The following is a 119,197-nucleotide window of genomic DNA, read 5'->3' as shown; positions in this document are numbered from 1 at the left end:
TTCGGTACGGAGAGAGCAGGAGGCGAGTGATTCAACGGCCAAGACCAGTGACGTATATCGTAACGCACTTACCATTTTAGCGCAAAGGTAAAACATAGAATCAAGGACCATCATTATCGTACGCAAGTCGCGTCCATTCATCTAATGCACACTTGACATTTTTGGCAGACATATTTCTGTTTGATACACAACTCTCCCATTGCGGTTTCGCAGTTGTTTGTCCGGTGAAACCAGCCAGTGCTGGCCCGATCCGACTCTATGAAGCTTCGAACAACTTCTCGAAACTTCATCCTCTATAGACCCAACTCCGGCGGCTCACTAAACTGACAGCAAAGCCCCATATGATTCCAACACCCTGAGACGTCAGTAAATCAGTTTATTAACGTTCACTTAGCATCAAGAGGATTTCAGGTCAATTGTCTATTATTCCTCAGGGCCAAACATTGAAACGTAAGTAGGGGGTGAAAGAAATATTGAAACGTAAGGTGGAGGAAAATATTTGACGCGTTTATACTATACATACATCTGATACTATGAAAATTTATATCTCATTTTCTTCAATATATTCTAAAACAAATCTCATTTAGTACCTATTCAATTTTCTCACTCCGCCGTATGCACACCGTACTTTTGAGGCCATATCCGACCGTTGCGTCTGTATGCGTCTTTGCCGGACGCCCGCGCCAGGCCCGGGGCTGCCGCCAGCTGTGGTCATCGGTCAGTCCGCGTCGTTCGCCACATTGGCCGCCGGCAGCCAGCATTGTCGCAGCATTAGCCGATCGTGTTCGGACCGGTGTGTGCACGCAAAGGGTGAGTGAGACCCGCCTAGGCGGGTGACCGATGTAAGGGCAGCAGCGTTTTTATTGTATCTCAGGTAGGTGCATACAAGAAAATTCGCTTGAGCTGTCGAGTGTCGAAGCGATAATTTATTGAGCCTAGTGAAAGAAATAGAATGAATCTGAATAATCGGTGATAAAGCGCGACCCGCCTGATTTACGAAAAATGTGCTTTGGGACCAGATATTTCGTAAATGAAAGCGGAACATGATGGCAGGGGTCTACATGACAGACAATCTGACAGAACAAATGATCATGGAAGAAAAATTGGCGAACCAAAATGCTTCATAACATTGCATATTCAGGAGCGATTTAGGGCGGCGGAGCGCTCTCAGAGGACACTGAGACGACATCAATTTACCTCGGGACGGAGCCGGGACATTTTCGGCTGTCGGCTTCGGCTCCGACTGCTGATGATGCCGCTCTAATGGTACTGAGCGGCTGCCCTCACCGCCCGACAGTATCCGGCTGTGGCAGTGACGCCCTGCTGTGATAGAGGAGGTGCTGCAAGGCGCTGTGCAGTGTGCATTGCCGTGCTTCATCCAAAGCCCAGCCGGCCCGGCAGTCCCACGCCGGCTTACAGTAACCGCCCTCGCGGGGCCCAAGTATCGACGCCAATAGCCGACTCCATTATTCTGAAAATGGGAAAAATATGCGACTGCTAGACACTTAGTACGGCGGGAGATTAACAGGCGATGCACAGCGTGCCGGCATTATCTAATGGACACCGGGAGTTTCGGAGAAAGATTTAGGAATATTCTGCAAGATAAGACACAAAATATGAAATGGGCATTGGGGAGGAAGGAGGGAACGACGTAGACGGAGAGAGAGAGAGAGAGAGAGAGAGAGAGAGAGAGAGAGAGAGAGAGAGAGAGAGAGAGGGAGAGAGAGAGGGAGAGAGAGAGAGTGAGAGAGAGAGAGAGAGAGAGAGAGAGAGAGAGAGAGAGAGAGAGAGAGAGAGAGAGAGAGAGAGAGAGAGAGAGAGAGAGAGAGAGAGAGAGAGAGAGAGAGAGAGCAGACTAAAAAAGGACGCTGAGGCTTAAATTGCTGCGTTTTTTGTGGCGATAACTAAATAAGCATTTTCTTTGTTATCATCCATTCAGCTTGAATGAGGAAGGCACTGTGTACCTTTGCTTCCCATTATTCATTTTGCCTGTCAATATTCGTTGACAAGTCTCCTGTTTCTGAGCATTTGAACGAGCGTCCAGCCTCAGAGGACACGGCAGATGTTATGCTGTGCCGCAGGACACAGGTGTAATGCGGCGCAGTCTACCTCGCCAGATTTTACCGGGGAGGATCGTGCTGAGCTAGTGAGTTGGCTCCTACGAAGGCCGCGGTAGCAGTTATGAGAGTAGGTAACGCATAATTGAATAATGAATAAGCGACCATCCTTGAAGTTTTAATCCTTGCCCAGCCAGGTGATGAAACCTTCCCTAACTTTTGTTTTCAAAGGAAGCGTAACACCAAAATCGGCCCCATGAAGTAGGTACACTCGGGGGCAGATTGATGTTCCACCACTCCCTACCCATCAGGCTCCCATGGATCAGCAGTGGCTGCTGCCAGTGTTGCCTGCCCTCAGCACTGCTCAGCACTGCCTGCCAATGCCAGTGCTGCCAGTCCTGCCACTGACAGCAGCCAGTGCGGGAGCCATGGGAGCCCGATGGGTAGGGAGTGGTGGAACATCAATCTGCCCCCGAGTGTACCTATGGGCATAAGCATCCATTTTTGATACATTCTCTGAAAATTTCAAGTCTCAGTGATCTTAAGTCAGCCCAGGTCACCATGGGGGCCAATTAAACCAACAAAAAAACCACAATCTGCGAGTTATTCTTAGCAAAGCTGCCCAAGAGTTTCGCTAGCCACACGAACTGCCCGATAAGCAATCTACCCAGTGCCCGAAAAACGACCACAACAGGCGATTGTGGCACCGACCTTCTTCCAACAACTTTCATGTGTCGCGGCAGCCCACACTGCCCGCCGGTGCCGTCTTGTGCGCATCGCCCGTCTATAGCTCCCATGTTTGTGCTGTCCTGCCGAGTGCACGATATTGGAACGCGGTGCGCAGCGGCGGCGGTGGCTCCCGGATGGACCGGCGTCGGTCGGTCGCCGCGACAGAATGACAATGACCGCGGCGGATATTTGATCACACCGGCCGGTAATGACCCCGAGATGACATGTCACCGACACGGGCCGGCTCGCATACCGACAGGCCTCTCTGGGGAGCTGTATGCAAATCTCGCAGCAAATGGTACTGGCGTATACAGGACGGCCACCCTGTCACGACAACGGTAGGGGAATACCGTAGAATCCCGTCTGTTATGTAGGAAAAGCAAGGTGATGTCGCCGAGCGGGCACCTCTCCTCGAATGTGCCTTGAATTAAAACGTATCACGAAAGACTCTTTGGTGCTTAAAGGTAAACAACACAATATGCAATATGCAGGGTTGGCGTACAAACAGCCTCGTTGCATAATTAGTGCGAGATCTATCTGTGTAAGTTTCAGCAAGTCCTAATGATCACAAACAGAGGCAGAGCCCGGCGTATAGTTCACCGCTCATACCGGATGGCGGCGGCCCTAGTTCGGCGGCCGTCCCGCGAGCCCAGTGACCCATCGCGCCGGGTAAGTGGAACGCACGATTAATCAGAGGGGATCATTTGTTATCAACGACCTGACCGCGCTCTGCAGCGGCACAGGGAGCCGGGAGGCGAGCGGCGGGCACGAAGGCAGAACAGCGCGAAAAGCCGGCGCGGAAGGGCCGCCCAACTTGGCGCAGCCGCGGCGCTCACGACCCGCCCGGGTTCGGTGGCCATCATCCGGCCGTGAACTTTGGTAATTATCTGCGAAAGCCGACAGGAGCCACCGGCCGGGCCGCTCCCGGGCCGGTGGCTCGACCCGCCCCGGCCGGCTTCCCAGAAGATAGGATTCAATAGGGCAGACTGCATCAGCAGGATATGAACTGTGAAACTTGATTTGGCCCTGGCTGGATGATGTCGTGGACGTGACGGTTGGACGAATTTTCCCTACCGCCGAGATTTGGCTTCACTCGCGTGACAGCTCATGGAAGATAAGGACTGAGAGACGAAGTTAAATGGACAAGCGGGAAACATTATTCAAATGCCCTGTAATTAGCATTTAAGTCCAAAATTTTTACGATTCACACGTAAAAATGCAATGGATAAAATAGCAGTACCTTACCTACCTACTGAGCGTGCTCTAGAGCGGTTTTAACCACTGGCGGTCGCAGCCGCTAGCAAAAGGGGGGGCCAAAGTCACACTCGCGGGACATAACATTTATCCGTCACCGGGGGGGGGGGGGGTGATCGGCTAATTTTTTACGTCCACGAGGCGCCGCACAATTGGCATTACTTTGCTTCATCCATCTCATTCTTGCGTGAAATCTTTGAGCTCAATTTAAGGCAAAATCACCAGTTCCATTTACCGTCTCACGGTGTGCCCACCGGTCGGGCCGCTGCACTATGGTTGGAAACGGCCTCACGGATGGCCGTGGGCAATTTCGGAATTTATGTATATTTGGGGTGTCATTCTGTTGGAAATTGATGAAATGTTTTGAATTGGGGAGAAAAAATTATTTAGTTGCGCATTTAGTCTCCATTATTGTACGTGGAATCGGGAGTTTCTGATAGTGGCTTTTTTGGTGCGCCGTCAAAAGTTTAAACAACCGCGCTGGTGATAGCATGTGGAGTACCTCCATGACGTTGTAAAACTGGATTTTTATATATCAAAATAATCCTTGTTATGTTGGCTATCGAGTGGAGTGACTCTTTTTCCCATGCGTGTTCAAAATCAGGAACGGCATTGCATTCTGTTTGCAGTGTCACCACAGCAATATTTGCAAAATTACGTTTATGTTTCATTGGACATACAAAAAGTTCTCCATCGACCTCCATTGAGTTTTTTTGGCAGAATAAATCTCTGTTCAATTCTGCGTAAGGGGAACGTAAAAGCAGACTGCGCACTTGTGCGCAAAATCGTCCGTGAAGCTTCATCTCCCGAGGCGTACCTACCCGTCGCTTCGTTAGCACCAGGTCGGCTCGTCAGTCTTGCAATCGCTTATCCTTATAAATGATGGTAAGAAGCAGGTTTGCGGAGTCGTGGTGGCGCCAAATCCGACTCCGACTACGACTCCGACTCCTGACTCGTTGCCATGACTTCGGCCGACTCTGTCTCCGACTCCGGACCCCTGCCAGTGTTTCGGAGTCGTGATGGAGCTGTTCCGATTCGGACCGACTCCGACTTCCACTGCGGGCTCCTGACCGACCCCGACTCCGACTCCGACTCCTGGCTCGTTGCCACGACTCTGGGCGACTCTGACTCCGACTCCGACTCTGACTCCGACTCTGACTTCGACTCCGCACCCCTCGTAAGAAGTAACTGCTCGCCCCTGCACCTGGAGTATGGATATCGTGCAAACGTGTATGGATATCCTGGAGTATGGATATGGATATCCACCGACAGAGCAGACATACAGACATGCTGTAAACGCCATTACACTGCCAATACCATGGCAAATCAAATGGCTATCTATGATTTTTGATCATCGTTCTACATTTTCCAAAATCTTGAACTGAATGTTGGCAATTTCTCGTGACTACTTCACGACCATGATGTATGCATTTCTGAAATTGATCTTTTTCAACCAGCCACGTACTCGTATGATAAAATGAATGTCACCATCGTGTTCTACGCCCAAAAGTACCCATAAAACATTTGTCATGCATGGGCTGCGAATAGGTACCAGTTTTAATTTTCGGGGTTATGTGCTTACCTGATTGACCTGACTTTGACCCTGGCCAGTGGTCTATGTTTGACTGACCCCTACATTGATCTGACACTCTTTTAGCACTTATATGAAGGGTTGTGACAGTTGTGACAGTTGTGACAGATTGTTTAGGACCAACTGATGACTGAATTTATTTAGGACCAACTGATGACGATATAATCGAAACGCGAAACGCGAGGCACCGATTGCGAGGTTCTAAAGTCCATGCTACTGAAAGCCCGATTTCAAGTGTTTGACCTGACCTTGACCCGACCTGTGACCTCGAAATTCAACTTTAAAGTATTCATGTGAATCGTCTCGTCGCGTTCTTCTTTCGTTTGCCGCGCCTCGTGCGTTTCGCTGCGCCTATTTGTTCGCGAGTTATCGGCTGGGGGCGTTGAACGCCCCCCCCCCCCCGGCAAACGGCGGATGGGGAAATACCCCAGCAACTGCCGGGTTAATCTGACGCATGTTTTGTCATTTGATCGTCATTTTATTTCTTACTTTTTTGCCCAATCTAAAAAAAAATCATAAATACTCTTTCTCCAAATTTTTTACCCTTTATGACCAATAGTAAGACACTGTGCGTCACTACCTTGATATTTCTCGCCCTAAAGCATAACAACAATATCCATTCAGTAATAGCAGTATTCAAAACATGTTCAAAATGCCTAGCGATATCGATAACATAACGAAAGACATAGGCGACTTATAGCATACTTGCAATGATGACGTCACACACGCGTGACGTGACGTGACCTCGTCATTTCTGAGTTACTGTATGATGCACGAAAGACACTGGTATACCTATGCAAAGTTTCATCGCAGTCGGTCTACGCATTAACAAGTTATGGGCAAAACATTTTTTCGCGTTGACTCCCGGCCATCCGTGAGGCCGTTTCCAACCATAGTGCGCTGCACCATGACGACGGATCGGTGTAGCATAGGTATACTGGAAGGTCAGGCACGCGGATTCATGACCTTACCACTATAAAACAATTCGGAAAAGTACAGATACCTCTTGCTAAAAAGTACAGATACCTCTTGCTTTGAACAAGCATGTGAAACCCAGAGAGCATTTTTAGACTATGACATTTACCCATATAGGTACCTAGTTGTGTGGCGGCGGGAGAGAGTAGGTACACCGACCTCTGGAGACCCCCACAGGTTCCGAGCTTTCAGAATCGGCATCTGAGGGCCGCGCGCGACTCCTGCGGGGCTTCGCAACGGCTCTGTTGGGGCTCACTCAACCTGCCTAGTCCTACTGCTAAAAAGACTGGCCCTGAGCCCTAGGGACTTCATCAGTCTCTGCCAGCCCCAGGACCCACACCGGCTCATGGGGTCCCGACGTCGAACTATGAGGGAATCAGCGCGGGACCATCAGGACGTAAAGCAATCTCGATCAGGACCAACGTAAGGCTGTGCCGGAGACTGCGTGAGCCCTCTGATCTTCAGAAACCCACCCATGTATGTTTTCATGTAGAGGCCAGTTTAGGGCCCTCAGAGACCAGTACAGGGCCTGCAAACTACAAAGGCCAGTAGTTTGAGACCATCAGAGACCGAGTTGGGCTCTCAGAGGCTAATGTGGGTCCTTACTCATTACAGGCCAACATGGGTCCCTCAGAGGTCAGCGTGGGGCCCTAAAAGACCGGCATGAGCCGTCGTTGGACCCCAGAGGCCAGCAGAGGGCCCTCAAAGGCCAAGATGGGCCCTCCTCAGAGGCCAATGCAGAACCTTAGAGGCCCGCATCGGGTCTTCAGCAGCCAGTGCGGGGCCCTTATTGGCACCTAAAGGTTCGTCTTGGGACACCAGAGACAGAAATAAGGCCACCAGAGACCGGTGTGAGACCCTCAGACGCCGGTTGGGACCCCTGAGGCCGGTTAGGGGCCCTCATAGGCCAGATGTGGGACCTCAGAGGTTGATGTAGGCTCTTAGCGGTCAACGTGGGCGCTTGACCGCCACTGAAGTTCCCTCAGAGGTCAGTGTAGGACGCTCAAAGACCGGTGTGGGAGCTATATTAATAGCTTGGCGCGTTTTTTTTAGCCTCGTGACGATCGAATAATTGCCAGGGCCCCATACACCTATATGGGGGCCCATTGGTTGTTTGAGGGGGGGGGGTCAAATGATATGATGGCCCCCTTTATTGACCTTTGAGGGCATGGCCCTGATGCTCCCCCCCCCCCCGGCCCCCCGCGAGTCGCGACCGCCACTGTGTACACATTACACACATGCCTCTGAAATTACATACTAGCTCAGGCAAACTCTATGCAGGCCCCGAAGGTCCCACGCTAATCCTTAAGAAACCAAGCCGGCATACGGCATCACCACCGGGCTTCTGAGGTGCACAGCACCAACCCATGAGGTCTTACTTTAGTGTCTTGGAGCCAATCTCCTTTAGCAGGGCCCACCCGCCACTGCCGAAGAGGGTCTCATGCCAGCCATTGCTGAATGCTGGGCCTACGAGAGCCTTAAGTAAACCCACGCTGATATTCCATATAAGATCCGGCCATACTCGTGAACCGGTGCCAGCGACGCTGACCGCCAAATTGACAGAATGCGAAACTGAGCCCACTCATGAGTAAAATTTACGTCCTTTGATGGCGCAAGAAAGAAAATGAAACATACGAAAAGCTTTTCTAGGACTTTTGTTCGATCTGAAAGGTGGGGCCAAAAGATAGTATGGCCCCACCTTTCAGCACCAAAGGGGGGGCCATGGCCCCCGTGGCCCCCCCCCCCTGCGACCGCCAGTGGTTTTAACTCTGTCAAAAGCAGGCCACCACGCTACCCATCTATCCGCTCCACCGGCGAGTTCTCTGAGTTTTCCGCTCAGCTCAGTATGGGAAGGAGACCGAGGATGCGGACGGTGCAAACACAGGTGTCACCGGGGGCGTTGTTTTCACTGCGGGAGGTTATTATTCACGACTTAGTGCCGTCGACGCCCACTGGAGGCGGCCTTTGCTGCACAGCGCACCACTCCCGAGATTTCTCATCGGCCAAACCGAATTCAAGTTGGGCTTACTTGAGGCATTCAATTGAATTTTCTCTTTCATCCGATCAGGGCAAACAGAAAGCAGTCAATCAACGGAACGCCATCAAACAAGTCATCACCATATCAAACGGCTACCGGCTCAGCTGAATGCGAAGTTGGACAATTTCCGAAAGCTGCGGGCTTTTAGTGCTCATCATACCGTTCCGAGGTGGCAATAGCTCCGAGATAGGATAAAGAGCCGAGTGATGTCCAAATATGCGTTAGCGGAGTCCGGAAATTAGCCGGAAGGAGCCTCAGCAGTGCAGTGCGATGTAAACTCGGTACGTCTGCTCGCGCTATCAGTTCTGCAATACTCCACCGTCAAGTTGATAGCCTCAAGCTTGTCGCATTTCCTACTGCTGTAGGTTGTATGTAAACTGTGGGAACATGTGGATGAACTTTAAAGGCGAAATTATAACGCAGTTGTACTTGTATTGCCCAGATAAATATCACACCACAAATATTGAAATAGGTATAATAATTAGCATTTACCCCGCAAACAGTCTAAAGCAACGGAAACATTGAAATTGACCTAGAACATTTATCTTATCACACAACAGTTTAACCACACTGGCACGTCATAATAATCAAATAACACCAAAACAACCAGTTTAGAGAACAAACATTACTTTCAATGACAATCTCAACAAAGACAATTAGTCGTAGCATGACTGCAACATCCACACATTAAATTGGCGGTCAACGAACATACAATTCAACAAAAATGAGAGGATGAGATCATTACAGATGGAATGGTGAGTGGAATAACCAACGCCAAGTTATAATTAGCATTCATTTGATACGGTGACACTCCCAAGCACTAGTCAAAACGACTAGCACAACATTCCCAAATAGTTCCGTATTCGCCACGAAGCACAACCCCCGGGAAGACGTGTTTTGTATGAGCTGATGGCCCCTTTTAAAACTCGTCTGGGGAGCACTTTGGCCTTATAATCGGCGCACCATTTACTACTTAAATGGCAGCGGGCGTTCCGGGTCCGGTACTTGAACGTTCCCTGGCGTCACAGCCGAAACAGTACCGCAGGATGGCCATCCTTCCGGGCACGGCATAGGTCACGCATCACATGTGCAGGGTAATGCCACACTGAAGTCCTACCAGGATTTGACCCTCGTATATGCCAGCCGTTCAGCCCCATCACAGGCGAGACTGAAAGGCAGCTAGTGCATACGTCCACCCTCGCCGGCCGGTCAGACGGCGGCCCTGTCACGCGCCACGCCCTCCAGCAGCGTGTTACCGGTGACGACGGCCGTGGTCAGCACCACCAGCCGGTGCGAGAGGGCGCGCGCCACCTGCTGCAGTCCGGCCACCTCGGCCATCGTCACACCGCCCAGCAGCAGTAGCAGCACCACCCGCGGCGGCTCGGCGTCTGTCTGCCGCCGGCGCACCGTCTCCCCGGGCAGCAGGCGCAGCGCCGCCTCGGCCGCCGCGCCCCACGAGCCCTCCACCAGCAGCAGCCGCAGCAGGGCGCACGAGACCGGGATGTACGCGCCGCTGAATACGTACCCCGCGTCCGGCGGCGTGCGCAGGTCGTAGTTGTCGGACGACTCCGGGATCAGCGCCAGTTTCCGCGTCACCGTCTTGAAGGCGCTCTGGCGCGCCAGGTTGACGCTCTGCGCCACTTTTTGAGCCAGCTGCGCCGTCTGTCGGCCGCCGCCGAGCACGCCGGCCGGTAGTTGGGAGAGCAGCCGAGTGGCGGCGCCACCACCGAGCGATCCGCTCCGTCCGTGCTGTCCGTCTCCCACGGCCGACGGCGGCCCGGGCGCCGACCCCGAGCCGAACCCGCCCGCCTGCTCGGTGAACAGTCCCAGCCGCTTCAGGTTGTGCAGCGTCACCAGGTGGTGGAAGCCGTGGCTCTGCACAAACTGCGTGACCAGCGACTGGTACTCGCGGCTGGGCACTCCGCCCTGGGCGATCGAGTACAGGCACATGAGCCGCAGGGTGGCCAGCGGCGGCGACTGGCGCGCCAAGTTCTGCTCGATGAACGCCAGGTTCTCCCGCATGTCCAGGCCGTCGACGATACTGTGCTCGGCCCGCAGCTGCTCCTCGAACGAGCGCGTCTTGCGCTTCATGATGGCCTCACAGGCGCCGATGTGCGTGCCCAAAGACATGTGCTGCGCCTGTACCTCGCGCAGCTGACCTGCGGAACGGACGGTGGGTCGTTAAAAGCAACCAACAGTATTCTAGTTTCCTAGCATCACACACATAAGTAGGAACACAACGAATATTCAAACACGAAGCCATAGAAATTTGATATTAGAAGTGGTTTCAGTTACGTCCGACAAACTTGTTTGAAGGCGAATGAGTCCTTAGAAAATAAGATTGATAATTAGTTAAAAAATCACATATTCAACACATTCATAACGTGAATGAATGTTGTGTAAGTAGCATGCCGAAACCACTCACTCTGTATGAAGCCCTTCATCTGTTCGACACTCATCTCCTGACGTTTGGAGTGTGCCTGCTGTAGCTGCTTGGCGCGCTGGCGCAGCACGGGAAACACGGCCGAAAAGTGACGGTCACGGATGTCCCGGTACACCTGGACGGAGCGACAGAGCACACACGGATGATATAACCAGATAACCTTCCCCCACACGCGTATCATTACTTCCTTTCGACACAATCACTACATCACTCTAATCTTACACATCTGTTTTCCTTTCGGCATCTTCTTCCCTCCTCTCTGATGTGCCACAACCATGAGTCATGAGCCACCCAGTTGGCTCCTCTATTTTCCCATCTACTACCATCTCCCCCCTTCTTCCCATCCTCACCTCATCCTTGCTGTGCAGCATCAGTTTCACACTCTTCTCAGTCCCGGTCACATCAGTTCCCAGCTCCAGCACCCCGCACTTAACGCCGAACGTCTCGTCCACGATGCCGGCGTAGGTCAGCTGAGAGAGCAGGGCTGCTGCAGAGTCCACGTCTCGGTCCAGCACCACTAGGTGTCCGACCTCCGGCTCAGTGACCCGCGGCTCGCCCAGCTCCGAGCGGAAAAACTCCAGCAGAGAGACCACCTGGGGCAGCCGGACAGGGGGCCCGTGAATAATGTAGAGGAGGAGGGTGGGTTGGTTTTAAAGGTAACTTGAGAATGAAGCGTATATTCCGTAACGATCTTGATAAATCGTAACCGATAAATCGTAAAAAAATCACTCAAATAACAAATAGTGGCCAGATCTTGGCCGGCTGGGAGAAACCCGTCCCTGGTTGGATCTGTCACTATTCTAACCTGTTGGGCGGCTCGTCCGTGCGCGTGAATACGCGGTATCAGTCCGCAGAGCGACTGAAGCCTCCAGACGGCGCGGGCCACCGGTTCCAGCAGCGCCGTGCATCCGTCCAGGAAAAAGTCGCGGTACAGCTCGGGCATCTCCAGGCTCCAGAGGTCGGCGTCCAGCGCCACAAAGTCCAGAGCGTACTGGTGCAGCTCGGCGACTCCCAGCACGCCCTCCTCTTCGAGCAGGTGGCGGCACGCGTGCAGAATCTGAGCAGAGGCGGCCGGTGGGGAATGCTTAAAACCTTTTAAACCTTTTAAACCTTTAAAACCTTTTAAAACCTAGCCGGGCTAGTGAGGCCGAGCGGACAGAAAGAGGAAGGCCGAACTTGGGCCAAACCCAAGATGCCTATGAACACCAGCCGAAACCACGTTTGTTTCGGATGGCGATGAATAATATGCGGGTTAACGTATTGAGTAAGGAACAATGTGATGTTATTCCATGCTCATAAAACCGGTTCTGATCAACTGTCACCAGCTTACACACATACCTACTATATCGGGTCCAGTATATATTGCCGATAAAGGCACGGCACAAAAAGCACAAAAATATAATTAGAAATAAACAAACTTTGAAACCAACTGTTGTCACGCTCCCATTACGAACATACATCTCACTTCAAATCCACATTCACATGGCTCTGTTTCGTTGCAGGCATGTGTGATGAGTTCTCCGTGTGGCCTGGTGGATAAGACATCCAGCTCCAAACTCAGTGTCGGCGAATTCGCGGCCAGAGGCGAATTTGCGTCGTCTGAGCCACGTACCTATATTAAATCGGCTGGCAACTGGCGAGAGAGGACCAATACCCCCGGGAGGACCATAGCCACGCACTCATCCATTCAGAGTTCAGACAGAACAAAGATAAGTGGAGGTTCAGAATTGGTTCAAAACACCCGGGCTAGACCAATCGACGCTAAGTTGCATCGGCCACTGACCACCAGCTCGATCGACTGAATCAGAGGATTTTCTCACCTTGGGCGTGAACACGATGTGGACCTGACCGCGTCCTCCGCCGCCAGTATCGTCCGCATTGCTGTTGATTTGATCACAGATGTATTTGACCAGTACAAGGTTCGGCCGGACCAAATACACACGGTGGCGCCCGGACATCGGCGGCGCCGCACGCTCCAACTTGAAAATCTTGTCCACACCATGGTTTCTGAAAAATATAAGCTGCACTCAGGACAATCTTGCTTAGCAATAAGATCTTGATACGTTAGCTCCAAAGCAGGGCTGCGGAGTCGGAGTCGGAGTCGGAGTCGGAGTCGGTCGGAGTCGACAGTTGTGACCGGAGTCGGAGTCGGAGTCGGAGTCGATTTTAGAACCCCGAGCCGGAGTCGGAGTCGGAGTCACTGAAAATCTGTCTACTCCGCAGCCCTGCTAGGTCTGCGGAGTCGGAGTCGGGAGTTGGAGTCGGTCGGAGTCGACAATTCTGCCCGGAGTCGGAGTCGGAGCTGGTTTTTGAAAGCCGGAGTCGGAGTCGGAGTCGGAGTCGCCGAAAATCCATCGACTCCGCAGCCCTGCTCCAAAGTATGGGTAAACAGGAGTGGCAAGTCAAATGATTGCTCCAGATCTACTCACCTGAGCAGAGTGGCACCAGCGACCCTATCCAGTGGCTTCATGAGCACAGGGTCAATGTAGATATCTTTGGTTCCATGTATGGTCTCCAGGACATGCACCAGCTGGTCTCTGGAGAGGTGGTGCAGCATCTCCCCACTCAGAGCCTGTATGGACATTGTGGCTGCACGGCTGGTGGGCGACTCTGAAAACAAGTCTGAAATGTCATCAAACCTCACTCCTTTAGCATGGATTCATATTTTGCTAAAAGGTAGCAGTCAAAGACAAGATAGCAGGGCATTAGTAGAGCAGACATCACAAGGTTTTCCTACCAAGGAGAGGTGTTGTAGGTTTGTAGCCTGTAGGTTGTATTTGTAATTGTAGGTTGTAAGTAAGGTTAGGTCAGGTAAGGTTAGGGTTGTTTTAGTTTGGTTTGAAAGAAGCATCTCCAGGTGGGTATGGCATGTCTCCTTGGTTCAGGTTAGAAAACCTTTGGGCTTTGTGTGATTGTGATGTCTGCTCTACTATGGGTCGCAGTAACTGTCAGCATATGCTGTTTTCTGACAGGCAAGAGCATATTTCATATTAGTGGCTACAGGAAAAGTACATACCTAGGTAGGTATGTTGCCTATATGAAATAAGTATAATTTATTCTAAGATAGACAACAGCTCCAACTGAAACTTCCAAGAATGCCCTGCATTTTTATCTACTTGTCATACCACTAAAAGTTACTTTTCAATTTCACTTGTATCCATTTGGATTTAATGGCAGAATCTCAAATCTCAATATTTGGGTAGATAGTCTAACTGCTACCAGCTTATGGCTATTCCCAGAATTGTATGAACTTAACCTAGGTAGGTCCCAGGTCCCAGGCCACATCACTGGTAAGCAGGGATGCGGGAACTACTTTCCAACTGGGGGGGGGGGGCACACCATAAAAGAGATCAACCTAGGGTACCCCCAAATCTAGTTTTCTCACCGGTTTTAGGCCACTTATTTTTCATCCCTCGGCTTTTTCAACAAAAAAAGAAAACATTTGCAAAAAAAGTGTGGTATTCCATCTCAAAGCTGTGGGGGCACCGCCCCCACGGCCCCAGAGTTGGGGGGGGAGGCAAGCTGCCCCCCACTGCCCCCCCCCCCGGCTCCCGCGCCTATGCTGGTAAGTGGCAAAGTTGAAGTAATGTGGATGCCCTATTATATTGAATTCTATTTGTGCTATACTTACACAGTCAAAAATGATGTTACACTGATATGAGCCGCTAACTAAGGTACTAAGAGCCAGAGTCAAGTTACACCCAAATAAACTCTTTTTCTCGAAGTTTACACGTTTCGCCTTTCGCCAGTGTTTCACAGGACATGTATAATTTATGTTTGAAACTCAGGTCCCAGTTGCTGTTCGACGACAAGTTGCATAGCAACTAGCTGGTGAAGCCGCTTTTCAGACAAGTTGCTAGGCAACGAGAGCATGTTTGTGCTGTGGATCTTTGCAAAATTATATTTGAACATCTTTTGGAGGCAGTGGCGCAAAAGCTACGAATACGCCGCAAAAGCTCGGGGGGGTGTGACAAATTTTTACACCATTTTTAAGGGTGTACAGGGTGTAAGTGTTTACAAGATTGGTGGTTTCTGTCAGAAGTTATTGGCAAGATTATTAGTGACTTTTGGTTTTCATATCATGGGGCATCATGACATGCATAGGCGGCGGAACGGGGAGGGCACCGGGGCACCGTGCCCCCCTTTGATTTTGGCATTTCAACATTAGCCCTATGGGCGTTGCAATACAAAGAATGGGACCAAAAGTCGGCAGTGCCCCCCTTAATTGAAGGTGTTCCGCCGCTACTGATGACATGTTGCATAAAACATGTTTGAGTGGCTTGTTGGGTGGCTTTGGGCCCGGCCTCATCCTCATGTGCTCCACTGCTCCCCGCACCTTGGGCCTTGACATGAGCTCTGTTCGCACCCCGTTTATTTATCAGCAGGCTGCGACCATGCTGCTGCTTCTTGGCTCCTCATTGGTCGAATTCAAGTGGTCTATTCGTTAGACCAATGAGAGGCCAAGCCGCGCCAGCAATAACTTCCTTATATGGGGAAAACCGACAGCACGCTGATATAAAAACAGCGACTGAACAGGGCCCTGGATACCTATTCAGCCAGTTAGAGGTGTAGGACAGATTTTCTTTTTAAAATGGTGTGGTGCTGATGTGTGGGGTGGCACAGGCCCTGATAAAGTGTTGTGATAAACTGCTCTGATATTTCTCTGCTGTCATGCTTCCTCAAAATAAGATGATGTATAGAAGACAATTAGATCAGCCAATTAACAGTTGACCTTCTTGTGTGCATTCTGTTACCTTACAGACATGCTGTGAACTTTTTGTATTGTTACTTTTTAAGTTAGTTGGAACAGGCCCAGGGGGATGTGGATTTCCACTCCATTCAGCCTGGCTGGTGCACTTGACTAGTGGACATTCATCACCACAGCTGGAGCAGCTTTTTTATAAATTTAGTCAGAACCTTTTGAACGGAAGGATTCACAAGGACAGAGCCCCCGCTAAGCGAAGCTTGTTGCGTTGACCCTGCCCTCTACCCTCCGATCGCGCAATTCCAGTTATATGGCAGAATTTGGAGTCCAAAGTTTAAAGTGCGCACATAGCCGTGCACAGCCGGTCCCCTCACTGACTTTGCCTGGCTACGTGAGTACGGAGTACGGACTGCCACCAACCGCAACCATACCTGTCAGGAGGCCCATAAACATCAAGCGCCCGTCGTGCTTCGAACCCGGACTGTTGTAACCGGGAACGCGTGCTCTCACTACGCGGAGTCCAACGCTCTACCGACTGAGCTACGGGACCTGCTTTCAGCTTGTCAACTCTGTTTCCATGTTTTGCAGACTGCATGGAGTTCCAGTGGCATGTGCTGCAGGCAGGGTCCATGAAATTGTTGGCAACAAGCACTGACTAGCAATGCAAACCTGTTGACACTTGACAGGCACCTGTTTTGCTATTTGATCAATATTCTTTTTTTACAGCAAGCAGCAGCTCATGATTGTGAATCATCAAAATAATCAAGATATTTTTTCTTGAAAAATGGCAAAGTCAAAGCCCTCAAGAAACTTTCAGAGTTATATTGAGCTTGATGATGGTATTGGGAATGGGGTGAGTGAGTATTGGTTAATGGCTAATGCTGTTTGTCTCTAATAAGTACCCATCTTATATTTCAAAGTTGATTGATTGTTGTGATTACTGTCATTGACATGTGGGAAACAGTATGAATATCATGGAACAATGTTTGACAGGAGAAGTGGACTGATCTTATGATGGAAATGGTCTGTAACTGATATGACTATGGGATGGGTGCTAATAGACCCACATACATCTCAGTGTTTTGGTACCAGAACTGCCATCATTGTAAGAACATGTTATTTTGTCTAATGTCTGTTGGTTCGCTCTACTCTGGAATCTTCTTGCACTGGATGAACATAGAGACTAATACCATCAATCAGTCCTGTGTCACCTGACACTCCTGTTCGCTCAGGTGACCCATTTGCTGGACGTTGCCCTGCCTCCCGGCCCGGTCCTGTGTCACCTGACCCCCCGCCCTCCCCTGCCCACTCACACAGGTGACCCATCCGCTGGAGGTGGCTCCGCCTCCGGAGCCGGTGCTCCTGCCGGGGGAGAGCGTGGTGGCCACCGCCGACGACGTGTGCCTCTACGTGCCCATGTCGGAGCAGCGCCAGGCCCTGTTCGGCCGGCTGGTCGTCACCAACTTCAAACTGTCGTTTGTCACACTGCACGGAACCTCCGGTGGAACGGTGAGCCAAGGGCGACGTTCATGGAGACAGGAGGGTGGACACTGAACAGCGAGCTGAGCATAGGTCTCCTTGAGTAGCTCTCAGCGTTTGAACCTGGGCATTTTCTGGAAATGAGATTGTGAAGTAGGTAACATCAGCAACATCGTTATGTGGTTGTGAACATTCAAACACAGGCACTCACTTCTGTTCGTAATTCGGTAATTTCATGTCAAACTTTTTAAGGCGTCTTATATCGACAACAGGTATTAACGATGGACATCAGCCATCAGTGACGCGAAAAGGACTGGTGATTGCAGCCAGTCCCATGGCTATAAAAAGCAATACCCACGAGACATGTTTATCAAGTTTTATGTCAAATAGGCTGCGAGACCCGTCTCCGCCACAGACTGATTGCACCTTTGACTCGGCTGACCCAGTGTCGACTGATGAGGAAAGTGAGCCCGATACCGTGCGCTAGTGTTGGGTTTCGCCTAGGCTTATCGTGTATGTTTATCCATTCATGCCAGCATCAGTGAAGCACGTTCAGTCTACAATTCTGTTGCACGCTTGGTCTCTGAAACCGTTGATAGTACGTTGCACTGTTGGTTTGAACACGTCACCCATCTCGTCTGTCAACATGGACGATGTTTCCCGTCGGCCAGGAGGAGCTGTGGCGGAACCGTCTGCTGGGAAAACACGACGTGTGCCTGATGAACGTGGACGCCATCTACCAGGTCTCCTCGAGCGGCAAGCGTAAGCTGCTGGCGCCGCGCTCCAACGTCTCCGGTCGCGTCAAGGAGCTGCAGATCCGCTGCAAGGTGCGGCTCCATCCCATGGTCATGCTACTGCGAAACCCCAGACTAGGTGTTTGTCCTTAGTGAATGTAACGAAAGGTTTTGGTGGTTTAGTTAGTTGAGGTTCGAGTGTTTTGATCTATCAACACTGAAGTGTGTTATTGCGTCGTAAATTCATGGTAACGCTACTTACCGTAAAATCAAACGTTATTACTAATTGTTTGCTCTCATCTAACCTTCCGTAGCGTTATCGCTCAATTAACTCGAACCACCGTCGCTGACTTCCCCACTCGCTCACAGGATTTCCGCGTGCTGACGTTCAGTTTCCGGTGCTCGCGACTAGACGAGGACCGCGCCATCACCAACGCCCTGCTGGTGCATTGCTACCCCCGGCGAGCGCAGCTCATGTTCCACTTTGACTACAAGTGAGTGGGGAGAGATAGCGGTGCTGTAGATATCTCGTGTGATTTAGATCTGTCAGTTATAGTGGTCTTACTCTCGGAGTGTCTTTATGGCACACGTCCACGGAATGGGCACTGGTAAGGAATACTTTATCAGCTATATTGCGATTTGTATCGATTTTCCATAATTGACTGAGATAGTTTGACTGAAACAATTTAAAGATTATTTTACGAATGGTCATTGGTCTCTCCTCCGTTCCAGAGGTGAGAGCCCGGAGCCGGGCCCTGACGGCGGTGAGGGGCAGTGCTGCTCAGAAGCCAGCTGGACGGACATGCTGACGCGGACCAGCTCCGTCGGATGGAGAATCTCGCACGTCAACCAGGCGTACCGCATGTGTGATAGGTGGGTGAACGGGATGTGCCGCTGGCTGTGGGCGTGACTTGAGTTGGTGCTGAGATTTAGCAATTTTTCATGTCTTTTTTTCTTTCTGGGTTTTGTGATAAGGCGACGAAAATAGTGGATTCAGGCTGAGGTGTTCCAAACTATCATGATGCGAAACACCGTCATATTGCTATCTTTATTTTTCGCCTATCAATGGTAAGGCCAATTTTATTGCGTTCTATCACTTCGTTGTTTGTGTCTCTTAGCCTCTTCCTCACTATATTTTCGCTCCATCGTACTTTCTGACCTGACTATAAGTGAGCCCGTCATCGTTGTGGTCTCCAGTTTCCGACGTCGATCCGTACACATTGACAGTGGTAACAAACAGACTATAGTTCGTTTTTTTTTAAGTTCGACCCTCACTGTAAACATCTTTCTGAACATAGCACGAGAATTGCTAGCTGAATTACTTAGAAAACTGGTTAGCGCACATTGTACTGCAGAAGTTAATAATATTTTCCAAATAAGTTTTAAACACCGATGATATTCCGTTTTGTTAAACGCCGTGCGATCTATTGATCAGTTCAGTTATAATTTCTGACAAAATGTCTATCCCTGTGGGGTTGTATATAAAGGCAAATACGAGCTAGGAGTCTGGAAAATAAGAGCCAGGAAGAAATATTTTTGGGTAAAATTAATTGTCTGTGAAATCAATGTGCGCCAGCCAGTTTTCTAAGTAATTCAGCTAGCAATTCTCGTGCTGTGTTCAAAGAGATGATTACAGTGAGGGTCGAACTTAAGAAAAACGGACTATAACAACTTCTACTCTCTCTCCGTCTGGCAGCCTCCCGGAGGTCCTGGTCGTGCCGAACGGCATCCTCGACTCTCAGCTGCTGGCCGTCAGCAGACACTACGTGGGCTGCCGGCCGCCCATCTGGTGCTGGGGTAGTCCCGACGGAGGCGCCATCGCACGCGCTGCCTACACACACGTCACGGGACGGACCAGGTGAGGGGCGAGAGGTGGGGAGATGGGCGGGGCTGAGTGGGGTGTGGAGAATGTGAGGTAAGTGGGAGGTGTACTCCAATGGCTTCCTTATTGCGGGTGGTCGTTAGGGTTCGTCCCGCCTTTGACAATATTTTTTGTGTCTACATTTACAGTCAGGAAGCTCAGCTGGTAATGGACTCGATCAAGTCGTCCCACCCGACCTACAAGGACGCTGTTCAGATGGACGTGGGCGCTCTCTGTCCCTCGATTGACGAGGTGCAGGAGAGCTACGTCCGACTCCGAGAGATCTGCTCACCAGGTTAGTACAGAGGCCGCCGGGTGCTCCAAGTTTGTCAGATTTCCGCCGAGACACGCATCATTTTCTCAGTAATCGTTATGTTCTGGTCGGTTGTTGTAACTCATGACATTCCTGAGAGACTCAGACAAAGAGTCGTACGTATCGCATTCTTTTATCTCTTTTATATTTGTTACGTTGGCATTCAAGTGTTGTGCTTCTGGGAATGTGACCCAAGGTCGTGCATGACTCAATGCCATACACCACATTCCTTGGCTGCCATCATATTTAAGTGAAGTCTCGGCGGCGCAGCGCTATCGGGGTATGGAATGCACTTGAAGTAATGTGTCGCTGGCGTCGCTATTACGTACTTTGCGCTGTGACACTTTACTAGTAAACTGTCTATAGTTGGTATACTGACCTTTCATGGGCCTCGTAAATCGATATGGTCCACATGTTCTGAGAATTCTTTGTTCTGGTGCGAATAATGAATAGTGTCTTACCGAAATCCGATTTTAGTCTGACTTTATTCTCTGGTCTTATCCTTACGTTGCGTTTTGGAATCGGCTGAAGGGCTGTCAACACTCGACAAAGTTTGTGGTGCGAAATTAATGATAATAACTAAGTTATCGATTGTGCTCGGGCTGGTATGCCTTCGATGCATTGCAGCTGCTATTTTCCCTACGTATGCAAGCATTCCTGAGTAAACACTACCAATAGAGGAAGGAGCGGCATGCAAACTAGTCAGAACTCCAAAAAAGTAAACGCGTTATGGCTGCATGCACGTTTGCTCTCCTAAACATTGGACTATCCTCTCCCTCGCGAACCCTCGCCCATCCATTCGCCCGTTAATTGTGCTCTATTTCCATCTGTTTCAGAGAGTGTCCGGGCGCTGGGGGAGACGGACGGACGGTCCTTGGGTCTGTTAGGAGCCAGCCGCTGGCCGCTGGCCGTCTCACAGTGCCTCTCCGCCGCCGCGCAGTGTGTGCAGACGCTGACCGACCAGCAGACGGTGGTAGTGCTAACAGGTGAGAACTGAGAGTAGACAGTGAGATAGTACAGACGCTGACCCACCTGCAGACGGTGGTAGTGCTAACAGGTGAGAACTGAGGATAGACAGTGAGACAGTGTTTACAGACGCTGACCGACCAGCAGACGGTGGTGAGAACTGAGACAGTGAGACAGTGTGTGCAGACGCTGACCCACCTGCAGACGGTGGTAGTGCTAACAGGTGAGAGACCAGTGAGCGTATTAGCGTAAACAGCTGGTGAGGGCTGGACTTTCCTCTTCTGGGACCTTTCCGACCTTCGCTCTAGACAGACTCCAGTGCATGCTTAGTGTACCATGACATGACAGCCTGCCTCCCCGCGTTAACCACCCGCCGCCTCTGTGCGCCGCAGGACCGACGGGCCGAGATCTGACGGCGGCGGTGGCCAGTCTGGCCCAGCTGCTGGTGGACGCCGAGTGCCGGACGCTGGCCGGTTTCCAGCGGCTCGTGCAGAGACAGTGGGTGGCGCTAGGTCACCCGTTCCAGGACCGACTGGGACTCATTCACCGGGATGGAGCCAAAAAGGTGACCGGGTGGGCCAGGCCGGTGGATACAGGGGACGAGCGGTGTGCTGCGCTGTCGCCTGGTACAAGCTCTTATATAGAACTGACGTGCTTACTGGTTATAACGTCTTACTTTATGTGGGTATTAGGTCTTTCTGTGATTCATGATAGTAATATTGAACAGCATTTATAAATGATACGCGAATTACCTCCACACTTTTCCATTCTACCATCTGCGTTTATCAATCACTGACAGCTGCTGCTAACCGCCCCGTCCCCTTCTACCCCTCTCTGGACAGAGTCCCGTGTTTCTGTTGTTCCTGGACTGTGTGCACCAGCTGCTGGTTCAGTTCCCCGCCCGGTTCGAGTTCACCGAGACACTACTCGTCAGTTTGTGGGACTCTCTACATGTGTCCGTCTTCGACACGTTCCTATTCAACTCGGAGAAGGAGCGCGCCGACGCCTCGTCAGTCAAGGTAAGTCACGGGGTCATTATGCAGGGGGACGGGGATGGAGCTGGTGGGATGAAGGGACGGGTAGTGGGGTGGTGGTACGGGTGCTGATGGGACTTGAGGATCTTGAGCTGTTGACATAGAGAATGGTGGCGGGACAGCGGGACTGAGGCTGTTTAAATGGAGAGACCTCAGTCCGGGCGCCATAACCCCACAGCATCATCATGAGATGGGTAGACTGAGGCCGATTGATGGAGGGACTGGAGTTTAGTTGGGATGGAGGGATCGAAGATGTGTCTGGTAGGACAAAGGATCTAGAGCTGCTGGGACGGAGGAATTCGAATGGAAGGGACGGAGGAGCTCGAATTGAAGGGGCGGAGGGGCTCGAATTGAAGGGACGGAGGGGCTAGAACGAAGATAGTTGGTGGGAAGCCAGTGGGCCAGAGAGTCTGAGGATCAGTGGGTCTGAGAGTCAGTGGGACGGAGAGACTGGGGGCCAGTGGGACGGAGAGGCTGGGGGCCAGTGGGACGGAGAGACTGAGGCTGTTGGTACAGACGAACCGATGTCGTTTGGACGGAGGGATAGCGGCTGGTGGGACGGAGGGACTGGATCTTGTTGATAGAATGACTGGCTGGAATTTCAGGCGTGTGGATGTTACGTTAGGGCTTGGGCCGTTCGCGCATATTCTGCATGTCGTAATTTTCTTCGGGTGTCGATACCCTTGGCGTGCTTTTATATGACAGGCTTAATCGGTTACACATACGACACAACATACAGGGTGGACCAAAAAGGATGGAAACATTTTAAACTCGCATAAAATATGTGTTATTGCATGCAGGTGACTGAAAATGATACCACACGAGAGTACGTTTCGTGGAAATTCATAATGACATCTCTCTCATCTGCTCTCTCTCCTTTTCAGTCTCTCAGAGCAAATGTTCGAAGAGGCCACCTTTGCGAGACAGGCAAAGAGCGGCCCGCCTGCCGGCTGACGCGATAGCCCGATGACACATGTCCGCTGGTTTGGCTCGCACATCCTTGGTGATCAATCTCTTCAGGTAACAGAGGCCTTCATATCCTTCCTTGTACATCTGGCCTTGAGATAATCCCGCAGGAAAAAAATCCATCGGGGTCAGGTCAGGTGAGCAGACAGGCCAGTTCCGACAGGCACTGCGGGATATCAGCCGGTCACCAAAGTGGTTCTCGCTCCACTTGAGCGTTGTTTAGCGATGTGAGGAGGCGCATCGTCGTGCTGAAATCACATGAGGTCCATGAGACTGCCATACTTCGTTTGGGCTCCCTTCAACAACTTCTTAAGCGTCGCTTGGTAGTGCTTTCGGTCGTCAGCCACGGTGTTGTCGCTCCCATCCTCGGACCGAAGTGGAACTGGCCTGTCTGTCTTCTCATCTGACCCATGGATTCCTGTCCTGTGGAGTCATCTCAAGGGCCAGGTCTACAAGGAAGGTTATGTAGGTCTCTGCTCTGTTATCTGAAGATAACGATCACCGAGGCTGTGCGAGTCATACCAGAGGACATGTGTCATCGGGCTATCGCGTCAGCCGGCAAGCGGGCCGCTCTTTGCCTGTCTCGCAAAGGTGGCTTCTTCGAACATTTGCTGTGAGAGACTGAAAACGAGAGAAAACAGATGAGAGTGATATCACTATGAATTTCCACGAAACGTTCTCTCGTTTGGTATCATTTTCAGTCACATGCATGCAATAACACATATTTTATGCGAGTTTAAAATGTTTCCATCCTTTTTGGTCCACCCTGTATTCCTAGGCTGAAGTGATAATATGCCCATCATTCTGAATATAAGACTATTATTTCGTAGTATAGTTATGGTGTTTGACTCGATGCTATTTATTAACGAATTGTTTTCCATTAGCCGCGGTTATTCTAGCTTGCGAAGTTCCTGTAAACCTGGTACTCGCGGAGTTGTGTTTCCTGTTTTCCTAAAGGGATTTTCCCTTTTTCGAAGCATTCCTTTGGAAAAGTCCTAAGCTTCCAAACAAGAGGAGCCTTGCTCATCCCAATGGTAAGTTTCACCTTCCTTTAGCCGTTTTTGATGCACACGTGGATGTGTTGGTTGAATGCTTTGAGATATTTCTTTTGCTTTTCCTTTTCCTATGTCCTAAGTCATTTTATGTTGCATTCATCCTTGGACAAATATTGTCAGTTGGCTGTTGAGTTACATTTTAAGCGTTATTGTTTTTTCCTTTAGCTTTCATTGACCTTCCTTCCTTCTGTTTTTCCCCGCTGACCTGCTACCCCCCGTTTTCAGGAGAACGACTACCCGCTGCGCCGACGGCCCGTGTGGAACTGGGCCGAGCAGTTCGACCCCGACTGGCGCAAACTGTTCACCAGCGCCGCCCACGAGGTGAAGCTGCAGCTGGGCCTGGTGCAGACGCCGCCGACGCCGGCCGGTCGCGGCCCGGTCGGACCCGGACTGGGTCTACTGGCGGCGGTGACCGGCGGCGGCAGCGGGCCGCCCAAGCCGCCGCCGCGCCGCGCCCGTCGCCGCGCCGACCAGCTGCGGCCGGTGACCTCCGTGGCGGCCGTGCGGCTGTGGACGCTCTGCTTCTGCCGCTGGGTGCCCACGCTGGATGTGGGCGGCGGCGGCAGGCCGGCCGAGGAGGCCTGCCTCCGGCACCTGCTGGCCCAGCTGCGCACCCTCGAGGCGCAGGTCGAGTCGGCCCGGGACGGTGTGGGGGTGCGCCGTTCGGTGCGCGCGTCGGCAGCGCGCGGCTCGGTGGCGCCGGCGCCGCTGCCCGGCGCGTTCCACCCGTTCGCCGCGTGTCGGGCGCCCACGCCTCTCCTCAGCGTCACACCGGGCCTAGTGAACGCGCTGGTGAGGAACAGTATCATCACGGGCGAGGACGGCAGTCTGGCGGCGCACCGCGGCCGGCAGTACGGACTGTAGTGCCTGTAGTGCCCCGGCCTGCCCCGTGCCCACAATCCCAGTGACTCGCCCGGTAGCCGGCAGGGGCTTAGTTGGAACCGCAGTATGGTGCTACTCGGCAGAGAAGAAACTTTCGTACGTGATTCCTGCTTGTTTGAAGTGTTTTATCAGTATGTGACGTTTATCCCCACAGTGAACACTGCATTGTTTGATGCAAGCTGATGCCTGTTTTGTATCGAAGGCCAGAACATTTCGTTCCTTATGCTATTGGTTGATATTGCATAGAGCCTCAGGCGGTGCTGCTTTTGCTGTTGCTCTTTCGTTTCGCCGGATTGCTAGGTAAGGATATGTTTGTGATACTTTTCTACCTTTTTGCTTTGCTGCTGTAAATGTGACTTCTTGTATCCGCCGCTTGTCAGGAAGCATTCAACTTTGTGTGCTCTTTAGGAACGATTCATGTTCTGTTTCCCTTTCCTATCCAGTCTGACACCTGACGCGAGCTGCAGTGTGGGTATCACACGGTTGTGCCTCCCATACAGGATAGCGGGATGTCTCCATTTGATATGCAACTACGTTGTTTATATTACCTGCATGCGATGGGCCCTCACGCATGTTTCGCTAGTCCAGCCGCGTATATGCATAATAGTGCAAGTGTCCGCTTACGGGAGCATGAGAGGAGGCGTGTTTTTATAGCTGCGATTGTGAGCCAAGAAAGCGGCGCGGCGGCCTGCGCCGATTGTGATATTGTTATCAAGCTCCTATTGGAATAGGCAGGATGTATGGCGCTGGACGCTTATTGAAAAATATGATCATGTATCGAAGTGCTGCGTATTTATATCGCTTCTGTCTGACATATTTAATAGACGTCTTGTACCATTCCATACTTGTTTGATCGTTGTTCGTGGTAATGCCGTTGCGATGCGCTCACATACCGGTGGTACGTCCGGTGACATACACGCGCAGGAATGTCTTGACATTGTCTTTACCTATTTGACAGTGATCTTCAGAGCTTAGGAAAGGCTGATCAAAAGACTGTCATACCAATCAGTTTTGATCGTGCTGATTTATTATCCCAATGACATGCATCTTATGCATGGGATGACATTATGTATCCCACCAAAGTGCCTCGACAATGCAGCCAATGAAGATGAAAACAATGACTGCCTAAAACTATCACAAAGAAACAAATCAATGGACTTGTTCTTAGCACATGTTTGTAGACGGTATACAGGGACGAGCTTGTGCAATAGTTTTAAAATCGCTTGCAAATGACATTCCATTTTCACACAGGCTTGAAAAAAAATAACACATCCCTACCCGATGACACGTTGTAAACGGTACAAGCCGAACATAATAGGATATTCAAAAATGTTAGAAAATTTTCAGTTTTAAGTTTATAAAACCGCATTGGACTACGGTTTTATGTAAGCAGGTAGTCGCTATTTCGTGATAAACATTTAGGACAAAATGAGAATGCCTGCTAGTGCTATTTATGGGATGCCCACGCACTTAGTGAGGCTGTATCAAGTAGGTACATTTTCAAACTATACTTTGTACATTTCCCTATAACGTCACGAAGGGAGTGTGAACTGTGTAGTGTAAATGCGTGAAACTAACAAAGCAACATAAGTTGTTCAAGTTGAACTGTCACATCACAACAGAGCTCTGTGCATCGCCTATCACATACGAAACTAATGTGAAACGGCATCCTCATTCCATCGCTCACGCTCCCTCCACTCGCTATATTTCCGCTTCACCAAAACATCGCAGTGAAGGCATTTGGTCCTCTCCCATGACATGATTCGCCAGCTGTACACGCATGTGCAATGTCCGTTTTAGCGTTATCACTTATCACGACGGTGTACATACTCTTTATGGTCGATCATTGTAACCGACATCGGTGTGCCTGAATTGGAACACCGCAATGGGCGTTGTTTTTTAGTCATTGGAGATGTCGAAGGTCGACAGTCGACACTTGGAAACTCTTCTCATACCCTTCATAGGATTGAGCAGGTTTTCGACTGAAAAAGAAGCACCGTCACCGTTTGCCTTTCCTTTCATTCAATCCCAAATATCCCATGCAAGTCTAAGTATGTCAACAAAAAACTCACAAAATAGGTACTATTTAAATTGTTGTATGAACTGCCACCTTCGCTATAATTATTTGGCAATTATTTCTGGCTCCTTGTCTCACTGAAACTAATTACATAAAGTGCATGGTACTACGCAACGCCACAATCCAGTAAGGTCAGCCTCGACACATTACATTTAGGCGCACCCTAGCGTATCCCCGAACAGTGTGTGTTGCGTCAGCTTTTTGTGGTTATGTATGTTACGAGGCTGTGTGCTTCTCATATCGGTAGGCTTGACATCGCCCTGAAGCTGCGCTAAGGAGGGGAGCATTGCTACTCGTACTACTTTTGCTCACTCGATGAGTCCGTGACGCGTTAGCCCTACAGCCCCGCGGAGGCGTTGTGACGAAGTCAAGAAGCTAGGAAGGGAGCTGCCCCTACTATTCACGTCAGCTATCCCAGCTCCCCTGATGAAACTGAGGAGGGACGCTGTTCGATCTCACCTGTGGCGTATCTGTCTCCTGCGGGTCGGTCTCGATGTCCGCCGTCTCGGCGGTGACCGCCGGCGTGTCGACACGCGCCGTCGGAGGGTCGTCCTCGGCCGGCAGACCCGCTGTCGGGGCCACACAACAGGTCAATGTCCGAGGAATCCTCCGTTCACGTGGAAAATGTTGTAGGTGCAGCATTCAATATCAAACATGGGTTCAACGAATCTCAGTACAAGTGCAGCTCAGCTTCATCGTAAACCGCCTTGTTTGAGATATGCAATATTCATTGTGCAAATAATTATTATGTCATTCCTTTGAAGTTGAAGTACTTCCTGAAACGTTTTTTTCTTTGAATTCCTTCCTCTATTAGTCTCAACAAGTCTACACATACGACAAACTCTGAGCACTGAGCAGACGCTCTCAGTTCCATGCCGTCCTTACCCTGCGCCGACCTATGCCTCACTCCCCTCACCTCTGAGTGCCTCTCCCTCGGGTCGGCTCTCGTCATCCGGCTCTTCCTTGGGCTCGACAGTCGGTTCAGGGGTGACCGGCTCGTGTGAGACGGACTTGTCCTTCCGGAACCGACTCAGCAGCCGCGTCAGAGGACTGCAGACTGGGGACGGGACGGTCACAGATCACGTCAAAGGACGATATCAGAAATCAGGCTAAAGGACGGATATAACGGATCATAGCGCGAGTCAAATACCACGTGTTACAGTCTTGGTATAAAAGTTCGGGTAACAGGTCGCACAATAGGCTGGGTCGCAAATTAGGCTACGAGTCGGGTTTAAGTACAGCTTAAGGACCAGCTGCAGTGCAGGATAGACACACCCTAGTACGCGTTTCCGGCCCGACTGAGCCTTGCTGCCTTACGCTTCACAGTAAGGAAGCCTAGACACTGGCGATCACATTGTTTTTATTCGATAATGCTCAAATAAATCTTCATATCCGTCAGGCTGATTATTTTCTAGATAGGCTGTCTTCGGTATGTATTTCAGGACCTCTCCCGTTTAGTGTTTAATTAACATGCTATTTTGTCTTCGAGGAAATGTAAAATACCTACCTCCACCATCTTCTGAGGCTACAACATTGTCTTCCGCTGATTTTTGTCCGGCATCCGCCTGGAAGTAAAAATACAGTTGACTTATAAACGTCATTATCAGTCGAAAAAGGCTCGGTTATCTCGCGTCACGCTGAAATTTTGTCCTCTTCTGGCCGTGGTCACAGGAACATTTAACCGACTGATTTTAAATGGTCTCGCGAGTCGCGATGCATTCCAGTTTCCGATCCTCCCTGCCCATCCTTTGTGCCAGTGGGCCGTCTCGCTCGCGTTGTGACGCTCACTGAGCCCACCTGGTTGCGGAGGTCGGCGGCGGAGTTAACGGACTGAAGTTCCCCGGCCTCCGGCGGCCTCCTGAGTCCCCCCTCTGTGGTCTCTGTGGTGTCACCCTCCGGCTGGCTGAGAGAGGAGGCGATCCGCGGCGCGCCCCGCAGAGGAGGCAGTACCCGCGTCACTGGCGGCAGGGTGGCCTGCAGCACGGGGAAAGGTGGGGTCAGTCACATAAATCAGTGTGGAGGGAGACCTGGCCTTCGCCAATCGCCATTGAAGGTCCATGCAGCCATCGAAGGTTATACAATGAAATGCAGTTCGCGATACACTGCGAGAAGCCTTTTGTGATAGGTTATGGAATGTTCACATCAGTTCCCGTCAAACGCTTCCTCCTTCAAGCCAAATGCGTAGTTTTAAGATTATTATGCGTATCTACAGTCTTCCTTACGATCCATGGATCTCTTTAATTATAATTTCATGCATGTCGCTAGCTTTACGAACACCAAGACGCCATTACGAAACACTGACATGAAATATACACAAGGTTACATAGAATGAACTAGGGGAGAGTGGGGCAAAGCGGCCACCCTAACGCTTCTCACGATGCCAACGCTTGATTTTTAAACTTGGAAAGATTCTTTCTATACCAATATGATCCCTAGTAAGTTGCCTTTTATTTCAACTGCGTTTTATTTCCAAAGGCGTTCACATATGAAAGATATTGACAAAACTTTAAACCTATGCATATTGGCCACTTTGCCCCATACCCTGGGGCAAAGCGGCCACCGGCGTCTTCTCAAGTCCCGATATGAGAAACAAAATAGTTGCCTCGTGTACGACTAGTGTATTTGATGGTGACAAGGTTAATCGAGGATGGATGTTTACTTTATCATCTTCCACCTGTAGGTAAACAAAGAAAGGATTTTCATGAAAATAAACATTTAATTGCACTATTTGGTAACTCATGCAACTGAAAAGTGGCCAAGATGAATGCATGACGACACATTTGAATATAAATAATGTTTTTTATCCAGATGGAAGCAACTTATGGCCAATTGGGGGGTGGCCACTTTGCCCCGGCCACTTTGCCCCGCGCATACCGTCCGAGATAAAAATATTCCAGCTTAGCTATTAGTGGGGTAAAAAACATTAAAATTGGTAGAATACATGTACGATAATCATGCAATGCATGGACAAGAACGCTTATAAAAATTCCAAAACGGTTATGGAATAACATAACATTTAAAAATTGTAAACATAGTTGGTAACCTGGCAAGAAATGCTTTTCCGTGTTTCACAGAACAATGGTGATGGGCCTGAAACCTCGGTCTGGCTCATTCGAACGACCGTGAAGAGAAGTATAATTGGAAACCATAAATTGGAACTGACGCCAGCTATGAAGGGCTAAAACGATGGGTGGCCACTTTGCCCCGGGTGGCCGCTTTGCCCCACTCTCCCCTACTGTTGATGAATAACGGCCACCTGTCCATGCTAAAGGTCTTGCGACTCACGAGCTATTAATAGGAATATACACAAATGATAGACGAAGGAGCAGAATTATGCCCTATAAAGAATCCGTCGGAAGGAAGGAGCGTTTTGTGTAACTTTTTATTTTGACTGCTAGCCTACTTTTATGCGTTCATTCGCATTGCGCTACGGCTGGCAGGGCCAGACATCGTTCTCAGGCATTTATCAGTGACCTAAAGCAATACTGAGATGTTCTGGGGTTTCCAGTAACTGGGTGTCGATTTCCGCCTTGTTGGGGGTGCCCGAGCTCTCCAAATTCCCCGCTGGCTTTGCCGGCTTGGCTTTGGAACCCCAGTAGACGGCGCTGGTCAAGGTCAGTAACATTTATATGACTGGTGTGGCAATGATTACAACGAAGGAAGGCAATTCACTTATCAGTTCTTCTTCAAACTCACTAATAAATGAGCACGAATAAATGAACGTTCCGACTTCAAATGATAATGATATCGTCTTCGTGTTATGCTGTGAGACCTTACACGGTTGTTTGAGGATCTGAGAATTGCTATCTCTTCCGAGAAATGCCACTGACGTGTCTACATGTTTGGTTTACCTCATTTAGCGGCATTTTTAATGCGTGTCTGTTATGTAATAGCTGATTCTTCGTACCGTAGCGTCAGCAATCAACGTAACATTTACCTTTATTTTCAACAGGCCATATCATCTGTACAGAGGATGATCAATAACATTTGGACACAGGCCACTAAACAAATAGGAATACCAGCGTCAATGCTCATTGCCCCGTAACCCTGCTAGGCTTTGTCCAGGAAGAATGGGCTTAATGACCCAGCACTAGGTCAACTGGCAAGTGCCGCTGTTTGCCGCTGGAAACGGTGCGCCGTTCGCGGTCCTTTTGAGCGAGGCCTATCTCGCCATTGACTGGAACGGCCAAAACGCCTGCTAACGTCAAATATCACGTTAATGCCATTTTTTATCGATTTGTCTCTTCTGTATCTATTTTGTGTCTGTTCATTATTCTTCTTTGAAGCACAAACAAATGATTAGATTTCTGTTAATGAGGCATTATCCCATAGTTGTGTTGTGAAAAATAGATTTAAATGCCAAAGAATGCGCGGTTCTGTGCTTAAGTTAGATTTCTGAGGCTCCAAATTCTGTCATAGACAAGGAATTGCGCTATCGGAAGGTAGAGGGCAGGGCCAACGCAACAAGCTCCGCTTAGCGAGGGCTCTGTCCTTGTGAATCCTTCCATTCAAAAGGTTCGAACCAAATGAAAAATAAAAAATAAAAAGACGTTCAGATAAGCGGTGCTATTTTTATGCACATCAACGGTCACGTTCCAAACCATGCTATCGATCGATCGGCTCGGACGCATAAATTAAACCACGTCCCGAAAGGCCAGCCCAATGACCGGAACTGACAGCCCTTACCGATTGGGCCGTGCCCCGTTCAACATGAATAACCACCCGTGTATAACACATGCATACGACACGACTGTGGCGCCGTCCGTTTATTCCACACCTGCCCCGGCCCTGTACCCGAATCGATGGCACATGAGGGTCGCTGACCGGCCGGGTATACGGGGTACTGGAAAGTCGTACCAAATACTGGCCCTGCACCGCGCGGGCAAGGGGGGGGGGCAGGGAGGGTGAGGGGCGCGGTGGAGGGCGGAACAGGCCGTCGTGGGTCCGTGTCAGTAAATGTCGTGTGCCCTCGGATCAGTCTATGTCGTCTGTCTCGGCGACTGATGATAGAAACCGGTGGTTATTCGCGGTGACACGTGGCACGTTATGATGGATTATGGCGAGGTAATAACCGAGGGATGATGCTGATGACATGTACTATTGAGCGCAGAATCCACGCTCATACCGGGACCGGGGCTGGGCCACGGCGGGGCAGGCCTGGTGTGTCAGAGAGTGTACCGATTAGTGTGATGCGGCACAGTATCCTTTGAGGGTCACGGAATGACATGACCTGGCTGTTTCTGTTCCGAGTGGGGCGGAAACCCGGGGAAGGAGAGCCGCAGTATGCGGCCGCAGCCCGCGTGGAGTGTGTGCGGCTAGACGTCAACGTGAGCGTGATGGCACACCTCAGTGATCTTGACAAGGGCAGGCTCATCTTGCTTTTCGATCAAGGTCACTCTGTCAAGCAGGCGGCAGAGATTCTCGGTGTAGCTCTAACTACTGCCAGACGGTGGAAACACCGTTATGAGCAGGAAGGGGAAAGGGGTTTGAAAGCGCGCTATGATAAGTGTGGAAGAAAACGGAAGACGACGGAGGAGGAAGACTGGGCGCATGGTGGAGGTTCGTACTTTTCTTTTATTATTTGTTGCTGTTGTCTCTGCATTTCTAGGTCAAGACGAGCGTGTAGTATCAGATGACTAATCGGGCCAGCATAATGATAATATCGGGCAATAATGACTAATCGGGCCAGCATATAATGATAATATGTCGATTAAACAGCATGTCTAATTGATTAAACGTGTCAAACTATTTAATGAGGTTAGTGCTTGTACGAGGAACATATTTATAAATAGTAGAAAATGTAAAAACATGACCTTTTTTCCTCGATAATTACCAAAACTAATGCTGTACAAATATATACTTTACTTGACAGAATGTAATAGTTATTTCGACCACAGGTCTTTTTCAAACATTTTCAAATTAGAAAAGTGTCAAACTATTTACTTCAAGATAGGATTGATAATAATAGCGAGTATTTTTTCGGATCTCGCTTAATGTCGCAAGAGCCACAGCTCAAACATTTTATGTTCATGTTGAATGCTTGTAAAGTTTGTTAGACAAAATCAGAGCACATAAAAAAATCGAATCAACTGAACAATGGTTGGCGGTTTCCTACCCTCTGGGTGTCTAAGAGACAAAGCCTAAGATAAACGTTTTATGGTCTTTGTGCAACAGGTCAAATGCCAGTAAACGTTCGATTGCACAAGTCATATCCAGGTAGATATCGTTTCTGCCCAGCACGCCGTCTTCCCCGCACGCTTGCAAACGGTTCCATGTCAATTCCACCTGTGACATTTCAAGCAGGTCAAACCAGTGACAACTACCTACTCAACCAGTGACATCTGGTTGAGTAGGTAGTTTTACATTTCAATCAGTGACAACTCAACCAGTGACATCTGAACCAGTGACGACTGAGCCAGTGACAACTCAACCAGCGACATTTCAACCAGTGACAACCAGTGACAACCAGTGACAACTCAACCAGTGTGCTAAATGCATTGGCTCTATTGTCACAAACCACGTTGGTTAAGTTGTCACTGGTTGAGTTGACTGTATACCCTTGTGAACATGTGCATTTTTCATTGTTGTTAAATATGTCTTCACTACTCCGGCAGGTGTTTTTGCCTTCCGTGGAGGAAATGCGCCCCGACGAGGAGCGACCCTGGACTCTAATGCAAGACAACGCCCCTATCCACACAGCGAGGGCAGTCAAGCAGTGGTTCGAAGACGACGCAGACTCAGTAAGTGGCATCATAAACCTATCATGGCTGCTAACTCTAAAGGCTGCCCCACACTGGACCTCGCATGCGGGTTGCGAGTTTTTGGTTTTCGGGTTTCTTCAAAATCAAATAATACAATCTAGCTGAGCGACACACACTACTATCTAACAAGCGAGTCTGCATGTTTTTAGCTTCCGAGCTACCTTGCATCGCATTCCAAAAGTTGATTTTGAGTCAACTTTCGATTTTCCTCGCTGCGAGGTCTGCAAGCTCTACGAGGTTTGCGGGTTTTTCAATTTTGGTTCGGTCATGCTGGTATTGCGACTATATGTAGTTTTCTGAAGGTGTACCGGCTTCACAGCATTCATGAAGTGACCATGAGGGTACGGTCTAATTACTCTATGAGTTAGTATTATGCCCGCAAACTCAAAACCCGCATGCGAGGTCCAGTGTGGGGCGGCCTTAAGTTGTGGTATGGTTTAGCTAGGTGACCGGTGACCTGATGGCATTATTTAAAAAATCTTGAGATGCTGTTTATTTATTTATCTGTTTATTCATTTTCACCCCAACAGCAATGCATCCCAATTAGAGGAGGCGAGGCCTACGGCTATGTGCGGGAGGCCGCTTTGCCCCTGGTCGCCTCGTCCCCGCCTGTTATAAACTTATTGAGATAACTTAAACAATTATTTAAAAAGTTCTTAGGATGCCTTACAAAATTGCTCAGTAATGATCAAACACTTTCCAACAGGTATTATTCTTTGCACCATTATACAGCTTCATAGTCATGACCGATGCGTCAACCTATATCACGTTACAGTGAGTAACAAACATGGTTTTGTTCGCAGGTTCGTGCCATCCCCTGGCCCTCAATGAGCCCAGACCTGAACCCTATCGAAAATGTGTGGTCTCTAATGGTTCATGAGCTGGAGGAAAAGCTGCGCCAGCCGGCCCGGCAGCTCAACCAGGACGAGCTCTGGGCCGCCGTCTTGGTGAAATGGGAGGAGCTCCGCCGCCGCCCCGGCTACTTCCGGAGCCTGGTGGCCTCGAAGAGGCAGCGGCTGGAGGCAGTGCTCCGAGGCAGCGGGCGGCCACACCTCCTACTAAACCGTTCTGTTTGTTTGTCATCTTATGTTAACCCTCGCCCGTAAACGGCGATCTGCCACCTTCGCCCATGCAGGGGGGGGTTGGTGCGACCCCCCCCTTGGCGTTTGAAAACGGAGCGTCGTAGAGCTTAGCGGAAAAGACCAACGGATTGCTCTCGCCGAGATCTCGCGATTGGTGGTATATTTTTTGGTCCTAGGTCAACATTTGACCTACTTTTGACCGGTCAAAGGTCAAATTTTCGGAAAAATAGACTTTTTTCAACTTTCGGCGGCGATTGCGGCAAAACGGTGGGAGATATCGACTTGAAACCTTCACTATCGTGTTCCTTGATCAATTCTCTATCGTTTGGTATGTATTTCGTTTCCCTAGCTCTAAAAATGGCGCGTTGGGAGCGCCGGAAGTCGGCAAGGTCACAGTCGGCGGCAGAAATTCGAAAAATCAAAATTTAAATTTTTGAAATCTGATTGTATTTTTGGATTTGGGAGGTCCATTTGCTCCCTATAGAAGCTAATATTGCTGCATATTCCCATTGAGGTGACAAGAATTAGCAAAATAGTGGGTCGGGCGCTTTTCAAAAATAGTACCGGACGCTGTTCCTCTTGTGACGTCATAGCTCCGTGACCTGACCTGACCCGGTCAAGTTTCTTATACCATATGATAGCCAATACTTGCCCCAACATGCATGGGAAGTTTCATCACGATCCATCAACCGATCTCCGTACCACCGGCAGGAAACCTCGGGCGTTGGCACTCAGTTTGTGAAAATCCGGCCGGAGGCTGTTCCCTTTGTGACGTCATAACTCCGTGACCTGACATGACCCGGTCAAATTTTTTTTATCAAAAGATGCGCAAGGTTTGCCCCATAAGGTACCCGAAATTTGGCGGCGCTGCGCGCCGCCGTTTTTGCACTATTTCCGAAAAACCTCAGGGGGGGGGGGTTGCACCAACCCCCCCCTACATGGGCGAGGGTTAAAGAACAGTGTTTTGTTTATAAATTTTACTTATGTTACCTACATGTGATTAGTGTGCAAGATGTATATTAGTACAAATGTGACTCAGTGACACGAGGCTGATGCCTGATTTTTTTTTCGTGATGTGATATTCAGGGGGCTTGAAACGTCTCAACTATTAGTGCGAGCTAGGAGTGCTATGATCAGCAGCACTTGTATATAACATCGCTGGATTATGTGCAGTGAGAATAGACTTGATTACTCAACCTTTTATCCGACAAACCCCAGGACTTCACTTGAAGAAATATATAGCTGATACTCCTGGCATGTCTTGTTTTATTATTTGAAAAACTGTTAAGCTTGGTTTTTAGACGTAGTTGCTACTAGCATGCAGTCATTCCTCTATTGCAATCATTTCTTCTAACAATAAATTAGTCAACTCTAATTCATTGACAGCGAGTTTTATCAGCACCCAGGGCTCCGACAAATTTTGAATGACTCCGACTACTAATAAAACTGTTCACTCCGACCGACTACGGTTCCGGCTTCGACATCTTTTGCATTGAGGATTCCTAAAACGGTTGTGCAAAAGATGAAAAGGAAGATTGGTGCACTATGTGATATTTATTTTAATTGTCGCCTGTGGAAAGGGCCGCAGCCTCCTGAGGTTTTTCACGAATAGCGAAAAAAGGCGGCACCAGCTTTCCGGCTACCTTATGGACCATCCTTTGCACAGCTTTTGGCGAAAAAAATTACCGGCTCAGGTCAGGTAACAGAGCTATGACGTCACAAAGGTAACAAGGTCAGGCCGATTTTGCACGAAATCGTAGTTTTTCGTGCTTTTAACGATGATATCGGTTACACTTTGGCATTGTTTGGGTCAAAAGTGACTGACATGGCACTGACACACCCTCCATTGACCTATGTAGGGTCAAGGTCGGGTCAGGTCTAGTTCAGGTCAGTGACCTCTGGTGACCTCTTGAAGTTTGACTTTCCGGCGGTAATTTTTGGCCCTGAATTCTAATCTGACGGCCAAATAAAGCTCGGGCACTTGGTTTATTGAGCGTCTCAGGGTCAAGGAGAAGTCGCCGACAGGTTAGATCACATTTCCGACCCCAACTATCAGACGGCATTTTCGACCACCCGGGGCGCGAACGCGACCCCGCCGGCTTTCGGGAGCTCTGCCCCGGAAGTTATCGCGTAAAATGTGACAAACTATACACCAAAATGCACCAAATTCATCCAGAAATACGATGGTGAAAATTCCATGACGATATCTGCCATAGCGGCGACGCTACAGGCGCGCAAAGTTAAAAATGCCGATTTTCCCGAACTTTGATCTTTAACCTGCCAAACCTAGGTCAAATATTGACCTATGGTCAAAAGTAATATGCGCAATCGCGAGCTCTCGTCGAGAGCAATACGCTGTTTTTCCGCTAAGCTCTACGACGACGCGTTTCGAAACGGGAGAAGGGGTCGTACCCCCCCCCCCCCCCTCCCCCACACTGGAAAGGATGGCGATTGACCCAGGCCGGGGCGGCTGCCTTCCGTGCGGCGGCTGACCCAAGTTCACCAGACAGCAGCCGCCTGGATGGGATACTGTTCCGCAGCGCACTATCGGTACACTCTCTGATACACCAGACCTGTCCCGCTTCGGTCCCGGTATGAGCGCGGATTCTGCGCTCAATAGTACTATTGAGCGCAGAATCCGCGCTCATACCGGGACCGAAGCGGGACAGGTCTGGTGTATCAGAGAGTGTACCGATAGTGCGCTGCGGAACAGTATCCCATCCAGGCGGCTGCTGTCTGGTGAACTTGGGTCAGCCGCCGCACGGAAGGCAGCCGCCCGGGCCTCCCTCCCCCCGAGTGGGGGAGGGAGGCCGGGGAAGGGGAGCGATTCATGCAGTCGCAGCTCGCGCGGAGTTAGTGCGGCAGTGTGTACTGTGTATATTGGGATTATTTCTCCAGCAGATTTGGGTTTGCTTGAAGTCCACTGACCACGGTGGCTGTTTGCGGGGAGCGGGCCCGGGCGGTGTCAGCAGATAGCTGTTCCCCTACACAGGCAAGCCACAGACATGGTGAAACGGTGTATTACTGTAATATGGCCGACCAGCCGGGGAAAGACCCCTTTCTGTAGGAATGCGATTAAAGAGGCTTCTGTGTTTTAAGGTGTGCCGTTACGTAGTTTCGGAATTCGGATCGTCCTTAAATTCCTCGCCCTCTTTGCTCTCACCGCAACGTTTTATAGAAAAACTCGCCCTTAACCTTGCTCTTCCAGACCATGAGCACACTTTTTATTAACTATAAATGGAAGTTTGCCATGTTTCTCAAAAATGCTCATCTCACCTTAGTAAAAAAAAATCCGTTCCTATCAAATAAGTACCGGAAGCACAAATCTCACCGGAAGTCTGAGCCGAACTATAAGCGAAAATGCCACAACTTCCCTATGGCCACCGCCATTCTGTCTGAACTAGACTTTTTGTTTCTCCAAACTATATGGTAACATAACGTCAATGTGACATAACAATTCACATTTATTGGGCATGCGTCACGAATGCGTGCCCCTCGGTATTACCGTTATGAAAGTTGCCCGAATCGGTGCGCCCCGCTGGGGGGGGCAGAATCTGCCCCCCCTCCCGTTTTTCGCCAATAACTTCTATACGCGTTACGCCAGCGACATCAAACTTTCAGTACCTTATCATACATCAATTTGACACGCTCCCTGAAAATTTGAGCGAAATCCGTTGGAAAATTTTTGAGAAATTGACGTTTTAGTGACGTCATGTTCGCCATTTTCGCCTCAAAAACGGCAAAATTTCAAACGCCGCTAACATCTTCATTTTTAAAGGAATCAAGACGTAACAAAAAAGGTTATACGAGATTTTACTTTGTCTATCAAATGGCTATCTCAGTTTTTTGAAAATTTTGGATTTTGGCCCAAATTTTTCCAAAAAACTGACTTTTTTGGGAAAATATTTATAAAATCCAAAATTTTGGGTTTATCGAAAAAACCGGAATTTATGTCAAAGAACTGGTCTATGTGCACCTACATACCAATTTTTAGAAGAATCGGTTCAAAAATGTGGGAGTTATTCAAAATTTTATGACGTCACGACACACAAAATTTTTGAAAAATGATTTTTTTTTGAAGTTCTAGACCTCGTACGGAAACAAAAATAGCACCATTCGATTCTCCGTGAAAAACTGCATCGGATAGACACCTTTTTAGGCCTTAACAACCAACTTCAAAATTTGACCTCACTTGACCTGACCTTGACCTGACCTCGACCTGAAATTCATCCAGAGGTGGTCCATATCACTTATTGAGTGTTCCTATTGAATTCCATGAGTAAAATGACCCATAAAACATGTGTCGCACATGCCCTTTTCTATATTTTGTTTTTGGTGACCTGACCTGACCTGACCTGACCTTGACCTTGACCTTTGAATGACATTGTGTGCAACGAATATTGTCTTGGTAGTCTAAGAACACGTTTTGGGCAATCAGTCTCAGTCCATTCTTCGGCAACTACGGTGCAAGGCCGATACTGTAGAAACTTGCATTTTGTACCCTTGACCTGACCTTGACCTGACCTCTGACCTACTTAAGCAAAAAAAAATTGGGCTCCTAAGATCCGCCTTGTTGAGAGCTTTCGATTGCCGTTTTCCCCGTCTTTCTACGACCATCGGTTCGGAAGTTAGACAGGGGGGGGCAGAATCTGCCCCCCCCCCCCAGCAGGGCGCGTATGGCTGAATAGCCCAGCGGGGCGCGGGTTAAGAACTTTGCAATTTAAAAATTTAACCCTCGCCCGTGGACGGCATTTCGCCATCCTTTCCAGTGTACGACCCCTTCTGCCGTTTCGAAACGCGTCGTCGTAGAGCTTAGCGGAAAAACAGCGTATTGCTCTCGACGAGAGCTCGCAATTGCGCATATTACTTTTGAACATAGGTCAATATTTGACCTAGGTTTGGCAGGTTAAAGATCAAAGTTCGGGAAAATCGGCATTTTTAACTTTGCGCGCCTGTAGCGTCGCCGCTATGGCAGATATCGTCATGGAATTTTCACCATCGTATTTCTGGATGAATTTGGTGCATTTTGGTGAATAGTTTGTCACATTTTACGCGATAGCTTCCGGGGCAGAGCGCCCGGAAGCCGGCGGGGTCGCGTTCGCGCCCCGGGTGGTCGAAAATGCCGTCTGACAGTTGGGGTCGGAAATGTGATCTAACCTGTCGGCGACTTCTCCTTGACCCTGAGACGCTCAATAAACCAAGTGCCCGAGCTTTATTTGGTCGTCAGATTCGAATTCAGGGCCAACAATTACCGCCGGAAAGTCAAACTTCAAGAGGTCACCAGAGGTCACTGACCTGAACTAGACCTGACCTGACCTTGACCCTACATAGGTTAATGGAGGGTGTGTCTTCCTTTTCATCTTTTGCACAACCGTTTTAGGAATCCTCAATGCAAAAGATGTCGAAGCCGGAACCGTAGTCGGTCGGAGTGAACAGTTTTATCAGTAGTCGGAGTCATTCAAAATTTGTCGAAGCCCTGGGTGCTGATAAAACTCTCGCTGTCAATGAATTGGAGTTGACTTATTCATTGTTAGAGGGAAATGACTGCAATAGAGGAATGACTGCATGCTAGTAGCACCTACGTCTAAAAACGAAGCTTAACAGTTTTTCAAATAATAAAACAAGACATGCCAGGAGCGTCAGCTATATATTTCTTCAACATTCAGCTCCTAGCTCGCACTAATAGTTCAGACGTTTCAAGCCCCCTGAATATCACATCACGAAAAAACAGGCATCAGCCTTGTCACTGAGTCACATATCTTGCACACTAATCACATGTAGGTAATATAAGTAAAATTTATAAACAAAACACTGTTCTACATAAGATGACAAACAGAACGGTTTAGTAGGAGGTGTGGCCGCCCGCTGCCTCGGAGCACTGCTCCAGCCGCTGCCTCATCGAGGCCACCAGGCTCCGGAAGTAGCCGGGGCGGCGGCGGAGCTCCTCCCAGTTCGCCAAGACGGCGGCCCAGAGCTCGTTCTGGTTGAGCTGCCGGGCCGGCTGGCGCAGCTCCTCCACCAGCTCATGAACCATTAGAGACCACACATTTTCGATAGGGTTCAGGTCTGGGCTCATTGAGGGCCAGGGGATGGCACGAACCTGCGAACAAAATCATGTTTGTTACTCACTGTAACGTGATATAGGTTGACACATCGGTCATGACTATGAAGCTGTATGGTGCAACGAATAACACCTGTTGGAAAGTGTTTGATCATTACTGAGCAAATTTTGTAAGGCATCTTAAGAACTTTTTAAATAATTGTTTAAGTATCTCAATAAGTTTATAACAGGCGGGGACGAGGCGACCAGGCGCAAAGCGGCCTCCCGCACATAGCCGTAGGCCTCGCCTCCTCTAATTGGGATGCATTGCTGTTGGGGTGAAAAATGAATAAACAGATAAATAAATAAACAGCATCTCAAATTTTTTTAATAATGCCATCAGGTCACCGGTCACCTAGCTAAACCATACCACAACTTAATGCCGCCCCACACTGGACCTCGCATGCGGGTTTTGAGTTTGCGGGCATAATTACGAGCGAGCGAGCGCAGCGAGCGAAGCGAAGTCTTTTCAATATAACGGAAAAATCTCAGTATGAGCGGCCCGGCCCGGCCCGGCCTGTAACGCTTTTGAGAGGCTTATATCTCAGCAACCGCTGGACCGATTGGCCTGCGGTCTTTTTTGCTGGGTAGCCCCATCCCTTCTACCCCGTAATTGACTACTTTTGATACATCTCAGTGACCGTCGTGGCACGTGCCACGTGAATAGTCAGGGGTGTTCAAGTTGTTTTGCAAAAGCAGTGATTTTGAGAGGCTCATATCTCAGCAGCCGCTTGGGCGATTGTCTTGCGGTAATTTTTGTAGGGTAGCTGCATCCCTTCTACCAAAGGTCGGATACTCTTGATCTATGTGAGTGAATCCCACTACACGTGCAAAATACAAAGAGAAGAGGTGCCACATTTGTTCCCATTTCAATAACTCGGTAATTACTGGGGCGATTTCGCTGAAACTTGGCATACAGGTAGGCACCCACCAGGCAATGCATTCCCATGTGTTGCGGTTAGGGTGATACTGCACGTGCGCACGTGCAGGGGGCGCTCCCAGATCTCGAGAACGGCTGGGCCGATTACGCTCAAATTTGGTACACGGTTGGGGACCGGTTAGTAGGGTGCCGTGCAGAAGTCAGTTTGGACCCTGTTTGCACGTGCGCACGTGCAGAATGCCGCTTCCAGATCTCAGGAACGGCTGGGCCGATTGCGTTCAAATTTGGCACACGGCTAGCGACCGGTTAGAAGGGTGCTTTGCACAAGCCCGTTGGAAGTACCCTCTCGCCCTTCCGCACGTGCAGGGCTCACTATCTCTCTCGCTCGTTGTTCGCCCAAAAGGCGTTTTACTGGTACTAACTCATAGAGTAATTAGACCGTACCCTCATGGTCACTTCATGAATACTGTGAAGCCGGTACACCTTCAGAAAGCTACCTACATATAGTCGCAACACCAGCATGAACGAACCAAAATTCGACTCCAACGAAAAACCCGCAAACTTCGTAGAGCTTGCAGACCTCGCAGCGAGGAAAATCGAAAGTTGACTCAAAATCAACTTTTGGAATGCGATGCAAGGTAGCTCTGAAGCTAAAAACATGCAGACTCGCTTGTTAGATAGTAGTGTGGGTCGCTCAGCTGGATATTATTATTTGATTTTGAAGAAACCCGAAAACCCAAAAACTCGCAACCCGCATGCGAGGTCCAGTGTGGGGCAGCCTTTAGAGTTAGTGTAGTGTCGTCCTGCCGTCCTCGTCCGCCACTCACAGTCACGTCTTCTCACATAGACGATGGTATTGAACTCAAAGAGACATAACAAAAGATATGCAGGACAGCGCGCTCCGCGCCTCTCAGCCCCCGGCCGGCGACTCCCGCCCGGCCGCCCGGCCGCCGCCCAGCCGCCCAGCCGCCCAGCTGGCCAGTCTGCCCCTGTGGCATGCTGTGCCGCCGCGAGCGCCCCACCGGGCGGGCGGCCCAGACACTACATCTTTCCCCCCTACACAAAGGTACACCTACGGACACCAACGCACAGGTGCACGAACACGTCTCCTAGATCGCGTGCGGTGCCCATCACTCTGAGCACCCTCGAACCCGGAGCCGCTCGTCTCACTGGCCGGCGAGCGCGTCGCCGCCGCTGTGTCCACCGCGGGTGTCGCAGATGGTGAGCCCGGCACGTCGGGCTGACGATCCGGCCGCCGCTCTGGAGTCTGTGCCGCCGCCGTGGCCTCAGCCGGAGGCTCGTCGACCGGCTCCGGCGGGGAGCGGACGACGGGAAGATCCGAGAGCTGCGGCTGCTCGGCGTCTCCCAGTCCGGTCGGAGGCGACCCAGTCCAGCGAATCAGCCTCTCGGCGTGGACCAGTGCTCCACTGTCCAGCCGGTACGCCGATGGTCCAACCAGCTCAGCGATCCTGTGAGGAGCAGAAAAACGGTCTCTACCTTTCCTGGGCACAGGCATGACACGGTACCTCACCCAATCACCGACACTGAATGACGGTTTGACAGATCGGTTCCTCCTGTCCCAGTACGCTTTCTGCCGCCTCTGCCGTTTAGCGACACGGTCCCTGGTACGGGCACTGTCGGCCGCTACCTTACCCGGAGGGTGCGTGGGTGCATGCAGCATCGTCCGGAGTTGACGACCATGCAGCATCTCCGACGGACTCAGGCCGGTGGTTGCATGAGGCGTCGAACGGTACGTCCACAGGAACTGGCGCACCGCCTGTGACCAGTCCTGCTTCTCTTTGGACGCCGTCTGCAGCGCGGACTTCACCACTCTGTTCATGCGCTCCACCGCTCCAGCGCCTCTGGGGTGGTACGGCGTTACCCGTACATGCTGAACGCCGACCCTCCGCAGGTAAGCCGTGAATTCTGCGGACACAAAAGCCGTACCGTTATCAGAGACCACCTGTAACGGGTACCCCTCCCTGGAAGCAACCACCTCCAGGAAGTCGATCGCCGCCTCCGTCGACGGGCTCGAGCAGAAGCCGACCTCTGGCCACTTGGAGAAGTAGTCCACCAGAACGATGGCGAACCGCTGCCGCTGTCCTCCGCCTTCCATCGGCCCGATGAAGTCGATCCCGACCTTCTCCCACGGTCCTTCGGGCAGCGGTACAGGGTGCAGCGGAGCGTTCCTCGGAGTAGCCGTCTTGTCGGAAGATGCACAAACCTCGCACGCTCTGACCATCTCTTCCACCGCTGCATCCAGTCCAGGCCACCAGAAGTGCTGCCTGATCCGCTGCTTCGTCCGGACTATTCCTTGATGTCCCTCGTGTGCTGCTGCTAACAGACGCTGTCGGAGGCTGGTCGGCACCAGCAGACGCTCTCCCCTGACCAGGACATCGTCTACGGCTCCGAGCTCCTCCTTGAAGCGGTAGAACGGCCTGAGAGCTGCCGGGCAGTCTCGGTACCGCCTCGGCCACGGACGAGGGATCTGCTCTGCCAGCTGCTGCAGCTGAGGGTCAGACCGTGATGCCAACACCAACTCCTCCCTCGTCACCGCCTGTAGATGAGCTTCAACTGCTGCCACGGTGATGCTCTCGTCATCAGCTGCCTCCGTCACAGGTGCTGGCAGACGCGACAGTGCGTCAGCAGTGTTTTCGCAGCCGCCGGTGGCGTCCTGGCCTTCCGGCTCACTCAGGTGTACGTCAGCTTCTTGCTGCTGCTGAACTGGTGCTGCTACCTCCACCAGCCGAATTCTGTGAACCTCTGTGATGCGGGGAAACGAACATCCTTCATGTTCATCTGACTGATCAGCTACAGCACAAACCGTACTGCCATGCACTACTGAGATCTGGAGCAGCTTCTGCAAGTCACGGCCCAGCAGTGCTACCGATCCCTCCACAACGTACAGCGAGGCGGGCACAGACAGACCACGTGACTCAACATCACACTTCAGCATGCCAGCAACAGGCAACTCGGCACCCCCATAGGACTCAAGTCTGACTGGCGCTGGCTGTAGAGGTAAGTTACCAAACTGAGCCTGATACTGCTCCAACGGCAAAATGGAGACACCTGACCCACTGTCCACCATGAATTTCAGCCACTTGCCTGCTACCTTCAGCTGGATGTACGGACGAGTGTCTTCAGTTGGAGACGTCACTGCAACCGACAGCACTTGGACGCTGGCGACGGGCTTCTCTCCAGCAGTCTTCTCCCCCTTCTTCGGGCAGCATCGCCAGAAGTGGCCAACCTGGTGACAGTCGTGACATACGGCGACACGTGCAGGACACCGCTCATCTGTACTCCAATGACCCACACGTCCACAAGCAAAACAGGTACCAGCCCGCCCTCCAGAGGGGCTTACCTTCCGTCTGGAAAGTGGAGTCATACTGCGCGTGCCGTGAGCGTACCGCTTGGTGGCCGTTGCTGCAACGCTGACCGGTGCCTGCTCCCGCTCTGCAACTGCAGCCTGCAGGCGTCCCACCGCCTGCTGTCGCTCCAGCGCCTGGTCCTCTGCAAGGGCAATAACCTCCAACCGAGGCAGAGTCAGATCATCCTCCCTGCAGAGACGTTCACGCAGACGAGCAGACGAGCACCCCTCTAGGAACTGGTCCCTGATCATTTCGTCTTCAAGGGCCCCAAACGCACACCTCTGGCTACGTTCTCTCAAGTTCGCCAAAAAGGTACGAACAGTGGTTTGGCCCTGGGTGCATTTGCGAAACAAAACTCTCTCGGTGATCACATCTGACTTTTTCTCAAACAAACGACTCAATACGTGAACAGTGGCATCGACCAGTGACATTGTAGCCGCACGCCCCTCAAACTTTGGCTCAACACCGCCCTGACTTGGGACCCCTGTTGGGCACTCCGCCCTGAACAGCCTCCTGGCTTCCTGTCCCACACAATGGAGAAGCAGTGCCTGACGCCTCTGCTCTCCCCAGTCAGTCCATCCAATGGCAATGGCATACACTTCAAAATCTGATAGCCAAGCAGACCATGACGTTAGCGGCTTGCCCGGGGTGGCTAACAAGGGAGCTGGCGGACGTATCCCCTCCATCTTAGCCGACTGCACTGTACCTTAAAGCTGGGAGAGTCGCAAATCCTTGTCGCCAAAATTGTGTAGTGTCGTCCTGCCGTCCTCGTCCGCCACTCACAGTCACGTCTTCTCACATAGACGATGGTATTGAACTCAAAGAGACATAACAAAAGATATGCAGGACAGCGCGCTCCGCGCCTCTCAGCCCCCGGCCGGCGACTCCCGCCCGGCCGCCCGGCCGCCGCCCAGCCGCCCAGCCGCCCAGCTGGCCAGTCTGCCCCTGTGGCATGCTGTGCCGCCGCGAGCGCCCCACCGGGCGGGCGGCCCAGACACTACAGTTAGCAGCCATGATAGGTTTATGATGCCACTTACTGAGTCTGCGTGGTCTTCGGACCACTGCTTGACTGCCCTCGCTGTGTGGTTGTCTTTCATTAGAGTCCAGGGTCGCTCCTCGTCGGGGCGCATTTCCTCCACGGAGGGCAAAAACAACCTGCCGGAGTAGTAAAGACATATTTAACAACAATGAAAAAATGCACATGTTCACAAGGGCATACAGTCAACTCAATTAGTGACAACTTAACCAACGTGGTTTGTGACAATAGAGCCAATGCATTTAGCACACTGGTTGAGTTGTCACTGGTTGTCACTGGTTGTCAATGGTTGAAATGTCGCTGGTTGAGTTGTCACTGGTTGAGTTGTTACTAGTTGAGTTGTCAATGGTTGAGTTGTCACTGGTTTAGTTGTCACTGGTTCAGTTGTCACTGGTTCAGATGTCACTGGTTGAGTTGTCGCTGATTGAAATGTCACTGGTTGAGTAGTTGTCACTGGTTTGACCTGCTTGAAATGTCACTGGTGGAATTGACATGGAACCGTTTGCAAGAGTGCGGGGAAGACGGCGTGCTGGGCAAAAACGATATCTACCTGGACATGACTTGTGCAAACGAACGTTTACTGGCAATTGACCTGTAACACAAAGACCATAAAACGTTATCTTAGGTTTTGTCTCTTAGACACCCAGAGGGCAGGAAACCGCCAACCATTGTTCAGTTGGTTCGATTTTTTATGTGCTCTGATTTTGTCTCACAAACTTTACAAGCATTCAACATGAACATAAAATGTTTGAGCTGTGGCTCTTGCGACATTAAGCGAGATCCGAAGAAAAATTACTCGCTATTATTATCAATCCTATCTTGAAGTAAATAGTTTGACACTTTTCTAACTTGAAAGTGTTTGAAAAAGACCTGTGGTCGAAATAAATATTACATTCTGTCAAGTAAAGCATACATTTGTACAGCATTAGTTTTGGTAATTATCGAGGAAAAAAGGTCATGTTTTTACATTTTCTACTACTTATAAACATGTTCCTCGTAGGAGCACTAACCTCATTAAATAGTTTGACACGTTTAATCAATTAGACATGCTGTTTATTCGACATATTATCATTATATGCTGGCCCGATTAGTCATTATGGGCCGATATTATCATTATGCTGGCCTGATTAGTCATCTTGATACTACACGCTCGTCTTGACCTAGAAATGCAGAGACAACAGCAACAAATAATAAAAGAAAAGTACGAACCTCCACCATGCGCCTGTCTTCCTCCTCCGTCGTCTTCCGTTTTCTTCCACACTTATCATAGCGCGCTTTCAAACCCCTTTCTCCTTCCTGCTCATAACGGTGTTTCCACCGTCTGGCAGTAGTTAGAGCTACACCGAGAATCTCTGCCGCCTGCTTGACAGAGTGACCTTGATCGAAAAGCAAGATGAGCCTGCCCTTGTCAAGATCACTGAGGTGTGCCATCACGCTCACGTTGACGTCTAGCCGCACACACTCCACGCGGGCTGCGGCCGCATACTGCGGCTCTCCTTCCCCGGCTTTCCGCCCCACTCGGAACAGAAACAGCCAGGTCATGTCATTCCGTGACCCTCAAAGGATACTGTGCCGCACCACACTAATCGGTACACTCTCTGACACACCAGGCCTGCCCCGCCGTGGCCCAGCCCCGGTCCCGGTATGAGCGCGGATTCTGCGCTCAATAGTACTTTAGTGTTCCAAGGTGACGGCCAACGGATAGTGTCTGAACACTGGTATTGACAGTGAGGATTTATGTGGTGACTAGCGAGGGTTGATTAGGTGACATTTAATGCCGGTAGCAATCCATTGCAGTAGCAAGAAGGTGTTTCGTCGATACAGAGGTAATGTTACAACTTAAGTAACCTACATATGATATTAAAGCAGTAAATTACAACAATGTCATTTTGTGTAATTATGTATTATTTTTCAGCGGTTTCATAAGTCTCTTGATAGGCATAGCTTTCATCCATTCTATGCCAATCTCTGTCCGCACACGCATGCTGCTGAATGTCATTTTCTTTCCAAAGCAAATGGGAGAATGGCGTGACGACTGCAAGGGAACAGTCGTAATTCATAGTACACATGCATACTGGTATCATGATTCAACGAATTTGCAACACCAGTTCGCCGTAGTGCGCAATGTCCCAAGAACATTATAAAGCATTTTTAAACATTAGATGATTCATACCATCTGCATCTGCAATTTAAAACCCTCGCCGGCCGAGGGGGGGGGGGGGGGCGGGTGCCGCCCCCCATAGGGTTTTTTCGCGATAGCTCCGAACACGCTGGCGATAGAGAGCTGAAACTTGGCATACCTGATCTTTGATCCAAGCCGGATCTTTTGACACCAACCGCATTTTTGGGTCAGGTCAGGTCACTGACCTATGACGTCATAAGTGAACCTCTGCACGGTCTTCAGATGTCGCAACTTCGCAACGCCCTCACTGCCAGAGGAGATGTCACAGGGAAATGAAACTTGCAGGATCTAGTATCCATTATGAGTCCCACAACTTGTATATCTCGGATTTTTCCTAAAGGTCATATGAGGTCAGGTCATTTTCGTGACCTCACCATTATAAGTCAATGGGGAAAAATGAAAACTGCTATTCTGGCGCCGGGAACGATCTCCAACTATATCAAGCACACAGAATCGTGATTTGATGCACTCCTTGCAAGGTTAGATGCGTCACTTTTGCAATGTTGACCTTGCGTGACGTCATCTATGACGTCATCAAGGTCATATTAGTTTTTCGTCAATAACTCTTGATCAAATTGAGCTAGCGAGTCGGGAAAGCCACCAATGGACTCAGGAAGGCCTGCCGAATCGAATGATATGCGACATGACCTCTTTCGACCAACTTCGTGACCTGGGGGTGCTGACCTGACCTTGACCTGAGGTCAACACCCCAAGTTGACCTGACCCGGACAAAAAGTATATCATTCGACGCGCCTGAGCAAGGCGAACACGATGCTGCCAAAATCGGCGCTCTGCGGCCGTTTTTTGCGAAGTTATTCACCAAAAACTGAACCGTACCTTGGGGCACTTGACCTGACCTCAGAGGTCACCGGTTGACCTAGGACCTTAAAATCGGGTACCAACCTCTGCGTCTCGTAACGGCGCACACGCTCGTTTTTTCCGCGACGCGCTAGCTCCACCAGGGGCGAAACGGCGAGGGGGGGTCGTACCCGCCCCCCCCCCCCTCGGCCGGCGCGTATGTAGAAAACGAATAGGTCCGGCGAGGGTTAACGTACGACCACTTCATAGCCGTCATCCGTCATCAAGCGTCTCTTGTTTGCGGTCACGGCTTTAATTCGTACACTTTGAGTGCCGTAAGACCCAGTTGTCATTAAAAAGTTGTTAAGCTCGACGTCGGTTGCGGCCTGGCTGGTGATTGAATCGGACGAGACCTTGCTCCGTCAGCGTGTTTCACCAGCAACGGGCCAGTCCGGCCGGGGCAGTTTTTATCGGTGCCGGGAGAGCTGGTGTTCCAGGTCTGGTCTGCAGAGCTCTTTCCATTGGTCCGGCGCCAGAGGCCAGCTTTGGCCGAGCCTTGGGCTCACTGCTGCCTAACGTTCATAACTGACACAATACTATGTCCAACTACATACTTAGGAAAGCGTCTTGATTTGACATTGTCACTTAAAGTCTGGTGTCATTTTCTTGTTCCTTGCCGAATGCCTCTCAATGTTGGTCCATAGTAAATAGATACATATGTCCACGGTAAGCGTGGCTACTGCCTAACAACTCAGAGCTGCCCTGCCGATGCCTGTCGGTCGCCATTGGTCTACGGCACATGTAAGGGATAATGTGGGCAACGCTTTGACTGCTCGTCTTCACAAGACTAAATCGTATCGTTTACCAGCGCACCTCATGCTGCTTCTGCGTACAGTCCTTAGTCCTTACTTCATGTTGGCTTTTCCTAGTGCAGGCCTACATTCATGTTGGCCTCCCCGATTGCGGTCCTAGCTCACACTGGGCCTTACTCATGTTGGCCGCTCTCGGAACGGTTTTAACTCACGTTGGTCTCTCCGAGTGTGGCTGTAACTCACACTGGTCTCGTAGAGACTCTACGGGCGTGGTCCTAACTTATGTTAGCTTCTCTGAGTGTGGCTATAACTCACGTCGGTCTCTCCGAGTGCAGGCCTAACTCACACTTGGGTACTCGTTTTTAAAGGGACCCTCCCACCTTCAAAAAAGTTAATGAATGGGCATGAAAGTGATGTCGCTCGGTTCAGAAAGAGCAAAAACGAATATCTACCAAATTTCATCGAAAAATATTCACCGGTTTTCAAGATATTAGACTTTTACTTTTGTTTACTTTTTGGGATCTCCGCTGTTCCTAGCGACTTTATTTGAAAGTGCGGCATTTGTTGCGCGCAAAGCAGCATATACCACCGCGTGCTACAAAACGTTTTAGTCAAACATTTAACGGACGTTCGAAAGCCTGATGACGTCATCAGATTCCCGTAATGGTTAAGAGATAGGGACCACGCTGGTCCCACCCTGCAAGTAAAGGGAAGAAATTTCTTGAACACCATAAAGCTGCGGGGGTTGCGACCAGGATAAATGGTGGTTTCTGAGCCTGGCCGCAAACTTGGCTATCTCAACTCAAAACTAATGTTAAGGTGGGAGGGTCCCTTTAACTCCAACTCACGCTGACCCCTTCCAGTGTGCCTATAACTCACGTTGGTCTATCCGGGTGTGGCTATAACTCACGTTGGTCTCTCCGGGATGGTTATAACTCACGTTAGTCTCTCTGAGTGTGGTTCTAACTCATGTTGACCTCTCAGAGTTTGGCTATAACTCACGTTGGTCTCTCCGACTGAGGTCCTCTCCTCACTGGTGGCGGCTGGCTCCGGCTCGTGGAGACCGTTGGTGAGCGGCGGCAGGTCGCCCAGCATCCTCAACTGGCCAGTTAGCGAACCGTCATCCAGCAGCATTTACAGCCGATCCGACAGCAGGCCCGTCCCACCCGGACGGAGCTCTGAAAAAAAATCAGGACAACGATGTGTCAGTGATCAGTGTTTTATCCTCCCTTTCAACCTCTGATCATGTAAGCACGAGGCTCTATTCTGATTCTTGTGGGGGTATGATTTTGTATACTATGTTGTACTGTATACTGTGTATACTAGATCAAAGCAGTTAAACAGTACGCATGAGTTTACATCGTCATGGAGCTAGTTTGAGTAGACATTGATCCTTCAGGTTTTGGAATTGGAACCAAGTTCGTCGTTAAAGTTATCACTAACTCTGGCCGACGCGTCACATTACAGTGCCACTTCTTGACGAAAACATATGGCCTTTGTTTGGGAATAGCAGATCAGCATGCGGCGTTTGCAAGCGGAGTGGATGGCTGAGACACGGACTGCTTTGATATATGATAGCGATGAATAATCATAATGGTGTAAAATCACGCCAGTCAAAGCCGAATTATACGAGCATGACTGCATCAAATTACCATATACAATACATCGTTACGGACAGCCCTTCCATGTGGGTTCTTTGGTGTGTTTGTCGACGATTGCTGAACAAATGTGTACTGCCCTAAGCCTCATTCGATATCTATGTTTTGTCCTTGTAAAGCATTGCCACTGGTGCTGTAACTATCTTTGCCATTTCATTTGTATTATGAATTTGAACAACAGTAAAGGTTCTCGTTTTGATCTGCAACGGTCAATAAAGCCGCCTAGGGCTCTAGAAGAAGTCTGTTGTTTGAAAGGTCACCTTAATCGGCCAAGTGAGGCGAAATGTCACAGTGTAACAAAATTAATCCACTGTCGGAGAATTCCGTCGAGTAACGCCTCCGCCAGTTCACGAGGATCGGAGCAGCTAGCGATTGGTGGAGGCTCTTTATGAGCGATTGAGTGTGCACTTATCGTGCACTTCAACCGCGCCCTACCGGTGATCGCTGCGAAGTGCCAACTAGAGAGTCTGTTTTGTGCCTTGGAGCTCCGACTCTTCCTAGCTACCTGAAGACAAAAAGTTACGAACTATTGTGAACAATTCTCTTGTAAGCCGTTTGAAATTTATCCTCTTGGATCCTAGGTATGATTTATGAAGGGTTATTACTGATATAGCTAAGGACTATTGGGCGTAATATTTCTCGGTATCTTTATTTTTATTTGTTTTGTTCCTTAGTGATGGTATGTCCAATGCCCATTTGGGAATCCAGTTCACCTCATGTATTTATAACTTATGTTTTCCGTTGCTTGCCACCATATGCAAATGACTGCTTATTGATCGACTACACCAAATGTGTTTATTCAGAGCGTCCCAACGAAGTTTGCAAAGCGTAGTAGTGTGTCGCCGTCCGCGTCCAAGAACTGTTGAATGTGTCGGTCACTTATAGATTTTCGAACATGCCAGTAACGGTTCTCTATTGCCCTGGATCGTGATGAAGCATCACATAAGCCACATACTGTCACAGCTGTATGGTTAGTGCTTAGGGAGCGGCCAGCCTGATGTGCCTCGCTGGCCGCCTGGCCTCAAAACGGAGCCGCTTTGAGCAGTGTCAATGGTGTGACGACGGTGATCAATAGGTCATCAGTGCTGAACGGCTGATGGCCGGGGAGGGGTAACAAATAGGGGACCGGCTGCGTGGGTGGGGTAAGCGATGGGGGCACGTGGCCTAGGGGCGGGGTAAGAGGGACACGGGGCGTGGATTGGGAGGTTAGCGGTAAATGTGCAGGGTAAGGGTAGGAATGGTATAACTGGGTATAACCAAGCAGTGGGTGAAACAATGCAAAACTGGTTAATCAACCAAGTCAGGGGACACAGAGCCGTGAGGGTGAAATTACCAGCAGCTTATCTGGTTTTGATTGATGAACAGAGTAAAACTTATTGAAGAGGAAGAGAGAGTTTAATTAAAAAGCGAGTCACGTGGAGCTCTGTGGATATGGGATACCCGGCGTGAGGGCATTATTTCGGACATAAAGAACCGATTGAAGGTATAGAGTGGAGGTGGGATGAACTTATTGAATATATACAATACAGGATGTGTGGGGAGGACGGAATAACTAGCGGAAGCTAACGATGTGCCAATGTTCCAGAAGAAGTAATCCGAGTGTGGACGGACGGGCAGTACGTGTATTGACCCAGTTTGATGAGGATAATTAACATCGGGTGAAGAAGGATGGAGAGAAAATAACGCAGTGTCTCGACACAGGGCGTCCCCAGACGCCTCATGCATCCACCGGAGACGTGGCCGGTGGCCCAGATATGATGTGACCTACCATTGTCGTTGGCTGAATAGTATTCTTAGACTATTCCTCGGGAGTTGATCAATTTTGGTGACTTGATGAGCTTGCAACTTAGATCGTAATTGGAACGTTTGAATTTGCCATTCTTAGCATAAGCGATAGGTAAGCTTGGAGACGGGAATTTAATCGGCATTCGACGAGTGACTTGCTTGACCAAGTACTCTATCAACAGTGGCTTGCCGTGGCCTCTTCAACTTTACTGCGGTAGCAGCATCGACGATGTCTGTCTCTAGCCTAGGGAACTGACTCACCTGTCCCCCTTACTCTGATGTATATGCGCATATCAAAGCCTTCAGAGGTCTTACGAGAGATATCAAGCATGGGCTCGAATGGCGTGTGCCCAGTCAATGCTTACTTGATGTCGTTGTTCGTTGTCGCAGTCGAAAAGCGTTTTCTGCGGAAGGGAGGACGTTTGGTCCTTCTCTTCACTCACCCCCGCTCGCCTGTTTGCTCACTTCCACTCACCACGGAAGTATCGCTCTCCGCTGCCGATCTCGGCACTCCGCTGCCACCACGGGCTACGACAGGACCCACCAGGTCGCCCGAGTACCTCAGCCCCCTTCACCGGGAGGTAATCAAGTGGTCCTCCTCTGCACTGTCCTCACTCCTCAGCACCGCCCACTGCTGACCGGCCAGTCTGCCCCTCGGACCCCTCGCAGCCCTGTGTGTCGCGTTTGTCGCCGCGCCGCGGAGTGCGCCGCTGCACGTCGCCCGCCGGCGCCGCCGCTCAGGTATGTGCTGCGGCGTGGCGCCGGCTGCCATGGCAGACCATCGATCCCCAGTGCGACACCCGTTCGAGCCGCCCGCCACACAACACACCACGCTACAGCTTTGGCCGGAGAACGGAATGCGCCGCAGGTGAGGTCACCGAAAAGGGCATGAGGTGCCGAGCGGCAAATGGTATATGTGGGCATGGTTGATTTGTGTCTGTTTCTGTGTGTCTAATGGCAATAAAGGCGAATGCTCGCGTAAATGCCGGTCTTCATTGCTCCCATAGTTAGTGCTGGTCGGAAACGATTAACTATTATTACCGGAATGTAGGCATCAGATTCATAGGTATACCTTAACCACGAAAGAAAATAAATCATCCCTTTACCGATACTGTTTCACCGTTTGCTTTTATACTGGTTGGCCAGAGTTGTTCCTGTGTCCATACACAACCAGTATAACGCCTTATGGGGCGACTAACGGAGCGAGCGAGAGGGTGGGCCTTGCACGTGTAAAATTTCGAGGGGGTACCTCCAACTGACTTGTGCACGGCACCCTACTGACCGGTCTCTAGCGATGTGCCAAATTTGAGCACAATCGGCCCAGCCGTTCTCGAGATCTGGAAGCGGCACCCTGCACGTGCGCACGTGCAAAATGGGTCCCAACTGACTTGTGCACGGCACCCTACTAACTGGTCCCTAACCGTGTACCAAATTTGAGCGCCATCGGTCCAGCCGTTCTCGAGATCTGGAAACGACCCCTGCACGTGCGCACGTGCAGCAGCACCCCAACCTCAACACATGCAGATGAATTATCTGATGGAGACCTAACTGTCTACCGAGTTTCAATTCAATCGGCCCAACCGTTGTGCCGTTATTGAGGTTGCAATTTTGGGGGTTCTTAAAAAATGTCCAACTTTACCACGCGCCACGTGCGGTGGTTGGCAAGAACGCATGGTGGCCATCACACCACAGAACTTTTACGTCCAAGTGACATTCAGTAAAGAAGACCGCTTGTCAATCGGATGTCCCGTTCCTAAGATATTAGCTTTTGAAGAGCGTCCCCACGGCCGGCCGGCCGGCCGGCCGCTCATACTCAGAAATTTCCGTTAATCTAAGGAAAGACTCCGCTCGCTTCGCTCGCTCCGTAATAACGTTTCAAGGCGTAGCTTCCAAGAATAACATTTTTATACAAAATGCTTGTGTCACAAATGGGCATGATTTCTCCAGTGACAGGCAATGAAATATGAAATGATATGAAATGATATGAAAATATATTACAAATTGTTAGCAGCATAGACATTAGACATTGCACTGTTTACTCATTACTGGGACCCAAAGCTGAACTTCATTTACATAAGCTGTCCTTTGACTTCACCCAGTGTCTCGTTGGGTCACGTCATGGCCACGCGGCCAGCCCATTTATAGCACACTTATTGGCAGTTTAGACTCCTAAACGGCCCTAGAGCCGATGCAAAGGACCCAACGATGCTGTTTGCAGTAAGGTGAAAGGAACCACCATCCATCGACCATCGCACGCGTACATACTACATACATAATGTCGAGACGACGGGCGACATTATGACTTATCAATGGGCGGTGCCACCGGGGCATGGACCGTAAGCATCGATTGTTCGCCTCCCCTCGCTCCACTGGCCACCCTAGTTCCCCATTTCCGCGCGTCAGAGGTGTATGCCCACTTGGTGCCCACACCTGGCCTGACAGAACTCAGATATAAGGGCACTAGCGGCCATTGTTTCACGTGGAAAGCAGTTATGACTGATGGTCTGTTCAGAACCTCATGGCGTCACTCATGAGCGAGATGTCGCACGAGTTGTCTGGATGTACAAAAACACAATGCTGAAGGTCCTATGCTGGAAGAATAAACATGTCTATAAAAAATGACACCAGGGATATGAGTTGTCGCAAAAAATAAATAAGTAATCGATTGTATGTTGATTGACGCAGGTTCCTAGCGTAACCAAACACTGTCCTATTTTTTGGAGGAGTCGCATAGTTCGCCTACTAGTCGCATGTGGCGAATCATTTCGAAAGCGAAGGTCTTCTTTGGTCAATGGAAAGCTAAGCCATGATCCAGAGGTTGGAGATGACTAGGACGAAAACATCGTTCGGGTATGACTGCCCTCTCGGTGTCGTACATAGTTGGAAATTAGTAGTCCCATCGGGGGATGGGAGTCTGGGGGACCCGGGTTTGGATTCCCGGTGCCCCCCGTCCAACGGACTGCCGCCCTCATCTGCGTCATCACTCATAAGTATAGTGTTTAAAAGTTATAACTAAAACAAAAAGGTTCTTGCTACTGCCGTAGCCCGTAGATATAGCTAGAGCAGGGGTCGGCATCCTTATATTAACACGACGGGATGAAGCTGATGTGAAGCGGTCGGCAGGCCGGATGGAACCATCTCGACTTTATAGTTTATAGACCATAGACCTATACAACAGTACCTAACAGCTAACATGCAACGTTTGGAAAGTATGTCGCACAATGAATGGATTGGTTGCTTACTTGCGACATTTGAAAGCCATTGCCCTGCGACATAAAGTGAAAGTTACCCTCTTTGGACTTGAACGCACCGCGGCACCGGGCAAGAGATGGCTTCAAATTTTTGCCGATACCAGCGCTCCAGTGTATAATTACAATCCAAGGTCAACTCCCAGACTTGTTTAGTGGTGATTTGAAACTTGTTATTTGCTTTGTTGCCGTTATTACTGTGGTATGCATTGGCGCCGACATGTATAGCCAAAGTTATTTGTTTTTGCTAGCCTCTTGCTTTGTGAAAGATGGGCCTCAGAGATTGCGTCATTTCTAGCGCAGTGCTTACATTTCTGGCGCTGTGTGACGTGAACCGAGCTGATACAAATCAATTGTAAATTGCGAGAAAATGTGTGCGTGTGGGGCGCAGAAGATGGATGATTATTTACTAATAATTAAGTGGGAGTAGCGTATTTTCGGATACATCGGTGCTGGAGCAACCTGCAGAGCTGTGGGAGGTAAGAAAAGGCTTTTATTGAGCGTAACTTAGCAGGGAAACACGCTGCAGCTGCGAAGGGCAGCGAGGTCGATGCCACGCCAACTCCATGTAACGTTGTATGTGAAAAGCAATGCATTCACGAATTGATCCTTATAACGCATGCTAAATTGCTAAATTCGACAACTTTTGAAGGTATCTTGAGCCTTCCAGGAAATAGTCAGTTGATAAAGGCCTCAAGTTAGAGGTAGACATTTTTGTGATGTCTGCCAGATTCCTGTACCATTGCTAGATTGTATCTGCTTGGTAGGTGTATTTTTTATTCTTAGTTTGTTTGCCCCGAACACCTTGCTCTATTTCATCAGAAGATGACCCTAAATTACTTCCAATTTTAATTGGATATGCCTTTCGGATATACCTAAGATTTGCATCATTTAAATTTTCTGTAATCATGTTTGTAATGTTTATGTTTGTTTGTTGGTAATTTTGGCTCCAGTATGACTGCATTTGCAATGCTTAGCAGATAAATCTCCAGTTTTACAGTGTTGGTTAATGGTACCTTAATTGAACGAATGGGTGCTCACTCATTTGGATATCAAATATGAATGTTGCATTCATTGAACATGGTTACCCAATGCTATTTTTTATATGTTTAGAATGAATATCCTTGTTTGCAAACAAATATTTTGTTTATTTGAATGCTTTTATTGGTCAAAATGTGTAATTCAACATCACTTTCTATCACCAAGATTGGTGGCTAACTCTTAGCTGATAGGAATGAATTTTGCGAATTATTAAGAAACTCTCAAGGGGATTGATTATCTCCATCAAATCAGACTATGCAGAGGTAATGGAAACAGGATTGGCTGTATCTATGATAAGACATTCCTTAATCCTTCTAGAGCGCATTACTATACCAGAGAGGATTTATGGAGAAAATAATCTCAGAATGGGTTGTTACGTACTAGATATTCATTGTCCACTTTGAAAACAAGTTGTTTGTTTAATGTGTTTACTTGACAGAAAGTGCAAAACATGATTCTTATCTCATGCAAATATAAATTTAATTTTTTTTTCTTTAAATACGCAGAAGCAATATCTAACAAACAACATGCGAAATGTGATGGCCTTATGCCTACGCATTTGTAAAATGTATATGTTGTAGAATGTGATTGAATTACAAAATAATTATTTTAGGTTGGCCCTTGCATGCGTTGCCTGCAGTTTTTTCTACTTGTACCTACCCTCTAAAACTGGAATGGTTTAATTAACATGTTTGGTGAAGAATTACAACACATAATATATCTGCTCTTCTCAGATATTAATGATGCAATAAGTAGATAGCATTGCAGCTATACTAGATAAAAATAATGTCTTTCCATTTTTCCAGGCATGGAGGTGCCACCTGGCCCGGTGCGGCGCCGCCACGCGCGCTGGGCCACGGAGAGCATGCGCCAGGCGCTGCGCGACGTGCACACGGGCCAGCGCAACATGACAGCGGCAGCGCGTCACCACGGCATTCCGCGCCAGACGCTCGTCGACTACTACAAGGAGTCGTGCGAGACTGGCGAGCACGCCACCATCCTGAAGCGGCGCGGCGGCCGCCAGGCGCCCGAGGCGGGCGAGTGCGCCGCCGCGGACACGCCGACGTCCGCCCCCGCCGGCGCCGCGGCCGCCGCCACCTCCGTCAGCAGCGCCGCGGTGCCCGCAGTACCGGCCACGCCGCGGGACGACTTCCACCGCACGCTGGAGCGCACCATGGCGCACCTGAAGGTGGGCGCCGCCAGTCTGTTCACCGTCAGCGAGGTGGGTCTGCGCGCCTGCGGCCACGAGCCGGACGCCGACAAGGCGGAGCCGCTGCACGTGCTGGCGTGCGTGGCGGCCAGCGGGCGCTGCCTCACGCCGCTGGTCGTTTTTAAGGAGGATGCCGTGCCCGACGAGCTGGACGGAGAGTCGTCGCTGGGCTTCCACATTGCTACCTCAAAGGCGGGCACCGTCACAGAGGCCATCTTCGCGCGTTGGATGGCCGAGTTTGTAGTGCAAAAGCCGGCTGGGCCGGCGCTGCTGCTGGTCAACGATGACCGCTACCTGTCTGATCAGGCCGGCCCTGCGCTGCGGCTGGCCGCGGACAGCGACGTGGCCGTGCTGCTGCTGCCCGAGCGGGATGCGGCCGCGCTGCAGCCGCTCGACCGCGTGCTGCTGCCCTCGCTGGCCGGCCGCTACGAGGAGGAGTCGCGCAGCTGGCACGGCCAGGCGTCGGGCCAGTGTCCGCTGCGGGCCTGTTTCCGACACATCTTCTCCACGGCCTGGCACCAGACCATGGCCTCGCCGCTGCTGGTGATGGCCGCCTTCCAGGTGACGGGCATCAGCCCGCTGGCGGAGGGCGGCGAGCGGCCGGCCGGCGGCCAGGCGCTGCGCGCCGGCGTGATGGCGCAGCTGCTGCGCGCCGTGGGCCACCAATGGCCGCCGCGCCTGCCGCCCAGCCTACCCGTCTGGTTCCCGCGGCCACTGCGGTGATCCGCGTCGCGCCGCAGCCTCCACCCTCTTGCCTCCCGTTGTGTCAAACACCAGTGTACAAACGCGCTGCGAGGAGTCAGCTAGCTAGTTGCAGTACCGCGTCCGGCCGTCGGTAGTGTTATTTATATGCCGTGTCTGCCTGTATTGTGCGTCAGTTTTCCGCGCCGTGCCGAGTTCGACGCGTACCTCCTCAGCTCAACCTGCTCAGTGTTGCCACAAAATGTCCGTCAAACATGCCACGGTCTTACCGTTGTACCTGTAATCTCCTCGAGCAAAGGGGCACTCTCACGCAGACAGAGTCCACCCAAACAATGTGCCACAATACCATAAGCCAGTGAATCACATACATCAGAATGACTGTCCATTTACATTGAACCTCTGTAGGCGACTGTTCCACTAGTCCCATGTGCCATGCTGTCGATTCTCGGTAGCAATGTGTGACAAAGGATTGTCGCCTTGTGTGTATGAAGCATAATTGACTGTTCACGAGCATAGATGAATCATTTTGCCGACGCCTGAACGGGGCGTTTGTGCACCTCAGAAAGAGATCTGATGACAGCTGTCAATAAAAGTGAACTCAGTTCATCATGTTTCGTTAACGAGGGAAAAGTAACTGGGCCAATTAATTTGAGCTAAGTTGCAGAACAAGTAGTAATGAATGTACGGTGTGTACAAGTAGGTAAGAGGTGTACAGTCAGTCAGTCACGCTTGCATTTCGGGAACTCCGGGAACTATCACCAGCCCCGACCACATCCGACCACAGAGCAGCAGATATAATTAGAGCAGCCAGTGGTCGCCGGTCTGTCCCGGTCTCTCCAGCCGCAGCTGTCCGTCCCGGTTCCATCCTCTGGCTGCGGGTCACGGGGTGCCCGCGACCCCGCAGAGGACTTCCCCGGACTCCACAGAGACCCCGGTGCGTGATATGGCCGTCCCTCGCCATCGCCGATGTCCGGTCGCAACCCGGCGAAGCCAGCTGGGAATCAGTCGACAACAAGTCCTGTCGTGGTCATGGCACCCGTCGCTGAGTCGTGCCCCAGGAAGGCGCCCTGTAATGGCGAGGTGAGCTGCTTGGGGCGGAGCTGGGAGGGATGGGTTTGCGGTACCGCAATTTCTATATTGCTGTGGTGCTGTTCTGGATCGTTCTTGTTGTTTTGCGTTTAATTGCATAATGTGTACCATTTGGATCGACTGCATGGGTGGGTTGTCTGCTTCCTAATTTGTATCGAGCAGTGTTGGTAATTGTCAAGATGTTTTAGGTCGGTATTATTTTGATCGTTTTTAATCGATGCCTTCGGCATAATTTGCCGAATGTTACCGTCAATGGCTAGTAGGTTAAACGTTTATTTAAATTTTAACATTTTATTATATGGGGTCTATTTTAACAGTTCAAAGTCGTAAAAGAAGCTTTGCGGTGTCGTCTTCTCTGCCTGCATCCTACAGCTAACCAGATAAATGTCAGCGAACGTATTTGTTGTAATCGGTCTGCCTATGTTTCAGACTATGTGCGATGCGCTCGGCGGCAAATCACTCGTCGGTGCCGCTCTGCACAGCGAGACCAGTCCGCTGCTGCCGTCCACTGGCTCTCCCCGGGTGAACGACAGGTCGCCGCCTACCGACGCCGAGGACGGTAGGTGCGCCTCCCCGGCCTGCCCTCAGCCGGAGTCGCCGGGCGCCGGGCGCTGCTCGGCCTGCCGACACTGGGGCCTGCTGCTGGCGCTGGTGGCCGCCCTGTCCTCCTCACTGGTCAGTGTGGTGGTGCAGCAGCTGTCTGACGTCGACCCGGCCTGTCTCTCCGCCTTCCGGTTCCTCAGCATAGTGCCGCTGGCCGGCCTGGAGGCGCTGCGGCGCGGTCAGGACATCTTCCCTCGCGGTCATCGCACGGTGCTGCTGCTGCGCGCGGTGCTGGGAGCGGCAGCGCTCATCTGCAAGTTCTACGCCCTGCGTCGGATGCTGCTGGCCGATGCTAGTGTGCTGCTGCTCAGTGCGCCTGTGTTTGTGTCCGTGTGGGCGTGTCTGCTGCTGGGGGAGCCCTGTGGAGCGCTGCACGTGATGTCGCTGCTGGCGACCATCTCCGGGGCAATGATGATTGTCCGTCCAAAGTGGATGAGATCCGGAGCAAGGCCCTATATACCATCTGGAGTAGCTGGGGCCGATGACACAGTGTCTCTGGCGGGCGCGGCGCTGGCCCTCGCCAGCGCGTTGTTCCTCTCTGCGGCGTACGTGACGCTGCGCCGCCTTCAGAGCGTCCACTGGTCTGCCACTGTTCTCGTGTTCGGTGTGGTGGGCGCCGTGATGTCTTACACAGTCTGGCTAGCTACCGGAGCTGGCCACTCTCCCTCCAGCGCCGCCGAGTGGCTGATGGTGCTGGCTCTGGGCGCGCTCACCATGGTGATGCAGCTGGCCTTCACGGTGGCCTGTCAGCTGGAGCAGGCTGGCCCGGTGGCTGTGGTGCGCACCTCTGAGATCGTGTTTGCTGTCGTCTGGCAGGTAGCGTTCTTCCATTGCGTGCCCGGCCCGTACACGGTCGCTGGTATGGTGCTGGTGATGATGTCGGTACTGGCGGTGGCGCTGCATAAATGTATCACCCAGCGTCGGGAAGACGGGAGACCGTGAGCGATTCTAAGTGGTGCCTCCTGACGGACGAGTTACGACACCCTTGCATCCTGTACATAGTTAGCTTTGTTCTGCTTGTGTGTATATACAGCAGTGTACTCAGTAATGGTTCAAGGTACGGTGAGTCACTAATATCATTTTACCCCCGCTCCTTCTCTTGTATATCCATTGATTCCTATATTCATTATTTTGTTTTTAAAACAGGCAACTGCCCCAGTGCTTTTAAAAATTAAATACTTAGTAAGATATAAAACGGTCTAGATGGCTTCAGTAGTAAAGAAACTTTTATAAAGGCGATATGCCTACGAATTAATTATGGGATTTTGCACGGAGAATATAGGAATACACTGCTTCATTGTCTTTCATCTCTTAACTATACACAAATGATTCATAGCTATTTTTAGCTTAACCATGTGATCAATTCATCTTTGGTGGGACTTTGAGGATTTTTTTTTTTTTTTGTAGACTTTAGATCATGATTCATGAACAGTGCTGTGGTTCGTGAACACTGAACAGCTCTAGGGAGCTTCGTACTCTCATTATTGATTGCGTTTTGACCGGTCCTCTGACACCCACCTTAGTGTCTTTTCTTGAAAGAACACGAGTCTCTTTGTCACGTGAACTGTTTGTAACTTTTAGAACCGATCGTTTGGTGCCTTGAGTCCCTTGAGCTGCTTTGGACTTATTTAGGACCCTTTCCATGAGCATACTGTCCCCCCCCCCCCCCCCAGTGGCGGCACGTGTTGATATTTTGTGTTAAAGTTATGTTTCCTTCGTCTCGAAAAGTTTGTTCCAAGTAACGTAGACACAGGAAAAAACAACAGTCTAAACCTAGACAGAGCCTAAACATTTCACAAAAGTTCCGTTTTGATACCGAGCCTCGCGATGCATCCGCTGTTCTGCGGGGGCGCCTCAGTGTCGCAGTTGGTAGGTGGCGCTGTTGGAGATTTCAGTACCGAGTGGAGCCGCAGATCAATGGGTCTGATAGTTATGTTCAGCACGCGTTGATACTGGCCGATTTGTCGTCATGATGTCCTCGGACACCTGCTCCGACTCGGAGAGTGACGAGAAGATCGAGCTGCGACTGCGACTGAGTCGCTCGGGGCCGCTGAACTCGGGCGCTTCGCTCGACTCGCTGGTGGCCGGCCGCCAGACTCCCGGCTACCACCCGTCAGCGCTGCTGCCGGCGCTCACGGACCAGCAGCGCACCTTCCTGGCGCTGGTCGAGGACGGCGACACGGACGCTGTCCAACACTTCCTGGCGTCGGCGCCCGGTCTGGACATCAACTGCGCCGCCTTCTCGGGTGTGACGGCGCTGCACACAGCCGTGGAGCGCGGCGACACGGCCATGGTGGCGCTGCTGGCGCGCCGGCCCGAGCTGCGCGTGGCCGACTGCGTGCTGCACGCGGTGGCCGGCGGCGACACGGAGCTGACCCAGCTGCTGCTGGAGCGGCTGCCGGCCGGCTGCGAGGCGCGCGGCTACCTGGACAGCGCCGCCTTCACACCAGACATCACACCGCTGCTGCTGGCCGCGCACAACGACGACTACGAGATGGTGCAGCTGCTGATGGCGCGCGGCCACCGGCTGCAGCCGCCGCACCCGCCGCACTGCCTCTGCGCCGCCGTCTGCTTCAGCAAGCTGGACGGCGAGGACCTGGCGCACTCGCTGAAGAGGCTGCACACGTACCGGGCGATGGCGGCGCCGGCCTACATCTGTCACACTGCCGCCGACCCGGTGCTCACCTGTTTCACGCTGTCTGAGGAGCTGCGCGAGTGTGCCGCCAGCGAGGCCGAGTTCCGCACCGAGTACACCGAGCTGTCCTCGCAGGTGCGCCAGTTTGCAGTGCGCCTGCTCGACTACTGCCGCACCACAGAGGAGGTGGAGCTGGTGGTCACCCAGCGGGCCGGCTGCTACGAGGGCTCGCGGCCCTTCAAGTACCCCCGCATCCTGATGGCGGCCGACCTGGGCCAGAAGGAGTTCGTGGCGCACCCAAAGATCCAGCAGGTGTTTACCAATCAGTGGCTGGGCAGGCGGCAGCGCTGGCGACAGTACTCGCTCTGCAAGAAGTCGGCCATCTTTATGTTCCAACTGCTGCTGCTGCCCGTCACGTCGCTGTTTTTCATCCTGGCGCCGAGGTCCAAACTCAACACGTACTGGGACTCGCCCATCAACAAGTGGCTCAACTGGATGGCATCATATGTGAGTCCAGCCCGAAAGTTATGTTTATCCTCTCCGTTTTACGTCGGCACTGAAAGGCAAAGCACCGATCACATCACAGCACATCTCGTAGTTTGAGACTGAAAGGATGGCTAAAACGCTGTAAACTTTTCGCACAGCCTACAACTTTATTATGTTATTGGGTGAGGATAGTACAAGCTAGTAGACAGCTTTTCCACGGGAGCTAAAACTAATAATTGTTAACTGCCCAATGCTCAAAGTCTGCTGCGTCCTGCGACGTTACTTCCCTGCCTACCGCTAGATGGCAGTAGGCGTTAGCGCCTGACTCGGTATGCTGTACCGCATAGCATCATGTCGCCAGTTCAGATATTTTAGGAACGGTAAGGCAGATAGCAGTCATTTTAACGATAGAATGTCGATCTTTTGATGAATGGAAGGTTGCAAAACGCACATATAACTAAATATGGGTAGCTTGCCGGACTATCCCTACTGATTGGCTTTTCGTGATTGTATGTTTGCTAACTGATTAAGGCCAATGAATTGACCTTTACCAACAGCTGCTGGATTCAATAGCTGGCTGCTACCGCTAGGCCTGATAACGTCCAGCACCGCTGACGCTTAATTCCCACCGCCACAGGTGATATTTCTGCTGTTGATCATTATCTCTGAGATTCTGGACGAGATCAATCAGGTGCGCGGCCCTCCGGACTCGCCGCTCAAGTACGTGCTCATTCTGTGGGTAGTGAGCATCACCTACTCGCACGCGCGCCAGTGCTGGCGCAAGGGCTTCCAGAGGTTCTTCGCCAGCTCGTGGCACTGGTACGACACCATCACGCTGTGCTTCTTTTACCTGGCGTTCGTCTGCTGGGCCGTGTCGGCGTACGACGTGCGCCACTACGACAACGTGCACCTGGAGCGCAAGTTCTGGCACCAGTACGACCCGACGCTGGTCGGCGAGAGCTTCTCAGCCGTGGCCAACATCCTGGCCTTCATCAAGCTGCTGTACGTGTTCCAGCTGAGCGCCACGCTCGGACCGCTGCAGATCTCGCTGGGCAAGATGATCAGCGACGTCGGACAGTTCCTGGTGCTGTTCGCCGCCGTGGTCGTGTCTTTCTCGTCTGGTATGAACAGATTGTTTGATTACTACAAGGGCATGGTGCGGAAGCTGGGGAACGGTGACGAGGCGGTGCAGATGCACTCGTTTGTGAACCTGCGCTCGGCGTTCCGCACCCTGTTCTGGACGCTGTTTGGACTGTACGATCTGGAGTCGGTGACGGTAGTGATTGAGAACCTGCCGGGCGGCAGCGCGGCGCTGCCGGTCATCAACTGCCACGGCTTCACCGAGGCCATCGGATACATCCTGTTCGCCGCCTTCCACGTGCTCTGCGGTATGATCATCATGAACATGCTGATCGCCGTGATGACGTGCACGTTTCACGAGGTGCACGCGTCGGCCGACACCGAGTGGAAGTTCGCTCGCACACACGTCTGGATCACGTTCATCCTGGAGCCGGCCATGCCGCCGCCCTTCAACCTCATCCCGAGCGTGGTGAGCGTGTGGCGCTGCTTCAGCTGGCTGGGGCACGCGATGCTGCGCACGGCGGGCCACACGGCGCGCTGCGACTCGCGCCGCTGCTGCTACCAGGAGGAGGAACTGGCGCCGGCCGACACAGCCGCCCAGTACCGGCTGCTGGTGGCCGCGCTGGCGCAGCGCTACTTCCGCGACCGGGCCGAGCAGGGCGCCGGAGAGCCCGCCACCGTGGCGGAGGTCGGCGGCATCCTGGCCGACGTGCAGGCGCTCAAGGCCGAGGTCAGGGACCAGGCCTGGGGCAGGGCGCGCTCCCCGGCGGAGAGAGCCGCAGCCGCCTCCGTGGCTTCCTGATGAACCGAGCGACACTTGGGAGACGTGTGCGAGTGGAGTTGATCACTGTTTGGTCGTGGAGTGAACTTCAGAGAGGTTGTTCACGGTGTCTCTAGGTATGTGCGTGAAGTTTGCCTATGGTGTCGCTCACATTTCACCAAACTGTCAATTTCAAAACCGTGCGTAACGTCACTCCGCAATGGATGAGATCGGAAGGTGCCAGACTTGCTGTTTTTTCCGGTGGTGGAATCTGGTGCATGTAAATAAGAGGAATATGTGTGTCTGTGTTATTAAATCAACTTTTGATTTGGTGTCCGAGATAAAAGGGAGGATAGAATGTGAATTATCTGCATCTTAAATATTTGCGCTAACGGCTTAGTGGTCAGCAGTTGACAGCTTTGGACTATGATAGTGGAAACTAGAATGCACAAATAATGGAATGGTTGTAGGCATTCGGCACTGGTATACCGAGCCTGCAACTTTGGTTTATATAAAGAAGTCCTTGTCTTCACAAAATCAAATAGTTGTCATCGGATTTCAGCTTATTGACAATATGACAGCGGGCTCGCCCATGAAATCGTGTGAACAATTCAACACCGCTGTATCTAAATTTGGCGTCACAGGCACGGGCCGGAAGGCGGTGCTGCATAGTCTATCTGAACATAACGGTACCCTCGAGACTGGGTTCTACCACACCTGAGGCGATCCGGAGTAGGAAAGCACTGGCCTAGATTAATCTAGCCAGTTTCATCTGCATGCAGTCGGACTGATTCAGCCCATACGCAATAGCAACTTTTGTTTTGTTTTGTTATAAGACATAAGTGATAAGGAAAACGCGAATGACATGTTTTCGTTGTATGTCATGCTCGTAAACCGTGCTGTTTGCTGTTTGCTGGTTACGGTTACGTAGCGGTATCTCCTAATATAGTGGAAGAACCAAGAAGAACCACATGAGCTCCTGGCTAGTGGCTAATGTAAGGCACCGGAAATTGAACACTTTTTCACTTATTGGGCCGGGAACTCAAATAATCTTGTTAAGCGACCCCCGAATGGCCTCGCCGGTGTACTCAATGTCTAAGCATGCCAGTAAATTCCGCGAAATTGTTATTTTATTCTGTCCAGGCCAAGTCCATGGCTCTAGAGAACCACTTCATGCATCAACTTAATTACATATTTGCTCGTGGCCATTGTTTGATCATGCCGTGAATACTGTCGATACATTTGCGCACCTCTCGGCCTATTATATTCCAATTCATTTTCTTTTTCTGAACGTTCAGGCGACGGGAGTGTGACTGCTCGACTTTGGGCGATGAGACTGGCATCATGATGAAGTGTCCGGGCGGCGAAGATTGCCGGGATAGCGCGGCTGCTTCTGGGCCGATAAATCAGCTGGGAAACAACGCCACCCCGAGCGGTCCGGGCGGGCCGGGCGGGCCTCTTGACCGGGCCTGGACAGTCTCGGATCGGGCAGGCCTCTCACTTCTCTTCCTGTGGGTGTCGATGTTCTCGCTGCGGGTGTGAACACGGCGGGAGAGATGGAATGATGAGCTCGACGCCACCGCTCGGCGTTCGAGGAGCGCGGCGGTGGGGAATGCTAGCGACCCGTGACGGAGGGGGATGGTGGGGGACTAGATGGGGACGGTGGGAGGGCTAGATTGGGATGGTGGGGCAGGGGGCCGGTTGATGAGGCAGAGTTGGTGGAGAGGAACTCGGGGCGCTGAAGTAACACATTGAAAGCTGGTGAAGAATAACATAAACAGGTGCGCAGCGAGCCATCATTGCTGCAGCATCAGGTGCACGGTGGGTTTAAATGAGTAATGATAACTCATATGATATATCGACAAAAGTTTATATGGAGCTGCCCACATCAATCACATGCAATGTTGAGTCTGTGGCCCCAAGTGCCCTAATGCGTTGTTGTAGGGTGAATTATCACTAACAGAGCATGGCGTCAGCCGCCGTTGCTTCAGCCATTAAACCACACTTTTTAAATAATGTAATTGGATTTTCATCACCCGAATCACCGTCTAACCCTTCTCTGAGGCGCCATTTGTGTGAGAGTTTGTCACGCCGGAAATCCGGAAAGGTACTTAAGCACAAGTGATAGCATGTTATTCATTTGGGTGAAGATTATCCTGAAATTAATGAGCTACCTAGGTAACAAATACCACCACTGAGAGGTTCCGTCTTTGAAAGTGCAACTGAACTACTCTGGCCACCACAGCCCGCAATCGGAGCTCTATTGGGCCCCGGTCCTTCCAATCAGCCCACTTCGCTCTGGATACGGCAACCAGAGGTGCTAGATCGACACAATGATGACGCTGAGGCAGCGCAGCCGCGACGAACTTATCAAACTGGAAAACTTCTTGGGTGGGGTTCATGTGGACAATGAGCGAACTTGAAGACCTTGGTCCTGATGATATGGCTTACACTTGGCCATGCGTATGTGCTGGCATCACTTGGGGTTTCGAATGAAGGCGCTTACTTTTGCCATCCTTGGTTTCGTTCCTAATCTTTCGAGAGAAAATTATCATGGGTGTTTTGCCTGGTGAACGTCTTTACATGCCTGGCTGGTTTGAGCCGCACATATCCATAAATCCAATCGGGTTATAGAATCATGTACGAGCGAAATAAAACGAATCACTGATGTTGGTAGCTAGTTAGTTACGCTAATGCACGGTGATTAGATATTTAGGTAGGTATGTTATCTACATATGTGACCTTGGCTGGTGCGCTGTTATTCCTGGGCTCGACACCATGGTGTAGGTTTTCTATAGTCTTGGGTAAACATATGGTACTTGGGTAACACCTATGGTAAAAACAGCTGGCATACGAGTATAGCGCGACTCATACCCATCGACAGGTGAAACGAGCCAATCACATTTATAAGCGCTTACTTCCTGTTCACATTTCAATTCCCTGTGTAGAAAAATTCCTTTGTCCCTGTCAGTCGCCAGTCGTGACTTCCGGTTCAAATGCTCATTCTAGGGGCATATTGAATTGTTTATGAGGCATTTATGCCCCGTGAGGACATCATATGACAAACTTATAGGTAATTTGAGAGCCTATTAAGACCTTTTGCGATCGTTATAATCTGCTTTATTGTCAAAGGCAGCTGCGTCAAATGTCTCATTGTGCTCTGCATTTTATTGCCACGATTGACGCAACCAATTATTACGTGTGATTGCTACTGATCACGGAATGCTTAACGCTTAATAATTATATAACAATATATATTTCTAAAGATTTACTATATTTTCATGTACAGGGTGTTTCACTAAAAGTGTCAAAAAGTGAAAGGTCATAATGCACATGAGAACAATCTTTTCTAAGGAAATTTGCATATCATTTCATCCGCAATTGTTGGACATTTGAATATATAACAGCGATATCACCGTCACTCAAACCTATTCCACATATCCGCCCCTTCTTTTGATGCACCGTTTCCGCACGTGTCCGGAGGTGGCTCACAGCCCGTTTTCATATTCAGCGTCCAGACTGTCGGCAAAGCCTTGAATTGTGCTCTTCAGCTCCCGAAGTGATGCGACTTGAGTCTTCCTCAGCTCTGCGAGAGCTACTTGACCAAAACCAGAAGTCTAGCGGTGACAGATCGGGGCTTCGCGCTGGCCATGGGGGCGGGCGGTGAGGCAGCTGATTATTTGGCCCAGGAACTTCTGGTCCAGCCAGTTCCTGGTGGCTACAGCCGTCACAGTGGTTGTTTTTGATAACTTGTAAGGCCTTGGCTATTTCTGATGTTGAAATTAGCTTCTTGTTATCTTCAAAGGCCCTCAAAAAGACCCTGACCTTTTCAACGGTTTCCGCCGAGAGGTGGGGGGCGACCCCGCCTTTTTTTGGACTGGAACTGACATCGAAGGAGCCCTTTTAAACCTCTTAAGAAGCCCTTTTAAACTTTTATAATCTGGAACGTAGCGAGGTGAGAGAGTAAAACGTTTCCTGAAAAGTCGGCATACCGTTTCAATGTTTCTGATGGCACCAAATGTAAGTGTAATTCACCCCTCCTGTTGAGGTGTAAATAACCTGTTCTTGGTCTGTATAAGGAAAAAAAAACGACTAGGAACTTTGGCCTCCTGCCCTCGCTCCGTATGGGTGTAAAATACATCTTAAATGGACAAAGCATAAATGTCCAAAAATTTGCAACAAAGCCACATGCGCAACCACGTGATTTGCATATTTTATATATCTTTAATAAGCATTTACTTTTTGACACTTTTAGTGAAACACCCTGTAGGTAAATCTTTTCCTTTGTGTGCTTACCTACTGCTCCTGCTGCATGAGCATGCCTACTAGGTGCGTTCAATAAGTAAGTTCCGGAGAGCAATTACATACAGTTCACGCGGTCTACGCACGTGATTTTTTCAGGGATTAGAATTCAGACCTTTATGTCGAAGTGACCGCATTTTCAGCTTCTTATTCCATTTCTGTGACGATATGGAGCAGATCAAATAACACCATTTTTTTAGACTGCTTTAGAAATGGCATCGGCCACCCGAGAGAATCAACGTTCAGTCGTTCAGTGATAAGATTCCTAGCTATCCAGGGCTAGCCGGCGGCTAACATCTACGCCAACTTCGTAAATGTGTACGGGAGCCATGCTCTTAGTGATTCCGCAGTTCGGAAGCGGAAGAAAAAGTTTGGGGAGGGGAGGGAGAGCGTGCGCGACCTGGCACGTGCAGGCAGGCTGAGGACGATGGTCACAGCTACTGACGTGGCCAAAGTGGAGGAGATGGTGATGGCCAACAGAAAGATTACTGTCCAGGCGATAACAGAAAGCCTAAACATAAGCCTACGCCAGGATCATTAGAGACCATCTCCTGCCAGTAATCGCCAGTTGCCGCCCCCGAGAAGGCCCGTGGTCGGTTCATCCTCCACCAGGATTTCGCGCCTCCTCACCGTGCCCTCGTGGCGAGGGATGCCCTGCAGGCAGAGGGCATCGAGGTGCTCTAACACCATCCCTACTCTCCAGACGTTGCACGCAGTGACTATTGGCTGTCCGCAGCTCCGGGGCCGGAGGTTCGGCTCGCGGTCTGCACTCGGGTCTGCTTTTTACCAGTATGGCGAAAAGACCCTCACTCAAAGCTTCCGTGCGGCCATCCGGGACCTGGCCAAGCGATGGGAACGATGCGTTCGCCTGCAGGGCGAGTTCGTCGAGCCGTGAGCCATGTTTGGTTGAGATGTGTCAAAAAATAAACGAGTTATATCAAAACGGAACTTACTTATTGAACATACTGGTATGTCGCAGGCTGACGCGCCAAGGTCTAAAAAAACACTGCAGAGGGTCGCCGCGCCGAAATTCACAACATTTGAGCTCGGCGTCATTTCACCTTGACTCTGACAGTTCTGGGTTGAAGTCAGGTGATGGCGATGCATTAGGGTCACCTCCGTGAAATGTTTATATGCAATTAGCTGTGACGTCGTGGTTGACTGTACCGGACGTTTATTTTGCCGCTCGGTGATCCCAAGACAAATGCCCCAGAGAAGTGGGGTTCCGCCACTCGTTTACCGAGACGCCAGCTGGACATATGATGCATTGGTCTGTCTTTATGGTGATAATAGTCTGGCCATATATTCATGAAGGCTGGTATATTCATAGCTCCGCTACTTCCTTGTGAAGTGAATATAGTTAGTAAATGAAAATGAAAATAGCGTGTTTGCGGTGCTATTTACAAACAACAGTCATGTCTGTTATATGCATCCATGGACGTAGACCCTGTATACCGGTATACAGAGGTTTATGATCCAGGTGCTGCAATAATGGGTTTGACTGTATCCCATTACTATTAGTGCTATTATAACTACCAATGATTTTTTTCGATGATGCACGTCTCTCACTGTAGACACGTAGGTACCTAGTTTAGCGGTAATGTCATTTCAGACGTGAAAAGCAATGCTACTCCAATAATGATTCATTATCCACTTCACTCGCTACTTTTGTCCCATTCCCGATATGCCCATAGTGAGAAACTGAATAGGCGTGCCTGCCGACGCGCCGAAAACGCAGAGGCTGCAGCGCACTATCCCGTCCCGGCGGACCGCTCAGTCCACTTCATACGACCTTCGTGCCCGCGCTGACCGGGCAGATGGTATCGAATGGGCCGACTACACCTGCTTTATGCCGCGGTTCAGCTCGCAAACGTGGCGTGAAATTGGCGCCGAGTGCCGCCGGGGCGGCCGATCCGCCGCGCGGCCGCCTCCGCTGGCACTGCAGGCCGCGTGAGGCGCCTGAGAAGCGGCCTGCGCCGGCCGGCGGCGGCCCCTAATGAAAACCTCAGCGGCCGAGCGCGCTTTACGGGCCCGTCTGTCTCTCTCTCCGTGTGGCTGCAAAGTGTTCCGGTGCTGCTGGTGGGCGGTGGTGCTCTCCACAGACAGTGGCGATAGTGGTCTGAGGGCTTCTGCGCTTCGGTCGGCTCCCTGTAATAAGGAGGGGGAGAGGTGCCTTCGCAGGCAGTGCGGTATTAGAAGGACATGGTGTCACGAGAGGTTTTAAAGCTCGCTGTGGTAAAAGGGTGCTGTGGCCGCGGGCATTGCGTGATTACTGATTAGGAAGGTATCTAAATCACCCTGTCGGTGGAGGCCATGGGGCACTGTTGCGAGTGCTGTGCTACCTACCACGAGACATCCCGGCCGGTGCCGTGTCCCCGGGAGGACGCCTCTACCGGCCACGTGTCGCCGGGAGGGCGCCGCTAGGGGTCATCGGAGGGTCCCTCAGAGACGACCCATGTCCGCCGGCCGTCGTCAAAGCCATTCTGCTCGGCCAGCGGCAGCCATTCGCGGCGGAAACGGTCCATCGAGCGTTCGTTAGGCGGCGCTGTGTGGCCGAGAATGCATTTATGTATGTGTATCGGGTGTCATGGGGTGGCAAGACCGCGGCGTCATCAGAGCTGGGTCGTTAGCTGGTGAGAAATTCATATCGCCAGATCATCTGACAAGAATTGGTGGTCACATTGATGCTTTCAGCAAGAGAGATTGCATGGTGGTGTGAAAAAAAGCATTGAGGCCTAACGTTAGGCATGACAATGAAGTCTTTCAGAAGACTCCTTTCTCCTTAGGCAGGCTCATCCTTGGCAAACATGTCTCAAAAGCATATACGTATGTATATACAATACACTATACAGAGAGCCATTTCTGCTAAATGCCTCTTGTTTCGAAGTCCTTTTGTTACGACCTGGCGTGCATGTAGGTAGGTAGGCTTACAACTGTATAGTCATGAGACCGGTCTCCAGTGCAGCTTATCTGATTCTGTCACCGGACTGGAGGCCATATTTTGTAAAGCGCGGATTTAAGTACAGTTAGGAGGCCGTGACCATTGTTTGTGAGAGCAGAGAGCAGAGTGTGTGTGAGAGAGAGAGTGTGTGTGTGAGAGAGAGAGTGTGTGTGAGAGAGAGAGAGAGAGAGAGAGAGAGGGGGGGAGGGAGGGAGAGAGAGAGAGAGAGAGAGAGAGAGAGAGAGAGAGAGAGAGAGAGAGAGAGAGAGAGAGAGAGGGAGAGAGAGAGAGACGAGAAAGTCATGACAAAGATGAATTATGAGAGTTGTTAGGCTATAAACGTATCTTAGTTTTTTTCACGCACTTGAGTCGTAGTTTTTTTTGTCAATAGACAAGTAGAATAGCAGGCCTCTAATGAAAGTAAATGACGAGTGCCCCTACTAACTAGCTGCACTTAGAGATGGGACTGTATCCAATAAGTGAGGGACTACACTCATCGTAAGGTCGTCAAGCGATTGTAACGATTGATAGGCCAAGAACGACACATTGTAAATACATTGATGCTGCGAGGGTACATCATCAGTACCCCTTTCCAAATGACCTCCTAGGTATTAAAAATGCGTGATCGCGTTACCGCGAGGTTACCACTTAGGTACCCGATAATCATATGTAACGACTAACGAGGCAACGACATCATAAATAAATTTAATGGGTATAGATCTTTGAGGGCAAAAGATTTTACGCAAATCCTGCCAAAGCTGCAGTCTTCAGCACCTGATAGGTATATACATATTTACTCCTTACATTCATTTTACTTTTACACTCTAAAGGATATTAAGGTTTTTTTGTCTTTAATCAGTGTTTCTCTATATTCATTCGCTTTTCTACATAATGCATCGCTTTCGTTCATAAGCCCACTAGCCCTTCGACGAATTCCACAGTCTTTTCGAACCCTCACAAATCCAAATAAATCAACAGTGTGGCAGAGTGAACAACTTTATTCTCATTAAACTTCTAAAAAGTTATAAATCAGTAGAACTGGAGACAAATTAATCCATTATTTCATATATGTTATTAAAGTTCCCTTTCCCTGAAACATTAGAGTGTGGTAGGCCCAGCAGAGTTTGGATGGTTTGAGATCCCTTTCGGTAACTTCTAACGAATATGAGATGTATTTCATACTGCGGGAAGGAATTCAAATATTGCTACCGTGCTACGAGAGTGAACGGAAGTGAGGTCCTATATCTTGAGTGTTTGGATGTTTCACCACACTCGACCCCTTGCATCGAATGGAAATACTCAGAGCATAAAACTGTAAAATCTGCTCGACATCCCCATGTAGCATTTGTCGGACTTTCGTCCATGTCACCGGGTTTATTGGGGCGCCGACTGGGAAGGGGTGGGGTCGATGGTCGACCCGATCCGCTCAGGCCACCGGACTGCGGTTAATGGCGGCGGTAGCGCCGAGATGAGATGTCGACAATGGGACCCGCCACTTACCGCACCCAAATGGCGGATGTGCCAGCTTCAACGACGCAGTCCGACGGGCCAGCCGACTGGAAGAAAGGAGACATAGGGATCCACTGCGTAATTGACCTCTGAAGTACCGCGATCAATAACTGGCACTGGTACGAATGGCTAGATATTTAGCGATTCAAAGGATGATGCACCGTAATTTTACTAGTGTTTCTGGCTCACTTCATTAACACAAATAAGTAAATAAGTACAAAATGCTTATGCTTTATACAAGAGTGAGATTCAGGGGTTGTGCCATAATATACTATACTGATATTCCTAGGTCACCAGATGATCACTTGATCAACATCCCTGATGCTTGGACATGAGCGACTCCTTTCCATCAGGCGCCATGTCCCATTCACCGAGTCTGGCGCTTTCACCAGAGCTGTTTTTCGTTGACGCGACTGGATCTGGCGCTTTCAGCAGAGCAGTTTTTCGTTGACGCGACCCTCACATCAGACCTGACATGGTCCGGGGCCCGACTCATGCACCGTTGACTTGGAACGAACGTCCTCGTGGCGACGTCGCGTCCCGTCGCCGCCGAGAATTATCTGTCTCCCCTGAACAGGCATACATCAGGATTTGTTTGGAGCGGCCCGGGGCCGGCCACCGGCGCTGCTCGGTTGAAGCTGTCCTCAGTCCGGTGACCGATGGATGGCGAGAGCAGGAAACGCGTCGAGTCTTTCTCAGAACTGCCGCTGCACATTCTGAGACGATATTGAAGGACTTGTCGTGAAGTCTAGGACAAATGGCAAGAGTGTTGAGTAAAATGAAATCAGATACGATGTGCTGCAACTGAAACTACACATTTTCCACGTGACATGGGATGATTCATGTGATGAAATATGTCGCATATGCCTCCAATTTCTTTGAAACTGCCTGCAAGCAAAAGGACTGCGCTTTATAAGGTTTTATAAATAGCGTTCCAGTCCGATCGTTGAACCATCTGCGTCCTACTGCGTGGGGTCGCCGAGCCCGTGCCCTGGGCCGTTGACCCTGGGCCAAGGGCGCGATCCGTCTGGCAGTGCTGCGGGGCGTGTTCCGACGGGCGCGTGGCACTTAATGCCCTGAACAGTGCCCTGATGCAGTGGTCCGATCAATCGACGGGGGTTCGACCCTGTGTCGTCGGCAGGAGGGGATGAGAGGAAGAGAAGAGAGGGAAAGAGAGAGAGAGAGAGAGAGAGAGAGAGAGAGAGAGAGAGAGAGAGAGAAAGAGAGAGAGAGAGATAAACATTCAGAGGAAAAGAAAGGAGGAAATAAACGAATTGGTGACTGCAAATATCAAGACCATGCTGTTCGTGCATTTTATATGACACTCGCAGTTATTTTTGATCAAATTTTCATTGATCATTTAGGATTTTTGTCAAGCTTTTGCGATATTATCTTATGTTGGCACGTTTGGTCAGTTATATTTCGTTTACATTTCATTAAAATGAAAGAACTGAATTAAATATTGAATTCAAACCGGCATCGAGTCGTTTGAAGAGTCGCGACGCGCTAGATGTTCCCACTTGGAGCAGCCCTGCGCCTCAGAGCTGCTCCAAGTCCCTGTTTATGGCAATGGTTCAGCTGCCAACGACACCAGTCCGATGAAAATAGTAAATTTCCCAACATGAGTCGTTATTGGATCCGGAAAAATACGATCAACCGTCTATTTAGACGCACGCCTGTCACCAGAGCATCACTTACCATACAATTAGAGCGAGCGACGTGTTGTCAGTGACGCATGTCCTCGCAGGTTGATTGAAATGCCGATTTCTTTTACGCTGTTTTGGAATGCATCTTTTTTATTTTGAATAAGTGACCCGGTGCCTCTTTTTTTATAAATTTAGTCCGAACCTTTTGATGGGAAGGATTCACAAGGACAGAGCCACCGCTAAGCGAAGCTTGTTGCGATGACCCTGCCCTCTACCCTCCGATCGCGCAATTCCAATTCTATGGCAGAATTTAGAGTCCAAAGTTTAACGTGCGCACAAAGCCGCGCACGGCCGGTCCCCTCACTGACTTCGCCTGGCTACGGCCTGCCACCAACCGCAACCATACCTGTCAGGAGGCCCATAAATGTCGAGCGCCCCTCTGGTAAAAGTAGTTTTTTATTTATTTTGACGGCCTTGTTTAGAGGCTGGCAATTTGTTTGCTCCGATTCCGAATGCTGCAAGTTTCAGTATCCCTGAACCTATGTCTAAAGCATATGCACAGATGTCCAACGAATAACATTTTTTATTTCACATATTAGAAACAATAAAAAAGCCCCTTATTGCTAGTGTGTTTGGCATCTGGTGCCTTGTCGCAAAAAGCCGAGTGAATCTATCACGGCCGGTTGTTGTCGCTCGCACTGATCTGCTCTGGGAGGTTCCGATGGCGCCATTAGTGGTCGGGTCGGCTGTCGGTCGTGGCGCCCTCACCGAGTGGCCGCGTCTCGATAATGGCCCGGGGCCACGCGGTGCCAGCTGATCGAGGGGGACACGGCCCGCCCCCGGCCGGCCGGCCCTAATCACCGCGTCGTTATCCCCGGCCCGGCGGGGAGCAGAGCGGCACGTCGGCCGCGGCAGTTTGTGTGCGTTCACTCCGTCAGCGGCCAGAAGAATGGGATCGGGTGTCTGACAAATGCCCGGCCGAATCTCGGCAGTGGCTCCGGATGGGCCGTTCAGTATTTTACGCAGGAGAGTTGCGAGATCCGTCCGGCGCAGATAAAAGGAGATTAAGGCGGGCGGAAGGTTCTCTCGGACAGTCGTTAAAAGGCGCTACAAAGTGCGTGATTTGAAGAACTACATACATGCCTCATCATACCAAGAAAGTAACGATAACTGTTGACGATAACTTAATCATTAAGTCGAGATGTCACTACTCCCAGTTTCATTCATTCTTTCTTTGATTCATTCATGCATACAACTACGTGTAAATGTTGAGTGTAAAGTATGTACAGTTAAGCGTCAAAGATTTTTATATCACTGCCATTCTCTGAAGTTTATATCTGAAGCACTCCGAGGCCAGACTGTTCAATGTGTAAATCCTTCTTGTATTCTGTGATATTGTGGTGAATCCTTTTGCAACGAATCGCCATTATTACTTCCATCCTGGTCGTCCTTTTGCATCATGCATTCTCATAAGGTCTCATAAGGCAGCTTCATACATCTTCTAAGTCGGTCGGGGGACGGCGCCGGCGGCTGGCGTCAGAACTGGCGTCGGAGCAAGGTGAATACACCAGACGCTCCGCCGGATGACACATGGCTCCGGCCTGAATGGCCGGCCCGTAGTTAGGCCGGCGGCCGGACGCCGAGGGCCCGCCATAGGTCACCGATCTGGGCCGCCGTGGGCGGACCAGCCGCCGGCCTGTGGGTCTGCAACGGCCCCGGGAACGGCCGCCCCAGAACCGCACAGCCCATAGCCGCATTGTGACGAGCCGGAACGACCGTCACCGCGGCGGCAGTGGCACAGATCTGTCGCTCTGGGACCTCCGGCAGTGTTTTACCACCTCGCCGAGTTCCGGGTCGGGTCGCGGACGCACCGTGCGACAGACCTGATAAATCCGATTGAGGTGGGGGCTATCATGTCCACCCAGCCGGCCGCCCTGACCTCTGACCCGGCGGAGTCGGTCTGGGGCCGAGTCAGCGCCCGGGGGCGGCGGCAGGCGCTCCGTGACGGCCCGTCTCCTCACGGCCGTGCCGCCGCGATGGATGAACGACGCCGGAGAGAGGCGCCGAGCGTGTCCGACTGGCCAGAGATGACCATCGCACCGGACGGCGGACGGCCGCCGGAAACCGGCCCACTTGGCTCATATGTGATCGATCATCGCGACAGATCGCGCCCCGGCCCGGTCCGCACGGGGAGAGCTCGGGACGACCGAGCTCTGATTTGTGAATGATGGCCCCCAAATACCAGGCTGCGAGACATAAGTGGCTGCTGTGATTAATTTGATACAATGTCCTTCAATTGAGATTGATGTGACATAACAGGATAATGCGTGTATCTACTTTGCGAAATGAAATGAATTGTTTACCTTTGACTGTGTGTTACGATTAAGCATGAGGGCGAGACAAAAATACGGTTACATGCGGGCTGATGCAGATTTTTAAATATGTGAATGTCTTCATTAGGTGTAGTTCGTTATCTAAAAGGTGCTTCTCTGGTTTTATTACATGTAGTAAATTAGCCTCAACTTCAGCAAAGGCATCCTCCTATATGGGCTAGTATCGCAGGGCTAGAGAACTCTGCTCTTTTTATGGCACGTTAACATTTCACCGCTAAATTATGTTGCCGGACACATACAGTGAGACCGGGTATGTTTAGGGCCTTGCTGCAACGATATCTGGCCAAGACTTTGCAGCCATGCTTTAAAAAGCAGACTTGTAAATTTCGAGCCGCCTTCTTGACTCAGAAAACTCTACTGACAGAGAAAACTCGACTGGCGTAGCCAAGCATCCATTTTGGGTGTTTCCCCAATCATTTTCTCCTCGGACAACAAATAAACGATGGGCCTGCCTTCGTGGCTGGCACATGCCGGTCATCACAAAATCAAATGCTGCCACGTCGTCTCGGACTTTCGCCTACGTCATCGCGGGGGACTGTGGTCTTATGACGCCGGCGACGACGCCTGTGACGTCATAGGTGTCGGCCAGCGCCGACGGGGGCCCGAATCAAATCACCATCGGCGCCGACGGTCGTTCACAGTGCCGCCCCCGTCCCGATATGGATAGATGTTTCTGTGAACCGATGCGACGTGGCCGCGACAGCGACGGCACAAATGGCCGAGCGAGTCCGAGCAACGGTCATCCAATCCGTCCCCGTTCACGGCCCGTCACAATCGCCCAAAGTGGACGGCGAAAACGAGTGAAATAAAAGTGAAGGCGTGCGCGAGTCCCGTGCGTATTCGGTCGTATCGTTTGTTCAAAATTGTTCTGATTGTTCTGATTGCGGTGCCGGGAAGGGCCGTAAATTCACTTACGGAAGCGGTCACAAGATGTTATACAAGCAGAAAGTTCCTACACATAACATCGAAACCGTAACTCATTTTACTGTCAGATATTTTAATGGAACATGCTCACGATATCATCAGACTATACTTTCCAGCCATTTCAGACACTCAATCGCGATACAATGTTTATGCATATGCGCAAAGGGACCTTGCGTAAAGGCCGAGTATTGCTTTGAGTTCTGGAAATACCATTGATGAGGCCATAGTTTACAAGAATGTTTTCACATTTCACGTAAGCTGGTCATTTGGTGCACAGTTCATGACTGCTTTCTACGATATGATTGACGTTGCTCTTTGTCTCAAAAGTGAGCTTTCAACGATTTGAAAAGTGAAATTTCAACGATATCTAAACTTAGAACCAGTAAATTTGGACGATGCACTGTATGTGAATTTGATAGCCCGTTCAAATTTGACGTTAAGTGTACTCTTATGAGAGCATCTGTACAAAATACCATGGCCACGACATGGCAATCTCACACATCAACACTTTGCCCGACCGATAATGGTAAGCCCTCATCCGGCCTTCGAGCGGGGATCATTTTCATCCGCAGGTAACACCGGGACACAACAGCTGCACGGAGGGACATTTTGTAGCGCCACCCCCGACCATCATCCATTCAACCGAACACAGTTTCAAAGTCAGACAGCCACTGCGTCGTCCAGGCTCAGAAGCCGCCAATCAGGTCACTACGTCAGTTTCACAAACGACGACTGAGGACACGCCGCTCCGCGCTCCGGGCGACTAATACTGATAATCACTGCATCTCACCTCTCACATCACAGCTGCTCCACCGGCGCTCCACACCGCGAGCTAGTCTCTCGCCTATTGAGCGCACGAGTCTCCATTTCTCGAGCATACTCGCGCACAAGTCTCTGCCTCTCGAGAACGCCGCTCACGCAGCTGAGCGGGCACCACCGCACCTCTGCGAATGTCCCCTCGAGTCTGTGCCGCCCGTGTCGGTTCCAGGTCACCGGTTATCCCGCCGACAGGCCAGTATTGCCAGTGACGTCATCAGTGGTACCAGTGACGTCATCAGCAGGGCTGTCGCCAGCGGGAGGTCCGGCCTCAGCCGACCGCCGCCGGCAGTCTGCATCGCTGCCGGGTGATCGTCTAGACGGGAGGGGGGGGGGGGGCAGGGGGAGCTGTCATCGACCCGGCAACAGCGCATGCGATTACACGGTCACGGTCATACTATATAGTGCAAGCTACTCGGTATGTATACGTTCTGGCTACCGAACTACATACGAGTGAGTAGCGCATAACCCTCAGCCCTGAGCTGTTTGAGAGGTCAGAGTATCGGACAAAATGCATTTGAATGCATATTGGAAAGCTCCCTAAATGAGAAGATGGATAGCGATCAGACTTCCCCATCTAGAGAAATTTAGTGTCTCCACAATTCGCAGGAATTTCACATAGTCCTGTCAGAACGAATTAGTCACCTTGCGTGGGTCAGTTTGGGGAAGGCAATGGTGAGGGTAAGTCTGTTATATTTGTAATGTATATCTAAACTAGCCGTTTGAAAGAAAATGCCTGCTTTTTATTTAAATAAAGGATAAAGGAAAATGTATAGCGCTGTTAAAATGTCAGCCTCGATGGCTTAACATAGGCTGTTATAGCAGCAAAGAATTCGGCAAAGTTCGTAATAAATGTTATTTATTTATAGCCTCAATGGATTCATTAAAATTCCACTAACTAAAAATTCGTGCAATGAGGTGACAATAAGCTCACTAGGTTCCTTCTAAGTGATTTGTTTTGACTTTGATGAGTGCGAGATTTCGGAGCTTAAATACCTATATGTAATGCTGGAATTCGAAGAGCAGCTAAAAGATATCCACTAACAGTTTTGCAATTCGGCTTTCCGACATTTACCTAAGCATCGCCAAGCTTCAACAAATAATTTGCCTACCCACCCTAACCTTTCCAGTGTTGTTCACTGCTCTTAGTCTGGCATTCCATACGGTTACGTGAGCCAGGGACATCAAGCAACCCGAGCGCACGAGCGTGCCGCTGTTCATTTCCTCCCTTCGGCGACGTGTTAATCGTATAACAGCTGACTGACACTGGCTATTGAATCTGCTTCACCCGACTATAAATGAACTTCAAACTTCACCAGTAGCGTGACTGAACAAAATCGCAACTGTGTTTATCACCGGCCGCTTTCAGCGGCAGGCGAATGAAACACTTTACCTTTACGGTAGGACAGTATTTCACAGTCATTTTGGACGTCAAGCAGAAACAATGGGACTTGGCGCATTCCAGGCGCGCTTGTAGTGGTAGTTGTTCGTGGCAAGGTGCATTTAAAATGGCTTACGCAATGAGCTGCACAATCTGACTGATAATACAGCTCTTTTTGAGAATTTACGGTCTAATTGTAGCATAGTCATGATGTCTATTATTGCCTTTTACGTCAAAACTTAGATCCTATTGGGCACGGTCATAAAGTTTAAATAAAGCATACGATAGCCAGGTGTGAAAATGACTCCTAGTCTTGGAGCGTCCATTACAGAGTATATGGTTCAATGGTCGCTTCCTCGCCTGCAATTTCAATAAGAGCCTTTGTTATCGACTTGAGATATTTTGGGACGATCGAGTATTCAATGCAAAGTTGCTGAATTAGATTCAGCAATCATCATGCATAAGCAATCAAATCCAAATTATTTTTCCCTTCCATTCATAAACACTTTAACAGCCATCGATCAGCTCTCAACTCCCCATTTTACCCCTGGATCCCCCTCCCGGTTGACCCACACATACTATCCAGCACGTGTATTTTCAAAGAGGATGACTGGCTCTTCACCCCCTCCCCGCCACCTACCATCGAGCACGTGCACGCGCAAAGAGGCGGACTGGCCCTTCACCCCCTCCCCGCCACCTACCATCGAGCACGTGCACACGCACGGTGGCGGACTGTCCCTCGCTGGGCTGGCAGGTGTAGGTTCCGGAGTCGCGCTGTCTGGCGCGCGCGATCACCAGGAAGCTGGTGGTGCCGTGCCCGCCGCGCTCCGTCTGAATGCTGAGGCCGGCGCGCGGTGAGCTCACGTCCACGGCGGCCGAGCCCTTGCTCCAGCCCAGGGTGACCGGTGGGTCAGCCAGCACGCGCAGCTCGCAGCGCAGCTGGATGTTACTGTTGAGCTGCACGTACCGGTCCGAGGCGCCGATGATCTTGGCGTGCGCCGCTGTCGGGCGGAGGAGAGATCAGGGGCGGTGTGATTCAAAAGGGCGTGATTTAGACTTTAGAGCTGTATTCGGGGCCGTTTGAAGATAAATTCGTAGATGAAACGGGAGCACTCTCCGTCAATGCTTAGTAACATTCTTTGATGTGCATGCACAGCTCTTGACCAAAATGTATTCGGTGGAGAAAAGCTATGCCTACACGCCAGATTAACAGAGCCAGTTCCCTAACTCTATCAATTGCCACCAACATCCAGAGGAGCCTTTTCTTCTTCGTTACTTTCAGATAGCAGTCGTTTGCCGAAATTGGGTCACCAACTGTCTGTGAGGTAGTGACAAAACTACGCCTTGTTTCGCGCTTTCTGGTCATTCCGCCAGGCCGGATCTCCTATCACATGAAGGTTTTACTCACCTCATGTCACCTCAAAGACGGGATATACGCTCCTGAGGGAAATACACGCGACATGTCTGGCACACTTTGTACCCCGTAAACCTGCACTCCTATAAACAAAGTTCGGTCGGCGCTATTCGGAAGCTCCCCGCGGGCTACAGAGAGATAGTGCAGCACCGAGGAAATGCGCCCTCGCGGAGATCTTGTGTCGAAATGAAAAGAATCATATCCTCTGGTGCGAGCTCGATGTTCGTTTAAGGAATGCTGCAAATGAAATGCATAAAACTTGGCCTAATCTTTAGCCAGCCAGCTGTAATATTTTTTGCATAAATAAAATATTTCAACAGAACGCATGTCAAATAAAAAAGAACTGTATATATAATCAACTATCAAGACAGATGCAAGCATTGGATAGGGTTCTACGGAAGGGAACTGATAACCGGATTCTAGAGCTGGTGGTCCTGTCCATAGCGACATACGATTTGTGACAGTGTTATTTGTTTGGTTGTATATAGTTCTACTACTGAGTCATGTGCCGCACTTATCGGCGCTTCTTTGCTCGAAATCTTGCAGAAATCGCTAGAACGAAGGCTACTTTCGAACTAATTCCAAGATTGCAGTGGACCATTAAAGAGCCATTCGGTATACCGAATTAATGGTTATCCCGTGACTGGTTTCGAACTGCAATCGAACTAAGTGTGGTCAGATGTTCGGACCGGGTCATGCTGGGCGCGGCCGCCGAAAACTTGGCCGCTGCCCCGTGTATCTGGCCGCTCTGTGACGGCGAGTAACTCGCAGACCGAGCCGGGACGCTGTGACCGCCACTCCGAGAGCGAGGGACGCGGCCCCGCTGACCACCGGCCGTTCCGCCCTGGCCGTGAGACTCCAGCAAATTCACAGCTAGTGAGCGAATTAGGTCTGACGGACCCTTGCACCCCCTGGAACCATTTCATAAAGCAGACAGGGCAGCGGCACAGGGAGTTGTCATTGCGACTGACAGGCAGCGTGGTTCTGTCGATCCAGTATTGTGATTGGTGCTGGCGTGGCCTCTGAGTGCTCCATTTTGTTCAGCGTCAGCTGGTGTTCTGTTGGTGATCAGCACCGAAATTGGAGACCTAATGGCGCTAATACCTGGGCAGAGCGTCTGGCCATGAGAGTCGCGAATAGCCGCTGACGCGGCGGAACACGGAAAAGACGGCCAGGGAAGGAGGAGGTCGCCATATTGGAGCGCTATGGGCATTGGGAAAGCGGCGAAAAGAACACTTCGACGGTTATCAGAATGTCTATCCAGTTCAATCGATACTATTACATATAGCTTGACCAAGTGCTTCTTTTAGCTCTATGCATTCAACAATCAATTCTCGAAAGATGTTTAGTGATGGGTGAATTCAAACGCCAACGCCGAACAGGAGCGACTCGCCTCGCGACTCTGAGCGCCGGAGGCTAAATGGCGCCACTCGGTCTGAGTCGGGGTTTACAAGAAAGCTCCTCCTTGGAAAGCCGCTCAGAGGCATCTGCTCGCGTCCAGAAATCCCCAGACGTGTCATTTCCGATCCTTGTGAAGCCACTGGCGCGACACTGGATTTATTCTTGGCGAAACGGCCGCTCGGCCGGCAAAACCAGACGTAACGAGTATGCAGATCGCGGGTGTTATCATGTGGAAGGGCCATTGCGGCGACACTGAGCGGTCAGCCGGCTGCGCCACAGCGGATTGTTTCCGCCTCTCCGGCTCGGACCGCGGTGGTCGGAGCTTCAGGGACACCTTGGTGCTCAGGCGCCGCAGAGATCCAGATTCGAGACCGACTCGCGTCGCGTCTAATTTGCGCATGAGTATTCTTACGCCACGCATGACTACCATTATTAGCATCGATGCTAACTGCTTCGACTAATTAACCAGAAACGTCTAACCTATGGTCTAACGCATGGACCGCTCTGATTCCGTATCAATGTCAATAGGACAAAGATTAGCATCGCACAGCACATAGGTAACTCGAATTAGGTAACTATGATCCCTCACCAGAGTGCGTCGCGCTCCGTTCCCTGTTGGCCACGGTGGTCGGTGGGCGACCCACCTTGTACGTGCAGTGTGACGGGCCAGAAGCGTTTGGGCTCGGTGTTGATCTGGCACTCATACACTCCGTCGTCGCTCGTCTGAACCCCGCTGATCTGGAGGTGGAAGTCGTGACCGCCGGGCTCGTGCAGCACCTGGAAAAGAGATAGTCCTTCAGAAACATACAGGAGGAGCGTCATGAAGAGTGAAGAGCCCTTCTTCATTTGTCTTGTGGGCTATGTATGCAATATGGAGTTCAGATTACTGAAATTGCACAAACAAGAGAGCGAATCAAACTCGGCGATTATGACTTTACGCGATAACAAACTGCTTGGATCCTTACCAAAGTCAAAATGTAAATGTTTATGGGGGTTGCTATATGCATCAATAAACATGTATCTAGATTTGTAGGCATTGGTTTTACGTTCAAATATGAGTTCATGACTGAAACAAAAACTTCATAATTACGTGCACACGCGCTGGTCATGCTAAGTGGTCTCGTTTTGTGATGCAATTCATTGCTGACGGTACCATTAGAGAAACCTCCATCCTCCATTGTGTATGCTGACAGCACACAATTGCCTTCACTGCAATTAACTTTATGGTCCATTCAAATCAAGGGGTACAAGCCAGACACGTCTTAGTTCTTCGCCATTAAAATCCCTTGAGCATGGGCGGCGCCACCGGGGGGGACGGGGGGGACAGGTCCCCCGCTATCGAAAGTTTGGGGGGTACAGTACCCCCCTATCGGCGAGGCCCGTTCAATAGTGGATGATAATGCATTGTAGAGTTATCCGTCGCATTTAATGCATCGTTGGTTAAGCAAGGCAGGTTCTGAATAAAGATTGCTGTTGGGATGTATCGCATGGGGTCCTGGCCATCTGCAAAAGGTGTGGAGCTGTGATGCCTGTAGTAATAAGGTGATCGGCAGGGCCTCGGGGATCGTGCCCCCCCCCCTTTTTGGGGCGCCAGGCAGGGTTATTACCTCCCCACCTCACTGCCAGACCCCATTGCCGACAAAACCAAGTTTACTGAAATTCCATAGATTTCCGTTACTATATGGATATTTTCCATTCCTAATAAGTCAAATTCAAGCATGGCAGTTCTACCACAGGAACCATTTGAAATCTATTGCCATTTAACCCCAGCACTTGTGGGGACGGGGAGAAGTGTTCGGATAGATCACAGGCAGGACCAAAAAAGCACGCAGTAGCCCAAGACCTTATAATTGGGTAGCATCGGCTCCCTCTCGTCAAGGGGCTCGATAGCACTCGTTTTTTTTTTCTTCTGCAAATTAAGTTCGGTCGGCGGCCGAACGGCTGGGCGTCTAATCGAGCCCCACCTCCCCTTCTTACGTCAGCGGCTGTGAAAATGCCATTACCAGCTGTTGAAACATGGCAGTTGCTTTTGCATGAGTGCACGAAGGGTTTTAGGTACGTGATACGTGAAAGGTTCTACATGAAAATTGAGATACACCAGCTTATTGTGTTCACTGTGGTGCGCTCGGCTTTTACCTTGACTAGTCTTTAAATTCTGGGGTGAAACAGACCAGTCAAGAAACCTGTTCCATAAGGAGAGCCACTAATGCTAAAGAGATGAGGGATGAGGTTTCCAGAGACCTTCATTACCTCCCAAAGGGGGTGCCCGCCATTTGCCAATCCCTGCTGTAGTTGTTACGATTGGAGGGAGGGTGAATATGAGAACGACTGCCGGTCGTGCCAGCTCGATCATGACGAACACAATGGTGCCGACATCACAGCTCTACTGCCATTTTTGACGAAGTTTATCAACAAGGACCGGAATCCTACCCTGGGGCATTTCACCTGCAGAGGTCGCCGGACCTGAGACCCTTTCACTCAATTTTTTTTTTTCAACGGTGCATGCGCTCGTTTTTCCCGCGAAGCTCTCGGTAAGTAACATCCATCAGAAAGTGTGATCAAATAACGGCTGGTGACCTTCCATGACCTAGCATGACCTTTTGAGTGACCACGCACCGATGACATGACCACTGACCGCTAGCCAGTAGCTGCACCCTGCCTGTTGCATATGGAACAGGTGGTGATGTCATGATTCTGAAATTATATTGCAGTTTTGGCGCACTTGTCAGAGCAGAAGACATTCCCACTTTTCCTCCATGACTATAGACGTATGATGGTGAAGCCATGAAGCTGACCAGACGTAAGATCGAAAATTTGAAAGTACGAAACGTAAGAATAGTTGGCACTGCTACTTATACCTAAGCAATTCGCAGAGCTTGTAGGAAACCAGCTTTGAGTTGGCAAGACTACAAATTTTGATTTAGAGGCAAGGATGCTTGAAAAGGTGATCGATCTTAGGTGTCCTAGGATAAGTTTGGAAACGGGATGCACCATTCGATGTGTTTTGGGCTTTGCGGGCTTTGCCAAGTTTCGCGGCGTTACGTGCCTCGTTTTTTTTGCATACACGATCAGTATCTACTTTTGGGATTTTCGGTCATGGCAAGCCCCCGTCCCCGTCCCCCCCTATCGAAAACCCGTGGCGCCGCCCCTGCCCTTGAGGCCTCATCTTCTTGGCAGGGATTTAGGATCAATCCTAGTTCTAGTGATTAGAAGCATATTATAACTTATCTTTGGGTATCTATAGGAATGCGTTGTATTTTGAATGTTTTACAATGAGATAAAACACAGAAGTTACTTGATATTAGATCAAAGTATGAAAAGAAAAACATTTATCGCGAAGACATATCTATTATAAATATGATTCCCAGATCTGATAATCTGCAGCTCCAAGCTCTTTGTACCGCATTTTGTCTGGCTTAGTCTTAACATGCTTTATCTTCGTTAAGATTATGTTTAACACACTCATATATCATGCATGACTGATCCATTTGCAGTAAACTGTGGTTGAACCCATCGACCGCGTGCATAAATCCTGCAGTAAGGGTATAACCGTAATGAGCACTGCAGCACCCGGCCGGCGTGTTTCTCCGCGGGCCATCTCTCCAGCTGAGCTCGATAGGAGTATGCTGGATGAGACTCGCCATGAATTTCTCGATAAGTCGTTCGCGCCGATCGGGGAGGCCGGTGGTCGCAGACGGCGCCGGAGGGACGTCCGGGTCAATCACTGGACCGACAGCCGGCGTCCGACCTCCGGCTCCTGCCATATGACACTGGATATACCTACGATTTAAACGGTATCAGCCGCGTGGCTCCGTTCAGAGGTAGTTTGTTACCGTGGTTCTGATTTATACCGCCGCCGCCATACGGCGATTCAGGCTTGGTTGTAATTTATGGTGCCATTCATGTCAGGCAAAGCAGTTCAAACACTCGCCTCGGTCATCCTCTTATCATTAGAGTAGTTCTCACACAATGTGAGCAATCAGCTGAGATATTAGCTTGTCAAGTGCAGCTTATGTAATGAAAAACGGAATATTTCTTAAATGAAGTGCGCTGATTAAAAGGAAAGCCTTTGCCAGGAGGATAAAAGGGCATCACGACTGTGAACAAAGGGTCGGTAATGTCTTGTCACTGCATATTCCACAACTACAATTACATTTTTATGCTTATTGTCTATACCTACTTATGTTGAAATGCCTACTTGGCTGGACAGCTAGCTGCTGAGGACTGACAGACCATTCTATAAAGCCAAACAGAGCTTTTTATTTCAGTGCTTGTGCTCGACACTACCATTACCACAGAAATTTCGTAATGCTGCAGGTGCCCGCTCTCTGACCGTTAGGTGGTCCCCATTAGGTGGTGACCACCAGAAACTGCAGTTTCATTCGGTCACATTAAATATCCAATCATGTGACTTATACATTGCCAAATGCAACTCATATCAGCTGCAGTTCGGTTTTCTTTCGACCACATCACATGTCCACTGTCCAGTCCTGTGTCCAAACCTAGCCGGACATACACAGTAAACGTGTCCAGTCTGTGTCCGATTCCCCACGGCTGCCGTAGAACGTGTCCCACACTGTGCGGCCAGTAGGGGCGTGGCGTGGTCTGGTTGCATCATTCGCCGCCCCGCTCACGTTCGACTGAACCGCAAGACCCGCCGAAATATATGACCCCCGGCGCCTCAGTGCTGGGATCCGCAGTCCCTCGGCTTTCCCAACTTGGCCCCCCACGGGCCAGACAGTATCAGACAATGTCGATATCGGACCGTGCTCGGCGTGACGATGAAGTATGATACCAACAACAATCAGTGTTGACGTCCAGAAACATGGAAACAATGTTATAAAAACAATGGAAAAGAACGTGTTATGGCGACATGCCGTGGCTTCGAAAACGTCCGATGACATCGTGTCCACTGTCCCAGCCATCATCTCCTCTTCCTTATGGCATACTTTCACTTATCTATTGGCATCTTTTATAATCATTTTGGTTTTATGGGCGCTGATCACCATTCGGCAGTCACGCCAGCGGCCAGATATGACCCAACTAACGGTCTGCTAACACGGCGTGCTCTGTCGTTCGCCGAACCCTGGCCCCGCGGGGACATCGGGGCCGTTCGGGGAAGCGCACTCAGCCGCGCTATTCGGGCTGGTTGTCCTCGTGGCTCTATGAATACCCAATCAGTGTCCCATCCAACTTCCCGCAGTAACGACTTGATGACGAGTTGCAGCCGGCAGTTCTCTCGCCACCCGACGCACAGTAGTCAGTAGTGGCGCCGCGCCGGGTGTCGTTCTCACCGCAATCGTCGCCGGGTTCCCACGTCTGTCGTCTCAGCGGTCGGCGCCCACCTCTGACGGGCTCCATAACCGGCTGTTTAGATACGACTGGCAGCAGACGGACGTCCCCGCCGACGGACGCCGGCGCCCCGAGATACGCCGCCGTCGGCCGGCCGGCGATCCATCCGGGGTCACTTGGAGACAGGCCCGGCCGGAGACCGGCAGATGGACCCGCCAGGGTCCCGCGGGCCTAACAGAGATTCACGGCCGGCCCGGACCACGGTGGCCCGGTCGCTAAGCGCCCCGGGTCGAACTCCTCCGTGCACCGGGCTGATGATTAATGAAGCCGTTCGGCGGCTCTGGCCCTCCCCATAGCTAAACGGCAGCCTCGTCATACTCCGACAACGACCGAGAGAGATTGAGACTGTGACTGACTGAATCAGAGAATCGGTGTGACATTTGCAAATGTCGAATGCTTTTAGCAGATCACAGCTCACCACCAGCCATGGTCCGCAGTGAAACTGGAACTCCGTGCCAAACGTGGCTACTTTCAGCGAATCTAACATTCAAAACGGGTGAAGTACCGGCATATCTGTGGCCTCGCATCCCAGTCCCTGGTTTAGTTTATTTATTTTACTTGGACGCCCACTTGTATGCAGTGATATATACGGTACGTCTCGTCCTCTCGATCTCGTAGCAACGAGCACGTCCTCTTCATATGATCAGAATACTGCTGATGGCGCCAGTCCCACTTCTCAGGATAATGTTACAAAATGACACCAGTCGGCGCCGTCGGATTCCTGACAAATGCGGCGACAGCCACACAAAGCCATGGCGGCACACCCTCCAGCGGCGACATTTCGCTGTCATCTCCCTATGCTTTATTTCTCTGCAAATGCTCGCTGTCGTCGAAATTCAGGCCATGCTGTGCACTCAACTTGTCTGCCACTGCTGTAAGATTCGATTCATTGCCTTCTAATTTTGGCATAACACACAGGGTGAATAGCATTATTGAAGTGACAGCAGCCTCAAAAATTCACTTTTGCATTACTCTGCCCTACTACGAGTATTTAGGCATCTATTCTACATCTCAGTCTGCTGTATCGATTGATATAATGCATGCAGAAGCGAAGACCGGAGGACGGCAGCAACGGACCACCGGCAGAGTCGCTGAGCGCGATCTATGCTCCATTTCAGGAGTTTAATCCTGTTCAGCTGGCGTGGCTCGGCTCGCAGAGTAGCCGATGTCGTGCTGAAAGCAGTCTCCGACACGCCTCCGCACAGAACAGAGCCAAGATGAGCATCCCTCACGCAGCGGCCTTTCTCGGCACCCGGCCACTCTCCCTTCACTCGTCGCTCCGTCATCATTCCGCGCTCTCCCCTTTCTCCCCCGCCGCACTATCCGTCTTCCCAGCTCACACCATCGTGTCCGTCCCGCCGCCCGGCTCTCTCCGTCTATCTCAATCTATCCCGGCCACCCTTCACATCCGCTATACACCGGCCACCGGTGTACTGCGACGTTCCAGCCCTCCTCAAGGCTTCCAATTCCACCGCAAGGCTTCTAATAATGGTGAGCAAACTTTCAACCGCCATGCATAGCATCAGTCACAGCTAACAAAGTTACTGGACCACTACGTAACACCACAAGCCGTCACGGCGAACTCCGCCGAGACGTTGGCCGGAGGTGTTTAACCTTTCCGCCGGAGGAGCTCTCCTCTCCTCTCCACTGTCCAAGCAGAGGCTGATGTGTGTCACCACGGCCGGGGAGTGGCGGTCCCACCTCCCATCGACCCGCCGCGGGTGGCGGCTGACGGGTACACAGTCGCGGCCGGCGTTACCACCCAGGCACGGAGGTGTACAGACAAGGTCACGTGAAGACGGCGTGGTTGTAATGTTGAGGAGCGCGTGACGAATGAGTTAGCTCTTACTTAGTAGGCAGCAGCATACAGGCCTCGGTATTTACGTTAGCCGCAGTTTCCAATGACAGTGCCATTTGAAATGAACGAGAGGGAAATATCAATCATCAGAAATGCCCCTTTTACAATTGACAATGATGCAAAGTGTTAGTGTTTGTGATGAGATTTATGTTTGGGCAAAAAGACATACATACAGGTTTGAAGACATACATACATGTATTTCAGGTTTGTATTGTCGTTTTCGTCTGGTCTCATTCAACATTAGGACAGCAATAGCCATTACTTATTGTATTCGCAGGCATATTGTGTGGCTATGTGGCATGGAAATGAGTTGCATAATATGTATTTTTCTTTGTGTCCCTGCTATGCATGTGTTATTTAACGCCCCCAAATGAATTATTTCTCATCAATAATAACAGATGTTCACAATTCCTACACTCATTGCATGATCCATTCGATGGTTTTGGCATCGATTGAGATTGGCGCTCGATAGAAGGATGTGCAATAGTTCATCCTGTTTAGTTCAAGCGGAGTTGCTATTTTGGTACATAGCCGGTAAGGCCAGATGACTAACAGATAAGTTATTCTAAAAGATAAATGAATGTTGTCTGATGCAGTATGGTATGTTATAGAGGTGCTGAGACCCTCGTCGTTCCAGATTTAACGTCTCTTATGCTGACGTAACGTGTCCCGACACTCCAAACGCGCCTGGCCAACGGAAACTGACAAGGACTAACTAACCGTTCACCTCAGATTTCGGCTATAGTTGAACTCCGAGCGTCGAACGAAGTGGTAAGGGCTGTTGGGATTGAAAAAGCCCTCTGAAAACTGAGGCCAATAGATTGGTGTATCAGTCATGCTCTATGTGTTGACGTGGCTCGGCGAAATTCCCGCTGACCCGACAGGAGGCGAGCGACTCCCTATGTTGGGTCCGTGTCAGGCACGGCGTGCCGCCGACGGCTGAGCAATGTCGCCACTCAGTCACTCCGACCTTGCCGACACACTGACTCGGAAACTCGCAAATCAATGCCCAACAGCAGCGCGGCTTATTCGGGTTAATGCGTGCCCCGTCGTTAACACCGTTTCTCGTCAACAATTGCCCGGCACCAGCACCCCATTCGCTCGGTGTCACCTTGACTGTAGCAGCGCCAATGCAATGGTGACAAACCTAATCAATTCGTCGGATGTCGATTGGCTAATATCCAATGTCGGCCTAATCCATAGCAATGTTCGGAGAATCAGCGCCTGTAGTGAGGGCGGGCCCAGGCAGCGTCGTCTCCGTGATTCGTTGGAACGCGGAACTATTTATCATTGTGGCGCTTCCGATCAAACGTTATTTAAAAATGTATGGAAAACAGGCATTGGCAGGTGAGGCTGCCGCGTAGGTGATCAGGCCCGGCCGGAGAACGCAATGCCGTCATCGTCACCTTCGGCCGACTGATGAATGGCTTCTATCTGTAATATTTCACCCGACTTGCAGCTGTAGTGGCCACAAATGCGATGGCCTAAATGTAGCCGTCAATTCACTTGATGTAGATGGCTGACAAATATATAACGTATGGCATGAAATGAAATAGCTAATGTAAATATCCAGGCAGTGGATCTAAATTAAAAGCCATTTAAAGTGAATGGACGCGAGCTGGGTCCATAAAAGGTGAACTATAATCTGAGTGCATAGCCTCTGTTCTGAGGGGAAGAGATTCCAACAGAACATCGATAGCTGCCTCACGTTTACATCGTTGCATTTTGTGAAAGCTGGTGCCACAATCGCCCTCCCTTGCTCATGGCAAGGAAACAACATAAAACTCAAAAAGCACAGTCACGGCTGGACGATATCCATATCATATACTTCCCGAGTTTCATCCGCACAACGTAGTCGGTAGTAATGTCAGCCGTTCGGAGCTGCCCTGCCCTTCAGAGCACCGCTCCCACCCTATCCTGTGTGATCGGCCCTCGGCTGCCGGGCACGCCACTCCGAGCGTCGGCCGCATCGTGCTGTAGGACCTCCATGACCGCCGCCAAGTGGGCTATGCCGCCGAGGTAAATTGAATCAGTCGCCGCCGATACTGGCCCGGACCGGCAGGACGTGGCCGGCAAAGCGACGGACGCCGCACGTGGACGAGTGCGGCCCGTGTCGGAATGGTGCAGCCGCGCGCCGACGGAGGCCGGCCGGCCGCCGCCAGCCGGGAAATGAAGGGCCCACCGAGCCACAACAAATGGCCGCCGCCAGAAACAAGACGGCCAATGGCAGACCATTCAGGTGACAAATCTCACCGTCAAATAGCACGGATTTCAACCAGAGCCGCGTCTGCAAATGCTGACGGCACCCAAACGGTCGCCGGCATCAAGAATATCACATGAAAGCTAAAGCAGTTTGACATAATAATATTCATGTAAGGGCATCTGCATAATGGTTGAAACGGAGATACTGACAACTAAAGAGAAGCATGTGGTTGAGAATATACGATTTTCATTACTAGCCAGGTGGAAATGACTGCTGGAAGCCTATGAACAATCGTTGTTTGCATATTTGCCACCTCTTATGTATTTATTTGGAGGTTCATGTATGCATAGAAACTCAACGCAAAGCTCGGTGAGCATGACGGACAACAATGCATGCCAGGATTTCTTGACGCTACGTCATTATTCGTATAGGCAAAGTCCCTCTCATGGCTGACCTGCTCTTCTTTACGTCCTATGCTTTGTTGACCAGGCAGCGATATCAGGCAGCCCTCTTGTTTAGTTTTGCGTTCCGATGGAATTAGGTAAAGAATACTTTTTACTAATGTTTATCGAACAACAATGCAGCTGATCACGATCGCGATGCGAGGACAACCCGGCTCTTGTGATCTGTGCTGAATAAGCAGCAAGACAACACGCTGTCCTTTTTTATCGTCCTCTCGCGCCCAAGAACCACTGTCTCTCCGTTTTGGCCCCATCTCTGTAGTACACGCGACTGTCTGGCGGGCGTCTCTGCCGAGCTCTGGCAGCGGTCCAGCCGGCTCTACTGGAGGACCCGGCTCTCGGCGATCGCCGCGCGGGCCGTCCGGACCGCTATCCTCCGTGACGGGACGCACCAGGCCGGAAGGAGGCACTCGGTCACCCGGTGAGGGGCCGGCGCAGGGGCGCGCGCCGGCCCGGTGACCCGGCCACTCCGGAAGGTCACAGTCTGTCACCGTGTGAGGCCCAGTGTCCCCCGATGACCCTGCCGGCTCGGTCGGCCGCGCGGCTACTGCTGTGAGAAGCGGTCGTGTCTGGGACGAGTCTAGCGATAGCGGTGTCTACTGTCTGGATCACAGCCAGACGTTTCCAGGCTGGAGGCGCGGGCATGACAGTTGACTGACAACGGCCAGAGAGTCACTAGGAAATTCGTAAAATCAGTTCGTGATAGCTGCAGTTGATTCTTCTGCCTGCCATTGAGTCATTCCAAGATTTTTTGGCTTTATGAAGCTCCGTAAAGTCACACGCCGAGTCAAACCAAAAAGGCACGATTTTTAAGTGCACAGGATAAAACAAGAGAAATCCCCGTAGGATGTAAATAGCTGTCCCGTTTTCTTGTCACTGCCTGTCACACTGAACGTGTTCCGTACTCCTGGTGGTCTGAGCTGCCTTGCTCGGCCAGGCCATAGCTCAGTCCGTCAGATTTACTGGGAGGTTGACGTCTAATAATTAACGGCTCATTTCAGCCGTGAAATACGACAATTGCTCTGAGCGAGCGTGACGTTTTCATTTAGCCGTGACTGACAGATTGCAGCTGTTCTTACACTTCTCAATGTGGACAGATAGCCGCATCAATTGATTTCCTGCAGACCATAGACAGGCGCTCAAAATAGCATGTACGCTGCTTCATTATCCATTATAACAACGGGCGGCGCTTTCGCCTTCTCCGAACTCGCTGACACCGACAAAATCGGGACGCCTGACGCGGAGAGAAATACTTCGTTAATCTGTCTGTGTCCGAGAGACACTATTTAGATACCGGGCAGGGCCAGCGGCGCAGAACGAGCCTCTCTTTGGACGATAAATACCGGAAGGTGGGCGGCTGTCAAAAATAGCGCACGAGCGGATGAGCCGAAACAGCAGACTCGTAGGTCTTCTGCCGACAGAGCTAACACGGAACACGCCAGGATATCATTTAGTTCAGTGATAGGGTAAGGGCGGGTAAGAGTACGCGGGCGATAAGAGTACGCATCAGCTGTTTCGGTTGCTTAGCAACGCGGGTTTGTCGAGTTCATGAAGTGACATGAAGCCGCCAGTGCGTGCTTGTCACCAACGGAATGTGGGCGTTGAGCGGCGACGCTGTTGAGTTTAAGGCGATGAATATTATTTTCGGGCGTTATGATATTATTATGGTATGGTACAATAATTTTGATACTTGGCAGTTGAGATAAGGTACATTTCCGTGATTGTTGTGGAAAACTTCTGAGGTTATCTGTTTGCGAAGTTTTGCACAACGTTTCGGGGTTGTTTTGTGCGCGAATTGCATGTACGGTAAGAGGACGCACTGTTCAGGAGGGTAAGAGTAACCGCAGGTTGTTTGAAAAGACAAACACTATTCGTTAGAATTGTGTTTTTCTATTGAAAAACAACCGGAGCGGTCCTTCTCCGGGCTATGTTTTGCATTAACCGCAGGTTGTTTGAAAAGACAAACACTATTCGTTAGAATTGTGTTTTTCTATTGAAAAACAACCGGAGCGGTCCTTCTCCGGGCTATGTTAACCGCAGGTTGTTTGAAAAGACAAACACTATTCGTTAGAATTGTGTTTTTCTATTGAAAAACAACCGGAGCGGTCCGTCTCCGGGCTATGTTTTGCAAGTCTGGCCGCGAATTGGGGCAACTTGACCGGGGCCTAAACGTGCATTGCGATTTTCGTAAAAATTTCAGGGTATGGGCTCCCGGGGGCGATCTACCTGATGGCTTCGGTCGCTACTCGCTTAAAACCTCGTGGCACGTGGCACGTGCGATTCCATTTTCCCCATGTTAAGTCAATGGGGTTTTGGACACTTTTTGCGCGATCGCGAATAGCGGGAAAACGAGCCAAGGAAGAGGTGGTTTTCTTCCCAGCATTTTATGGCAAACACGTTTGGGTACACGCTAGTGTGCGCCGTATACCCCTCAGAACTTCGTAACGTGACTTTGCACGAGGTCAAAGTTGAACTTTTTTCGCTCCCCATGTTAAGTCAATGGGCATTTTTGCAGAGACTTTTTCATTCGCTCATTGTACAAAATTATATGATACGATTTTGTTTAAACTTCCAGGACTTGTTGAGAAAAGACCATAGAACATGTTGTTATGCTTCTTTAAGCTGTGCAAATTCGTTTGTTCTTTTTAGGCTCGTTTAAAAATGAAAAATTTTAACATGGAAAGTCAATGGGAGCGTCTTTGCTGCTTAATAACTTTTTACAGTTGAGATATATTTATGTGAAAAGTTGATAGGTTATACAACTTTTGATGCTCTTTCCAATGATATATACAACTTTATTGCACGTGGTGCCGTTTTTGAGAAATATAGTAAAAAAGCACGACATTACCGAGATTTGAGCTCAGACCTATATCGTTACGGTGTCAGGCGGACACGAGGACAGGTGGCGCCGCCGCCGCCCGCATAGCGGCGGGAATGTGAACTAACCTGTTTACCATCTATGGTATGGTACCATCGGGGGACCGGCCGCCGTCGGCACCATTTCGGGACTTTGCATCGCAATAAAAGGCTTATTTACAATTGAAAATGGACTAGCGAGAGTCGTTATGGAATCAGAATTTGATGCTCTACAAAACTAGGCTATTTTCATTGTGATGGCATCACAGACTACACCGCTAAACCCAATAAAGCAGATTTATGTCGCGTCATCGATGATTACATATAATGTATCATTCTTTGATATATATGTAGTCGGGTCTTTCAGCTGCGTCCCTCCCCTCCCTCGCCGCGCCGGCGGGTCGGCCATCCGTGGCTTGCCGCCCGCCGGCTGCTGGCCGGTCAGCTGGCCGGTCAGCTGGTCGCCCGCGGCTGTCGGTGCAGTGCGGGATGCCTACTTGCGGGGGGGGGGGGGGCCGTCGTGGCGGCGGCCCGGGTGGACTGGGCGAGCAGTGAGTTGGGGAGCGCTGCGCTGTCGGTGCTCTAGTTTGTATTGCGTTCGCATGATACGGCTTGAGCCAATACAGAGTGAACTGATTGAGCTGAGCAAGTCTTTACATACATTGAAAAGTAAAGCACTTTTTACTGCATCTACGGTGAGATGCTAGATAAAATTTATGGTCTACCTAATGGTACCCATTACTTAACAATTAAGTGAATCATTTCGTCGCTAAACTCTCGTAAATTCGTATGTCCGCCTCACTATGGAGTTTGGACCGTAACGTATGGCCTTTGCTCAGACAGTATACGAACAGGTGACGGGGATACCTCTAATAGAAGGATGCGACACGATTTTACTGCTAAATAGCGGCCGGCCGCCGTGGGGACGTTTTTGTACGACTTATATCTCGGCAACCACTGGGCTGATACACGTGCGGTTTTTTTGTGTGGGGTAGCTTTTTCCCTTCTTTCACATAGTGTGCTACTCTCGATGCATATGGGTGACCCCTAACGCACATTCCACGTGCAAAGCCAAGAGGTGCCTGTTTTGTAATAAGCGCAATAGCTCGCGGTAATTACTGGGCCGATTGCGCTAAAACTTGGCATGGAGGTAGACACTTTCCAGGCGATGCATTTCCATGTGTCTTGGTAGGGGTGCAACTGCACGTGCGCACGTGCAGGGTGACGCTTCCAGATCTCGAGAACGGCTGGACCGATTGTGTTCAAATTTGGCATAACGCTTGATACCGATCAGTAGGTTGCAGTCATTTAGTATGTATTTCCATGTGCCACGATTGGGGTGCAACTGCACGTGCGCACGTGCAGGGTGACGCTTCCAGATCTCGAGAACGGCCGGGCCGATTGAGTTCAAATTTGGTACACCGCTAGAGACCGATTAGTAGGGTGCCGTGCGCAAGTCAGTTTGGACCCATCTTGCACGTGCGCACGTGCAGGGTGACGCTTCCAGATTTCAAGAACGGCTGGACCGATTGCACTCAAATTCGGCAAACATCTAGAGATCGATCAGTAGGGTGCCGTGCACAAGTCAGTTAGTATGTATTTCCATGTGTCACGGTTGAGATGCAACTGCACGTGCGCACGTGGAGGGGTCGTTTCAAGATCTTGAAAACGGCTGGGCCGATTGAGCTCGAATTTGGTACACCGCTAGGGACCGGCGAATAGGGTCCCATGCACAATGCAATTGGACACAGCTTGCACGTGCGCACGTGCAGGGTGACGGCGGTGACGCTTCCAGATCTCGAAAATGGCCGAGCCGATTACACTCAAATTTGGCACACCGCTATAGATCAGCGAGTAGGGTGCCGTGCACGTCAGTTTGTAACACACCGACTCCGGTCTGCACGTGCAAGGCTCATCCTCTCGTTTGGCGGCGGGCGTTTTTGCTGCGTTTACAAAGGTGCTTGCTCAAACAACCTGCGGTCCCGCGATGCGGAGCCCAGCATCGCAGATGCTGGTAACCGCAGGTTGTTTGAAAAGACAAACACTATTCGTTAGAATTGTGTTTTTCTATTGAAAAACAACCGGAGCGGTCCGTCTCCGGGCTATGTTTTGCAAAGTTGGCCGCGAATCAGTACAACTTGGGTGGGGCCTAAACGTGCATTGCGATTTTCGTAAAAAGTTCAGGGTATGGGCTCCCGCAGGCGATCTACCTGATGGCACCGGTCGCTACTCGCTTAAAACCTCGTGGCACGTGGCACGTGCGTTTCAATTTTCGCCCATGTTAAGTCAACGGGGTTTTGGACACTTTTTGCGCGATCGCGAATAGCGGAAAAAATCGCCGATCAAGGTATGGTTTGCTGCACACCATTTTATGACCGACACGTTCAGGTACACGCCCGTGGGCGCCGTATACCCGTCAGAATTCGTTAACTTGAGTTGCACGAGTTTGAAGTTGAACTTTTTTTGCTCCCCATGCTAAGTCAATGGACGTTTTTGCAGAGACATTTTCATTCGTTCATTGCACAAAATTATATGATACGATTTTGTTTAAACTTTCAGGACCTGTTGAGAAACGACCATAGAACATGTTGTTAAGCTTCGTTATGAAATATAATGGCCCGTTTTGGGGTAATCGGCACGTGCATTTTCCCATAGGGTTAACATGGGAAAAAATTAAAATGCGATTTGCGAAAAATTTCGTCAATTATATTTGCTGATATTTTTAGGGTCGGATCTCGGGCTGGCACCCCAACTGACGGTGGTAATTACTTAAAATATAATTGACAAAATTTCGGGTAATCGTCACAAACAGTTACCCCATGTTGAGTCTATGGCAATTTCGAAAAATTATTTTCAAATCGATTTTGTCAAAAATTTCCACGTTAGATTTTGAAAATGTTCCAATATGTTGTGCCCCAGGGTGTCGGCTACCACATGGTATGGGTCAGATATGGGGCGATTGAAAAGCACGTGCCACGTGCAAACGTGTTCGATGGGGTAACCTCCGGGAAAATCCGACATTGGCCAACTGGGGGTCCTATGGCGTGGAAACGACTTCAACTAGCGACACCAAATCAGTGCAGCCGGTGAGCAGATGAATCCAGCTTGTCGCACTGGTGGTCACGTGTCGCACGTGCTATTGCACGTGCCGTGGCACGGGGTCAATTTTGGTGCTTTAATACACCATTATTGTGAAATGCAAGGAATGGGGGAAATAGCCGTCAGGCCGTCAGTTTTTATGATAGGGCCGATCTGAAAACGGGTATAGGCACAAATTGACCAGGGCTAAAAAACTGCTATCTCGGATTTTTTATATTTTAAAAATTTCAAAATTCTGGGGACATTATATTTCCGAAACGTAAAATTTCCCTAAATTTTCCCATTTTTCAAGTTAAGCTGCCCACCGTTCATCAACGGAGTCACCGGCCGGGATCATCTATTAGATGCTAATGGCCACGTCCATGGGTCATAACATGACATAAACGGCGAAGCTGCCCGAGGCCCAGCACGTGCCACGTGGCCATGTGTTTGATTCGAGTACCTCCTAGATTATCGTGTGTTTGCCGATTTGTGGCGTTATAGCACGAAAACAGCACCAGTCAGGAAGCCTGAAATGGTGCAACCGGCGAGGGGACAAGTCTTGCTTACACCACCAGTGGTCACGTGGCACACGTGCGAAGGTGGGCACCTTCGTGGCGGAGATACGTCATAGCGAAATATTAAATATGCGTAACTTTGTCAAATATGGTCCGATTGGACTAGATTTTGGTGGACGGATGCATTATTAATTAACAAGGACAACTGCACCGCGTTTGCCGCAATGCGCCACATTTGTCACAATGCGCCATTTTCGCCGCAAGTCGACAAGTGTCCATAGCTTTGTCGAACATGGTCCGATTAGGATGCGATTTGGCGTCATGATGCATGCTCTAACGACAATAACAATGCACCGCGTTTGCCGCAATGCACCACCTTTGTCCAATGCGCCATTTATGCCGCCTCAAATGGTCTGCTCAGGGTTCTTGGCTGACAAGCGGAAGACAGCTGGCGCTGGAGGCTCCTCCGATCGGCTCGAAGGAGGACATCAATGCGCCAGGGGCGCAGCCAGGGAAAAAATTCGGTGGGGGCTTGAATTGATGAGGGCGCCAATTTTGGCTCAGTAGGGCGCCAATTTCGGGTTGGAAGGGCGCCAATTTCGCGTCTTCACTCAGAAAAGCTATGAAATTGTAGGCCTTAGCGCCAGTGCCGGGTGGTTTACCGCAATGGCTTACCGTCGAGGGCGCCTAGAGTGTTTGACACTGGAAAGGCGCCCGGAAATGATCGTCTTCTCTTCACAGAGGGCGCCTGCTAGATTTGGGAGGGGTTTAAGACCAGTGTGCCCCCCCCCCTTTGGCTGCGCCCCTGCAATGCGCCTGAAAAGAGGCGGCTCCCTCCCCAGTCTACCGGCGACCCCCAGTAACGGCCGGCGCAGAGCTGCGCGGATGTATGGTCATTGGCCATACGTGTCTGAGGCGCGGGGGAATGATGCCCTGTCTCGGTTCGATTTCGGAAAGTAATGTCCAAATATTACCTACTGTGATCAGTCTACGAAATCCTTTCTGTGAATAAACGCTTTATGATTAAAACATGTATATTTAAATGCAAATGCCTGAACACTCACAAACACTTTCCATCGCGATCATCATCACTGCAAAGGTGCGACCCTGATGAGCTGCTGAGCATCCGGGCTGCGCTGCAGGAGCTGGACTCCTGAGCGGGAGTCCGACCAATGCGGATCGGCTCTCCGCAGGCAGGTGGGGGAGGCCAGCATCGCCGCCAGTTCAGCTCTACTGCAGCAGACCACGCCCGCCGGCAACATCGTCTCCAGGTCGCGGCCATCTCAGTTCAGCTGGAGTAGAGCTTCGCCTCATTTGTTCTTGGTGCCAGATTTGGCCGATCCGTCGGTACACATGGGAGTAAACAAAGGAACTAAAAAGGGAACTGACGTGCCCGTTTCGGTTTTTTTAAGGGACACTCCTATCATACACGTGCACAGGGGCGGATCCAGAAAAACTCCAAGGGGAGGGTCATGAATCGAAGTGGTGCCCCTACCTATACCCAAAATTAAAAACTCAACGGATTTCGTCCACTTCATTTTGGTGGTGCCCCCATTTTCAGTTTTTTTCTTTTTCTTTTTATTTTTAGCCAGTATCTTAACTCTTAGCCACAACCACATTTACCAATTGTAAGCAAGTATATACAAAGTTTCATTGTAGTCTGGCTAATCGTTCCAAAGCTTCAGAAGCAGAACATACCCATGACTGAAACCCCACATTACTTCTGCTGTGGACTGTACCTACGACCCCCTCGCGTTTGGCCCCTGATCTAGCTAGAGCTTCGCGGAAAAGACGAGCGTGCTGCCCGCGGCTGCCGGTAGAGTGCGGGCTGCCACTTGCGGGGGTCCGTCGTGGCGCCGGCCCCGGTGGACTGGGCGAGCAGTGAGTTTGGGACCTCTGCGCTGTCTGGTGCTCTACATAGTTTGTATTGCGCTCGTTTGATATGGCCTGAGTCAATATAGAGTGAACTGATTGAGCTGAGCAAGTCTTAACATTGTTATTGACGACATTTGAACGCATTTTAACCGTTATTTGAACGACAATCACTAGTTCCTCAGTGCCACGGTTGGAATAGGCTGCAGGCTGCAACGGCGCTCGGCCCAAGTATGACGCACACAGTACACAGATCTATGCTGCAGGGACCCGAACAGCCATATGGGCTCGTCTGCTTTTAGCGGGGGGGGGGGGGGGTTCTGGAATCTGGACCGATTTGGTCCTCACTCTTGTTGCCTGTTGGTCCGCCCAGAGTAATCTATCACCGAAAAACGGCAACGATCCTCGGTATTCGCTATCGAATTGTGCAGAAATTATTAAAATCGGTCGAACTTTTTTCGGAGCATTGGCATGTCTGCTCTTCTCATCTGCTTGTTGAATACTCGCCCGGTATTGCAGACCTTGTTTGTGATTTCTGTTGGGGATAAAAATATGCACACTTCAAAAATGTTTACAAAAAGCTTCAAATGAATCATTATTGACACATATGCGCCAAGTTGTAGCTCATATTTATATCAATGACTTAAATAATAACAAAATTATTTGCAATCATAGCTTTCATCGATAAAATGTCAAGGATTTTTTATTTCGCGCCATTTTATTAATAAGATGATAAAATTAAAGAAGTTATACAAACAAATAAGGGTCTGTCGCTCCAGTTTGCAGCCCAAAATTTGAATGATAAAAAGTACACTTGTTCCCGCAGTAAATAATCGTTCCCGGCGTTCCCGCCACTACTAACGGCCTGCTTCCGCATGATCTGGAAGGTAGGTGGTTGACATTTTATTCTGATAGATATTAAGTGGAAATTTGACATTTTGAAGTGTATGTATACTGCCAAAGTTAATGTTATTGGTTGTGGAAAATATGGATAGTGTTGTTTTTTGCTTTTCTCCCATGCTGAAGCTATTTATGGCTAGAAGTTTATGATGCGGCAATTCCGCCGCATATATAACGCGCTTGAAGCTGAAATTTGAAAACAATCATTTTCCTGCCTACATGCTGGATGCTGACGTAAAATGCTGAGATAAAGCATTTAGGGTAGTTTTATAGTGGGTGTTTCAGGTGCTGCCACATAAATTATAATTCAAATTATAAGGCAAGGTACCTACCTACCTACTCATTCTTGAGACTGCTCTTGTTTTCTAGGATCACTGGATTGTGTGCACTGTGCAGGATGTTGATGTAAAATGCTGAGATAAAGTATTTAAGGTACTCATGGGATGTCCACCTGTTCTGTCATATATTTGGGAAAGGGCTTTAAGCTCATAACTTTTTGTAAGGCATTTGGTATCAGGGCAGACGGCACGAGCTGCCATTTGTGATATGTTGGTTGTAGGTTCTAAAAAGTAGGCTGTAGGTAGCAGGAAAGGTTTGATTTGTTTTTTTTTTTTTGTTAGTGTTTTACCGGTTGTAGCAGCATGCTGCTATTCCATTTTGTGAGCTGATGTCACACTTATGGTAGTGTTGGAGCAATGGGCTTGTTGACGTCTCCATGGAAAACCAATTTGACATGTGAAATAGCAGCGTGTTGCTATCAATGGTGAAACACCAGCCTTTTGGTTAAATGAGAAAGATGCAATTCTGTGCATATGGTAGCTTGCGCCAGGTCTGTGTTACCAGCACGCAGTGGACTTTTGTGTAAATATCTCAAGAGTTGGTGAGTAGCAATTTATACCAAATAAACACATCAGTTGGGCAAACTAGACTTCTGGAATCAAAATAATTTGATTCTGGTGGGAGGAGCCATGACCAAAAATGGGCATGGAATCAATTTTTTTTATTCATTTGGGTACACTTTTGACTTCAAATGTATCGTTACGGTTGAAAAAGGGCCCATGACGGTGAGATTTTTCTTGAAAAAAGGTAGAAAAATGTGGTAGGTTTGCAAAAAGTGTTACCTTAAAACTAAGAATTGTCCCTTTGGCCTTGTGAGTGGGAAAAAGATAGAGCCACTGTCCATCACGTTAAAGCTGTTTTGAGGAAATCGCACTGTATGTTATTTTTGCATCATGAATTGCATACTAAACAATCAGTATTTGTGTAAAATGGCAAAATGAAATTTTCAAACCCCTGATTATCATTGTTGTAGTGCTTTTATATTTATTATATGGTTTTTACCTGTTGCTTCAGTTTTTGTATTCTTGACATTTAAAAATTGTGAATTGTTATCAAATGTAGTGAAGGTAAAGTATGACAATGCTATAGGTATTGTAGCCCCTGCATGTACCGCCGGTCACCGCTAGGCGCGTTTACTTCCGCCGGTCACCGCTAGATGCTGTGAACCGCTAGTTACAGTTTTGTTAATAGGTGTCGCTTTTACCAGTCTCTAAATTGCTAAAGCCTTTGATTAAGTTGTGCGCCCCCCTTTTTAACGTTCCGTTCGCTTAAACTGCTGTATTGTTTGGACAATTGTATTGGCAATGTGTATATTGAAAACCATATGTATTCGTTTATTACATTCGATGTTCTCGCCACATGTGTGCAATACTAGATAACTAAGTTCGTATGTAAAACTATATATGTCTCGATTTTGTGGCGAAATACAAGAGATATCTGTAACATACAGTGTTTCTACTGGCTACACCAGCCAGATTGGTGACCCCGCGTTCTACGCACCATGGGATCGCTATCCCCTCGTGTTCCCAGTCACACCGACACTGGCCTGCACCCTGAGCTATCTCCTCCAGCTCTCTTTGTGTAGGAAGGAAGTGGCGGATGGTGTGTCTCCACGAGGATCCTTCTTTTGTGCTGAGTGTAACTGGATAACGCCGACTACTACTGCTGCACTACGATCCAGCTACATCATCGGCTCACCTTACCGTCCGGCTACCTCTGCAGCTGCACCGCAGCACCTGCCGATCGCCGTGTCGCCGTCGCCGCCACCGATCTTCCCGACCATTGCTCTCGGCAGCCATGGACCAGAAGACCCAGCCTGCCGGCGCCGGTGCAGCCGCCGGCACCGGTGCAGCCGCCGGCGCCGGTGCAGCCGCCGCCGCCGCCTCGCATGCCGCTGCTGCTGCTGCTGCCGCTGCCGCCCAACCGGACTACCTCCGCGTGGCGACCGCGCCACGCAGCCACGTCGCGCCGCCGCGCTTCTTCGAGGAGGACCCCGTGATCTGGCTCGTCCAGCTCGACCTCTTCTTCTCTCAGGCAGCTGTGGACGATGAGCTCAGCCGCTTCCGGATCGCCGCTACTCTTCTTCCTGGCCACCTCCTGCGCGACTTCACCGACATCCTCCGCAACCCTCCTCTAGACCGACCTTACACCATCCTTTCCGACGCCATCCGTCAGCGGTTCGGCAAATCAGTCGAACAGCGTCTTCGCTGCCTGCTCTCTGGCCAACAACTCGGCGACAGGCGTCCTTCCCAATTCCTCCGGCATCTCCTGGACCTTGCTGAAGCTGAAGGCTCACAAGATTCCCCGCTCATCCGCCAGATCTTCCTCAATGCTCTTCCGCCTCGGACTCAGCCCTTCCTCCAGTGCCTGCCGCTTGGGACGGACCTTGCGACCATCGCTAGCACTGCCGACCGACTCCTGGAGCTTCCGCAGCAGTCGGACGTCGCTGCACCTACCTCAGGCCTTCTCGCCGCGGTATCGACTTCTGCGCCTGCTGCAGCCTCACCTGCTGCTCCTGCAGGACCCTTCCATCTCCAAGACCTGATGAGCCAGCTGCTGACTGGTATCACGGCCCTCACAACATCAGTCGCCACACTGGTGGACGAGACGCGCCGCCGAAAGAGGTCTGCATCCCATGCCCCCGGCCGCGCTCGCCACCGTCCACCACGCGACCTGTCTGCTGCTGCCCGGTCACCCAGCCCTGCAACCAACACGTCTACCGGCGCTGGTGCTTCCTACTGCTGGTACCACCACAAGTTCGGTACCAACGCGCGCTCATGTCAGTCACCGTGCTCGTGGTCTGCAACTGCAACTCAGACCTCGGGAAACCAGCAGTAGGACAGGTGACACAGACGTCTGCACCTGCCCTGCTCAACCCTGACGTCCCTCCAGCCAGCGGCCTTCTGAGACTCAAGGACAACAACACTGGCATCACCTTCCTCATCGACACTGGAGCCGAGTACAGTGTTCTTCCAGCGACACCCACCGATCGTGCTCGCGGAACCAACGGACTGGATCTGCAAGCAGCCAACAACAGCAGCATCCAGACCTATGGTCAGCGCATGCTCACGCTTTCTCTCGGACTCAGAAGAGATTTCAACTGGATCTTCATCATCGCGGACGTCTCCCATCCTCTCCTAGGAGCCGACTTCCTCTCCTCGTATGATCTCCTCGTCGACACTAAGAGAGGCCGTCTCATCGACCACCTAACTGAGTTGTCTTCACCTGCTTCCCACTCTTCAGTGCCATCCACCGGACTGACAGCCGTCGTCGGAACCGACAACCCAACATTCCTTAACCTCCTTCGAGAATTCCCCAGCCTCACCCAGCCGTCACATCACCCGGAGCCACAGCACTCAGTCCGACATCACATCGAGACTACCGGCCCTCCGGTCTTCTGCCGCCCACGCCGTCTGGATCCAGCTCGACTCGCCACTGCCAAGGCAGAGTTCCAGCGCCTTCTCAGTCTCGGAGTCATCCGACCCAGCAGCAGTCGGTATGCATCACCGCTGCACATGGTGCCCAAGTCGTCTGGAGATTGGAGACCCTGTGGTGATTACCGTGCACTTAACCGCATCACAGTGCCTGACCGGTACCCACTACCACATCTTCACGACTTCACTGCCTGCCTCGCTGGGACATCGATCTACTCTCGGCTCGACCTCGTCAGGGCCTTCAACCAGATACCGATGGCCCCAGAAGACATCGCCAAGACAGCGATCACAACGCCCTTCGGCGCCTTCGAGTTCCTCCGTATGCCGTACGGTCTCCGGAACTGCGCTCAGACCTTCCAAAGGTTCATGGATCACATCCTCCGTGGCCTGGACTTCGCCTTCGTCTATGTAGACGACATCCTCATCGCCAGCAGCAGCATCTCGGAACATCTCACACACCTCCGAGAGGTCTTCAGCCGTCTTTCCCGCAACGGTGTGCTCCTCAACCCATCGAAGTGCGCCTTCGGCATGGAAAGCATCTCCTACCTCGGCCACCAGATCTCCAGCGGAGGCATCACTCCTCTCGACGATCGAGTCAGCGCGATCAAGAACTTCGACCGTCCAGAGTCAAAGAAGAGCCTCAAGAAGTTCCTGGGGATGATCAACTTCTATCACCGCTTCATCCCACACGCTGCTGCTCTTCTGGCACCTCTCCACGGCCTGACTGCCGCAGACGACCGAGCTGCTTCAGTCACGTGGACCCCAGAGGCAGACGCCGCCTTCTCTGCAGCCAAAGCCGCCCTCGCTGACGTCACCCAGCTCGCTCATCCCGTCAAAGATGCAGCTCTGAGCCTCAGCACTGACGCCAGCAGCACAGCAGCCGGCGCCGTGCTCCACCAGCGAGTTGGTGGTTCTCTTCAGCCTCTCGCCTTCTTCTCGCGCAAGTTCACGCCCACCCAACGCCGCTACAGCACCTTTGGACGGGAATTGCTCGCCATGTACCTCGCCGTGCGACATTTCCTGCCCTATCTGGAAGGACGCGACTTCGAGATCCTCACGGACCACAAGCCGCTCGTCTTTGCTCTCAAGGCCAACGGCAACGCCAACCATTCTCTCCGTGAACAACGTCACATGGACCTGATTCTGCAGCACACCAGCAAGATCGGACATGTTCCTGGACACCTCAACCCGGTAGCTGACGCCATCTCACGGATCAGCTCAGTGTCTGCGCCAGCTTCTGCCGCAGCTACACCTTCACCCGGCCTTCTGAGCCTGGCCGACATCGCCCTACACCAAGCCAACGATCCTGACCTGCCGAAGCTGCAACAATCCTCATCTCTGATCATCCGTGACTTCCCAGTCCCTGATCATCCGCATCTACGTCTCTGGTGCGACACCTCAACGGCCACACCTAGACCTGTAGTCCCAGCCAGACTCCGCCCTTCCATCATCAAGAGCTTCCACGACTTGTCTCATCCTGGCATCAACGCTACGCGTCATCTCATCTCATCGAGGTTCATCTGGCCCCACATCAACACGGACATCCGTGCCTTCGTCCGGAGCTGCCAGCACTGTCAGCGTGCCAAGATCCAGCGCCACACGAAGCCACCCATGGGTAGCTTCCAGCCACCTGACTCTCGCTTCCTGCACATCCACATCGACCTTGTCGGACCACTTCCTCCGTCCCATGGCAACTCCTATCTCCTGACTGTCGTCGACCGCTTCACCCGATGGCCCGAGGCAATTCCTCTGCCCACCATGGACGCCGTCACGGTGGCTCGGCATCTCGTCAGCGGCTGGATCGCCCGCTTCGGAGTACCCGAACTCATCACCACCGACAGAGGATCCCAGTTCGAGTCCCGCCTCTGGACAGAAGTCTCCAAGCTTCTCGGCACCTCTCGGATCCGGACCTGTGCCTACCACCCAGAAGCAAACGGGATGGTAGAGCGCTTCCACCGCCAACTGAAGTCAGCTCTGCGGACCGATGACGACGCCGTCTCCTGGTCGGACCGACTTCCTCTGGTGCTACTCGGAGTGCGCACGACCCTCAAGGAGGATCTCGGATGCACCGCTGCAGACCTAGTCTATGGTTGCAGTCTCCGACTTCCTGGTGACTTCCTCTCCCCCATGTCGTCGGACACTTCTTCTGATCCGGCTTCCCTAGCCTCTCGTCTCCGTGCCGCCATGTCGGAGCTCCGTCCAACTCCTCCTCGTCCTGGCTCCCGCCAAATCTTCATCTCTCAAGACATGCAAACCTGCTCCCACGTCTTCATCCGACGCGATTCGCATCGCTCTCCTTTCCAATACGTCTATGACGGTCCTTATCGTGTCCTATCCCGCGACCAGCACACCGTCACCATCGACCGTCTCGGGCGACGTGACACCGTCACCCTGGCTCGGTGTAAACCGGCCTTCACGGACAACATGCCTGCCGCAACGCCGCCTGCAGCACCGGACGTCCTGGTGAACGACACGCCTACTACAGCGACAGACAGCTCGGTGGACCGCCCGCCTGCTGCATCGCCTGCACCCAGCCGGTCAGGTGCCCCCGGCGGCTCTCGCCCGGCTCGCCGCGTGCCGCCGGACCCGCCGCCTGCTTCGCCGCCCCCTCTCCGCCGTTCGTCGCGTACTCGCCGCCAAACTTCTTTTTATGGTGTTTAACTAGGGCGGGGGAGTGATGTAGCCCCTGCATGTACCGCCGGTCACCGCTAGGCGCGTTTACTTCCGCCGGTCACCGCTAGATGCTGTGAACCGCTAGTTACAGTTTTGTTAATAGGTGTCGCTTTTACCAGTCTCTAAATTGCTAAAGCCTTTGATTAAGTTGTGCGCCCCCCTTTTTAACGTTCCGTTCGCTTAAACTGCTGTATTGTTTGGACAATTGTATTGGCAATGTGTATATTGAAAACCATATGTATTCGTTTATTACATTCGATGTTCTCGCCACATGTGTGCAATACTAGATAACTAAGTTCGTATGTAAAACTATATATGTCTCGATTTTGTGGCGAAATACAAGAGATATCTGTAACATACAGTGTTTCTACTGGCTACACCAGCCAGAATCTGTTGTGGTGCTGAGGATACCACTAATGAGAATAATAGCAAGATAAATGCTGTATTCCTGCAAGTCATTGCTGCCTATCTGTTAACATTACCTGTGAATTAAAATAATGATTAGCCAGCTGATGGGGAATCAATATTATGATTATCTGTTTGGCTGGAGTCTGACAAAAAATTTAGCCATTGAATCATCAGATACAATACCTCCCAACTTTTGTTTTGCAACAGCTCTTTAAAATTCCTTATGGTAAAATTGCTGAAATCCATCCTTGATAATCTTAGAGCCTTGTTGGCTTTTGCAGCTGGAGTCTGACAAAAAAAAAACATTAGCCATTGAATCATCAGATGCAATGCCTCCCTACTTCTGTTTTGCATTAGCTCTGTTGTCAGGTGAAGCAGTATTTGAAATCTTTGCTATTATTCAAAGTTTTTTCCATAATGAATTATGGAAAATGGCATGTACCGTAAAATGGGGTGTTAAGGGACAGATTTGAGGTGTTTTGTTATGTAACTCAAGAAGGGTTGGAGATAGAGGCATCAAATTGTCAGCATTTTATGTGGAATTTGGTGCTTTACATGCCTGCCACATTAAAGTTTTTAAGATTTATACCTGCATATTATTTTTCATTATTTTTCATCACTGTCCCTTAGCACCCCAATGTGGGGTGTTAAGGGACACCTATATTATTCCAAGAAATGGTCATCAAATGCCCACAATTGGGGTGTGGAAGGGCACAAAATTTATTTATTGAAATGTTTTGCATATTCTGTCACAAAACAAGTCAGGTTCATTCACCACTAATGACCTTTTTAGCCAATTACGTGTAATGCAGTTTACGCTTGTGGAAAATGTGCTAATTATAAGGTAAACAGAACCAAAAAGTAATCTTCTGTCATCAATAAAAACCCATGTTGAAGCTAGTCACTTGTCATTATGTTGCCCTCTTTGTTTTAGCCTTTTTATGATGACATCACATTTACCTACATCAGTCTCCATTGACCCATCATTGTAAAAGAGAGTGTTGAGATGCTTTGTTACATAACTTAAGATGTGTTAAAGATAAAAGCATGAACTTGCCAGCATTTTATGTGGAATTTGGTGTTTTCCATGCCTACTGAAAGAAAACTTAATGAAATTATATTTAGATATTATTTTTTATTTTTCTTCCCTGTCCCTTAGCACCCCACACCCACCTCAAAATTTGCATGTATCCGGAAAAGAGGAAGAGGATGATGAATGAATGGGTGTATTTGCACAAGCTTGTCAGGAAACATGTGCAATACATGTGACAATACACCTATGCATTCATTTTCCCTGTACACCCACTAGTTTATGTGGTACACACAGAGTTTTGGAGATGTTTCAATTTTGTGAAAATGTAGCATGATTTTCAAATCCATTTTTGAACCAAATCACTTGCATGAAAAACCATACCATTTTGTCCTATGGTCAAGAGCAAAACAGTGTCAACTACCACACTAAAGTTTTTATTGAACCTTCTCAAATTAGGAAGTTAATATGACTCAAAGTTTTTCCCATGCAACTGTCCCTTAACACCCCACTGTCCCTTAACACCCCATTTTACGGTATTAAATTTGCCATGTATCTGCTCTTAAAAATGTGATTTGTTTGAGGCCCCAAGTGTGCACCAAAGTGGGGCCCTTCCAGGCTGCCCACCACAGACTCAGATGGATATGTCATGGGTCAGCTGGGGTTATTGGTATTTAAAAGGTCTGAATATGTTGTAGGTTGGCATTTTATGGATTTCAGGTTGTAGGTTGATAAGTTTTAGGTTGGTAGGTGAGTAGGTAAGGTTAAATCAGGTCAGATTATGTTTTTTATCTTCATTCAGACTTCTACACTTTTAACCAGGGATGCGGAGCCGTGGAAATTTCAGACGGCTCCGGCTCCGGAGAAAAAAATCGGCTCCGGCTCCGGCTCCGGATGAAATGTCATGGCGGATCCGGCTCCGGCTCCGGCTCCGGCTTCTACTCAGTACATCCCCTATGCGATCAATTAAATACGGGTGAAGAAAAAAGGCGATGGGATTGGTACACGCTGCTTCTGTAGGCCTATTTGTATAACAAGGCTATATTGAATACCACATTGTTTTACGCCTTGTACTGTCAAACCGAACTAGGTAAATAATTGTTTCCTCTTAACCCGGCGGCCGCTGGGCCTCCGCGCCACCCGCCGGCCGCTGGGGGGGGGGGGGGGCATAAAGTTGCCCCCCCTTACTTCTGCGACGATATCGTCGCAACGCGAAGAGATAGAGAAGCGAAACTTTGCATACATCTTCCTGAACACCTAGCCGAGGTTGTGTCCAAATTTGGTGTCGATCCCATTTGAAATGACGTCACAGTGACGTCATAAGTGAAATTATAGATTTGCGACTCTCATATTCCTCACGATACATCACATATATGTAATGGAACCGAATATAAAGGGCCGATTATTGGTCAGAAACTAGATGTAAGTGTAGTAAGATGTTTTAGGATGACAGCAGGTGCTGTCTAGTTCATTTACAGTCGAGTTTCATGCTCAGCGTCATCAGAAACGGTCCATTTCGGAAAACGACAAAACTGTATGACGTCACTGTGACGTCATCCTAGGTGCTACAACCAACAAACTTTCCTCAAACATTGCCTAGGTATTCATTTGAAGCTATGCCAAGTTTCACGTTCGTAGCTCTACTCAGGTTTCGGAGATATTTCACAAAACGTAAAGGGGGGGGCAACTTTATGCCCCCCCCCAGCGGCTCGTGGGTTAAGAAAAGGAGCCGGAGTCGCCCCTTTTATGGCGGCTCCGGCTCCGGCTCCGGGCTATATTGTTTTACGGCTCCGGCTCCGGGCAAAATATGCCGGCTCCGGCTCCGCATCCCTGCTTTTAACCATCTGGGTCCCATCTGGACACCCCAGGGGGTCCATATTTGGCCCAGATGGGGCCTGTATTTAGCCCATATTAATTAATTATATGGACTCAATCAGCAATGTCCAGAGTCGGAATCGATTTTGTAAGTCGGAGTCGGAGTCACCTCAAAATCCTTCGACTCCGCAGCCCTGCTATGGAGACATCAACACAGATTCGTATCTCCAACACTGCCACAGCCTGGAGTCGAAATGCGCTAGCAGCACGCTGCCATCAGGCCTAGGGGCGTTAGCCCATGGGCGTTGCATGGAAAGAATAGGACCAAAGGTCGGCAGTGCCCCCCTTAATTGAAGGTGTTCCGCCTCCACTGCTCCTCCTTCCTCCTACCTTGCAGTTGTGGCTACAACTCATAAATGTCTCCACCCGTGTCCCTTCCCGGATGTCGCCCCACAAGAATGTATCTTTCAGTGGTCCTAACATCTGATGGGATGTTTCCTTTTCCAGGCCTGTCCTGTCCTGTCTGCCGAGCAGTTCTGAGAAGTACACGGCCACACACAACTGCCAACTTCCTCTTGTTGTTTGCGCCTGTTGCGCCAGTTTGTAGTCCTTTTTTCCTGCACGCATCTTGATTTTTGTTAAAACATCTTTTTGCTTGGATCTGCATTGGTTCACAGATCAGTTAGCCAGTTGGCCTTTTGTTGTGGTTGTATTTCTACACACACACACACACACACACACACACACACGCAAAAAAAAAACATGGCTGGAAGCACCTATGCGGAGGTAGTTAAAACGGGAGGTGGGCCCCAAAGCCAAAGCATCATCAGCATGCCCATGGACGGGGACTGCATGTTCCATGCAATTTCGCGTGGCGTCGGAGGTGGGGTCATCGACGCGGAAATGTTGCGTTTCATGGTAGTGACGTACATGTGGGCTAACCGCGCAGACTTTGAGGGGTTCATCGTAGAAGATTTTGAAGAGTACCTGTATAGAAGGGTGATTCCAAGGGCAGAGTGGGGAGCCGAGCCGGAGCTGACAGCGGCGGCTGCCGTCGTGAGGCGCCGCATCGTCGTCTGGCGCAATGGGCAGGTTATGCAGCGCCATGGGAACCCCGACCACCCCGAAATTCACGTGCGGTACACGGGAGTAATTGATGGTGGTCATTATGACCTGTATGCTGTGTCGCCTAGGGCATCATCCCCCCAGCCGTCCCAGGTGACCCACGAAACGCAGGTCAAGAAACCCCCCACCGATAGCGCCCAGACCCCCGCAGTGTCCGGCTCGCGCCGTCCCAAACGCCCAAAGATGGGTAAGACGATGCGTGGTAGGGGCAAGACAACGTTCGCTTCCCATAAGGAGGCGTTCGATCTCGTGCTAGGTAGTGTAGGTATCAGTCAGTCGGTCCCGGCTCCATCTGAGCCTGTCGTCTCTTCCCCTGTAGTTTCCACCTCAGCGGTCCCAGACAAAATTGTCGGCGAAGTGTCGAGCTCAGTGCCGACGCTGCCGTCTGCACACAGTGCAAAGTCACCCTTGTCAGTAGACGAACCAGTAGGTAATACCGTAGTCGGCTCCGAGGCTCAGAAGCCGGCTGATGAGCCGTGGGTGGAGGTTGGTAGGGCTAAGCGCGGTCGTGGCAGTGGTGGGATGGTTGAAAACGGGCTTTCTCCCAATCGTGGTGTAACTGTAGATATTCTTGAAGACGGCGCCCCGCAGATCCAGTTTACCCCGCGGTTAGTAGTGATTCAGCCGGAATCGAGTGGTGTAGGCAGGCCCGCAGGTAGGGGAAGGGCCCGTGGAGTCTTCGGGGGTCGCGTTAGGGGAAACAGAGGTAGGAAACCATTCACGCATCTCTTCGGACGTTCAATCAACGTCGAGGATGTCTGTGTAGAAGCGCAACCAGCCTCTGAGGGTGCAGACGTGCCAGTGATCGTCTCGGAAACCATTCCGGTCGTTCCACTGGGTACAGATCATGGGGAAAATGAGGACGCAGCAAAAAGCTGTGAGGAGTGTGACACCGTAGTCAGCGCAACTGCCAAAAAGGCACGCGCTGGGCGTCCTAAGAAACGGCGCCCAAAACCGCCATCCTCAAAAAGTGTAGTCCCAATGGAACTGGATGTAGCAGCCACAATGGAACTAGCTCCTGAGGACACTGCTCAGTCGGTTGTAGCGCTTGAAACTGACTCTTCAGAGAAAGGACAGTCGGAATCTCATGCTACAGGAGGAAACGTTCAGCGTCGTGGCGGTCGCCCAAAGAAAGGTAAGACTGTTTTCCCACGCCGGAAAAGGGACATCACCACGGACGCTGGCGGGTCTCAGGCTATCGAGACAGTTGGTGAGGAATATGATCAACTATCCACTGAACCAGTAAAAAGGTCATGCAATGCACCAGGACTTCAGTCGCCATTGGCTGTTGATGTCACTGGCCGTAATGTTCAAGGATGCATGCAGTCTCATGCCAGCTACATGCAGTCAGATTTAAGCATTGAGGGGGTCTCCACGCTGACTCGTGGCATGCTGGATGACTTCGTGGATAAGTCTTCGCATGGTGTTGTCATAGACAGTGTGTCGACCGATCTCAGCTCACCGGCAGTCACTAATTTAATGGGTCCTTGGTCGTACAGAGACAGCACCAAAGTCGTTGTGACGTACCTTATTGGTGATCAAGGGGAAAAACGACAAATTAGCCTTTGTCACTTAAAGCAACGTGGGTTTCCTGCTCCCTCGCGTAGCGGCCAATTACGTTACACCTCTTACTCCTGGCTCCGATTCAAAGACTTGTTAAAAAAGTCTGGTCAAACAGTGGCCGCTGTTTTAGAGGACGAGAAGCTGTTTCACCAGACACTCCGCCTTGTAGATCGTTTCTACTCCACACATCCACGTCGGGCGGAGGAGGAGGGCCTGCAGCCTCATCGGGGTCCGCAGACTTGGGAAGACCGGCATAATCTCCTCCAGCTGCACTACTATGGTTTGGGCTGGTATAAATTTTACCGTTTCTCTACCCTCCGTGAGATATTCATATCCAGACATGGAGCTGATCGCTGGGCCGAGTTCCAGGCCGATCCCTGGTCGGAGACACTTTCAGACGAGCATTTCGAGCTCTTGCTTCGAGATGTTCACCATAAGCTAAGACAAAACCATGCAAAATACACTCATCTATTGGAAACCTTTGCCGGACCACAGTGTCACGAAGATCGCGGCAACGCCACTCGCGTCCAGTACAGCGTAATGTTTGTCACTCGCTCCGCCACGTCAGGTAGGCGTCAACAGCGCAGGCCGGTGGCGCAGGCGCCGCCTCAGCGCACTGCAGTCCCTGCCATTGCAGATGTCGGTGCTCTAACATCGTTCTTTCTACGTTCGTGTGTCGATTGCGGCACTCTGCGTGTTATTGATGCTAGAGCTGCGTCCAAGTATCCGCTCGGTCATTACACCTATGCCGGCGAACAGCACAGAGTTCGTTTCACATGCGACCGGCTGGTCGGCATCACGTGTTACACTCCGCCAGACTTTGTCACCTGCACGGCGGAAGAGAAGCCGTCCACCTGGGTGGCCATGGGCGCTCGGACGGCGGGAGACGCGTTACCGCCACCGGCAATGCAACTTCGCTCATTACGTGTGCTGGACGCGTCTGATCATACAGAGGAGACTGAGGTTCTGGCTAGCTATCATTACCGTGGTGATGACAGAGCTGCTGAATGGACTGGTCGTCGTGCCGTACTGACCCGAACGTCAAACAGTGGCGTCGTCAAACTGGGCACGCAGGCGAAGCGCAGACGCTTCCGTCCTATTTCCTGCAGTCAGTTCACAGCCGGCCGTTTCACCGTGGACAGTCCGCGCGAGGCAAAATGCTGCCAGGCGTGGCACGATCCACTCGACACGGATTCTGAGGATCCGTCGTCCGAGCTTGAGTTCTCCAACTTACAGGTACTACGTGACATCCATGCCTTGTACAATTCGCTTCGCCGTGTGCGTTGCGTCAAGTGCAACCAGCAGACGCCCGGATTGCCGTATCCAGGCTATCAGATTCAGGTGCCTGAGCATGGCCGTTTGGTTGATTTGCCGCCGGATAGCGTTGTTTCTGGCGCCGTATCGCGCTCGTCGCTGCTGCGTGAGGGCGGGCGTTGTACGGTGACGCTAGACCCCGAATTCAGGGGTGCCAACGGCACAGTTTTCACTGACCGGGTCGTGACCGGCGTTTGTACAGCATGTTCGCCAGTATGAGGTTGACGCCAACAACAACATTGTACCTCGGCCACTGGTGTCGGACATAAATCAATTACGTCCCGATCCGAATGACGTCGGCGACTTTGTCGGCGGCGCCGAGCGGCCCGTCGCCTCCCAGCCAGCGCTGAGCGCATCGGCTGCAAACAACGGTGCTCCAGAGGACGACAGTGACGAGCCAGAGCCGACGGAAATCAGCCTGTTCTCGGCAGAAAATCTGGTAGCCACTGATGTATACTCAGATGAGGCGTATCATCAGTTTGTTAAGTCATGGACACCCGCTGAGACAATGGTGCTGCGGCCAGTGCATCTGGTTGTCAGCGTGCTGCGTTTGCGTGCCAACCAGGTTCCGTTCTGCAAGCACGGCACCATTTCCTATCCGCTGAAGGATGCCTGCCGGGCGCGGAATTTACCATGGTATGATTTTGAAAGGTTGCCATTCGTTGTGCTGGTGCAGAGCAGACGAGACGGCACGTCTGCCGAGGCCATGGTAAACATGCAGACCATACTGAGGGCCAAGCATTTTATGGAACGCACCATGGAGTGTAAATACAACCCACGGCAGACGCGTCCATTCTATCGCTTTGTCGGCGAACAATGGATGCCATTTTCAAACGAAAACCTTGCAGCTCTGCAGCGGCGGCTGTCCGAGCCGGATCGGCCGAGCACACCTGCCGGTCTTCGTGTCGTACTGGCCAGCGACATTCACGCCCGTGCAGACAAGGTGTTGCGGTTCAACGAGTTCTGCAATTGGCTAGAGTCCGGCTTCACCATGGCCGACGAGCTGTGGAAAAGCTTCCGGCTGTCGCGCAGCGGTGAGGGTGCCGACACCACAGAGGCTGGCCAGGATGACTTATGGGAGGTCATCGAGAACTTTGTGGTGGGTCAAGCTGTCGACGCGGCTGCCGACCGCCACAACGGAGGGCAGCACGAGCGACGCACAGATGACGACGACGAATCGGACGCCGATGAGAATC

General features: G+C 50.7%; 8 protein-coding genes across 10 annotated transcripts; 4 read left to right on the top strand and 4 right to left on the bottom strand.

The window, feature by feature from the left end:
- Nucleotides 1-843: 843 nt before the first annotated feature.
- On the bottom strand, nucleotides 844-14,913 carry LOC122374910 (vacuolar protein sorting-associated protein 33B-like). Of its 3 annotated transcripts, XM_043353967.1 has the most exons (8): nucleotides 14,719-14,853; nucleotides 13,517-13,697; nucleotides 12,908-13,094; nucleotides 11,893-12,144; nucleotides 11,438-11,680; nucleotides 11,070-11,202; nucleotides 10,170-10,803; nucleotides 844-1,471 (listed from the first exon to the last, which is right to left on the bottom strand). In XM_043353967.1, the coding sequence occupies exons 2-8, from the start codon at nucleotides 13,669-13,671 to the stop codon at nucleotides 1,414-1,416; spliced, it is 1,662 nt and encodes a 553-aa protein (XP_043209902.1). In that variant the 5' UTR covers nucleotides 13,672-13,697; nucleotides 14,719-14,853; the 3' UTR covers nucleotides 844-1,413. The 3 variants fall into 3 exon arrangements, with proteins under 3 accessions (XP_043209902.1, XP_043209901.1, XP_043209900.1); XM_043353966.1 differs by lacking the exon at nucleotides 844-1,471 and having other exon boundaries at nucleotides 9,059-10,803; nucleotides 14,719-14,913; XM_043353965.1 differs by lacking the exon at nucleotides 844-1,471 and having other exon boundaries at nucleotides 9,059-10,803; nucleotides 13,517-13,709; nucleotides 14,719-14,856.
- A 95-nt stretch (nucleotides 14,914-15,008) lies between these two features.
- On the top strand, nucleotides 15,009-25,922 carry LOC122374909 (myotubularin-related protein 10-like). The gene is made up of 12 exons (XM_043353964.1): nucleotides 15,009-15,093; nucleotides 16,519-16,645; nucleotides 17,110-17,301; nucleotides 17,943-18,098; nucleotides 18,375-18,499; nucleotides 18,738-18,878; nucleotides 19,702-19,863; nucleotides 20,016-20,161; nucleotides 21,016-21,165; nucleotides 21,538-21,710; nucleotides 21,988-22,164; nucleotides 24,426-25,922. The coding sequence occupies exons 2-12, from the start codon at nucleotides 16,577-16,579 to the stop codon at nucleotides 25,062-25,064; spliced, it is 2,130 nt and encodes a 709-aa protein (XP_043209899.1). The 5' UTR covers nucleotides 15,009-15,093; nucleotides 16,519-16,576; the 3' UTR covers nucleotides 25,065-25,922.
- Nucleotides 25,923-26,087: 165 nt separating this feature from the next.
- On the bottom strand, nucleotides 26,088-54,330 carry LOC122374908. Its single transcript, XM_043353963.1, has 7 exons — nucleotides 53,987-54,330; nucleotides 51,181-51,356; nucleotides 28,957-29,133; nucleotides 28,667-28,724; nucleotides 28,076-28,216; nucleotides 27,619-27,728; nucleotides 26,088-27,064 (listed from the first exon to the last, which is right to left on the bottom strand). Exons 2-7 carry the CDS (start codon nucleotides 51,310-51,312, stop codon nucleotides 27,041-27,043), a joined length of 642 nt encoding a protein of 213 aa, XP_043209898.1. The 5' UTR covers nucleotides 51,313-51,356; nucleotides 53,987-54,330; the 3' UTR covers nucleotides 26,088-27,040.
- Nucleotides 42,788-44,390, bottom strand: LOC122374907 (uncharacterized protein K02A2.6-like). The gene is made up of 2 exons (XM_043353962.1): nucleotides 43,636-44,390; nucleotides 42,788-43,451 (listed from the first exon to the last, which is right to left on the bottom strand). Exons 1-2 carry the CDS (start codon nucleotides 44,222-44,224, stop codon nucleotides 43,381-43,383), a joined length of 660 nt encoding a protein of 219 aa, XP_043209897.1. The 5' UTR covers nucleotides 44,225-44,390; the 3' UTR covers nucleotides 42,788-43,380.
- Nucleotides 54,331-57,151: 2,821 nt separating the features above from the next.
- Nucleotides 57,152-60,426, top strand: LOC122374906. The gene is made up of 2 exons (XM_043353961.1): nucleotides 57,152-57,348; nucleotides 58,717-60,426. The coding sequence occupies exon 2, from the start codon at nucleotides 58,719-58,721 to the stop codon at nucleotides 59,841-59,843; it is 1,125 nt and encodes a 374-aa protein (XP_043209896.1). The 5' UTR covers nucleotides 57,152-57,348; nucleotides 58,717-58,718; the 3' UTR covers nucleotides 59,844-60,426.
- A 387-nt stretch (nucleotides 60,427-60,813) lies between these two features.
- LOC122374905 (short transient receptor potential channel 4-like) lies at nucleotides 60,814-66,839 on the top strand. The gene is made up of 3 exons (XM_043353959.1): nucleotides 60,814-60,902; nucleotides 61,341-64,656; nucleotides 65,273-66,839. Exons 2-3 carry the CDS (start codon nucleotides 63,484-63,486, stop codon nucleotides 66,515-66,517), a joined length of 2,418 nt encoding a protein of 805 aa, XP_043209894.1. The 5' UTR covers nucleotides 60,814-60,902; nucleotides 61,341-63,483; the 3' UTR covers nucleotides 66,518-66,839.
- On the top strand, nucleotides 61,344-62,456 carry LOC122374912 (solute carrier family 35 member G1-like). The gene has a single exon (XM_043353970.1). It carries the CDS (start codon nucleotides 61,344-61,346, stop codon nucleotides 62,454-62,456), a length of 1,113 nt encoding a protein of 370 aa, XP_043209905.1.
- A 13,397-nt stretch (nucleotides 66,840-80,236) lies between the features above and the next one.
- LOC122374911 lies at nucleotides 80,237-91,840 on the bottom strand. The gene is made up of 4 exons (XM_043353969.1): nucleotides 91,787-91,840; nucleotides 85,847-85,979; nucleotides 83,089-83,388; nucleotides 80,237-81,322 (listed from the first exon to the last, which is right to left on the bottom strand). The coding sequence occupies exons 1-4, from the start codon at nucleotides 91,838-91,840 to the stop codon at nucleotides 81,180-81,182; spliced, it is 630 nt and encodes a 209-aa protein (XP_043209904.1). The 3' UTR covers nucleotides 80,237-81,179.
- Nucleotides 91,841-119,197: the final 27,357 nt, after the last annotated feature.

This window comes from Amphibalanus amphitrite, unplaced genomic scaffold, assembly GCF_019059575.1.
Source record: "Amphibalanus amphitrite isolate SeventyFive unplaced genomic scaffold, NRLGWU_Aamphi_draft 001736F_arrow, whole genome shotgun sequence".
In the NCBI taxonomy this organism is placed as follows: Eukaryota; Metazoa; Arthropoda; class Thecostraca; order Balanomorpha; family Balanidae; genus Amphibalanus; species Amphibalanus amphitrite.
Note: the sequence above shows the minus strand (reverse complement) of the source record. Positions and strands in the feature narration are given on the sequence as shown.

Coding starts and splice junctions, on each gene's coding strand:
- LOC122374909 (XM_043353964.1), top strand. CDS start 16,577: ATGGCAAAGTCAAAGCCCTCAAGAAACTTTCAGAGTTATATTGAGCTT. Junction 16,646..17,109: donor ATGATGGTATTGGGAATGGG/GTGAGTGAGTAT, acceptor CCACTCACACAG/GTGACCCATCCGCTGGAGGT. Junction 18,099..18,374: donor AGCTGCAGATCCGCTGCAAG/GTGCGGCTCCAT, acceptor ACTCGCTCACAG/GATTTCCGCGTGCTGACGTT.
- LOC122374907 (XM_043353962.1), bottom strand. CDS start 44,224: ATGGTCAGAGCGTGCGAGGTTTGTGCATCTTCCGACAAGACGGCTACT. Junction 43,452..43,635: donor TGCACCCACGCACCCTCCGG/GTAAGGTAGCGG, acceptor TGCTCCTCACAG/GATCGCTGAGCTGGTTGGAC.
- LOC122374906 (XM_043353961.1), top strand. CDS start 58,719: ATGGAGGTGCCACCTGGCCCGGTGCGGCGCCGCCACGCGCGCTGGGCC.
- LOC122374912 (XM_043353970.1), top strand. CDS start 61,344: ATGTGCGATGCGCTCGGCGGCAAATCACTCGTCGGTGCCGCTCTGCAC.
- LOC122374905 (XM_043353959.1), top strand. CDS start 63,484: ATGATGTCCTCGGACACCTGCTCCGACTCGGAGAGTGACGAGAAGATC. Junction 64,657..65,272: donor TCAACTGGATGGCATCATAT/GTGAGTCCAGCC, acceptor CCACCGCCACAG/GTGATATTTCTGCTGTTGAT.
- LOC122374908 (XM_043353963.1), bottom strand. CDS start 51,312: ATGCTGCTGGATGACGGTTCGCTAACTGGCCAGTTGAGGATGCTGGGC. Junction 29,134..51,180: donor CCTCAGTCGGAGAGACCAAC/GTGAGTTATAGC, acceptor CCCGTGCTGCAG/GCCACCCTGCCGCCAGTGAC. Junction 27,065..27,618: donor AGGAGACAGATACGCCACAG/GTGAGATCGAAC, acceptor CTTCTTTTTCAG/TCGAAAACCTGCTCAATCCT.
- LOC122374910 (XM_043353966.1), bottom strand. CDS start 13,671: ATGTCCATACAGGCTCTGAGTGGGGAGATGCTGCACCACCTCTCCAGA. Junction 12,145..12,907: donor ACATCGTGTTCACGCCCAAG/GTGAGAAAATCC, acceptor GCCTCTGCTCAG/ATTCTGCACGCGTGCCGCCA. Junction 11,681..11,892: donor ACGGACGAGCCGCCCAACAG/GTTAGAATAGTG, acceptor CGGCTGCCCCAG/GTGGTCTCTCTGCTGGAGTT.
- LOC122374911 (XM_043353969.1), bottom strand. CDS start 91,840: ATGACGGAGCGACGAGTGAAGGGAGAGTGGCCGGGTGCCGAGAAAGGC. Junction 85,980..91,786: donor GTGCCGAGAAAGGCCGCTGC/GTGAGGGATGCT, acceptor TCTCTTTTCCAG/GTGCTGCACGAGCCCGGCGG. Junction 81,323..83,088: donor GCGTGTGCACGTGCTCGATG/GTAGGTGGCGGG, acceptor CCTCCCGTCTAG/ACGATCACCCGGCAGCGATG.